This window comes from Dromiciops gliroides, chromosome 3, assembly GCF_019393635.1.
Source record: "Dromiciops gliroides isolate mDroGli1 chromosome 3, mDroGli1.pri, whole genome shotgun sequence".
Lineage (NCBI taxonomy): Eukaryota > Metazoa > Chordata > Mammalia > Microbiotheria > Microbiotheriidae > Dromiciops > Dromiciops gliroides.
The window spans coordinates 545,343,329-545,471,729 of NC_057863.1; the positions used below are offsets into that span (position 1 = coordinate 545,343,329).

Consider the following 128,401-nt stretch of genomic DNA (forward strand, 5'->3'; position numbering starts at 1 on the left):
CTTGGAGTCAGAACCCTAAACTTTATGTGTGTGAGAGAACACATGGAGGACACATAGTCCCTCCACTTCCAGAGACTCAGTGCAAGCTGGGAGAGACAGGACATACACAGAATAGACCAGAATGAATCGTAATCCTGGCCCTGGCCCTAGACTGAACTCCAACTCCAGTCCTAGATTGAACCCTGACCTTGGCCCCAGGAAGAACTTTGAGCCTGCCTCTGAACTGAACCCAGATCTTGGCTCAGGGCTGAGTTTTTAACCAGGACACAGACTGAGCCTTAGACTGAGCTCTAACCCTAAGCAGAGGCCAAGCCCTGATCCCATCTCTAAATACAGCCCTAGACTGATCCCCTAATCTGGATTTTCTAGCTCACAACATATAATTTCATGCAAATGTTTGTACGTGTGATGCCCTGTGACCCACATGCAATAGCATGTATGCGTGATCTTAAACATACTGAATAAGAGTAGAGATGGCTTGGTGAAGTCTGCTATTCAGTACAACAAACTAAGTGCCTCCTCTTAGGCAGGTCCTGTGCTAGGTATTGGGAATTCAAAGACCAAAATGAAGCAGTGCCTGCCCACAGGGATCTAACATTCTAGAGTGATTACAACCTAGTGCACACCCCACTGTGTGGGGCAGCTGGGGGTGGAACACCAGGTCTGGAGCCAAGAACACCTGACTTCAAATCTAGCTATAGGCACATTAGTCTTGTGACAAGTCACTTAACTTCTGTTTGACTCAGTTTCCTCATGTATAAAATTGGAATAATAATAGTCCCAAGATTGCTGTGAGGATCAGATGAGATAACATTTGTAAATCACTCAGCCCTGTGCCTGGCTTATAATCGATGCTGTAGAAATGTTAGCTATTGTTATTATTACCATCATCATTATGGATTCATACAAAGGATGGCACCTTAATAGAAAAGGTCCTAAAATGGAAGAAAAAAACGAGTCCAAATCTGAACCCAAGACTCCACTGTCTCCACTGGCAGCTGTTGCCTCCTGGGAGAGGACTTCCATAGCCAAGAGCAGAAGCCTCACTCATGCCTCCCAAAGTGGGGTTTGAGATCCAAACAAATACTGCATCTGTGATGCCCTTTTGGGGGGTCTCTATTAGGGAATGTATGACCCACCCCCCATCCCCAGGCCCACCTCCACCCCAGGGGCATCGCTAAGTCAGAGATGACTGCTCCCCCATCCACAATCCTCTCCAGGTGAGAATTCTAGAATTTCCAAGCTGAAGGGATCTCAGTCTAGTCTAATGTCCTTCCCGCTGCAGGAAATCTCCACAGCAGCCCCCATAGAAAGTCATCCAGTCTTTGGTTGGACACCTGTAGCAACAGGGAGGTCACTGCCTTGTGAGGCAGCCAGTTTCACAGTTCTGATTGTTAGGAAGTTCCTCCTTTGTAATGTTTCTTACTCCCCATTGGTCCTGATTCTTCCCTCTGGGCCAATCAGGACAAGTTTTCCCCACACCTTCAAAATATTTCAAGAAGGCTGTCACTTCCCTTCTTGGGGCCTCAGTTTCCTTATTTGTATAATGAGACTAAAGGATCTTTAATGTCTCTTCTGGTTCTGGATCCTCTGACCGACAAACACTATGACCATCCCCCCTTTGCCGGCCATCTCCTCCACCCCCACGGCTTCTCTTCCTCGGTTTCTTTGGACAATTCTTGTATGACATTGTTTCTAGGCCATCTGATTGATCTCCCCTGGCCATGTTCCAGCTCATCACATTGCTTTAGAATGGCAGAACCCAAGAAGAACCTGGAAGGTCTTCTGCAGAGGAAGGGAAGGAGAGAAGAAATGATTTGCCCAAGGTCCCAGAGCCAGGCAGTGGCATTAAACTAAGGTTTCTCAACTCTGAGCCCAGGCTTCTTTTTTCTGCATTGACCTCCCAGATGGTGCAGTGGATAGGGCGCTGACTCTGGAGTCAGGAAGACCTAAATTCAAATCTGGCCTCAGACACTTACTAGCTGTGTGATCCTGGGTAAGTCACTTAACTTTTGTTTGTCTCAGTTTCCTCATTGGTGAAATGGGGATAATAATAGCACCTATCTCCCTGAGTTTTTGTGAGGATTAAATAGGAGAATATTAGTAAAGAGCTTATCACAAGGGCTTGGTACATAGTAGGTGCTTAATTAATGCTTGTTTCCTTCTTCCTAAAATGTGGCCCCAGAACTGAACCTAGCACCCTGGGGGATAGAGGGGTGGGGAGGGTGTGGAAGCTGGGCCAGTGGCTTCAGGCCCTCGCCAGCCCTCTTACCCTGCCCCCCACACTCAGCTTTTGCTTTTTGAGTAAAAATAAACAGGTCCAACAAGCTGGCCCTGTTCTCCCCCCTTGCAGCCCGCTGCCCCCCGTCAGCGCCCACAGATCCAGTTGCAGGCCCGGCCTGGCTGGCTGGCTGGCTGATGGTAGTGGCGGAGGAGGGGGTGGAGAGGCTGGGGCGTCTGGGCCCGGGCCATCGGTTCCCAGAGCTGCTGTCAAAGCCAGCTTTGTCCCTGGCCTCAGCTCCCCCCCAAGTCCCCGAGGCCCATGCGATTTTAATTAGCGTCTGGTTACAGACTGGGCAGATGTGGAATCCACAGGGCGGGAGAGCCCCAAGCGAATCAAAGCCCCCCTTCTTCCAGGGGGCAGGGAGCAAGAGCCTCAGAGGCCCCCCATCTCTCAGTTCCTCGCTTTTCTCCTCACCACACACGGCTCCCACATATTCCCAGCTCTTTCATCTTTCTCCCCAAAGTTGCCATCCTGTAATCCCTTAGACCCCCCCCTCCCACATAATCCATCAAACCCATACCTCACAAAGCTTCCCCATCTCTGACCCAAACTCTAGGGAGACCAGTGTCCTTACTAACATCCCTCAACTATGACTTCTTCCCATTCCCCATAGTTCACCCCTTCCTACTCTCCACAGTCCCTGCATTTTCCCGCATCCCCCCCAAACCAATCTCTCCACCACACATTCCCACGATCCCCCCCAACATTTCTCCCAGTTCTCTCCCATTTCTTCGCTATATCTCATGGGTGCTGTATATTCCTTCATCTTATCTCTGTGGGCAGCATCCCCCTGCTGTCCCCAAGGAGTCCCCATTTCCCTTTCTCTATGCCCACTTTAGGTTGTAAAGCTGTCTGGGGAGTGGGGAACAGTGGGGAGGCTGAGGGAGGGCAAGACATTCTTCCCCTACAGGTAAGCTTTAGTTGAATGTTGAGGCAGGCCCCCCCCCCCGCCCCCGCCCTCAAGGAGCCCTTGGTCTGAGCCAGGAGGGAGAACCAGTGGCTTAAGCCCTTGGACAGTCTGGGGAGGTAGGTTTCCTTTCACCCCCCAAAAGAACCCAAGAGTCCAGGGAACAGAAATCTGGCAGGCGCCCAGTGTAGGGCCCGGGGGAGGGGGGAGGGATGGAGTCTGTGGTGAGGGACAAAAATAAAAGCCAATCTCCATAATCGCCTGTTCTTGCCTTGACAGGCGTGTTTCTCTGTCTCCATCACAGCTTCCTGCCTTGCTCTCCTCACCCGTCATTCCTCTTGGGGACTGAGAAAGAGTCCACATCCTTTCCCCCTGCCTCTGATCTTCATCCCCCTCACTGAGCCTTCATTGCCCCACTCAGGATCACAGAATCTCAGAGCCAAGAGGGACCCCAGAGGCCACTGAGTTCTCCCCTCTATCACATACCCCACAAGCCGTCAGTCAGCCTTTTCTTAAACGTCTTGAGAGTCAAAAAGCAGCACATTCTGAGGAATCCCATTCCATTTCTGCGTATTTCTCATGGTATGAAGTTTTACCTCGCCTAAATCTGTCCATTCTTCCTTCTTCAGAATTCTAGGGCCAAGAAGCATGCCTAATCCCTTTGCCATCTTTCAAATACTCAAAATCAGCCATCACATCTTTCCCCAGCAGATCCTCATCTGGAATGTTGTTGTTTGTCCTTCGTCCCCAAAGAGGACCGTGACATCATGGTGATGTCATGAATTGGATGAATTGGATTTAAGTGAGGGAGGGTTGTGCAAGGTCACCAGTCTCACTCTCTCCTCCAGAGCCACCTGGGTCCAATGGCAAGATATACATCAGGATGACTTGGGATGGTCTGGCATAGTTTTGGCAATTGGGGTTAAGTGACTTGCCCAGGGTCACACAGCCAGTAAGTGTCTGAAGTGAGGTTTGAACTAAGGTCCTCCTGACTTCAAGGCCAGTGCTCTATCCACTTTGCCACCTAGCTGCCCCCTCTGGAATGTCTTTGAGGCCTTTTATCATCCCGATTGCCCCTCCTGGACAAACTCTAATTTGTCAATGTCTGTCCTAAAATGTGCCATTTGGACCTGAACATGATACTTGAGGTGATCTGATTAGAGCAGAGTACAGTGGGATTTCCTGGTGCTGTCTGCTCTACCTTAAGACACAGCCAGAGATCACGTTAGCCGTCTTGGCCTCCCATATCACACTGTTGACTCACATTGACCTTGCAGTCCACTAAAACCCCCAGATATTTTTCAGACACATTGCTCTCTAGTCATGTATCCTCCAACTTGTACTTCTGAATTTTGTTTGCAGAACCATAGTATAAACCTTTGCATGGATCCCCATTAAATATTTTTTCTTGTCTTATTTTAAAAAATAAGTTTTTATTGATGCCTTCTGTTTTTTATGTCATCATAGTTATCATCATTATCCTTCCCTTTTCCTACCCTAGAGACCTATTTCATAGAACAAATAGTATTTTTTTAAAACAGTCAGCCCAACTGAAAACAATACCTTGAAAAAGTCTGAAAACATGTGCAATGTGTAACACCTGTGGACCTCCAACTTCCAAGAAGGGGTGGGTTGGGGGGTGTCCTCTCATAGCTCTTCCCTCAAGTCTAGCTTGATCTTTATAATTTTGTTAAATTCACTTTTAATTTTTTGGTGTGGGATTGTTCATTTCATTTACATTGTTATCATTATTGTCCGTATTGCTTTCTTGGCTCTTGTGACTTAATTCTGCATCAATTTATGTAGATCTTTACACAATTCTCTATATTCATCACATACATCACTTCTCACATTGTTCAGTCATTTTCAGTTGTGTCTGAATCTTCACAACCCCATTTGGGGTTTTCTTAGGAAAGATACTGGAATGACTTGGCATTTTTTTTTTCCTAGCTCATTTTACAGATGAGGAAATTGATGCAAACAGGGTTAAATGATTTGTCCTGGGTCACACAGTTCGTAAGTGTCTGAGGATGTATTTGAACTCAGGTTTTCCTGACTCCAGGCCAAGAACTCTATCTACTGTACCACCTAGCTGTCCCATAGCACAGTAATATCTCTGTGACATTCATGTACCTACCACAATTTGTTTAGCCATTCCCCAGTCGATAGGCATCTGCTTTGTTTCCAATTCTTTTCTATCACAAAAAGTGGTACTTTAAAAATTTTAGTGTATATAGGGACTTTCTCCTCATTGATAGCTTCCTTGGGATTTAAGGAAGTATACTGGGGATATACTACAGGAAAGGAGTTTCTGATTCAAAGGAAGTGGACATCTTAGTCACTCTATTTGCATAATTCAAAATTGTGATCCTCATTACATGTTATCTTGACCACTGCTTTTCTCTGCCAAGATCTTTCTGGGTCCTGACTGGATCATCCAATATATTAGCTATCGCTCTTAGTTTTGTGACACCTGCAAACTTTTGCCATCTGTGAATTTGATACACAATTCAACCAATAATTATTATGCATCTGCAAGGTACTGTGTTAGATGCCAGAGAAACAAAGACAAAAGCATAACAGTTTCAGCCATCAAGGAAACTATATTCTATGGGGGGAGGGGGAAGAAGGGGGGTACAATATACCATGTGCATGGATAAATAAATACAAAATGTATTCAAAACAATACAAAGTAACTTTTTAAATAAATAGTTATTAAAGGGCAGGTAGGTGGCATAGTGGATATAGCACCGGCCTTGGATTCAGGAGGATCTGAGTTCAAATCCGGCCTCAGACCCTTGACACTTACTAGCTGTGTGACCCTGGGCAAGTCACTTAACCCCAATTGCCTCACCAAAAAAAAAAAGTTATTGATAGCTTGTTTTTACATCACCTACATTTCTCACTATATCTTTCTCTTCATCCCCTCCCTAAAACCCATCAGCTCTAATAAAAATAATAAAAGTAGAAGAAAAGAAAGTTCAGAAAAACTAACCAACACTCAGCTAATAAGTTGACAAACATTTATTAAGCACTTGCTATGAGCCAAGCAATGTGCTTAGCACTAGGGATACAAAGAAAGGCAAAAACACAGTCCCTGTTCTCTAGGAGCTCAGTCTAAGTGAGAACACACACAGGCATGTATGTAGAAATAGAATCTATGCAGGGTAAATGGAAGATCATCTCAGGTGGAGCAGTCCTTAGCTATGGGCAGGGGAGGGGAAGAGGGCTGGGAAAGGGCTTCTGAAGAAGATGGGATTTGAGCTGAGGCTTGAAGCCAAGAGCCTTGTTTGAGGAATAGCAAGTATGTCAGTGTAGCCATATCATAGTGTTTGTGGAGAAGACTAAAGTGTAAAGAAACTGAAATGGTGGGAAGGGACAAGATTGGGAAGAGTTTTACAAGCCAAATAGAGGAATTTATATTTAATTCTAGAGGTAACAGGGAACCACTGGAATTTATTGAATAGGGGAGTGATTTGGTCAAACGTACTTTAAGAACATATCTTTGGCAACTGAGTAGAAGGTGGATTGGAGTAGAGAGAGACTTGAGGCAGGAAGACCAACCAGAGGGTCCTCCAGGCAAGAGGTTATGAGGGCTTGTACTAGGGTGGTAGCAGGGTGAATGGAGAGGAGATGTACACAGAAGATGTTGTGTAGATAGAAATGACAAGATTTGACAACAGATTGGCTATGTGGAATGGGTGCTATGAGGAGTTGAGGATGATTCCAAGGTTACAAGCCTGGGTGACTGAGAGGATTGTAGTGCCCTTAACACTAGTTAGTAAGTTGGTAAGATGGGAGGGTTTCAAGGAAAGATAATAAGTTCTGTTCTAGACATGTTGAGTTTGAAATACCTATGGAACATCTAATTTGAGATGTCCAAAAGGCAGTTAGATAGTGATGAGAGACTGAAGCTTGGACTTTGGATATATAAATCTGGGTATTATCTACATAGGATGATAATTGAAACCATGTGAAATAATGAGAAAACCAAGCAACAAAGTGGGGCAGCTAGGTGGCACAGTGTATCGATAGAGCACCAGCCCTGGATTCAGGAGGACCCGAGTTCAAATCTGGCTCAGACACTTGATACTTACTAGCTGTGTGACCCTGGGCAAGTCACTTAAGCCTCATTGCCCCGCAAAAAAGAAAAGAAAACCAAGTGACAGAATAGAGACAGAGAAAAAAGAATATGACCTAGGAGAGAACCTTGGGGGATTCCCACCAGTAGAGAGAGACCTGGAGGAAGATGTAGCAAAGCAAACCAAGAAGTACAGATTAGGAGAACCAAGCGACAGCAGTGCCATGAAAACCTAGAGAAGAGAGATTAATCTTATCTATCTATCCAATATATAGTTTATTGTGGAGATATATTGTATCCTATAGACATCTTAAATTCAACATGTCCAAAACTAAACTCATTATCACCACATGGGAATCTTCTGTCTACCTTATTGCCTCAATCCCAGACAACCTAATTTAGTGTTATCAACAACACCATAGTCTCATGATCACTCATCCTCTTGTCAATCCCATGTTTCAAAAGCCACCCCCTTGTCCACCCCCTTCTCCCACCATCCTTGGAGTTCATATTTGCATGGACAGCTGGATTTGCCTGGACAGCAGTTGGGTCTGTCCCAATCTCCCTCTCAAATTTCACCAGTTGGTCTGCCTAGGTCTGCTCAGTGGTGTGGTGGGGGAAGACCATAGTGAAAGGCTGACACCATTCAAGTGTGGCTGTCTGCATGCCCCACCCCCACCCCAATAGGCTCTAATGTTCTTGACACAAACTGCTGGTCATAGGGCTAGATTACAGCAGGGCTATTACCTCCTTATTCCTGGAATTTATTCCTTTCTATCATACTATTGATTCATATTGAGTCTGTAAGCAACTGTAGGGGCCAAATTTAATATGTAGAGAGTTAACTGGGTGGCTCTCCATAATATTGGGGTTCAGAAAATAATGAGGGACCTCTAGGTCCAATACTTCCTCCCCTCTGAACTGCCTTGTAAAAACTAACAGAATATAATACCCTATGCTAACAAACAATATAGAAAAAAAATATATAGAAAAAGGGAGAAAGGGGAAATTTTGTCCAGAGGAGCTGTCCCTCATGAACCTGTGATTTGACACTGTCTATAGAGGGAGGGCCTCTGCAGAGACGTAAAGTCAAAGACAAGGGAATAGGGAAAAAGAAAAATGGATAATCCCCCTAACTCTAACAAAAGCCTATACAATCCCCAAACTCACTTCCAGCTCAGCTAATTCAAAGAGCTGGGCTCGTTTATTAACTCACCACCTGGGGTCCATGGCTTCAATAAGAAACAGCTATGCAGCCAGGACCCACAGGAAAAACCGCCAGGAAAAAACCTCTCTTATTCATCCCCGCAGCTCAATGACCAGAAAGAAAGACAGTAAGCTCCTCTCCTTGAGCGTTTACTCTCCCTCCCTCACCCCCCCAAAAAAAGGGGAGGTCCTTCAAACTTGATTGGAGAGTGTTTTCTCCTGCTGACATCATCAGATATATTACTCAGGATAGGCCAGGTGTGGCCCATTCCAATCAGTCTGCCAAATTCCATTATTTTACCACACTACTAAAAGCCCCAATATCTTTTTCAGAGAAACTGCTCTCTGAATTTGCCTTCCCTCTTGTACTTGTGAAATTGACTTTTTGAACCCAAGTGTAAGACTTTTACATTGATTCTTATTAAATTAGTTGGATTAGACCGGGTATAGACAGAGGAGGCCAATACTGTAGAAAATACAGTTCTGAGGTAATTGAGGCATAAATATTCAAGACATGGGAAAAATCTTGAACTTCATCAGTGCTTATTGGAGTCCGTGGATGGATCACCATGGATAAGTTGCAATCTGGATCATTGGAAGCAATGTTTACATTGATAAAGTCAAAAGTTGGTTTGATTTTTTGAGTAAGGAAAAACTTTCTAATGCTTAGTGCTATCCAACAGGGGAATGAGCTGCCTCTAGATGTAGTAGATTCCCCCTCATTGGAGATTTTCAGGCAAAGGCTTAATGACCTTTTTTTCTGGCATGTTGTAGGAGTTTTCTGTTCTAGGTTGGACCAGGTGGTTGCTGATGTCCCTTGCAACTCTGAAATTCTGTGATTCCTCATGCACTTATGGTGCCCACATCCCTGTAACTGAATCTCTACCCCATACTCTCACTGAACCACTTATCTCTTTAGTGCACCCTCATCCTTTCACTGAGCCTCATCTCCCCTTCACTGATCCTCTCATCCCAGCTCCCAAATGATATAATGTTTGTAAAGAGCTTAGCACAGTGCCTAGAACGTAGTAGATGCTTAATAAGTACTTAATCCCTTCTCTCCCTCTGTGTGATATCACCCCCATTCCCACCTCTTTACCAAGAGAAACAAAGTGCATTCATCATCTGTTTTCTAGAATGAAGATTGGTCATTTAAATTAATCTAAGTTTTGTTGTCTTTCAGTATTGTTTTTGTTTACATTATTGAAAATCTTGTGGATATCATCCTGTGGGTTCTCACTTCACTCTGCATGAGTTCATAAAAGTCTTCTCATGTTTCTCTTCATTGTTTACATTCAGCATTCCTTAAGGTATAATAATATTTCATTCCATTCACAGTTGTTTTGGGGGGTTTTTTTGTGGGACAATGAGGGTTAAGTAACTTGCCCAGGGTCACACAGCTAGTAAGTGTCAAGTGTCTGAGGCCAGATTTGAACTCAGGTCCTCCTGAATCCAGGGCTGGTGCTCTATCAATACACTGCGCCACCTAGCTGCCTCTGAAAAAATGTTTTTTATTGAAGTTGTTGATATCATCCTGTTGGTTCTCACTTCACTCCTTCAGTTCCCACACTTTTCTGCATTGTTCATATTCATAATTTCTAATAGTCCAATGTTCTATTCCACTTATGTTTTTATACGGTTTCGCTTTAGTTTTGCTACCACAAAAACATTGCTATGAATATTTCCGAGTGTGGGACCTTTTTTTTTTCAGTCTTTGACATCCTTGTGGTTTGTGATCAGTAGTGATATTATGAGGACATAGATTTAAAGATGGAAGGGACCTTTGAGAGGTCATCTGGTCCAATCTTACCATTTTACCATTTAGGAAACTGTCCAAGAAGGATAAATGACTTGTACAATGTCATCATGTAAGTAGCAGATGCAGACAACTGCATGATGACATTGTACAAGTCACTTTATCCTGTTTCCTCCTCTCTACAATGAGGGAGTTGGACTTGATCACCTTCCAGCTTTAAATCTGTTGGACCAATTCATTCATCTGTCAGTAGACACAGATTTAGAGCTGGGAGATGATCAAGTCCAACTCCCTCATTGTAGAGAGGAGGAAACAGAGGCCCAGAGAAGTTAACTGATTGCCCAGTGTCATACAGCTGGTTAGTGTCAGGGGCAGGATTTGAACCCATATCTGCCTGACTCCAAAGTTCAATGTATTATCCACTACTCCATGCTGCTTCTTGTGGATCAGTGCACCTCTTGACCTTGTTTGGGAGGGATACAGACCTTGGAACTGACCCTCTTCTATCTTCCCTCTTCCCTTCCTCCTCCCTCAGCTGACCTCAGCTGGCTTTTGTTCCCCTGGGCATCCTCTCTGGGATAGCAGGTGTTGCTTTGATCCCTCAGTGCCAGTCTGACATCACTGCCCTTGGCTGGGAGGGGCAGAATCGATTCGCCCTGGGGCTTGGGTGCAGGGATCACCCTGCTCTGGCCAGATCAGGAGCTAGGAATAATACTGCGGCAGGCCCACCTGCCCTCTTCCTCTACATTCCCCAAGCTCCCAAGCCCTGGGGACCTTTCCTAGGAGGAAGAGGAAAAGAGCTGCCAGAGTGTAAGCCACTGGCCCTATTTCAGGCAAAGAGTAGAGAGAAAAGATCCCTAGACTAAGAGTCAGGAGCCCCAGGTCTAGCTCCTAGCTACTTGATGATGGCTTCACTGAGCCCTGTTTCTTCCTCCATAATGGACACAGTAAGTGACGCGATCTACCTCACAGGCGCATTGTAATAAAAGGGCTTTGTAGACTGAGTCTTGGTACAGGAAATACTATTTATTTAAAAAAAAAAAAAAGAGTGAGCTCCCGGAAATGAGTTTAATTGGATTCTGCCCCCTTAGACTTTCTCAGATCCAAAATTCTTGTTCTGGACAGATGTTCCAAGCTATTAATAAAGAACATGGGGTAGATCTGGGAATGAGGAAGAAACCTGGGTTCTAGCCCTAGTTCTGTGTGGTCTTCGGCCAATGATTTCCTCTCTCTGGGCCTCCATTTCTTCATCTGTATCGTAAAGCATTTGAACTAGAGAATCTCTAAGATTTCTTCAGGCTTTAACGTAGGTTCTAGGACTGGGAAGGATTTTAGAATTCGATGTTCTAGGCTCTAAGGTCCCTTTCAGTTCAGTCTTTTCATGAACTAATGGCCCCTTCCAGTTTTGACATTCTGTGTACCTCTGTAATAAACATGGTGATGCGTGACTGCACTCAAGCCTTCTAAAAAATATTAAAAATGTTACCGATGAGGGGCAGCTAGGATGGCACAGTGGATAGGGCACTGGCCCTGGAGTCAGGAGGACCTGAGTTCAAATCCGGCCTCAGACACTTAACACTTACTAGCTGTGTGACCCTGGGCAAGTCACTTAACCCCAATTGCCTCACTAAAAAAAAAAAAAATGTTACCGATGACTCTTAGGAACAAAGAATGTCAGTATCACATGGGATCAGAGAACGCAGAACAGACTCTTAGAACTGGAAGGAACGTCGGGACACAGAATGTTAGGGTTGGGAAGGACTTTAGAACAGAGTTCATAGAACCTCAGTGCTTCAAAGGGCTCTGGCTCAGGGGCTCTCCAACAGGCTTATCTTGGCTCTCCCCTGTGGCTCCAAGAAGCTGTAGCATGTGCAGCAGACACACCCTGGTCAAACCTAAAATGGGCTGAGAGTGATTCACAGGCCTCAAACCCATAGGTGAGTTGGGGGGGTGTCCGCCTCACGGACCGATGGATGAGAACAATTTGTTCCAGTGGCCTCGAAGGCACGGTGGAGGGCTTAGAGCTTGGTCAGGCATGGAAGAGGCTGAGGTCAGCCACTGCATCCCAGGTCATCACCAGTCACCATGACTTTTGTCCTGCCACTAGACTTTGATGACTTTGGGAGAGAGAGGGAGGCTGACGACTCTACACAGCCCCGCCTCATTTAAATCCAATTCATGTGCAAGTTAAGACATCACCCTTGCTCTTGTTCCTCCTCTTAGAAAATGAAGGACAAACAACAACATCCTCCGTATTATTCCCCCTTAATATATTGTTTTCCTTCATTAGAATGTAAGGATCTTTGCTTGCTGGGATTTGTATTCCTAGCACTTTGCGGTGGCTTTTCCCTAAAGAGTAATTAATCAACTCAAACTCTAACTCTCTCTCTCTCTCTCTCTCTCTCTCTCTCTCTCTCTCTCTCTCTCTCTCTCTCTCTCTCTGTCAGCCTCTCCCCCTTCCCCCCTAAGATTTCAGTCTCTTCATGTGTAAAATGAGACAATTGACCCTAATGGTCTTTAAAATCCCTTCTAACTTTAACATTCTATATTTTGAGATCTGTTGGAGAGCTAACGTGCTAAATTCTAGGGTTCTTTCCAGCTCTGACATTCTAGGTTCTCAGACCCAACACTCTGTCGGGGTAGTGAAGAAATGGGCAGCATTGTTGGATTTGAAGTCAAGAGATTTTGGTTTAAATCCTGACTCAGCACCTTGAATAAATTACTGCTGTAGGCATCCTCAGTTTCCTCATCTGTAAATGAGATTTGGGTGAAATTATACCTAAAATTCTTTTCAGCTTTAAATCCTATGATGTTATGAGTCTATGAAGAGCTGCTTTTGTGTTTGGACTGGGCCCTGGGCATTTCCCTCACCCCAGGCTGGCCACAAACCACAGCCCAGGCCTGGGCTTCTTGGAAATGCTGCTGTTTTTTGTATCCCTTCTACCCCCAGGGATGTGGGGGACCAGGACTGGGAGGCCATTTTAAAGGAGCCTAAGGAGAAAAGGGACACCCCCCAAGCTATGGCCAGAAGCCATTGATTTGGCCTCAGGGCCCTGTTTTAGTAGCTGGAGCCAGGGTAATTCAGGGCCTTCTTAGAGAGGGGTTGTAAAGGTAGCAGTGAGTGATGCGAACAGTAGGGATGATCTGAGTATCAGGCTTGAATTGCTCTGATTGTGGAATCATAGAATTTCAGTTTTGGGAGGGACCTCAAAGGGCATTGAGTCTAACATGAGTTTTGACAACGTGAGCAACAGATCATCAGGTCGTTTTGGCTTAAATACTTCCAGTGGGGAGAGCTTGCTGTGGGACTCCCAAGGTAACCCATTCCCCTTTGGTCAGTTCTCATTGTTAGAAGGCTTTTCCTTACATTGAACCCAAACCTGACCTTCCAAGTAACATCTCTGTAAACAGTGTTCCTAGTTCTGTCCTCTTCAGCCAAGATGGGATAGATATAGAGACCAGGCCTGAGAATTCATTGTTATAGGGAGCTTATGGGTGAGGAAATTCCCTTTGCTGATGTAAATTGGTAACTTATTTTATTTAAATTCTATCTATGCCTAGAGCAGAGAGATTAAGTTACTTGCCCAGGGTCACACAGCCAGCATGTGTGAGAAGTGAGATCTCAACTAGAGGCTCAACTAAAATCCTACCTCCTACAAGAAGTCTATCCCAACCGCTTTTAATTCCATTGCCTTCCCTCTGTTAATTATTTCCTATTTATCCTGCGTAGAACTTGCTTTGTATATATTTGTATGTTTCTTCCTCCATTAGACTGTAAACTCCTTGAGAGTAAGGACTGTCTTTTGCCTCTTTTTGTATCTCCAGCACAGGTGATTAAGAAATGTTTATTGAATTGAGTTGAATCTGCACCTATGTCTTCCTAGCTTCAAGGCCAATTTTCTATCCACTATGCCACACTGCCTCTTAAGTCAAGAGTAATTTTAATCTCGTTTCCCCTTGGCAAACCTTGAGATCTTTGAATATGGTGATCTAATCTCTCCTTAAGTCTTCCCTTCTCCAAGTTAAGCATGGCCAGTTCCCTCAACCAGTTTTCATATGGCATCATCTCAAGGCCCCTTACCATTACAGCCATCTTTCTCTGGATACATCATTGAATTTGGAATCACAGTATCTGAATTCAAATCCCACCTCTACCCTTATTACCTAGGTGCCCTTGGACAAGTTACTTCACATCTCTCGGTCTTAGTTTCTTCAATTGTAAAATGAGGGGGGTTGGACTAGATGACCTTTAATGTCATGTAAAGTAGAATTATTCCCTCTTAAGTATTGGAAACTATATTTCTCAGAGCACTCATCCAGAAACTTAAACATTTAGCAATATTTCATGTCATTTTATAAAGAGACAACATCATGATACAGTGGAGAAGGTAATGAGGAATGAGGAGACCTATCTCTGAAACTTGTCTGAATGCAGCTGAAGGTGAATCACATCAGCTTTGGGGGCTGCTAGGTTACTCTGTTGACCCATGTTGGGTTTTTGATCCACTAAAATTCCCAATTTTCAGACAAACAGTCCTCTAGCTGTGCCTCTCCTATGTTGTACTTTTGAAGTTGACTTTTTAAACTCATATGTAGGACTTGATATTTACCCTTATTAAATTTCACCTTCTTAGAGTTAGTCTTACCATTCTAGCTTGAGGAACTCTTTTTTTTTTTTAATAAGAGACATTTTTATTTATAGTTTTGAGTTCCAATTTTTATCTCTCCTTCTCCCTTTCCTGTCTCCCCTCCCTGAGGCACTAAGCAATCAGATATGAGTTATACATGTACAATTATGTAAACCCTTACCATATTAGTCATTTTGTACAAGAAAACTTGAATAAAAGAAAAAATGAAAAAGTGAAAAAAATCATGCTTCAGTCTGTGTTCCATCAGTATCAGTTCTTTCTTTGGAGGTGGAGAGTATGCTTCATCCATAGTCCTTTGGGGATTGTCCTGGATCATTGCATTGTTGAGAATAGTTAAGTCATTCACAGTTCTTCATCAAACAATATTACTGCCGCTGTGCACAATGTTTTCTTGGTTCTGCTCACTTCACTATACATCAGTTCATACAAGTCTTTCCAGGCCTTTCTTTTTTTTTTTTTCCTTTTTTTTTTTTTTAAGTGAGGCAATTGGGGTTAAGTGACTTGCCCAGAGTCACACAGCTAGCAAGTGTTAAGTGTCTGAGGCCGGATTTGAACTCAGGTCCTCCTGACTCCAGGGCCGGTGCTCTATCCACTGCGCCACCTAGCTGCCCCTTTCCAGGCCTTTCTGAAGTCCTCTTGCTTGTCATTTCTTATAACACAATAATATTCGATCACCATCATATACCACAGTTTGTTTATCCATCCCCCAATTGATGGGCATTCCCTTGATTTCCAATTCTTAGCCGCCACAAAAAGAGCTGCTAGCAATATTGTTTGTACCAATAGGTGTTTTTCTCTTTTGGGGGATGTCTTTGGGATATAAGCCTAGCAGTGGTATTGCTGGATCAAAGGGTATGCACAGTTCTACAGCCCTTTGGGGCATAGGATGAACTCTTTTTGGGTTATTATCCTGCCCTCCCAAAGGTTAGCTATCATCCCCAAATTCAGGCCATCTGCCAATCTGAATGGCGTGCTGTCTATGCCTCTGACCAAGTAATTTATTAAAATGTGGATTAGGACATAGCCAGGGGCAGACCTCTGGTACAATCTCCTTGAGACCTCTTAAATCTGACACCAATCCATTAGCTGTCAATCTTTCAATCTAGCCATTAGCCAGCTCCAAATCCTGTGCTTTTATTATCTAGCCCACAACATTCCATCTCATTCATGTGGATTACATGAGAGACTTTTTCAAATGATTCGCTGAAATTCATCAAATAACTACAACATTCCCTTGATTTATCAGTCTAGTACCCCTGATCAAAAAAGGACGTAAAGTATTCTTCATGAAGCCATCCTGGATCTCAGCAGATAGATGGATAAAATATTTATTAAATGTTTATTATGTGCCAGGCACTGTGCTAAATTCTGGGAATACAAATACAAACAAAAAAAGCGCCCCTACCTTCGAGATGCTTACGTTCTATTCTATTTGGGGGAGGGGCGGGGCAATGAGAGTTAAGTGACTTGCCCAAGGTCACACAGCTAGTAAGTGTCTAGTGTCTGAGGTTGGATTTGAACTCAGGTCCTCCTGAATCCAGGGCCGGTACTTTATCCACGGTGCCACCCAGCTGCCCCTCCATGGTACTTACATTCTAATGGAGGAATACAACACATAAGATGGAGCTGAAAAGAGTGAGGGACAAGGTGGGGAAGTCTGGAAAACCAGTAGTGGAGTAAACATCTTTTCTTTCTAAAGTGCTCACAAACTATCCCTTTACTATTATGTTCTAGAATTTTGCTAGGAATTCAAATCAAACTCCCATTTTTCAAATTCTACTCTTCCCCATCTTTTTTTTTTTTAATTGGGACAATATTTGGCATTTTTCAGTCCTGTGGTAACTCTCCCATTCTTTCTGATCTTTAAAAAAAAAGTCACTGATAATGGCTTACTCAGCAAACCCATGTGCCAATTCTTCCAGGACCCTGAAATGCAGCTCATCTGGGACAGATGACTTGAACTCATTAAGTTTCAGATACAGTATTCTCTTACCATCTCCTCACTTATCTTGGATTTCAACTGATTGTCCAATATTTTTTAAACTTATCCCTCCCAGTCCAAAGATTGTCTTCTTTGATTAAAAAAAAATACAAACCAAAATGAAACAAAAAAGAATTTAGGACTTGGGCTTTCTCTCACTCCCTCCAATTTCACTTTCAGACTGCTCTGGTCATGAGGGGTGGGAACTGTTTTCTTGGTCAGTTTATGTCTTTCTTTGACTCTGGGCAAGAGGAAGTGCAATTAGGATTAGCTCAGGGTTTACATAATACTTTGAGTGAAGGATCATAAGCCTTTTAGACAGTCAGGAAGTTTCCATATTGGCTGAGAGGGGTTTGGAATCAGAAGAGAGGACCAATGAACCCAGGGAACCCAGATGGGCACATCTTAAATTGGGTCTAGGTTGTCTGAAGGAAGGGTGATGTTCTCTTCTGGGTCAAAGGGTATGTATAGCTTTATAGCTCTTTGGGCTTAGAAGAAAGCAGACTCTCTGGACCCAGAGAGAATTTGGATGGTCAAACTAGGCTCCAGGGAACCTTAGTCCATGGCTCTTTCCCCAAACTGCTTTCTGAAGTTACATGGCTAACAGATCTGATTCACTCAATCCAAACAATAGCCTTTCCCCCTCAGTCCTCATCCTCCTGGAGCTCTCTGCAACATTTCTTACTTTTGACCATCTCCACCCAATCCTGGATATTCTCTTCCCTCAGCTTTGGAGACACCATACTATCCTGGTTCTCTCCCAACCTCTCTCTACCCACTCTTTCTTTGTATGATATGCTCTTTAGGATGAGTCCTTTCCCCCCAGGCTAGAAGGAATGGGCTGACTCTTAGCTAAGCTCTCTGAGACCTGGAGTTGTTGCTCAGCTTCCTAGCCAAGGCACCAAGACGGTAGAGCAATTACTCAGCCCAATTACTCAGCCCTTGGTTAACAGTCCTAAATGTCAGCATGCTCTCGGCTCTCCAGCACTACCCTGGTCTCTGCCCCATCCCAGACATATCCATCTCCCCCAAACTTCCCATAGGATTGAGCAATCCCTCCACAGCCTCAACATCTTGGCTAGGAAAAGATGAGTGAAAACTCCAAGTCCCCAAGAGCATAGACAAGAGAACCTTCTCCACAGGGAGAAGAAAAATTTGACCAAGAGATATGACCATTCATCTCCATTGCTGATTCCTCATCCTCTTCCCTGACCTCTTAAGGCACATCCTTCATGGCTATCCTCTCTTTTCTCTTCACCTCACCTTTGGCAATCTCATTCTTTCCTACAGCTTTAACGACCTACCTCCTCTGTACAAAATATACCAATGGTTTCCAGTCCTCATCTCTCTTTTCAGTTTGAGACCCACATTTCTAACTTTCTATAGGACATCTCCACCTGCATGTCTGACCTCAAGATGACCGAAACTCATCTTGTGCTTTTCTTACTCCACACCTGCTCCTCCTCCTGATTTTCCCATATGTCATTGCTGCTACCATTCCTTATTTTAAAAAGTCAGGATTGTTATTGCCTCTTCCTTTGTCTTTTCTGAGCTCTGGCTTCCTCTGTACATGCTTCATGAAAATAATTGTTTGCATTTCTTTTCTTTAAGGTGTGCAGGACACTTACAACATCCCTGTGAGGAAGGTAGTATAAATAACATTGTCTTAATTTGGGGGACAAGGAAGTTAAAATTCAGAGAAGTAAAGCAACTTGCCCAGCATTCCATCAACTGTTGGGCAGTTGAGCCAGAATTCAGATCCACCTCTACTGACTCCAGGTCTAGCATGTATGGATCACACTCCAGCAATCTTGTGCCCGCAATGCTCTCCCTCCTCATCTCCCCCTCCTGGCTTTTCTGGCTTCCTTTAAGTCCCTGCTAAAATCCCACCCTGTACTGGAAGCCTTTCCTAATCCCTCTTAATTCCCTCTCCATTACTTCCTATTTATCTTGAATATAACTTGTTTGTATATAATTGTTTACTTGTCTCCTCCATTAGACTGTGAGCTCCTTGAGATCAAGGGACTGTCATTTGCCTTTCTTTGTATCTCCAGCTCTTAGCTCAGTGCCCCATACTTAAGAGGCATTTAATAAATGTCTCTTTACCATCTGATCAATTAGAATTTAAGCTTCTCGAGAGCAAAAATTGACTGATCATTTTCTTTTATATCCCCTGAAGGAATGGACAGATAGGAGGTGCTCAATAAATATAGGTTGATTAGAAATGTGTGTGGTGTTCAATTCTTCCTCCTTGAAGTTATTTAAGAATAAAATGTTAGGTGAGGTAATTCCTCAAAGTCCAGTTAGGTGTGAGTACACTGTCACCAGAGGTCTCTAAATAGAGGTTGAATGACTCCATGTTGGAGATGTTGAAGATGGGAATCATGCTTTGGATGACTTGAAGTTCCTTTCAGCTCTGAGATTCTATGACATTATTAAAGGGATAGTTTGTGAACATATAGAACAGGAAGCAGTGATCATTAAAAGTCAGCATGGCGAGAAATGATCAAAGGCTATGAAGAGAAATGATCAAAGGATATGAACAGGCAGTTTTCTGATGAAATCAAAGCTATAGATTGCTGTATGGAAAAATGCTCTAAAATCACTATTGATCAGAGAAATGCAAATTAAAACAACTCTGAGGTACCACCTCACACCTATCAGATTGGCTAATATGACAAAAAAAAAGGAAAATAATAAATGTTGGAGAAGCTGTGGAAAAATTGGAACACTAATGCATTGTTGGTGGAGCTGTGAACTGATCCAACCATTCTGGAGAGCAATTTGGAACTGCCCAAAGGGCTATAAAGCTATGCATACCCTTTGACCCAGCAATACCACTATTAGATCTTTTTCACAAAGAGATCATTAAAAAGGGAAAAGGACCCACTTGTACAAAAATATTTATAGCTTCTCTTTTTGTTGTGGCAAGGAATTGGAAATTGAGGGGATGCCCTATCAATTGGGGAATGGCTGAACAAGTTGTGGTATATGAATGTAATGGAATACTATTGTGCTGTAAGAAATGATGAGCAGGTGGATTTCAGAGAAACCTGGAAGCACTTACATGAACTGATACTGAGTGAGATGAGCTGAACCAGGAGAACATTGTACACACTATCAACAGCATTGTGTGTTGATCAACTGTGATAGATTTGACTCTTCTCAGCAATACAATGGTCTCAGATAGTTCCAAAGGACTCATGATGGAAAATGCTCTCCAAATCCAGAAAAAAAGAACTGTGGCGTCTAGATACAGATTTAACCATACTATTTCAATTTTTAAAATTTTTTTTCTTTTTGAGGTTTTCCCCTTTTGCTCTAATTCTCCTTTTACAGCATGACTAATGCAGAAATATGTTCAATGTGATTGTACATATATAACCTATATCAGTTACTTGCTGTCTTGGGGAGGTGGGGAGGGAGGGAAGAGAGGGAGAAAAATTTGAAACTAGAAATCTTATAAAAACAAATGTTGAAAACTATCTCTTCATGTAACTGGAAAATAATAGAATATTTTTATGATTAAAAAAAAGTCAGGGGTGGGGGGCAGCTAGGTGGCACAGTGGATAAAGCACCGGGCCTGGATTCAGGAGGACCTGAGTTCAAATCCCGCCTCAGACACTTAACACTTACTAACTGTGTGACCCTGGGCAAGTCACTTAACCCCAATTGCCTCACCAAAAAAAAAAGAAAAAAAGTCCACATGGCTTCATCAAGAACAAGTCATGGCAGGTAATGCTATGACTAGGAATTTTTGTACCCATGGGTAAAATCGCTGCAAGCTGTGATCAGGGAAAGCAGTATTCGAGGATGAGGATGGGGATGGGGAATGGCTTTATAACTATCTGTTAAATTTCACCTTTTTTAAGATTTTTTGTTGTTGTTCAGTAATTTTTCAGTTTTGTTTCATTCTTTGTGACCCCATTTGGGGGTTTTCTTGGTAAAGATACTGGAGTGTTTTGCCATTTTTTTCTCCATTTATTTTACAGATAAGGAACTGAAGCAGAGTTAAATCACTTGCCCAGGGTCACACGACTAGTAAGTGTGAGACCAGATTTGAACTCAGGAAGATGAGTCTGTCTGACCCTAGGTCTAGCATTCTGTCCACTATGCCCTTGAGTTTTATCCTGCTGAGATCCTTTTGGATTCTCATCCTGCCATCCAACATACTAGCTATTTCTCACAGCTTTTTCATCTGCTAATTTGACAAACAGCCCATCTGTGTCTTCAATCACATTGTGGGGAAGGATATTAATGTGCACAGGCCAGGCACAATCCTTAGGGTACTCCACTAAAGATCTTCCAAGGTCTGTCATGGTTAATGACTATCTTTTGGGTCCAGACATTCAACGAATTTTGAATCTATCTACCAAACTACACTACTTTCTAGTCCATATCCCTACATCTTGTCCACAAAAATAAAACAGCATTTTGGGGGGGGGTGAGGCAACTGGGGTTAAGTGACTTGCCCAGGGTCACAAAACAACATTTTTTCTATTGCTTTGCTAAAGTCTATGTAAAATAGACCTACAGTATTCCCTTAAACTACCAGTCTAGTAATACTATTGTGAGAGCCAAATTGGATATCCGGAGCATTAATCTCCCCCAAAAAAGGAAATGAAGTTAGTCTGGAATAAGAGGAGGGGAGTGACTAAAGACCTGTTCTTGATGAAGGCATGGTGGTCTTTGTGGTCCCTGCTACCTTGTCTATCGTCTTAAAATACATTTTAGAATTCTGCCAGAAATCAAAGAAAATCTCAGTGGCCTAGAGTTTGCTACCTCCTCCATCTTTCCTTCTCTACTGAGTAAGAGATTAGAACAGCTGACCTCTGAACCCCCTTTCCAGTTCTGAGATTCCATAAATTCTGTCACTGCCGCCCAGGCACCCAGGGCCTAACAATCTCTGATTTTAATCTCCGGTCCACAGAATTAGATAGTGAAAAAATTTGGAGGAGCATTAACCCCAATGGGGAATAACTGCTGGAGACAGTGTAGCCCAATGGGTAGAACACTGGACTTGGAATAAGGAGACCTAGGTTCAAGCTCCAGCTCTGATGCTCCTTTTGTTGGGCCTCAGCTTCCTCCTCTGGGAAGAAAGAAGGATGTAAGAGCTATTTCCAAGTATTTGATGAACTGCCCCCTGAAAGAGGGATTAGACTTGTTCTTCTTGGCCCCAGACAGTAGAGGTTGCAGAGTCAGATTTCAGCTCTGATAGAAGGGAAATTTTCCTAACAGTTCAAGCTGTCCAAAAGTGAAATGGGCCACCTTGGGAGGTAATAGGTCTTGAACATCTTCCAGGAGAGTGTAGATGACAACGGGTTGGGGGGAATTCCTTTTTAGGGATTATTTGGCCTCTTTTCATTCCAACTCTGAGGTTGTGGCTTTGTAACTGAATGGTCTTGAAGATCTCTCCCAGCTCTGGCATTCTATGTTCTAAGGTTTCTCCCTTCTGGCTCCACTCTTCCATCCCCTAAAGATCTCCCCAACTCTGACGTTCTGTACTCTTTGTTCTAAGGTCTCTTCTAGCTTTAATATCCCATGTTCCATGTTCTAAGATTCCCCCCATCTCTGATATTCTGTATCCTAAGAATCTCCCTAACTCTGACATCCCACCAACTTTCTTCTCACTCTCAACATGCTATGTTTCATGTGCTCTGACATTGCACAAACATATTCTCTTCTAGTTCTAACAGCTTATACTCCATGTTCTAAGATCCCTCTAATTCTAATGTCCTAAATTTCTTTTCTTTTCTTTTTTAAAATAAATTTATTTTATTCTGAACTTGAGAAATAAAACAAGGATTTCCATATCAAAATGGCATAGAAACACAGGGCATTGCCCTGAGGTTGCCAATATTCTATGTACAACTGCCATTTCTTTCAAATATCCCACCCAGTTATCATGCAACTTTCTTTTTTCCCCTTCCTTCCCCCCAACTTTGAGATGGCTACCATTAGATATAAATCTGTATGTATGTGTGTGTATACACACACAGAGTGTACATATATATATATGTATGCATATGGCATATGGACATATATATGTCAGTTCTTTTTTCTGTATTCAAGTTGTTTCTTCTTTCACACTCTGTGTAAATTTGGGTATTTGTAACAGTTCAAAGAACTTGGTTGCTCAAAGTTCTTCTTATTCTTTTTTCTTGTGGGGCAGTGAAGCTTAAGTGACTTGCCAAAGGTCATACAGCTATTGTCAAGGGTCTGAGGCTGGATTTGAACTCAGGTCCTCCTGAATCCAGGACCAGTGCTTTATCTACTGTGCCACCTGGCTGCCCCCTCAAAGTTCTTAATACTGATATTACTATATAGAGTGTTCTCTGGGTTCTGCTCACTTTGCTCTTCACTATCCCGTGGAAGTCTCTCCATGTTTTTCTAAAATCATTGAGCTCATCATTTCTTATAGCAGAATAATATTTAATCATGAATGTGTATCACAATTTATTCAACCATTCCCCAAATGATGGGCATCCCTGTGATTTCCAGTTCTTTGCCAACACAAAGAGAGTGGCTATAAATATTTTATAACATGTAAGTTCTTTTACTTTTTCCTTAATCATTCTGGGAAATAATCCTAAGAGTGGTATTGTTGGGTCAAAGGGTATAGGCAATTTAATAACTCTTTGGGCATAATTCTGCCTATATTCATTTTCTAACATCCTATTTTCCATGTTCTAAGATCCCTCCTGGTTCTAACATCTTACATTCCATGTTCTAAGGTTCCTTTCAACTCTGACAGTCTGTGTTCTAAGGATCCTCCCAGATCCAACATGCCATACTTCTAGGATCTCTTCCAACTTTCATTATCTACAACTCTTCTCACATTGTGTTAAAACAGGGGCTGCTCCATCCCATTATCTAGGGATGGAGAGGGGATGTTCAGGGGCTACCCTGGACTAGGAAAGATCACATTGAGGCTTTTGAACAAATACCAACTCTTCTCAGGGCCAGACTCCATGATAATGCAACTTCTTTATTAATATATAATAATTATATAGATTTCATATATGCAAATATCTAAGGCTCTATTATAAGGTCTTGGTCTCTTTGTCTGGGCTGGCTGTCACCTTCAGCTCTGCGGCCTGGGCTCGGAAGACATTCCAATGACCTAGAAGGAAGAAATTGAATAAGTTTAATTTAATTGACATTGATTAGCTACTTAGGGTGGACAGAGCCCCATGCTTGATTCTGGGGGGAAGACTCTGCTCATAAAAGGAATGGCCTCTTACTTCAAGAAGCTCACACTCCAGTAGGGAAGAATGGAAAAGAGAGGGAGGTTTGTGGAGGGTTGGTGGGAGGGTGGGATAGAATTTGGGAGTTTGGAGTACCTTAAGACTCCTGGATGCAGATATTGCCCACATAGGCGTAAGTGAGACTGAAGCATTATCTGGATTCCAGGATAGAAGATGAGGGATCAATTCCACCTTCCTGTTATAGGAGGCTAGGTGGCACAGTGGATAAAGTGCTCCATTTGGGGTCAGGAAGACCTGAGTTCAAATCTAGACTCAGACTTATTAGCTGTGTGACCCTGGGCAAGTCACACACAACCGAAGTGGCTGAACAGCAAATATGCGCTGGTGCATTAAAACTGGGACATGAAAATTACAAAGCTTTCCCCCTAGCACCTGGGGCTAGGACCTGTGGTTCCTTGAGGGCAGGGGCTATATCTCCCCTCTCAGACCAAGGGCTTCCTAATGGTTAGAACCTCGACTTGGAAAAGTCATTTCTCCCTAAAGCAGAATGATGTTGTAAAACAAATACTGGATTTGATAGAGCTTCTGATGTCAAAGCCTGGCTCTAACATTGACTAAATGTGTGACTTTGGGCAAGTCCTTTGCCTTCTCTACACCTCTATTTCCTCCTCTGTGTAATAGAGCTCATCATTTTTTTTTGTATCACATGACTCCCTCTGTGAGGATCGGATGAGGAAATGTATGTGGTTCTTCTGATACTTGTACTTGTGACACCCCCAACTCGTCCCTCCTGCCTTGTCCCAACTCAGGTATGCCTCACTTTATTTTTTTTTTTTAGTGAGGCAATTGGGGTTAAGTGACTTGCCCAGGGTCACACAGCTAGTAAATGATAAGTGTCTGAGGCCGGATTTGAACTCAGGTACTCCTGACTCCAGGGCTGGTGCTCCATCCACTGCGCCATCTAGCTGCCCCTATGCCTCTCTTTAAACAATGAATGGGTTCCACTGGTATTAAATGGGTACTTCCTTTCTACCCCATCCAAAGATTTCTGAAGATACGGGTGAGATGGGAGGTAAGAGCAGACCTTGGAGTCAGGAGACTTGGATTTATGTCATAATATTCATTTATTAGCAGTATGCCAATATATTTATAGATATGTAGGTTTATTACATATGTGTATATACATATCTATACATAATATTTATTTGGGGTGGAGGTCTGTCCCTATGGTTTTATTGATATAGGAATCCCCTAGTGTAGAAACTCCCTGCACTGATATAAATTGGCAATTCATCAGTAACTTAATCATCTTAGAGAGATGCCTGGGTCAGTGAGACTGACTTGCCTGAGGTCACACAGCCAGGATAAGTCAGAGGTAGGTAGGACTTCAAGACTGGCCCTCTCTCCTCTCTGACCTGCTGCCTCTCATACTAGCTATATAACCTTTGGCAAATCAGTTTTACTTCTCTGAGTCTCACTTTCCCCATTTGTTAAATGAAAATAATAGTACCTGTGCCCCTGCCCTCACAGGGCTGCTATGGCATAAGCAACTGTAAACCTTTAGGGCAATTTAAATGGGAGTTATTATCATTACTTATGCTTCCACTGGCCATCTCCTTCCCTCACTCCTTGGCATGGCTCCTCAGCTTCATCAATTCCACCTTCCTGTTTGTTCTAGGAGCCTGGGTGGTACAGTGGATAAAGTGCTTGGCTTGGAGTCAGGAAGACCTGAGTTCAAATCTAGTCTCAGACACTTATTATTGAAGGCAGGGAACCTTTTCATATTTGTATGCTTCAGTACCTCGCACATAGTAGATGCTTAACAAATGTGTATGGATTATTGACTAATAATAGTCAATGAGCATTTGTTGACTGACTGGCAGTCTTCTTATAGGATTTGCAGTTGGTAAAGATCTTAGAGGTCATCTCATTTTACAGAAGAGGAAACTGAGACCCAAAGAAAGGAAGTGAGTTGCCTAAGGTCATACAAAGAGTATCTGAGCTTGGTTTAGAACCAGTTCTTTTGATTTAAAATCGATGGCTTTTTCCTCTACCATACAGGACTCGACTGTACCCTTGGCTATCCCTCAGGGTTAAAACTTTCCTGTCACAGAAAAATGTGGACTGCCCACTCTCTCATTGAGAAATCCCTGGCTGGGGCTTTCTACTGGATCTCTGTGCTGGGAACTGACGTCAGGGCCAATGGACAGTCCATCCCCCCAGATTCTTCACTAGCAACCTGGGACTACTCCAAGGGGAAGGCCTGGTCTCGACCTCTGTCCTGCTTATTATCTCAGTCTCACTTCCCACCACCTGGACAGCCCCACTCCCTTCCTGGGCCAAGAGAATTCCAGAGTTCAGCTTCCTCCAGGAAGACTCCTTTGATTTATCCCACCTGCCTGAGATCTTCCCTTTGGTTCTTTAAACGCAGTTTGCATTTATATATGCTGGTGCTGGGACAGCCAGATGGCACAGTGGATAGAGTACTTGGCCTGGAGGCAGAAATACTCATTTTCCTGAGTTCAAATCTGGCCTCAGACACTTAATAGCTATGTGACCCTGGGTACATCATTTAACCCTGTTTGCCTCAGTTTCCTCATATGTCAGATGAGCAGGAGAAAGAAATGGCAAATCTCTCCAATATCTTTGCCAAGAAAACCCCAAATGGGGGAGAGCTGGACATGACTGAAGCAACTGAACAACAAACAGAAATATGCTGGTGCATTAGGATTGGGAAATGAAGATTACAAAGCTTCCCCCTAGCACGTGGGGCTAGGGCCTGTGGTTCCCTAAGAGAACTGGGAGTTCTCTGACATTAGTGACCTTATCTCCCTTCTCAGACCAAGTGCTCCCTAATGGTAGGGGCCACATCTGACCCCCCTCACCCCTCCAGTCTAGGATTCCTAGAGAGTAGGAGTCCTGTCTCTAGGAGCTCCTTGAGTGTAGGAGTTGTGTCTTCTTGGACTGGGAAGGTCTTAAGAGCAGGCACTTACTCACCTTCATTTGTCCGAGTGATGAGCCTGAAGTTTTGTGCCTCTTCTTTGAATTCTTGCTTCCGAACTTTCTTGATCTGGATCAGATGAAAAATTCCTGGGGACAGAGATGCTAACATGAGCAGCTGTTCCCTGCGGAGACTTCCCAAGTCATTGCACCCACCAACAAGGATTAAAGACCCATTGTGTGGGGCAGCTAGGTGGCGCAGGGGCAGCTAGGTGGCGCAGTGGATAGAGCACCGGCCCTGGAGTCAGGAGTACCTGAGTTCAAATCCGACCTCAGACACTTAACACTTGCTAGCTGTGTGACCCTGGGCAAGTCACTTAGCCCCAGTTGCCTCACTAAAAAAAAAAAAAAAAAATACCCATTGTGTGCCAAATATCCTGTTTCCAGTCACCTACCTATCTGTTCAGCAAAGATTATTAAGTACCTACTGTGTGCAGAGCACTGAACAAAGCCTTGAGATAAATATACAGTTTACATAGATGTAGTTTCTGCGTTCATAAAGGGTTGATAAAATGATTAATATATATTAGATGATAGTGCATTAGCATTTCAAGACATGGGGATTTTAAAAACATTATACAATTTCCCAAAGGCAATCTAGCCTCCCTCTTCCTCCTCTTCATCTTCCTCCTCTTCAGTTCTGGGCCCTTATGTAGTTTGTCCAAGATATTTGTGCTCATGGACCAGCTTTGTGAGTTGTCCATCTCTCTGCACAGGATTATAAGCATTTTTCATCCACTTAGTTTGTTTGATGTGGATTAAGCCAAACTCAGACTACCAGCTACTCCATAAAACAAAAATCCATCTTTTTATAAAAAAAAATTAATAGTATTTACATGAAGCTGTATGACTAAAAGTCATGGAATACCACAACCAGAGGAATTGAAATGGCTACTCATCCAAAGGGCAATGAAAAGAAGCACAGTATGTGTGAGTACTTGGCAAAATAAGAAGCACAAATGTAGTATGTTGGTAAATATTCAGCAGCTGTTTCTTTGGGGGAAAATGTATGCATATTTATGTATATTATGCATATGTACATAGACACTTAAGTTTATTATAAATTTTACTGACATAAAGGACTGGTAGCACACAATTCACAAATAATGATAAAATATACAATTGGGGGGGGGTAAATTCCCATCAATCCTCACAAATGCTTTCACTGATTTCTGCTGAACTCTTGTATCTAGTCCATTTGTGATCCTAATCCACTAACTCTTTTCCCAAAAGTTTATTGTCCTTAAATCTGATCTGTAATCCACCATTACATCCTTGTATAAATTATATTCATTTTATTATTTTTTAATTTTATTTTATTTTTGCAGGGCAATGAGGGTTAAGTGACTTGCCCAGGGTCACACAGCTAGTGTCAAGTGTCTAAGGCTGGATTTGAACTTAGGTCCTTCTGAATCCAGGGCTGGTGCTTTATCCACTGTGCCACCTAGCTGCCCTGAAATTATATTCATTAAAGTAGAACCTCTAAGCATCCATACTACTGGTTCCAATAGAGCTGTCTTTTTAGCTCTTTTAAATAGTTTCAGGGATTAGAACATTGTTTGAATCTACAATATCTACAAAATCCCCCAAATCATTCAAATCAATTTCAGTTTTTAAAATTTCACTTAAATGATATATTTTTTTTTCACCAGCTATTCACAGTGAAGTTAATTCTTCATGAGGCCAAGTAGATGGTTCCAATAAATCAAAATAATTAATAATTCCTTCCTCATTATTTCTGTCTGAGAAAATATGTAAGTTCATGTGTTAAATTATATTTTCTAGTAACATATTCTTACGAAGAGCATTAAATTTACTATTTTTATTAAATGGAATATCTTTAAGCTTATTTGACTTGATCAAATCATGAACTTTAGATCCATGCTTTCTAGTGCCCATCTTTAAATTTTCCAAAGCTCTCATAGTATGTTTAATTTTTGTGCCTTCTGAATGTTAGCTGATCTTGACTGCAATGCAGTTGGAATTGATGAAAATTCTTCAAGAATGTCAATCATCAAAGCAAGGTCTTACAAGAAATTAATGTTAGCTAACCTCTGCTGAAGAAGAACAAGAAGAAGGAGGAGGAGGAAGAGAAGGAGAAAGAGTAAGAGGACAAGAAAAAAAGAAGAAGAAGAAGATGGTGATAATGATGATGATGCATATATGATGCAGGTTATGTGACCTTTACAGTAGCATGTAAATTATGGGAGGCCCATCTTAATCCCAGTACTTGACCAATTTTAATAATTTTGCCAGTCCCTTAGCTACAGTTTCTAGCTTATTAAATTGGTGATAAATATTAGCCAGAAATATTTTAAGATGATTAATTTGTTTTATCTCAAATGTTGACTAATCAAATGATGATTTTAAGATGTTTTTCTAACAATTTTGTAACAATTCCAGACTTTCTTCCCAGCATTGTCAGAACAAAACATCATCAGAACAAAATGCAATTAAGTTCACTTTCAAATATCTGTTATTAAAGCCACAATCATTTAAAGTAGATAAAAATGTATTGAAAATACACTTTAGGGGCAGCTAGATGGCGCAGTGGATAGAGCACTGGCCCTGGAGTCAGGAGTGCCTGAGTTCAAATCCGGCCTCAGACACTTAACACTTACTAGCTGTGTGACCCTGGGCAAGTCACTTAACCCCAACTGCCTCGCTTAAAAAAAAAATACACTTTACCTTGGCTGACATCAATTCTTTTTAAAGCAACAAATAACATGACTGGTGCAGGAGTTAATCAAGTTGTGTATTGACTGTGTTTAAGAAATGATTCATAAAATTCCAAAAAACTTTAACAATGAGTTTTGCAAGCTGGCATGAGCTGACTCTAGTATAACACTGAGCATAAAGGATGCCATCAGAGAGAATGTGGGACTGTAAAAGAAGGTGGTCCAGTCATGGATTGAGAGAGAGGGATCACCAGTGGTAGCCCACATGTTCCATTGGTATCCATTCAGTGTCAGTAGAGCTAAAGATGTTCCAAGTTATACTGGAGTAAGCTCATTTTAGGCAGCTAGGTGCCCAGGCCAGGAGTCAGGAGGACCTGAGTTCAAATGTGACCTCAGACACTTACTAGCTGTGTGACCCTGGGCAAGTCACTTCACCCTGTTTTTTTTTCAGTTTCCTCATCTGTAAAATGAGCTAGAGAAGGAAATGACAAACTACTCCAGTATCTCTGCCAAGAAAACCCCAAATGAGGTCATGAAGAGTTGGACACAACTGAAAAATGACTTAACAATGACGAAAAAACATATCAGCTTGCCTGGAGGGTTTTAAATGCCAAACAGAAGAGTTTATATTTGATTCCAGAAGTCACAGAGAACCATTAGAGTTGGCTGAGATAGGGAATGATATGTGCTTTAGGAAAATAACTTCAGAAATTGTGTGGAAGATGGGAGAGACTTGAGTCAGGACACTAATTAGGACAGCCTCTTCAAGTTACAGATCAGGAAACAGACTCAGAGGGGCAGTGACTTGACTAAGGTTACAAAGGTTGTAAGTGGCAAAGACAATATTTGAACCCAGGTTAACTCTTCTCAAGGCTTACCCTCCCTGTTGTCTTCAATGGATCCTTATATATCATGATGGTGAATCCTTCACCATCCTGACTACCCTCCTCTGGCTATATTTCTGTCTGTCAATGTCCAACCCCATAGTATTCAGAAATAGACATGATAGTCCAGCTAAGGTTTTACCAGAGGACTGGGGGACCTACCTTGTTTGAGACAGTTATCCTCCTATTCAAGGCAGCCTCATTCCTGATTTTTTTCATTACTGAACACACAGAAAACCTTTAGTAGTAAATGATTGTTGAATAAATGGCTGAACCTTGTGGTTACCTGCCTTCCTCCTCCCCTATCCCTAGCACTCAGGAAGACAGACTGAAGGTGCCAGTGGCAAGAAGGACCTGGGTCCTACCCTACCCCAGACCCACAACTTTTATATATTTCCTTTGAGGCATCTCACAGAACCTAGAAATAATAATAATAATAATAACAACAACAATAATCCCTTTTCCTACAGCTCTTTAAGGTTTACAAAGCACATTCCTGAAGGGTTGAAAGCAAGGATCATTCCTCCCATTTTACAGATAAGAAAATTAGGGGAAGTGACTTCCAGATGCTCAACACTGGATGAATCCCCCATTAACTGCTTAATATGCACTGGCTCCATCTCTGCTTCACCCACCTTTTACCCGCCATCTTGTCCTTCTTTGTACTCATCACCTCTTCCTTTGGACTCATTCATTACTTCCTTGTACTGGTACAAAGTCCTTTCTATGTCACCTCTTCATTTTCCCTCCCTTCTTACTCAACTTTCCCTCCCTTTTACTCATCTCCCTTTCCTTAATGTAGCCAGCAGCATCATTCTGCTCCCCAAGGCTCAGTTCTTGTAACACTGGTTTTGAAATTCTCTTTGTTGAGGATTATGTGTCCTGTAAGCCAAATATGCAGCCTACAGGCATGTGGTTCTTATCTTAGAATCTGGGGTCAGGGCCAGGCCCCAGCCAGGAGGTAGGTGGGAATTCAGTCAGATTAAGGGATATTCACAACCTTGGGCCCAGATTCATGGAAATTACAGGGGATGGATGTGGGGGAAGAGACAGTTTCGAGAGGCAGCTGTGGTGGAGAAGTGAGCCCTGGACTTTGGGGTGGGGGGTGGTGGTGGAAATCCTGGGTTCTAGTCTTGTCTCTACCACTTTTTAGCTGTGAGACATTGGGCTAGTTACATCAGCTACCTGAGCCTCAGTTTTCCCATCTCTAAAATGGGGATAATAATGTTTATACTACCCACCTCACAAAGTCATGGTTAGGATCAAAGTACAGAATGGACAGAAACAACCTTGTAAATCTCAAAGGCCCTTTAGAAATGTCAGCTGCTGCATTAGTTTATCTGTCTCCTTTTTGGGTGTTTTCCCCCTCTGTAGCGAAAGGCTGCCTGTGGCTTAGACAGTGTTTCTAGTCCCTCACAGAATCAGAGCCCCATAGGCTCTCAAAGGGATAAGTCCCACACAGAGCAGAATTCTAGTCTATGTTCTTCTGGCCAGGGGAGTCATCTAGTCCATGTTTGGATACCTCCAGTGATTCGGAACTCACTCCTTCTTGTGGTAGCTCATTGAATAGTAAGACACCACTGACTGGTTTTTGTTTTTGTTTTGTTTTGTTTTGCGGGGCAATGAGAGTTAAGTGACTTGCCCAGGGTCACACAGCTAGTAAGTGTCAAGTGTCTGAGGCCAAATTTGAACTCAGGTCCTCCTGAATCCAGGGCTGGTGCTTTATCTACTGCGCCACCTAGCTGCCCCAGACACTCCTGACTGTTAAAAAGTTCTTCCTTCTATGCAGCCTGAAGCTACCTCTCTGATATTTCCTCTGCACCCCTGCCCTCCACAACTGATTGTGGTTCTGTTTCCTGGGGCCACACAGGAGGAAAGGGAGGGGATCTAACCATTTCAGTCATACCAATCTAAAAGTGACATGTCCTTCTCTAGGATTCCCTCCTTCCTACTCCCTACCTCCATCCATCCTGTGTACGCACCAGCCACACTCCATCTTCCCAAATTGTCTCCTCCAAGTACCACTCCACACACATGACCCTCCATCTTTGAGGGCTCCTGAATCCTCCTAATTTATGCTAACCCTTCAGATATTTCAAGACAGATATTATGCCCTGCCCCTCCCCACCAAGAGTTCTCTTTTTCCAGATTCCTTAAGCCATCCTTTAAGATAAAGTTTTGAATCTTTCTCTGGTTCAAATTTTCTATAGGATGCAGTATGAGCTCCTTAGCCTGACATTCAAGGCTCTTAAGAATCCATCTCCAGTCTCCCCTTTTAGCTGCATTTTCTACAGCTTGCTCCTGCAAACCTTCTAGCCCATCAGGCCAGCCTCAATGTGTCCTGAACAAACCTGACCCGTTCCTACATTTCCTCACATCTTTCTCCCCCTTAGAGCACCCTCCCCCTTCCTCTCTGCCTCTCCAAAACAACCACGTCATCTCAGAGTTGGGAAGTACCTGAGCAGCCATCTAGTCCAACGTGTACCTCAATAGGAACCCCCCGTTAAACACTATCTTCTCATGGACGCTCTCTCCTCCCTGGACATCCATTGTGCTGCTCACTCTTGGTTCTCATCCTACTTGTCCGACCTCTCTTCAGGCTCCTCTACTAGACCTCCATCCATGCCACACCCCCTAACTATGGTTGTGCCCTGGGGCGCTGACCTGGGCCTTTTCTTTTCTCTACTATTTCCCTTGGCGATCTCATCAGCTCCTAGGGGTTCAATGATCATCTCTATGCAAAAGGTCTCCAGATTCTGTATCTAGTCATTTCTGTTTTGGTTTGGTTTTGGGTTTTGGTTTTTTTTTTTTTGCGGGGTAGTGGCCCAGGGTCACACAGCTAGTGTCAAGTGTCTGAGGCTGGATTTGAACTCAGGTCCTTCTGAATCCAGGGCCAGTGCTCTATACACTGCGCCACCTAGCTGCCCCTCTTATTTTTTCAGGGCAATGAGGGTTAAGTGACTTGCCCAGGATTACACAGCTAGTAAGTATCAAGTGTCTGAGGCTGGACTTGAACTCAGATCTTCCTGAATCCAGAGCTGGTGCTTTATCCACTGTGCCACCTAGCTGCCCCTCTGTATCCAGTCATTTTGAACTCGCTATCCCATTGGCATCCCAGACTTAACATGTCCCAAACTGAACACATGACCATTTCCCTAAAACTCACCCACCTTCTGAACTTCCCTGCTATTGTTGAAGACACCAGCATCCCTCTAGTCACCTAGGTGTGCCGGCCCAGCACCATCCCTGGCTTCTTATTCTCACTCACCCCACATAGAGTCTACCTTTCACAACAGCCCTTTTGTCAGCCCCTTTCTCTGCATCTATCCGACCTCCACCCTGATTTGTCACCTCTCACCTGAACTATCTAATCGGTCTCCCTCCCTGATTCCCACTCTAGCCTGTTCTCCGCATAATTGCCAAGGTGACTTTCCCTAAAGCCCGTCTGAACATATCACCCCCTACTCAATAAACTACAGTGACTTCCTATCAACTCCAGCATTAAAGTCCTTTGGCATTTAAAGTTATTCCCAACCCGGTCCCAGCTTACCTTTCCAGTTCATACATTCTACAATCCAGCCATGTTGTTCTATGTATTGTTCCTCTCCCATGACACTTCATCTCTGGTCTCTGACTTTGTCCTGCCTTCCTGCACACCTAGAATGCTTTCACTCCTTGTCTTCCCCTCTTAGCTCCTTTGACTTCCTTTAACACTCAGCTCAAATACCACCTTTTTGTAGGAGGCCTTTCATGTTCCCCCCATCTGCCAGAGACTTCCCTTCTAGGGTTGCCCTTGATCTGTATGTATCTTATATCATATTTTCATATGTATAGATGTACTTATATCATATTTTCTTCTGCCTTGAGGGCAGGAGTTGGTTTTGCTTTTCATTGTCTCCCCAGTGCTCAGCTCAATGCCTGACACATGTAAGTGCTTAACAAATTGCTTGTTGATTGACTGATTGGTTTTCCAGCCTCTGTTCTACCCTCCCTCACTCTAGACAGACTCAATACTCACTGGGCAGCTTATTCCACCTTTGCACATCCCTAATTGTTGGGAATCTTTGTCTTAGGTTAAGCTGAAATCTATCTCCCTGTAGTTCCTACATCTTCATCCCCTGCCCATTTGCTCCTAGTTCTGTCTTCTGGGGTCAAACTTAGCAAGTAAGTCTACATCAATCCTCCATGTCCTTCAAAGGCCAACTCAAACCTCCTTTCCTCCCTGAATCCTTCCTTCACTACCTCAACTGGCACCAGTTTCTCCCTTCTCTAAGCCCATCGGTACCCATCATTTGTCTCTGGGAATTTATATTTACAGAGATTTTCCCTCTAGTGCCTTGTACTCAGGTGATAGCTGAACAAATGTTTGCTGATTCTCTTAACTTCTTAATGACTTACTAATTGGGTGAATGATTTGTTAAAATCTTTGAGGGCAGGATCTGCATCTTACTTTATGTTCCCGTCTCCTTCAAGATAAGAAGAGAGGTAGTAAGAGAGCATCTAGTGGCCCATAATGAATTTAATTCATTAACCCCAGACTAATTATATCCTAGGAGACTTAATGAAATTGGTAGGTTCAATTTCTGAGTGACTGCTAAGTGATCTTTGAAAGATCTCAGTTGAGAGAGATGCCTGCCCGAGAGATGGTGGATTAAAAATGCAAAATGAGGTGTATGTTTTTGGACTTGGCCAATGTGGGAATTTGTTTTGCTAAACTATATACATTTGTTATTGGAACGTTTTTTTACTATTTAATTGGGGTCAGGATAGAGGCAGTGAGAGGGAAATATAAAATGCAAAAAATTAAATTAAATTAAATTAAAAAAAAAGAATGGGAAAGATGTTATAGGACTAGACACAGTCAAATGTCCTGAATTTTTTTAAAAAAGGAACAATGGGACCTCGAAACTATAGGCTTGTGGGTTCAACTGACTTCACTCAATTTCTTAAGAAATTCTAGAATGCATTTTTAAAGAGATCATTTGTAAACATTTAGAAAGGGAAGCAGTGATAACGAAGGGCCAACATGACATCGTCAAGAGCAGGTCATGGCAGACTAACTTCACTTCTGTTTTTGACAGAGTATCCAGACCAGTCGGTCGAAGGAATATTACAGGATTTCATGAAAGAATGAAACAAAGCCCCTCTGCTCTCCTTGTGGACAAAAATGGAGCAATGTGGACTATGTGGTAGTGCAGCCATGTGAATTCAGAATTAGTTGAATGGATGGACCCAAAAAGTAGTCATTAAAAAAATAGTCATTAGCAGCTCAGTGTCAGAGAAGTGGTTTTTTTGTTTGTTTGTTTTTTTAGTGAGGCAATTGGGGTTGAGTGACTTGCCCAGGGTCACACAGCTAGTAAGTGTTAAGTGTCTGAGGCCAGATTTGAACTCAGGTACTCCTGACTCCAGGGTCGGTGCTCTATCCACTGCACCACCTAGCTGCCCCTATCAGAGAAGTTTATAGAAGAAAACCCCAGGGATCCAATGCTCACCATTTTTATCAGACTCAGGTAAATGTCATAACTGTTATGCCCTTCCTATTTGCTGGTGACACAAAGTAATATGAAAGGTCCAAAGGATGTTGACAGTCCAGAATACTGGGCTGAATCTGTGACAAAATATAATGGGAATACATGTAAAGTGACAAAATCAAAGACTCAAAGAATTGGGAGGGACCTCAGGGGTCTATTCTAAACTGTATTTGAACAACAATCCCCTCTACAACATCCTTGACAAGGGAGATACAGCTTATGTTGGAGGAATGATTATAAAGCAAAATTCACAAGTCAGAGTCACTGACATTATTCAGATAATCATCATCATCACAGATAAATATTCTAAGTACCCTGGCAGTGTGATGCCACTGGGTCAGTGGTAGAGAGGAATCTCTAAGTAGGCCTCTTCAAATTCTTTAAGTATATGGTTCTAAAATTCTATGGTTCTATGATCCCATGAATCTATGATTCTACTGTTCCATTATTTCATGAATGCCGGATTGGACCTACTTCAAGACAACTTGACCAGGAGTTTCTCACCTTTTACCAGCTTCCAGATGTAAATCTCCACATAGTCAGAGGCTTCCTGTTCCAGGGCAATCCGACGCAGGCTTTCAGGGCTTGGAGAGACAAGGGTGTGGACAAGGACCTGACTGGGCCCTGCTGGACATCTGGTGGTACTGACCTCATCACTAGGGTTGGTCCTGTCCTCTGGAAGAGACAAAAAAATTCATTAGTTATCCTGCTCTTTACCGTGCTTTTTCACCTTTAGTGTTGGCCCTAGGCATGATGGGAGTAGGTGACTTCCTTGGAGGAGTGATGACAAGGCTACTCCAAAGCACGGAAATATTCCCTGGGAAAAAAAGAAAATAAAAGGAAAAAAAGAAAAAATATTCCCTGGGGTTGGATGGGCACTCTTCCTTGGTTTAAAATTGCCCCTTCACCCTCCATATTGCAAATCATTCCCAAACTTTGGACAGCTTTGGATGTAAATAATGATACTTGCACTAAGTAATAATAATGATAACTTATCATTTATGATTATCGATGAGAAATAATGATACTTAGTGAGCAATAATATAAAATACATAATGAGAAATAAGATACTTGTGCTAAGACCCTCCCATACTATGATATGGAGGTGACCCTGGGATCTCCCAATGGAGTGTAAGCTCTAGTAGGTTCTACCAAGCTGAAGAGGTCCAGGGACAAAAAGATCCAAAAGGATGTTGACAGACTAGAGCAGTGGTGACCAAGCGATATTGTCTAGAGCAGAGATCTTATAGTGTTGGGGGACTTCAATTAACCAGACATCTGCTGGAGTTGTTGGGGTTTTAGGGGTTTTTTTGCACAGGGCAATGAGGTTTAAGTGATTTGCCCAGGGTCACACAGTTAGTAAGTGTCAAGTGTCTGAGGCTGGATTTCAACTCAGGTCCTCCTGAATCCAGGGCTGGTGCTTTATCCACTGCACCTCCTGGCTGCCCCCTGGAGTCCTTTTTGAGAGCAAAGCAACTAATAACTTTTATCATCTGTCTTGGTGATAATACTAACAAAGTAGAATTTTTATTTTGGATCTGATTCTCACCAACAGGAACTAGTTGCTAAATGAAGATGATGGAAACCTCGAGGGGGAGGACTGACCACCTCCTCTTAGAGTTTGTGATAGAGGAAGAAAATAAAACTGACTGTGGACTGATAAGTACTTTAGATTTGGAGATTGCAGATTTCAAAGGATTCAGATGAAGAATAAGTAAAGTGGGATGCGATGGACTAAAATCCCAAAGGGGAAGTCAGCTGAGGAGGGCAGGAATTCTGATAACATAAAAGGAAATGAAAAATGGTAGTTATCAGAAGAAACCAATATGGATACACAGAGAACACACCATCCAACTTAGCTTTTAAAAGAGTATATGCAGGGGCAGCTAGATGGTGCAGTGGATAGAGCACCGGCCCTGGAGTCAGGAGTACCTGAGTTCAAATCCGGCCTCAGACACTTAACACTTACTAGCTGTGTGACCCTGGACAAGTCACTTAACCCCAATTGCCTCACTTAAAAAAAAAAAAAAGAGTATATGCAGAAGATGGAAGCCATGGGTATGTAACCATAGGATCAGACATTTAGAGTTGGAAAGGACCTTAAATCCAGCTCCCTTATTTTGTGCTGCTCTTGTAGAAAAGTACCTAGCACATTGTAGGCACTTAATAAACCCTTGTTGATTGATTTATTGGGGTATGGGGGAGGGAATGGAAAGGTGTGTGCTAAATGACACTACAGATTGGGTGGATTTGTAATGGAATCGATGGTTGGCCTCAAAAAGTAGCTGTTTCTGAAAAAATGTTTGAAAGACTTCAGTGGAGTGACCAAGGAACTGAGCTGGATTTGGATAAAGGCATACATAGCATGCTCATAGAATATGTAGATGACACAAAGCTGAGATGTTCTAGAATTCTACTCTTCTAAGAGTTCGTGATTATATTGTTCTAAGGCTCCTTGGTACTAGGATTCTGTTATTACATACACACACACATACACACACACACACCCCTATACATATTTATATATGTATATATGTATGCCTGGGAGCCTTTGAAGGCAGGGGACTGTCTCTGCCTCTCTTCGCATCCCCAGGGCTTACCACAAAGCACATAGTAGGTGCTTAGTGAATGCTTATTAACTTGAATTCCAAGGTTCAGAGGTTCTTTGGTCCTAAGACTCTGAGTTTATGGTGCTAGGAATCTATGACATTTTCACAGCATGGTGAGATTTGCAAAACATTTGTTACCTCCTTTGAGAAAGGCAGCTATGTGCAGTGGATAGAGCACTGGCCCTGGACTCAGGAGGATCTGAGTTCAAATCTGCCCTTCAGACTAGCTTTGTGACCAGGCAAGTCACTTAACCTTGATTGCCTCCCCCAAATCATCATCAACAACAACAAACCAGCCCTACATACAGCCCATGGTCACATAGCTAAGTAAGTGCCAAAAGCCTATTTCGGACCTAGCTCTCTCTTGACTCCATGTAGGTCCAGGACACTTTTCTAGTGTCTGTGGTTTTTACTGTCCTAAGACTCCAGGAACCTTGGCCTGGTGTCTAGGTGCCCACATGTCTCCCACCTCCCGCCTCCTCACCCACCCAGTACCTGGACAGATCTTGCAGCATTTCCCTTCTACCTTCTCTGGGTAGAGGCAGCCATACTCCCTGGGGCAGGTCACCCGCTGGCAGTCCTGGCGGCCATCTTGACAGGTGCAAAGGATGCAGGGCAGGGGCCCGAAGGAACGGAAGGCCGGGTGCCACACCTCCCCATGGGAATACGTCTTCCCATTGTACATGCAGGCTGGAGGGGAGAGAGGCCTGAAGTCAGATCTGGGCTCCACAGGGGCAAGGAGAACAAGGAAGAGAGGCCTTGTCCTGTCCCTGGGGAAGCCTTCAGTCTGAATGGAGAGGTACATCTTCTAGTTTAGGGGTTCCTAATTTCATTTTGTCATGACCCCCTTTGGCAGCCTACTCAAACTTATAGACCTCTTCTCAGAATCATGTTTTTAAATGCATAAAATAAAGCACATAAGATTATAAAATTACATGGAAATACAGTTACCAAAATATATGTTTTTAAATATGAATTCAGGGACCCCAAGTTAAGAACCCCCTCTTCCAGGTCTGAGAGTCTTTGGCCCACTCTGTGACTTTTTTGTGGCAGGCTGCTCAGTTTCTAATGCAATGTAGTACAGAGTTGGACTCAGGAAAAGGAAAACCTTCCCTAAATCATAATTGTACCACAGTAGGAAAAGCTGCCTTGGGAGAGAGTGAGCTTCTTATCACTGGCGATATCCAAGCAGAGATTAGATGACATTCTATCAGGGAAGCTCATAGAGGGGACTGGGAGGGAGGTTATGACTTCTGAGGAGTCTCCCAGCTCTGAAGGTCATTGATTCTGTGTCTGATTTCCTTTGGGTCTCCCCTGATTTGTCTTCGATCTTAAGGACAATTTTCCCAGCTGCTCTAGAGAAACATTCTTAGTTTCTAAACCCCTGAGAAGTCCCTCCCTTCTTTTAGATGGCAGAGTCATTTGGAAACCAATAGCCTAAGAAATATTCCTACTTTCCTTACCTATCCTGCCCATATTTCAGCACACTGGTCACCACCAATGATTAGAATTAGAAAATGGCTGGTTGAGAAGCTGCTGGGACCTTAAGGTTACAGCATCATAGAACCTCAGAAACTAAAAATCATAGACTGCAGGGCAATGAAGGTTAAGTGACTTGCCCAGTGTCACACAGCTAGTAAGTGTCAAGTGTCTGAGGTTGGATTTGAATTCAGTTCCTCCCGAATCCAGGGCCCGTGCTTTATCCACTACACCACCTAGCTGCCCCCTAGACTCTTAGATTAATAAAACATCAGAATAACAAACACAATTATAATCACAGAATATCAGAATCTTAGACTTGTAAAATATTAGAATTTTAGAATCTTAGATTCATGAAGCAGGGTGAGGAGTGTGATATTAGCCCTCCCTCCAGGCAAGTGGACGCCCCCCTTCCCTGTGGCCAGTCTCCTGGAGAAATAGAGAATACACTTCTGCAGGGATCAAGGCATGATAGTGCTATGGGAAAAGACCCAGAGAGGTCAGGAGCGCAGGGTTCTTATCAGAGATCCAACGTAAAGTGCCCTATAAAGACAAACTAGCTGTATTAACTCTGGCACATACTCTCTTCCTCTGTGCCTCGCTGTCTACATCTGTCAAGAGGGTTGGTTGAACTGGATGACTCTTAGGGTCCCTCCTAGCTCTGATACTCCAAGTTCTAAGGCCCCTTCCAGCTGTCATTCTATGTCCTAAGGTCCCTTCCAGCTTTGCCATTCTGTGTTCTAAGGTCTCTCCCAGTTCTAACATTTTGCGTTCTAAAGCCTCTTCCAAATCTGACATTCTGGGTTTTAAGGTCCCTTCCATCTCCGACATGCCATGTTCTAGGGCCCTTTCTGGCTCTGACGTTCCAGGTTCTAAGGTGCCTTCTAGTCTAACAATCTATGACTGACTCCTCAGTCTGTGGACTCACTCCCAGAACCACCTCAGGCCTTACCTTTCTTATGTTTCTCTTTGAGGACTATCTTGACAGTGGTGCTGCCGCTCCCCTTCTGTCCAAAGTGTCTGGGGATGAAGCCCAGGGAGGAGCTGAGGCCTGTGGGTGCCGTGGTTCCTGGTACCCGCCTGTTCCCACCCTGGCTAACACACGGGTCCTGGGAGTGCCTCTGCAAACAAAAAATACCCGGCCGATTCAAGGGAGGACAAGAGACTGGGGCCACATGGGGGTCTCAGAAAGGCAGCTAAGGTGAGATCCCAAGAAAGGCTTCCCCAAGCTGGGAAGAGAATGGCTTCTGGACCAAGCTGAAGAGATCCTCTCTCTACCACACACAAATCCCTGGGATGAGGTGACTGTAGAGAGTGGAGGTACCTCCACAGCCCCTGTGAGGATAATGTTGGGGAGTAACTGGGTAAGAGCAGTGCATTTCTATAAGGCTGCAAAGTTCTTGATTTCCCATGACTCCCTTTCACCTATGACCTGCTTAAGATCTGCTGGATTTCTCTCTTCCCCCTGGTCTTATCCTGTCTTCTCTGAGCACAGCCCACAATGTTCCCTCCTACCAGGAATAAATTCATCTCCTACCCCCACCTCTTGTCTGTTGAAAGTTCTGACTCCCTCACGATATGCTATGTTCTAAGGTTCCCCCCAGCTCTGACATTCTGTGTTCCAAGGGCCCTCCCAATTCTGACATTCTGTGTTCCAAGGGCCCTCCCAGGTCTGACATTCTGTGTTCTAAGGATCCTGCCAGGTCTGACATTCTATGTTCTAAGGGCCCTCCCATGTTTGACCTTCTGTGTTCTAAGGTCCTTCCCAGCTCCAACATTCCCTGTTCAAAGGCCCTTTCCATTCTGGCAGTCTATGACTCTGATTCCTCAGTCGGTGTATTTAATCTTCTTTCCTTGATACCCACACCCTACTCCAATCACTCTCTGAGAGATCATTCTCCTCCACTCTCTCTTAGAAGTCTGTGTGGACTTCTTCCTCATGGTACACTTATTTTGTGTACCCTTTTTATACTTCCCTTTTAGCTTCTAAGCTCCTTGAGGACAGGGACTACATCCTTTTTCCATCTTCATGTCTCCAGTGCTGAGCACATATTAGTGTAAGGAATTAATTGTGACTTGGGGTTTTCATAACCCTATCTTTGCTTTATTATGGTCATATTGAAAAAAATATATAAGCTTGAAAAGCCTAAGAGAAGATGGGTGTGTACTTTGGGAGATAATTGAACAAAAAAGAGGAACTCTGACCACAGGGAACATTTATTGAAACTAAATAACTAAGCCTTCCCTAATAGCTCCCACACATCCACATGGGCCTGACATAATGGGGACAGCCCATGGGGTGTGCTGAGCCAATTGGAGACTCAGCATGACTAAGAATTGCCCCTTCCTGTGGGAGAGACAGTTAGAGGCAGTTAGAGGAAGAGGAGAGGATTCTGAGAGAAACAGGGAAGGGAGGTAAACAGTTAGAGGAGCTGCTGGTGTTTGACCTTCGGACCAAAACAGAAGAGACTGCAAGCTAATTCTCCTTAGAGCTACAGATTTTGGGTGGTGGTGAGTTTGTGCTTTTTGAAGCAAAGCTAGCTCTTTGGAGCTGGCTGGGCTGGAGGCAGGTTTGGGGTGCCTGGGGCCTTTTTACCCTAGAGATTTAGATTCCTTATCTCTATTAACCTCACTTGTGTTTTGAACTTGTTCCCATTAATAAACCTGTTTTGTTTTTTTGAAAGAGGCTGTTTCCTTTCTTACCCCAATACTACACTGAGCCACCCACTTAACTCTTCCCATACTAAATTTGGCCCTTACAGTAGGTACTTAATAAATGTTTGTAAAATTTCATCATCTCATTCAAATTTTTTTTTTTTGGTGAGGCAATTGGGGTTAAGTGACTTGCCCAGGGTCACACAGCTAGTAAGTGTTAAGTGTCTGAGGTGGGATTTGAACTCAGGTCCTCCTGAATCCAAGGCTGGTGCTCTATCCACTGCACCACCTAGCTGCCCCTCATTCAATCTTTACAACAACATGATGAGGCAGACAGGACCAGTATTATAACCCCCATTTTACAAAGGAGGAAGCTGAGGTTCAAAGAGGTGACTTGCCCAATATTAACTGGCTAAAAGGTTTCAGAGCTGGGACTCAGACTCAAGTCACCTAGCTCCAAATCTGGTACTCTTTCCAATATACCCTCTCACCCCATGGGAGGCAGCCAAGGGTTACCTCAAAGGTCCCCATTTGATCCAGGACTTGGAGCTGTCAAGGGCCAAGGCTGGGGTGGGGGGAGGAGGTTAATGTCTTGGTTGTTCAGTAGATTCAGTCAGGGCCAATTCTCTGTGACCCCACTTGGGGTTTTCTTGTCACAAGTACTGAACTGGTTTGCCGTCTCCTTCTCCAGCTCATTTTACAGGTAAGTAAACTGAGGCAAAGAGGGTTAAGTTATTTGCCCAAGGTCACACAGCTAATAAGTGTCTGAGGCCAGATTTGAACTCAGGAAGATGAATCTTCTTGGCTCCAGGCCCAGCACTCTGTCCACTGAGCTACCTAGCTGCCTACCAACCTACAGATTTAGGGTTGGTTAAGTATGGGTTTGCCCAAATCCAAGGAGATGTATCAAATGACCTCTGCCCTCCATAGACAAATAATATATGTATCTGGCACATAGTAGATGCTAAATAAATGCTTATTGTTTGACTGAATGACCAAGCAGTGGGAGCTGTTGTCTCCTCAGAACCCTTCACCATGTGATCCTGTACTAGGCTGTCCTAGACTTCTCTATGTCAGGCATAAAGTATGGATGGTAGATCCAGGCTCGAAGAGCTCAAGATCATGTGTTAGAGACAATTTTACTACTGGCTGTCCAGTCAGGAGCAGAGTCCATATCATGAAAGGGAATGTTTTCTGGGAAGAAAAAAAGAGAAGGGGAAGAAGGAACCCTGGGGCCAGACAAGCTCATATTCCTGACTTTTACAATGACTGAGCTTCATAAACACCCTGTGACTGGGAGGGAAAGAAGGCAAAGGAAGATAAATGACTGGGGAAATGGAGCCTGGGCGGGGGGTGGGGGTGGGGGACAACAGAGGCTACACTGGAGACCAAGGCATTCATTCCCCTTATTTTGGCCAGCAGTCTTTGCATCATTCTAGGCTAAAAAGGAATGGAATAAGAACCTTAGACTGTCAGGGCTGGAATGGATCTTGAGACACAGAAGATGCCCCAGGCATAGACAGCATCTTTTTCAGATTCTCAGATGACATGAAGCTGGGAGGGGCAGCTGACACAATGGAGTATGGGGTCAATAACCCAAATGAGTTTGGGAAGCTAGAAAATTGGGCTGATTCCAATAAGCTGAAGTTTAATAAGGTTAAATGTAAAGGCTTAGTCATAGATTCACAAAATTGACTTCATGGGGATAAGATGGGGGAGACGTATTTAGACGGCACCATGTCCAGGGGTGTGGAGCTGGCCAGATCAAACTGGCTCATGAAAGCTGATTGTTAAAGTTTCAGTGTAAATCTATACTCAGAAATTGGAAAAATACCCCAAATCTGAGTTTAATGTATTGTTTTGCCGGTTTTCTAGGCATAAGAAAACGATGGAGGAAATACTGATTATACTTAAAATTATATTGTGGCTTTTGGAAAGCCAGTTGTTAAACATTTCCCAGCACACCTCTGACCATGTCTGAAAAAGATCTCAGGATTTTTAGTGGTTTCATATGTGTCAGCAGTGTGATCATGGGCTGCATGAAGAGAGACATGGCATGTCCCTCTTTATGCTGCCCTGGTTAGTCCACATCTGGAGTATTATGTGCAGTTTGGGGAGTCACCATTAAAGAAAGACATTGGCCATCTAGAGTTCATCTGAGGGAAGGTAACCAGGAGGAGGAAGAGTCTACACCATATTGGGATTCACTGAAAGAAGTGGGCATGTTTCTTCTGGTGAAGAAAAGAGTAAAGGGAGATCCTACAGCCATCTTCATGTCTAAGAAAGGCCTTCAAGGGGAAGGGGAATAGATTAGTTGGACTACATTTTGGTCCCAGAGTTGGCAAAACCAGGAGAAATGGGTAGACTTTGCAGAGGGGCAAATTTGGGTTGGGTGTCAGGAAAGACTTCCTGATGGGGATATCCCAAAGCAGAATGAGCTGCCTCGAGGAAGTGGGCAGCCCACACTGGAGATCCTCAGACAAAGGCTGAGTGACCAATGCTGGACTACGTTGTCATGGGGATGGGTTATACTGGATGGCTGCCAGGTTCCCTTCCAACTCTGAAGTCATGCTGTGATTCTATGAATATAAAATGGAAGAGTTGGAAGGCTAATATGATGTGGTCCAGTTCCTTCATTTACCGAGGAGGAGACCGAGGAGCAGAGAGAGTCAATGGCTTACTCCACATTGTTAAGCAAACAAATGGCAGATACAGGGCCAAGACCCAGGACCCCTGACTTTCAATCTAAACTGGGCTGTGCTGGTAAATGTTTAATAACTAGCTCTCTGAAAATGCAGGACACATGTAACATTTTCTTCATCACTTTTTTAAGCTTAGACAATCAAGAAATTAATAAATCAAGTCCTACCTTGTAGCATTTGCTGATTTCTGGGGCATAAAGCTCAGACTGAAAATACAACAGTCAGTTCTTTCTGGTTCGAGCTAGCTCCAGCACTCCCTTGAATCTACGGTTCTTTCCACATACCTTTTCCTTCTTAACACCTACTGATCCCCATTTTCCTGGATATGATCTAGGCTGGGGATATGAGGTAGGAGCTCATAAAGGGATGAAAAGGTACTTTGAGTACTACATGCAGGAGGAGTTTGGACTCAATCTGCCAAGAGTGTTTATGGCTAAAGGAGAAATGTGATGGAGAGAGCATTAGATCTGAAGCAGTGAATGTGAAGATTTGAACCTCTCTCCTGCCACTGAATCACTGTGTAACCCTGGACAAAACACCTAACCTCTCTGAACCTCTGTTTCCTTCCTGCCAAAGAGGAATAATCAGATTTGCACTCCTTAACCCCACACAATTGTGAACAAATGACTTTATAAACCTTAATATAACTATGCCATAAGCAACTGCCAATACAAGGACCTTAAAGAAACACGGAGAAACTTGTCTACAGTGATACAGAGCAAAGAAGACTCAAGAAATAAAAACTGATTCCGAATCTTGTGTCACTTGCTATCTTTGTAATCTTAAGCAAATTACTTCACCCACCTGGCCTCAGTTCCCTCAGCTGCAAAGTGAGGGGTTTGGAGTAGATGACCTCTGAGGTCCTTTCCAACTCTAGACCCATGATACTTTGTGATAAAGAGAAATAAAACTCCTCTGTTTAGGTTCTTTTTTTTTTTTTTTAGCCTGGGTCAGCTTAGCTCACCTAGGCTGGAAGCGCCCACTTCCAATTCTAATCAAAACAGAAGCTTAAACTGTCTCTGCTTTTCCAATCCAGGCTCCTCCTCGGACCCCTTAGTGGTCCTCTGGGCCCAGGGGCTCCCCATATTGGGACCATATTTAGTGTGGATACCCAAACAGCTTTAGTCCTATTACAACCTGAGCTCAAGCGATCCACCAACCTCAGCCTCCCCACAATGGATTATCAGCATTTGTCACCACACTGGGCTGGCTTTCTGTTCGGCCTTCAAAGCAACATGCAACATGGCCCAACATGCACTTCCAGTCTCAGTGGACATGACTTCCCCCTCTCACACTGCAATCCAGTCAAACCGGCCTTCTCTCTGTTTCTCCAGCATGATGTTCCATCTCCTTGTCTTTGCATTGGCCACATCATAGCCCCCTCTCTCCTTCTCATAAAGTCCTTCTTTTAGACACAGTCCAAGCACCTTCTTCTGTGTGAAGTCTTTCCCAATCCCTCCAACTGTTAGTTTCTTCCTTCCAGGACTTCCTTGTTTTTAATTACTTGGAATATATTTGTATTTATCCATCTTATACTTATGCTCTATCTATTCACACGGCTGTTCGTTGTTATCTATGTTCTCATTCATATGTTTCCCTTTAGAAAACAAGCTCCTTGAGAGCAGGCATCATTTCATTCTTTGTGCTTGCATTTCCAGCACCTAGCACATAGTAGGTGCTTAATCAATACTTAACCGATTGAAGTAGGATCTATGTTTATTATTAACATGGGGGTGACCCGGGCTCCTTGCTGAACTGGGATAGGAAACACTTTAGCAGGAGGAGACAGTTCTTACCTCCCCTCCCTTTTCCCCCTGACACCTTGGATAGCTCCAGTTTAGTAGAAACATAGATGGAGCGCCAAACACCATAGCATTTGATTGCTTTTTGGGTAAGATTCCCTTAATGATTTTTCTTTGGAACAAGGGCTCAATTTATGGGAAGTTACTATGCTATAAAAAGACATCCTTTTTTAAAAAAAGTAGAAAGAACAGCAACAAAAGGGAGCCAGGAGTCAGACTGGTAGACTGGACCAGAGCCCTGAAGTGGGCAGAGCTCAGATTGGTGTGGCAGTGTCCTAGAAGAGGAGACACTATTCTTGTCTTTGGGGGCCTGACAGTGGCTGGGTGGGAAAAGGGTGAAGGTGGTTAGGGATTTGGTTCAATAGATCTGAACCAAAGGACCCAGCAGGCATAAAGGCAAAGGAGGCCACAGGTCTGAGGGCCTCCAGTTAAGGTCAGAGGGCACAAGATTCTTGGGATCAGTTCTGATGATGAGCTGAAATAGTAGGAGAGCGAGTCTATTGGGCCAAGCTGGATAATTTACAGTGGGAGCCATGGGAGGTTTCAGAGTGGTATCAGTTAGTTAATCAATTAACAAGCATTTATTAAGCGGCAGCCATGAGTCAGGCACTGCATTAGGTGCTGAGGATACAAGTACAAAGAATAAAATAATCCCTACTTGTAAGGAATAGCTCCCATTTTTATAGGGAATGGTCAGAATTAGCCTTTGTGAAAATTATTTTGAAAGCTGCATCAAGGATGGAGTGGAGAGGGAAAAGACTAGAATACGGAAGGAGGGCATTGAGACTATTGCAACAATCTAGGCAAGAGATGATGAAGGTCCAGACCGGGGCGGTAGGTGTGTGAGTGGAGAAGAGAGGATGGATGAGAAGACCTGGAGACCTGACTGTGTCATTTCCCTGTTTTGAGAAAGTTCCAGTGTCTTCCCCATTGCCCCTCTGGCTAAAATAGAAACTCTCAGTTTGGATATTCAAGGCCCTGCACTTTGGTCTCTAGCCCACCTGTCTAGTCTTTTCTTCCAATATTTCTCCCTGTGAATTCTATATTCTACTCAAACTAACCTACTAACTGTGTCCTGACCGTGTCCTGCCCTCACCTGTGATCTCACATTCATGTAGCCTATCCCACAGGGAACATACCCCTTCCTCCTCTCTGTCCATGGAAATCATAGCATTATGGATTTAGAGTTAGAGCTAGAAAGGACATTGCAAATCATCTAGTAGCAGTAACAACACAACAACAACAACGGCTAGCATTTATGTAGCACCTCCTTTGTTCCAGGCACTGTGCTAAGTACTTGATCATGACAACAAGCCTGGGAGGTAGGGGTTATTATTATCCCCATGTTATAGATGAGGAAACTAAGGCCAAGAGGGTCAAGTGACTTGCCCAGGGTCATACAGCTAGGAAGTGTCTCAGGATGGATTTGAACTCAGGTCTTCCTAACTCCAGGCCCAATGCTCTATGCTCCTTTATTATCTTTATTGTGTACATACACAATAAAATTTTCCACACCATCTGTTTACGCCCCATTTGACTTAAAGTTCTTTTTACAGCAGAGACCCTATATAGAGCTTTCACCTTAGTCTCCCCAGAGTCAAACCCATGTCTGGACCCTTACGTTTTTGGGTCCAGACTTGTGATTTCATTGGTGTAAGGGGCTCCCAGTGAGGAAACTGCTTCCACCAGTGTAGATCTGCGAATGATAATCAACTGGGAAACTGAAAACTTGCCCAGTAAGTGTCCGGTGCCAGATTTGAACTGGGGTCTTCCTAATAATGAGGCCAGCTCTTTATTCTCTAAGCCATGAGATCTCTGCTTAATCAATGTTTGTTCAGTTGAACTGGCTTGAAGCCAAATGATTGTGGTTGGACATGGAAAAAAAGGGAAAAGGGGAGGAGGCAGAGACAGGATCTTAGTGTCTGGGAGGCAGATGAGAGAGAAGAGGGAATTGAGAAGAGTAGCGGGTTCTAAAAGAGGGTGAGGATTCAGATTGTGCCAGAACTTTGAATCCCTCTTCCTCTTGCCCCTTCAAGAAAAGATCAATCACTCACCACTCCTCGGTATAACTGCAGGGACTCCTCTTCAGCTGATTTCTCATATGACCCATCTGGAAAATCAAAGGGGAAACAGACTCACTGCTGTGGAGCATACACACTGGACCACTCCTGGTCTACTCTGGGCATGAATCTTTTTCTTTTACATTTTTTTTTCCTTTTAAAAAATTATCAATCTTGCCTTCCCAATGGGTGAGGGAGGAGATGGAAGAAGGGAGAGAATTTAAAACTGAGAATAAAGTTAAACAAATAACAAGCATTTGTGGTAAAATATGAAAGTTTTTAACAGTCGGTTAGGATAACTGAAAGACGCCAGTTTTTCAGATAGACCTGAGGTAGACGCTAAAGAGGTAAAAACCCTAACGATAGCAACTGTTAAAGAGCAAAGAGAGTTCAGAGGAAACAGGCAGTTCCCATTTAATAATCCCACTGACCAGTTAAATGCTTTGGGACTCAGTCTTCGTAAAGTATCAGGAGACGGAAATTGCCTTTTTAGGGCTTTAGCAGACCAGCTAGAAGGTCACTGTAGAAATCATCTCAGACACAGACAAGAAGCTGCTTCTTATATGATTAACCATAGACAAGAGTTTGAGTCTTTTAGAGTAAATGACTCCCCTTTTGAAGAATATGTTGATGAATTAAAGAAATTTGGAAAGTGGGGAGGAAATGATACAATTGTAGCATTTGCTAAGCAGCATCAGCTGAATGTTGTGGTTCATCAATTAAATCAGCCTTTATTGAAAATCAGTGGCACAGACTCTCTCTCTCCAAAGGTGGCCTTTTCGGTTTGGTGAGTTTTTATAAGGAATATAGACTAAGCTTAGACTTAAGACGATTTGTATTGTGTTTCTACTTTCCTATCCTTCTAATCAACATCACCTTGTGACTATCATAACTATAAATAAAAAGGTCTATCTAGAAAACCAAAAGCTTCTTCCATTTACTAGTTTGGGAGATAAATTAAGGGAAAGGTTAAGTAGGGGAGATTTATGATCTAATATCCAATTTTAAATCTCACACATTTAAGCATTCATTATCTCTCCTTCCTATACTCCCATTGAAGAAAAAAGAAAGAAAAACAAAACCCTTGTAAGAAATATACATAGTCAAGGGGGCGGCTAGGTGGTGCAGTGGATAGAGCACCGGCCCTGGATTCAGTAGTTCCTGAGTTCAAATCTGGCCTCAGACACCTGACACTTACCAGCTGTGTGACCTTGGGCAAGTCACTTAACCCCCATTGCCCCGCAAAAAAAACCCAAAAAACAAAAACAAAGAAATATACATAGTCAAGCAAAATAAATTCCCACATGGACCACATGAAAATGTATATCTCAATCTGCATCCTGAGTCCATCATTTCTCTGTCAGGATGTGGGTAGCAGGCTTCCTCATTGGTCCTCTAGAACAGAGGTGTCAAACTCATGTCCATCAGCAAAATTCCCCGAGTGCTGCCCCAATTAGATTAAAATGTAATTGGAAAATATCTAACAAAATAAATAAAAATACAACGCAACACAGATAATGTCAATTTGTGGTTTTCTAAGTCAACATGCTGCTGGCCAGGATCTGTTTCTATTTAAGTGTAACACCACTACTCTGGAATCACAGTAGGTTTTTTGCATTGATCAGAATTCTGATGTCTTTCAGAGTTGTTTGCCTTTTCAGTGCTGATATTATACAAATTGTTTTTCTAATTTTGCTCATATATGTCTACTAATGGCACAGTAGTATTAAAATACATACAATTTATTCAGTCATTCCCCAGTTGATGGGCCCTCCTTTAGTTTCCAGTTATTTGCTACGACAGAAACAGTTGCTTAAGTATTTTTCTCTTTCCTTGATTTCTTTTGGGTATAAACCTAGTAGTGATATCACTGGATCAAATTATGTCGCAAAAGTTTAGTGACTTTTCAGCACAATTCCCAATTGCTTCCCAGAATGGCCGGACCCATTCACAGCTCCATCAACAGTACATGAGTGTACCTGTTTTTCTGCATCCTCTCTGATATTTTTGGACACGTATTATCCCTTCATCTGTCACCTCCTCACACCAGTCACACAGATTTCATCTATAACCCTCCCTTCTCCCCTACCTACTCTGCTGGGCTAGAGAAATTAGTCCCATGCAGGCATTCCAGGATTAAAACCATTCAGACTTTGTCCTTTAGCACTTGAGAATCAAGTTTAAACACATTTCTACATCTCCCGTGAGTATATTTGTCTATTCTCTTTGCTTCTCAGAAGAGGCTGTATCTGGGTTGAGGGCAACCTGATGACTTGAAAGAAATGAAAAGTCGCAGTGAGGTGGAGTCTTCCAGAAGAGGAGGAAATGATGAAGGGACCTGATTGCTAAAAGAACTGACAAGATTCCTAGGAAGAGACCACCCTACCTTAGAGTCTATGGTAGATAAGAAAGAGGAAGTAAGGCAGAATCTGACCTGACACACTTAGAGTTGGGGAGAACATATTCCAAAGGGTTCTGAAGGCACAGAGGGAGGATCCCATGGCCCAAAATGCTGGGGATTCCCGAGAGGGATGAGTAGTTCTCAATAATCACATTCTGAGATACAAATGCACATGATTCCAATGGGGAGGAACAGGAGGAGCTGTTTAATGAGACCATGTGGGTGCACAACTTAACAACTTAAGATTTAGAAAGCACGCAGACATTTCTCTTGAACTGGAAAATAGAGGGTTGGTGGAGTCAGTTTTATCATGCATCCAAAGGCAACAAGAATCACCATTTTATGGGCCATCTGGTTGCCTAGGATTGCAGTGCTTATGACAGGCTTGCAAAAAGACCAGTATGAAAATCATTTTAGCTCAGCTCACGTGGGCCAACATCTCTTTTAGAGGAGGAAGAGTTGGAGAAATTCTATGGAGGATTTGACAAGCTTTTCAGATTATATCAATATATAGTATTATACCATATATTAATTTCAATGAAAAAGTGGACATAGGTGAGTATGGCAAAAAATGAGTTGGAAAATATGAGTAAGAAATGTGATGATCTTGCAGACTACAGAGAAGTTTCATGCCTTTGCACCCCAACTACCTTCTCTGAGAAAAAGAGACACTAGACATTAGTACCAAATATCACAAAAAATGAAATTATCTTTTTTTGGGGGGTGGGCAATGAGGGTTAAGTGACTTGCCCAGGGTCACACAGCTAGTAAGTGTCAAGTGTCTGAGGTCGAATTTTAACTCAGGTCCTCCTAAATCCAGGGCCAGTGCTTTATCCACTGCACCACCTAGCTGCCCCCATGAGAATAATGTATACAAAAATCAGGAACATCTTTCATAAAGATTTGAGATGGGAACTGTCAGGCTTTTGTGAACCATATTCTATAATGGACCAAATGTTTACAGTTACAATAGATTCGAAGGTGAAGAGAATGCAAGATTCCACTGAAACCACTTAAAGGATCTCTTCCAACAAGGTAACTCCCATGAATATGTCAAAACATACAAGGTTCCTTAAAATGTGTAATGGCAGAGATAGCTTGACTTAATGACTCTCTGGTTATTACTATTGAGCAAGGCATAAAATTAGGGAGATGGATGCCTTCTGTAGGCACTAGAGGTAGCTGGGTGGTGTAGTGATTTGAACTCTGGGTCTGGAGTCAGGAAATCTTGAGGTTCAATTGTACCTCTGATACTTACTAGCAGTCAGACCCTGGGTGAGTTACTTAGCCTCTTTTTGCCTCAGTTTCCTCAATTGTAAAACAAAGGGAATAATGATAGCACTTACCTCCTAGGAATGTTGTTAGGATCAAATGAGATAATATTTATAAAGTTCTTAGCACAGTGCCTGACACATAGTAGATGCTATATAAATGCTAGTTGTCATTATTTGCCACTATCATGAAGTATGTCCAATGTGGGGTTCAAAAGAAAGAGGGGTTCCCTAAAACCAGTGAAATCTTCGAGAAGGTCTTGCTTGTGGGTGATGTTGTGCTAATTGCATCAAGCCCCAGAATGTAGCAAAATGAGATCCATAACTGTTCAAAAAAGTGTTGTTTAACCATCTACACAGGAAAAACCAAGTGAATGGACACTATCTATTATCCAGATTAAGATAAACAGTTGAAAGGATGACCCACAGAACTGGTCCATCCTTCAGTATATCTTGGGCAGACACTGCACATGACAATGAGCTAAATCCAGAGTTGAAGAGGAAGAGGAAAGTGGGTTGGGATTACTTTTGTAAAATGTAACAGTTTTTAATGACCCCAAGATTTCCCTTGAAACAAAGGTTCATCTTTAAAACAACAGAATTCTTTGGATGATTGTAAGTGATTGTGAGTCAGAGGATACCAGTCTCTGAAAAATTAAAATTAAATGTCACCCAAAAGCCAGTTGAGAGGCACATGATGTGTGTGAGCCTGCTGAGTATATTACAAAGGAATTGGGTAAAAGTTGCCTAAAGGATGTCTTCAGAGAGATCTAAGACACCCCCCCCCCCCCAAATGAACTTGTCATGTACCAAGAGCAAGGGATGATTCATGGATGACCCGTGTGTTCTGTTAGTGTCCAGGCAACACCAAGGTACCTAAAGCAAAGCTACTAGCTTGTTGGGTGGACCTCTTTTGTAGAATTTATGGGAGGACATTAGCACAAATCACACAGGATGGGTAGACATGAATAGGCTGTGATCTGGGGTTTTTTGAGGGAGTACCCACACTGATGAGATCACAGATCCAAAGAAGCAAGTGTTGGGGATGGATGCACATAATAAGGCAGGTAACAGGAAACGAATACAAAGGATTAACAAAACCCTGTAAGGATACCATCAGTGCGTTAAAACTCAAGATGAGCCTAGGCTCATAAGAAATTCTAAGGACAAGGAAAAAGGCTTTGAAGAGGCCAAATAACTTTTAAAGACTTAAGAAATTTGGTGAATGGGCAAGCATGATTCTAGAAGACTGATGATGCAGCTACTGTCCACTTCCTGACACAGAAGTGATGCATTAAAGGGGCAGAAGGGAAAATGCATTTTTGGACACAGACTTTGTGCCCGTGGCCTTATAAAGATAGAATGAAAATGTTCCATGGGAAGTTAAAACCCAAGGTAAGCCTGGTAAATGGTAAGAGAGTATTGAGCTGCCTTCAACCAGTTAAAGTCATCAGGGCCAGAGGAACAAAATCCTATGGCACTGAAAGAGCTAGTAGATAGGGTTGTTGATCTGCTTTTTATGTTCTCTGAAAAATTATGGGGAATGTAAGAGGACTGGATTCCTCACACCTGAGGACAGAGGTGGGCAAAACTTGTCTTTCTTTTCTTTCTTTTTTTTTTTTTTAGTGAGGCAATTGGGGTTAAGTGACTTGCCCAGAGTCACACAGCTAGTAAGTGTTAAGTGTCTGAGGCCGAATTTGAACTCAGGTACTCCTGACTCCAGGGCTGGTGCTCTATCCACTGTGCCATCTAGCTGAACTTGTCTTTATTTTCACAAATAGGAAGAAGGCCAGTAAACTTGACTGGCATTTGGGGCAGAATTTCACAATGTATTATTTAAAAGGAGGGTCAGTGAGCATTTTGAAAAGGGAGTGGTGATCCCCATGATCCAGCATGAATTCATAAAAAGAAAACCCTGGAGACTTATCACATTTTGGTTACTAGATTGGTAGATTGGAGAGGGCTATTCAATTCAATTATAGAAGCATTTAAGTGCCCATGTTAGGTGTTGAGGATACAAAGACTTAAGAAGTAGTCTCTGCCTCTAGGAGTTTACATTCTTTTGGGGATAGGGTAGGGGTGGTGGTGGTGCATAACACATGTGTACAAGTAAATAAATACAGTGTGCGGACAGAGTCATTTCAAGAAGGGGAGAATACTAACAATTTGGGTGATCAGGAAAGGTCTCACATAGAAGCTGGCATCTATGCCAAGCTTGGAAGAAGACAAAAGATTCTGCAAGTGGAAGTGAGGAGAGAGAACATTCAAACATGGGGGGCAATTTATGTCAAGGTGGAAGGGGACTAATCATGGTCTATCTGGATCTCATCAAGGCCTTTGATAAACTTTCTCCTTACTGTGAGCATGATAGAGAAATGTGGGCAAGGTTGGGAGGATTGAAAAGTGACTGAATGAATGACCAGATCCACACACTAGGGGTTTATGGATCAATGTTAATTTGGAGGAAGGTCCCTCATGGTTAGAGCTTCAAGGACCTGTTCCTGGCTCTGTTCTAACCAACATTTTTTATTGGTAACTTGCATGAAGGCCAAATAATATAGTTGTCAAATTTGAGGATGACAGTGGAAGGGGGAGAGAATAAGCATTTATTTAGTCTTATTTGACAGGAAGCTGAGAAGGCTAGCTACCGTGGATGACAGAATTAGGACCTAAAATATCTTGAAAAATGGGCTGAATGAATTGCAAATATATAGGCTTAGCTGGACAACACAGTTCACATGAAGGTCTTAGTGGACCTCAAGCTTGGTGATGTTGACACTGACATATGTTAACCAAAAAGGCTGAACCATAATGTCTACAGGCATTAGTTAACCTGAGTATTCTCTGCTCTGGTCAGAGCACATCTTTAGATCACTGTGTTCCAGGGCCATGTTTTAGGAAAGACTTTGATAAGTTAAAGCACCTCCAGGAGAGGGAGATCAGGATGGGGAGGGGACCAGAGACTCTTATTTGAGGATCAGCTGAAAGAGCTAGAAATGTTTAGACTGGAAGGGAGAAGACTTAATGGGGTTCATGGTAATGGGCTTCAAGCACTGGGAGAAGGTTGAGCTTCTTCTGTGTTGTTCCAGAGGACAGAAGCTGCAGAGCAACAGATTTTGGCTCAACTTCAGAAGAAAACTCTGTAACGATTAGACCTGTCTAAAAGTGAAGTGGGGTGCTATGGGAGATAAAAAGCTACCCATCCCTGGAGGGTTGTACATAGAGGATCCTTGACTACCTGTGGGCATAGTGTAGAAGAGACTGCTGTTTGGGGGTGGTTGGATTAGGTGGCTTCTCATCTGACTCCGAGATTTTGTGATTCTCTGTGATGGAAGGCCTCACTCAGCAGAGGCAATCACAGGAGCTAGGCAAGCATGAGGGGCACAACAAAATGTGCAAAATCTGCATGTGCTATCTCATGCAGGCCATGCCATTAGGATCAGGGCTGGAAGCTGGGGGGACAAGTTTATATTACTGACTCAGAGGCAGTGTGCCTCCCAGCTCTGACATTTTATGTTCTGGGGTTCCTTTTAGCTCTAAAAGTCCATGTTCTAAGGTCCTTGCCAGTCCTAACATTCTATGTTTTAAGGTTCTACACTGTCTGACTCCCCCTCCCACATTCTAAGGTCCTACCCTAACAATCCCAAAGTCTCAAGGGCAAAAATGGTGAAAAAGTCCCTCCTGAGCACGTGTTAGATAACAGCACCACACCATCCTCTAGTGGTAGCCCCATGTACTGCAAACTCCTACTTCAGACCCTCCCTCCCAGGCCACTTCTTGAATCCATAGTTGTGATGGATTTGAGGAAGCTTCTTATCCCAGAGCTGACGTGACCTGAAACCTAAGGCCAGCCTGGTTCAATAAAAGCATCCATCAAGGCCCAGCTCATGAGCCACCTCCTCCAAGAAGTCTTCTCTGGTTACCCCCCCCCCACACCCTCATCTAGTCCAAAAAGTTCAGCTAATTATCCTCTAACTGCTCAGGATGTCATGATGTATATCTGTGAAAGAGTCAGAGAGTTTGTATGAGAAAGAATGTGTGTGTGTGTGTGTGTGTGTGTGTGTGTGTGTGTGTGTGTGTGCGCGCATGAGAGAATGAGAGTGGATTCTAGGGAGAAAGAGTGAATTGCCCTGGTGTGGCCTGGTTAGTCTGGTCTTTGAAGCTAGAGTTGGAAATGGGGACTCTGGGCAAGTACCTTCACATCCATTAGGCCTCCATTTCCTCATCTGTGAAATGGGGATGTATTTGTACTACTTACCCTCCTGGGATATTGTACCCTGATCTTTTTTTTTGGCAGGGCAATGAAGGTTAAGTGACTTGCCCAGGGTCACACAGCTAGTAAGTGTCAAGTATCTGAGGCTGGATTTGAACTCAGTTCCTCTTGAATCCAGGGCCGGTGCTTTATCCACTGTACCACCTAGCTGCCCCCTGTATCCTGATCTTAACTACAGAGAATTAACTCTCTATATAATACAAGTTGATGACCAAAGGCCACCACAGGGGATAGAGTAAAGGTGAGGAAGGATATTGGCTGGGGAAGAGGAGGAGACCTGGGTTCTAATCTTGGCTTTGCCACTAATTCATTGTCTGAATTTTTATCATTAAATGGATAATTCCCATACTTACAGTGCTTTACAGTTGGTAAATTCTGTGAGGTAAATATTAATATGACTATTTTACAGATGAAGAAACTGGGGCTCACAGAGTTGTGGACTCAATCTCTGGTGCATTGGTTCCAAATGCAATGAAACCCGAGCTTCTATAAAATGAGGAGTTTGGACTAGGTGACTCCTGAGGGCCCTTACATCTCTGGTTTGTCCCCATACCCCCCAGGGAGTTGGAAGAATCAAGTCTTCTCACTCCCTGATCCAAATCTACATGTAGATTCTTTGTTCAGTTCTGGAATGACTCTAGAACTCGAGTACATACAAAGGAGGGTGATCAGAATTGGGAGGGGACTAGACACTGGAATTCTAGAATTAATAGGCCTGTGAACTTGACTTCATTTCTTGGCAACATGGATTACTGGGATGATGAGAAGTATAATGAGTCAGCATGGCTTAACCCAGAACAGATCATGCCAGACTAACCTCCTTTTTTTTTTTTTTTCTTGACTGGACAACTCAACTGGTCAATAGATTAGCTTTAGGCAGAAGTTACCTAGATTTTAGTGATGCAGGTGGAAAAGTCTCTCATTGTATTCTTGTAGGAAAGATAGAGAGGCATGGACCAGATGATGGTATAACTAATTGGGCTTGCAACTGGTTGAATGAGCAGATTCAAAGAGAGATCATCAAGGGTCCAATGCCAGCTTGGAAGAATATTGCTAATAGAGTGCCTGCTGTGCATCTATGGTGGGCCCTGTCCTGTTTAACAATTTTATCAATGACTTGAATATAATCTTAGGTGACCTATTTATCAAAACTGCATTTAGCAAAATGAGAGGGAGAGATAACAAACTAGATATCAAAAGTCCAGGTCCAAACACATCTAGACAGGCTAGAACATCAGGCTGCACCTAATAGGGTAAAGATAACATAATAGAATAGAAATAGAATAGAAATAAAGGTAAAGTTGTACATTGGGTTCAAAAAACCCAACTTCTCAAGTATAAGATGGAAGAGGAATGGATAGACATCAGTTTGTCTGAAAAAGACCTAGGGATACAAGAAGTCACTAAAGAATGGCTAGACTCTAATACTAATGATCTGTAATGATGAATCTCCAGCCTACAACACTGACAGTGTGACCCACCTCACTGCTCAGCAGAGGTGGGTAAGTATGGGGACAGAATGCTAGATGGGCTAGATTTATCAGTTGGATTTGTCTAACTTATTTCTTTGTTGGAGGGGGAGAGTGGATTAATGGGAGAATTGTATCAGAAAAGGATTGTGGTACATAAACAAAAGGTACCAATAATAACATTTTTTTAAAATCTTGGGTTCTTAGTAAACGGCAAGCTCTGTATGAGCACTATAAGAGGCAAGAAGGCTAAAGCAGCAGAAGCATTTCTTGCTGTATCAAGAGAGACATAGTGTCCGGGACTAGGCAGGTAAGAGTGCCACTGTGTCCTGTCCTCATCAGACCATAGCCTGGGAACGGCTTCATTTCCGGGGACCATATTTAAACAAGGTTGTTGATAAGCCAGAGAGCATCCAAAGGGTAACCAGGGTGATGTAGGGCCTTAAGATCTTCCCATATGAGGATTGGTTCAAGGAACTAGGGAAGATTTAGGGGAGACATGATAGCTGTCTTCTTGTATTTAAAGAACCACCACATGGAAGAGGGATTGGACCTGTTCGGTTTGAACCCAGAAGGCAGAATTAAGACCAAAGGGCAGAAGTTGAAAAGAGGGAAAATTTAGGTTTGACATGAGAAAAACAAAACAAAAACTTCTTGACAATTAGCTCTGTCCATTAGTAGCACTGGGGGTTAGTGGACTACCCCTCACTGGATATCTTCAAGGAAAGGGCAGGCATCCCTTTGGGGCATGTTATATGTGTTTGTTGAAAGATTGGAATAGATGTTCTCTGAAATGACTTTTAACTCTGTGATTCAGTAACATTTTATATTCTAAGATCCCTTCTAACTCTGACATTCTATGTTCTAAAGTTACTCCTCTGACATCCTATGCTCTAACATCCTTTCTAGCTCTAGCATTCCATGTTCTAAGGTCCCTTCCAGCTCTGACATTCTATGTTCCAAGGTCCCTTTCAACTTGGACATTCTGTGTCCTAAGGTTTCTCCCAGTTCTAACATTCTGTGTTCTAAGGTCCCTCCAGCACTTTCATTCCATATTCTGAGGTCCCTTCTAGCACTGATGATCTGAGGCAACCACATAGGCAGGCTTTGGCTTACCTTTGCAGGTGTAACAGCAGGAGTCGGGCACGGGGACAGGTGTGGGACAGCTGGTTTCAGGACAAGTCATGAGGCCACAGTAGATTTGGCCTTCCTGGGAAAGAGAACAGGGAGCAAGTTCAGTGATTGGGCCTCTTGCCCTTGAAGAGTAGACACAGAGTGTCAAAACTGGAGTGGCCTTGAAACCAGAGAACACAGAAGGTTCTACTATGCTGAAAAGGACCATAGAACAGAGAGAGAGAACAGAATGTCAGCATTGGAAAGGGCTGAAGAGAGCCTCTGGGATGTTGAGGAAGGTGGTGGGAGTCAGAGGGGGTGTGAGTGGCCTGAGCGCTAAATTTAAAGTCAGGTTCCATTTCTGACATTTTTCACTGTGTGGCCTGGCAAGTCACAACCTGAAACTCAGCTTCCTTGTCTGTAAAATGTGAGGATGGACACCTTCTTACCTGACAGGGTGGTTATGAGGTTCAAATTAATAACAACAACAACAACAAGTAGCATTTATGTGGCACTTTAAAGTTTGAAAAGTATATATGTTAACGCATTTGATCTTCATAACAATCCCGGGAGGAAAGTGTCATTATTGTCCCCCATTTTACAGATGAAAAAACTGCTTGTACGTCTATCCTCAGCACTCAGCCTGGTACCTGGCCTAGAGGCAGTGCTTAATTGATGCTTGTTGATTTGACTTAACTCGGTGTGGGAAGAGCGAAGTGAGTTGCTCAGAATCATACATCTAGTAAGTGTCTGAGTCCTGTTTGTCCTTTCTCTAGCTTGTTTATTTGTAGTTGCTTGTTTGTTGTTTCCTAGATTGTAAGCTCCTTGAGGGCAGGGATTGCCTTTTGCTTCTTTTTGTATGCCCAGGGTTTAGCTTAGTGCCTGGCACATAGTAGGTACTTAATTTATCAACTCTTATTAGCTATGATTATTAGTTGATCAACTGATTGACTGAGTCGGGATTCAAACTCAGGGCTTCCTGATTCTATGCCCAACATTCCACATTGCCATCTAGCTGCCTCATACATCCTTATCATCTATCATCATCTATCTAATGAGATCGTGGTTTAAAGGGCTGCACGGGTCAGGTATCAGGAAGACGGCTTTTGAGATTTACAGAAAAATTTCCATCCTGTTTGGATTCAGTGGCTTCCATGTAAGATGTCAGGAATACACTGACTTCCCCTTAGAGAGAGGTGTCTTATTGACTAGGGTGGGAAGGACACCATGATTGGAATCTGGGGACCTGGGATCCTATCCTGTTTCTTGTTTTATGATCTATTACCTGGACAAGCCATTTCTCTTCTAGGGACCTTAGGCTCCTGCTCTGTAAAAGGAGGGGGTTGGACTCATCAACTTCTGTAGTGTCCACAAGCTGGAGTGACCTGATATTTCTGTCAAAGTATCAGAGAATTTTGGCCCTGCCCCTAGGAGTTAAAATAATTCTTTTCTTTCCACAGTGCTTTATGGCTTAGAAATCTCTGGCTTCCTAGTAATCCTGTGGGGTAGGAAGTTTTATTATTAGTAGTAGTATTATTAGTCCCTTTTGTAGATGAGAAAGCTGAGGTTCAGAGAGGTTACATGATTTGCTCATGGTCACAGAGCTAGTAAATGTCAGGGCCAGGATTCAAACCCAGGTCTGCTGACTCCAGGTCCAACGTGCTTTTCACTATACTATGCCACCTCAAGAATAAGCTTCACTTATCTGGAAAATAAGGTCACTTTCATTTATATGGGTCTAGTCGAGTTATGCATTATCACCTTTGACTCTCACAAAAGATAACAGGGTAGGGAAACAGAGGCTCAGAACCACAGCTCAAAGCTAGTCTCCTCTTTGTCTTAGAACAGGGTGCCTTCCAAATGTGCTGATGTCCAGCTCCTCATTCCTATATCATACTGCATACATGAGTTATAGCACACTGTGATGCCATCAGATATTAGGCACTTGCTCCTGATCATTCCACCACCCCTCTGCCTTTACTTCAGGGGAAAATAAGGCTACATGACGTTAACGGCCCCTCCCAGCTCTGACGTTCTATATTCTAAGGGCCCTCCCAGCTCTGACGTTCTGTGTTCTAAGGGCCCTCCAGCTCTGACATTCTGTGTTCTATGTTCTAAGGGCCCTTCTAGCTCTGCTATTTTCTATTCTAAGGTTCCATCAAACTGATACTTTATGTTCTACATCTGAAGGTCCCTTCCAGCTCTGATATTCTATGGTCAAGTAAAAAAATCACCGAGTGCCCCCATCCAAATCTGTGGTTTCTTCTCATCCAAGGGGCAGCTTACAGGTGTGAAATTCTGGTGTGTGCGGGCATGAGCTGTGTGTATACAGAGTGATCTATTTCCCCGGCCTGGGACGTGCTGAGCAGGGCAGAACCAGGGAATATTTAGATTGGTAAAGTTTCCGAGGCCAGGAGAGGCCGGACTCAGCAGTTTTTGCCTCTCTCCTTTCCCAAGGCGCTGGAATAGCCCTCTCAGCATAAGCCACCACAGTCTCCTCAAGCAGCCGCCTTCCTGGCACCCGCAGACCCTGCAGATCTGGGGGGACTCAGCACAACGGCAGGCTGTGTGCGCGCCAGCGGGCTGCCCATTCTGGACGGGCAGAACTGTGGCACGGCACGGCCTCCGGGCTCCGCTGGAGTCAAGGGGTCTGAAAGTAGGTCACTCTTAGAGGCAGCCCCTGCTCCCAGTGCAGTGGGCACTTGGGGACACCTGGAGAAAAGAGGTAGCGGCTACAGTGGACAGATCGCTGGACTGAGTCAGAGGAGCTGGCTTGGAAGCCCAGGGCCCGCCTGCCTCCACTCCCCACTCCAACCAACCCCCAGGAAATAGCTAAGGCAAAGAAAAGGACCTACGTCCTGAAGTAGAAAAAACCTGAGCCCATGGGTTCTGACACCTGGGAAGCTCAGTATCCACCTCATCACTGGCTTCCTCTTAGAGGAATACTTCTTAGGGCAAAGGAAGAGAGGGAGGAAGGGAGAGAAGAGGGAAGGGAGGAAGGAAGGAAGAAAGAAAGAAAGGAAGGATGCATGTGGAGGGCTGCTTACTATTTGTGTGTCTAGGGAAGTCACTTGACCTTTGTGGGCCACAATTCCTCAACTGAAAAATAACTGGGCTGGACGAGATGGACTCAAAGGTACCTTTCAGTTTCAAAACTGTGATCCTTTGAGGGGCTGCACTGGCCCTGGATTCAGGAGGACCTGAGTTCAGATTTGACCTCAGACACTTAACACTTACTAGCTGTGTGATCCTGAGCAAGTCACTTAACCCCAATTGCCTCACCAAAAAAAAAAAAACCAAAAACCAAAACTGTGATCCTTTGAATAAACATGCAGTAGTCACCTACTGTATGTCTGCAAGGCTCCATGCTAGGTGCTAGCATAGTACTGATCTTGAAGTCTGAAGCACTGGGTTTGAGCCCTGCCTCAGACACTCAGCTGAGATACTACCGGCGACAAAGCTCACCTATCTAAGGCTCAGCTGCCTCATTCAGTGCAGTGTGGGAGTCAGCCTCAGATGTGGGCTTGAGCCTCTCATCTGGGCATACTGTGTGTGGGGGGGGGTGTGCAAGCATGCACATGTGTGTGCATGTGGCACATGAGTGCCATGGTCTAACATAGGGGTTCCTAACCTGGAATCTGTTTTTTTTTAATAGTTTTATATCTGCATTTCAATGCGATTGGTTTCCTTCATCATCGCAGGTAGTTTATTTTATACATTTAAAAACATTCCTCTGAGAAGGGATCTATAGGCTTCACCATTATGCCAAAGGGGCCTGGGGCACACAAAAAAAGTTAAGAACCTCTGTGGAGAAAACAATGTGCTTAGAATAGAGAATCCCTGAGTTGACCTTGGATAAGTCACTGAACCTTGTACCTCAGTTTCCTCATCTGTAAATCTGAGCTATTAATAGCTGCACTACCTACCTCTTAGGGTTGTTTTAAAGGTAAAGCTTTGTAAGCCTTGGATTATTATAAAAATGAGTTGGTATTTTCAGAATGGATGAAAAACAGTAGGGGTCCTCTGTCTGAAGAAGAGGAGAAGCTGAAAGATGGCCTTCAGGGACAATGTGAGTCTTTTTGATGGTGGAGATTGGCTGCTGTTCTCAGTCTTCTGAGATGGGCCTTCCATTATAGCCTAAGGTGCCGTGGATAGATGGGAGGCAGAACTTTCTAAGCTGCAGGTCTAGGGATTCCTAATTTTTGGTGTCTGACCCCCTTCAGTAGTCCAGGAAAGCCTATGGGTCCCTTCTCGGAATCACATTTTTAGATAACTGAGGGAAATGCTAAATTTCAGGTCCAGGCAAAGGCAAACTTATGATCCCCCTTAAATACCTCTCCATGAATCCCAGATTAATAACCCCTGCTCTAGCGACTGGAAACTCCCTGAGGACAGGGACTGCTACAACTTTGTCTTTGAATCTCCAGCACAGAGCTTGGGGCCGGGCATATAAAGGGTGCTCAGTAAATGCATGTTGTTGGAGGAGTGATTAGAATGGATGAACAAGGAGGCTTTGTGGCATCATCTTCCCCAGAGGCTTTTGTTAAGAATGGACAAGGGTCTGGGGATGGGTAGGGGTTCCCATTGGTTTAGAACTGGATTCTATAGTTGGAGGCATGTCTAGCCTAGAAATTTCTATTTGGTCTTCAAGAGGAAGGATTATTTGGGTAAGAAAAGACTCCTGCCTTTCTGACAGCCTTCTGGGAGAGGAGGTTTGTCAATCTGTAAGTCAACAGACTTTTATTTATTTATTTATTTATTTATTTGGTGGGGCAATGAGGGTTAATTGACTTGCCCAGGGTCACACAGCTAGTAAATGTCAAGTGTCTGAGGTCAGACTTGAACTCAGGTCCTCCTGAATCCAAAGCCTGTGCTTTATATACTGCACCACCTAGCTGCCCCGCCAACGGACTTTTATTAAACACTTATCATGGGCTTTGGCCCTGGGATAAGCCCTAGGGATACAAAGAAAGGTTAAAACATGGTCTCTTCTCCTAAAGAACTCGTGTTTTAATGGAGGAGACAACATGCAAATAACTATACATACAAGATGCATTCTGAAGAGGTGGAAGGTAATTTTAGAGGGTGGGAGGGGTGGGGGTTGGGGAACTAGAAAAGCCTTCCTAGGATAAGAGGTGAAGCCAGGGAAGGCTGAGGGAGAACTTTGGGTAACTGGAATATTTTATTCCAGGAAGAGTGAGAAGAGCAGGGAAGGTGGATGAAGGAGAGTGCATGAAGGAGAGGAAAGTATCAGGTATAAAGTGGGACTGAAGAGTCAAGTGGGGCAGTGAATAGAGTGCCAGGCCTGTTCAAATCCAGCTCAGACACTTCCTAGCTATGCGACTAGCCAAGTCACTGAACCTTGTTTGCCTCAGTTTCCCCATCTGTAAAATGGGCCAGAGAAGGAAATGGCAAACCCCTCCAGTATCTCTGCCAAATAAACCCCACATGGGGTCATGAAGAGTTAGATGTGACTGAAAAACAACTGAGTGACAAAATGTAAGAAGACTGGAAAGGTAGGAGGGGGCCAGGGCCTGTTCTCTGCTCAGAAAAGGTGTTCCCCAAGGGGAGGGGTCATATCTCCACCTCAGCCTGGGAGATCCCTGAAGGTATGGCCCGGTTTCTGTAACCACCTGTGCTCAGTCCCCAGTGACTGATTGTTTGGCTGACATTTGGGGGCTTCACTTGAGAGAGCCTCCCTTCCACTCAGCTAAGAAAGTTACTAAATGCCTACATGCCCTTGGCAGAATTGGAAGCAGAATGCAGACATTTTGCAGAGGAACACACGGGGCTGGGCCCTGGGTTGAAAGGTTCTCATCCATGCCTTGGCTCTGGGCTCTGCACTGAGGATGCCATGAATAGCTATTTCTGTGTATGCTACAAGGACTGGAAGGAAATGTTGAGCACTGATGCATGGGGGGAAGCCAGGATCCAAAGGGCTTGGCTGGCAAGGGAAGAGGGGGCGGCGGGCAGCGGAGGATGAAGGGCTTGCTGGGGCCAGCTAAACAATGGAGAATAATAATGATGATGATGATCATAGTTGACATTTCTACAGCGCATTAATGTTCACCAAGTGCTTTTCATCCCTTGTTTCTTTTTGATCCTCACAATGGCCCTGTGGAGGTGGGTAGCGTCAGGATTATTGCTCCTATTCTACTGACGAAGAGACTGAGGGTCAGAGGGGTGATGGGACTTGCTTAGGGCCATACATTCAGTCAAGCAGCAGAGTTGGAATTCAATCCTAGAACATAAACATGTCAGAAGTGGGAGCAACCTTTTCATTTTCCAGACGAGGAAACTGAGGCTCATAGCAGTTAAGTGATGAGTCCAAAGTCATTGAGGTGGTAGGAAGCAAAGATGGGATTTAAACTCAAGCTTCAGGGCTCCTACTCTGAGGCCCTAAACTAGACGCAACAATGCTGATGATTGTGTACCCAATAATAGCTAGCACGTACTATGAGCCAGCCACTGCGTGTTTATTTCATTTTATTCTCATAACAACTCTGGGAGGCAGGTGGTATTATTATCCCCATTTTATAGTTGAGGAAACTGAGGCTAAGTGACTCACCATGATCACACAGCTAGTAGCAAGTGACTTGGGCAGGTAGGTGGCACAGTAAATAGAGCACCGGGCCTGAAGCCAGGATGACCTGAATTCAAATTTGGCCTCAGACACTACTAGCTGTGTGACCCTGGGCAAGTCACTCGCCCTGTTTGTCTCAGTTCTCTCATCTGTAAAACGAACAGGAGAAGAAATTGGCAAACCACTCCAGTGTCTTTGCCAAGAAAACCCCAGATAAGGTCGCAAAGAGTCTGACACAACTGAAAGCAATTGAAGCAAGTGACTGAGGCTGGATTTGAATGTAGGTCTTTTTGATTGCAGGCCTAGTGATCTGTCCACTCAGCCATCTAGCCAACTTGGTTTTCATCAAAGCCTGTCTCTGGCCCTCTCTGTGCACGGTGCCTAATACCAGGGCCTGAGGTAGAGAGGGATCTCACTGGACAATTCTCTCTCTTTTGTCTACCCTCCAACCCAGAGCTCACTTGGGTGAGAATGTGGGGGCAGTGGGTAAGAGAGAGAAGAATAAGAGCACTTTGGGGTTTTTTTGTTTGTTTTGTGTGTTTTTTTTTTAGTGAGGCAATTGGGGTTAAGTGACTTGCCCAGGGTCACACAGCTAGTAAGTGTTAAGTGTCTGAGGCCGGATTTGAACTCAGGTACTCCTGACTCCAGGGCTAGTACTCTATCCACTGCACCACCTAGCTGCCCCTTAGAGCACTTTGTAATAAAACATTCTCTTCTTCAGCTCTGTGGCATAGGTGGCATCAATGTCATTATTTCCTTTTTGTAAAAGAGGAAACCAAGGCCCAGATTGGTGCCTAGGGTCACACAGCTTACAAGTATCCAACCCAGGTCTGGTGTTCTTGATATACCATACTGCTTTCCCAGTAAATAATAATACTTTGCATTTATATAGTGCTTTAAGGTCTTCAAAGTGCTGTCCATGGGTTACCTCATTTGATCCTCACAATAACCCTGAGAGAGAGAGATGCTATCATCATTCCCATCTTAAAAATGAGGAAAGGGAGGCTGAGAGACATTAAGTGACTTGCCCAGGGTTTCAGACAGCTAGTAAGTGTCTGAAGCCAGATTTAAAGCCAGGTCTGCCATCACCTAGTGGCCATCTCTCCTCTGGCCTCTTTGTCTTCTTCCTTCTACGTGCCCCCAGGCCAACCCCATCCTCTCCATCCCAGGCTCCACTTACCCATGCTGGAAGATTGCTGTCTTTCCCAATACAACCTACTGGGGTTATAGAGCTTACAACCCAAGCTCCCTGAGGGCAGGAGTATCTTTTGCCTCTTTGTATGGCCAGTGCTAAGCACAGTACCTGACACATGACAGGTGCTTTATACATGTTTATGGATGGAGTGGAAGGGAGCGAGGAAGAACTTACTGAGCAGCTGCAGAAGACACACTGGTTGGTCTGACGGGAAGGAAAGAGCTCGTGGGTGGTGAACGTGTCCCCTTGCTGGTAGGTGGTGCCATTGTACTGGCACGACTTCAGGGGGGCCCGGAGCCCTGATGGCGTGTGAGGTTCTTGGGAGAGATTGCAGAAAAGAAAAATGAAGAGTCCTTCCAATTTGAGGCGTTGGCCAGTCTCCCAGAGAGCCCACGGCCTTTGCATCTCCTTCCTTCCCAGGGTTCCAGGAAGCTCCTGTGGTCCCGCATCTTCCAGGAGGCCTTTGCCTGTCCCACCTTGCTTGGCTTTGGGGCCAATTTGGCTGTGCTGGCTCTGTTCCAGACATGAACCTTCCCCCCCATGACACTGCCATCTCTGTACATATCTTTTCTATCAGTGCTACATGAAAAATTCTGTGAGGATGGGAACGATGCTTTACCTACACCTTCTATCTCCTTTAGGGCCAAGCAAAGTGTTCTACACACAGTAAACCCTTAATAAATGTGTGTTAAATGAAGTAGGTTTGACTAATGGGAGCACTGATCTGGAGGGAAAAACACAGGATTTTCCATGTTGCCAGGTCCTGTCTCTCAGGGGGTGGGAGCTCAACCAGGTCCTTCCTAAGGCTTTCTGGGTGACAGTGATGGGAAAAGAGAGACATTAAACCTGCACTTTCTCATTCCTCAACTTAGGCAGCCTGGAAAAGCCCCACCTTGGGGAGGCTCTAGTCCTGTCTGATGATCTGAAAAAGGAAATCAGTGCTTATTTTACACCTGTGTCTAGGCCTGACAAGGTCACAGATTTGGAGCTGTGGAAGACATTAGAGATTACCAGGTTCAGCCTCTTACAGATGATAGACTAAGACACAGATGGGTCAAGTGACCTTTCCAAGGTCTCACAGGTAGCAGGGTCAGGATTTGAACTCAGTTCCCCTGGCCCCAAACCCAGCTCCCTTTCCACTGCATCAGTGGCTCACATGTCTCTCTTACATAGGAACCCCCTCTAGCAGAGGTTCATCCAGTCTCTGTTTCGGTGTTTTCAATGACAAGGATCTCCCTTCTTGTTAAAGGAGACCATTCCATTGTTGGACACCTGTGATTGTCAGGAAATTTTTCCTTATGGTGGATTGAAAATTCCCTCCCTGAAACTGCTCCTCCCATCCCTGTTGTGATCCTCTGGGGCCACATGGGGAGACACAGAGGGGAGGGGAGGGGAGAAGTGAAGTTAGGAGAGAGGTGGGATTGTAGGAATTTGGGGGAGGAGACACTATGGAGTTGAGGGGAGAGGAAATGAATAGAGAAAGGGAAAGACATGGATTAGGGGAAGAGGCATAGGAGTAGAGAGAGGGAAGGTGAGTGAGAGATTGGGGAGACATAGAGTTAGAGGGAAGGGAGAGAGGGAGGAAGGAGGGTGGATTTGGGGAAAGGAAAGCCCAGAGCCAGAAGGGAAGGGGAAATGTGGAGCTGGGGTGGAGGCTGAAGTTACTTACCCACGCATCGGGGGCAGCATTGCTGAGGTTCTGTCACAGGCTGAGGACAGTGTACTGGTGGGCAGTGGAGGCGATAACAGCTCACGTGGGCACTCTGTGGAGGGGAGAGAGTGGGCTCAGGAGGTTGGTACCTCACAGAGCCTTGGACAGTGAAGGAGAGGTATGCACCTTCCTCACTTTGGGTTAGGAAGATTCACCTGGGACCAGCACAGGACCTTGGAGTTTTGTTAAAAATTATGACAGAAGAAAACCTTAAGGCCAAGAAGACTCAGAGAATCATAGAGCTTAGAACCTCAGAGCTAGGAGGGGCCTTGGAACACAATGTTAAAATTGAGTGACCTGGGGATGGACAATGGTAGAGCTGAAACAAGCCTTTGACCAGGAAATATAGAGTGTGAGGGTGACCTTAGAATCATGTAGAATGCAGTATGGTAGAGCTAGAAGGGACCTCAACTGAGAGGAAGCTTAGAATTTCAAGTGTTAGAACTGTGTGCCTTGGAACAGATAGAACAGATGGTGTCTGAGCTGAAAGGAGACCTTAGAACACAGAACATAGGATGCAAGTGCTGGAAAGGACCTTAGAGTAAGGAATGTCAGAGCTGGGAGGGGCCTTAGAACACAGAATGTCAATACTGGGAGGGCCCTTAGAACACAGAATGTCAGAGGTGGAAGGAATCTCAGAAATACAATGCCAGAGATGGCAGCCACTTCAGCATATAAAACATAATGTCAGGGGCAGCTAGGTGGCGCAGTGGATAGAGCACCGGCCCTGGAGTCAGGAGTACCTGAGTTCAAATCCGGCCTCAGACACTTAACACTTACTAGCTGTGTGACCCTGGGCAAGTCACTTAACCCCAATTGCCTCACTTAAAAAAAAAAAAAACAACAACATAATGTCAAATCTGGAAGATAACTTAGAGGCCAGTACCTTCATCTTAAAGATGTTAAAACTATGGCCCAGAGAGAGAAAACTGTTCATCTAAACTGTTCATATAGACAGTGGCAGGGCAGGAACTAGTGAAACTTGTAAACTCCAGGACCCGGCAGAAGAAAAGCATTCACATATATGGAATCATCCCCCTTTAACCTCTCCCCCCATAAGGATTCCTAAATTTCCACCATTAATTCCACTTGGACAAACATGCCCAGGGCAGCTAGGGGGTGCCTAGGACTGGAGTCAGGAAGACTCATCTTCCTGAGTTCAAATCCAGCCTCAGATACTTACTAGCTGTGTGACCCTGGGCAAGTCCCTTAACCCTGTTTTCCTGAGTTTCCTCACACATAAAATGAACTGGCAAAGTAAATGGCAAACCACTCCAGAATCTTTGCCAAGAAAACCCCAAGTGGGGTCATGGAGACTAGGATCCTACGGAAAAAGACTGAGCAACAAACAACAACAAACATCACTCATTGGAGGATAAGGCACTGTCTCTAGAAGGTCACCATTAAAATGTATATTTGTTGTTGGGAAGGGGGAAGGGGATAAATAATTAATGGCTGCTGCTACCTTATAGCACTGTGGTGAAGATTGACTCTTATGTGGAGGACCTGGCTATGAGGTGAAGGAGGGAAACCCTGGGCTCAGAGGAGGGTGACAGGCCCAGTGAGGATCCCTGAATCACAATAGCTCACATTTCTACAGCATGATGAGGGAGAGAGGACAAAAATGACAAGACCTATTTTACAGGTGGAGAAATTGACATTTGGAGGGGTCAAGACCTGCCCAAGGTTACATAGCTGATTAGTGGCAGAGCCAGGGAATGGGGTCTTCTCATCCTGGGACAAGCTCAGTTCCCATCATGCTCTTCTTCTCAGTCCCTATGACTAGTGCCCCATTCTGCCTCAGCTCACAATGTCCTCCCTTGAAATTGTTCTTTTCTCCCCCGTTAACCCCTCCTACAATCTGCAGGCCAATGTTACTTCACCCCAGACACAAGCTAGCCCTGGGTAGCACTAGAGTGCCTATTCTTTGACTGATGGGATTTAAACTTGGCCAGATTATTCCCTTCCTGGGGTTTAAGATTGTCTTTACCAAAGGAGTAAGTTGGGTTAGAAGATCTTTAAATTTGTTCTTTCTTGAACATTCTACATTCTATGACTAGAAATCCTTTTCAACTGACATTCAGGTACTTATGTTCTAAGGCTTCTGGAATCCCCATTCATTCATTCCCTTGCATAGAAGTATCAATTCGTTTACAATGTCATTCAATTTCAACTAGACTCTCACAGAAGTCCTTTTATTTATTTATATTTTATTCTTCCCTAATTGATTCCCTAATAGGAGGTAGTTAGGTGGCTCACTGGATAGGGCACTAGGCCTGGAGTCAGGAAGACCTGAGTTCAAACCTGACCAAAGACACTAGCTGTGTGTTACAGGGCAAGTTACTTAGTTTCTGTTTGCCTTAATCCACTAGAGAAAGAAATGGCAAGCCACTCAGTATCTTTGTCAAGAAAACTCCATGGACAATACTGATGTGCTATGGTCCACAGGGTCACAGAGAGTTGGACATGACTGAACAACAATGGATTGCCAATCTTACTCCCCACAGAAGCTATTTCCAAACTTCTCTTCTTTCCTCAAGCCTTCCATACCTCTCCCTTTCCTTTCTCTTTCAGCTGAGGACCACTTACTCTACTGAGAAAACTGGGACTATTAGATATGAGCACCTCTTTTCCCATTCTCTTCATCTCAAAAGTCCTGGCTATCATCCCTCACTCTTTCTTTCCTCTCAGACTCTAACAAGAACTTTTTTTCAATGCAAAGGACAGCCCCTCTACCTGTACACTTAATCCTATCTCCTCCCATCTATTCCAGCAGACAGCTCCCTCAACTATCCCCTCTCTCATATCTTCAAACCTCTCCCTATCAACTAGTTCTTTCTCTACTAGCTTCACACATGCCCAAGTCTCCTCCATCCTTAAAAAACCTTCCCTACACCCTAGCATCCCCTCAAGCTATTATCCTATACCTCACCTCCCATTCTCAGTCAAACCCCCAAGAAAAAGTTATCTAAACTTAGAATCTGACTTCCAACTCCACCACCCAACTGAAACTGTTTTCTCCAAAGTTAGTGACGATCTCTTAATTGTAAAAACTGATGTTTTTTCTCAGTCCTTGTCCATTATGACTTATCTATGGAATCTGACCTTTTGGACCACTTCTCTCATCCTGTGTACTCCCTTTTCTCTGGGTTTTCAAGATGCTCCTCTCTCCTGATTGTCCTCCTACTTCTATGAACGGTCTTTCTCATTCTCCTTTGTTGGCTCATCATCCATAACTTGCCCCCTAACTGTGGATATCCTCTCAAAATTCTGTCCTAGACTTCCCTTCCCTTCCTCTCTCCTCTCCTCTCCTCTCCTCTCCTCTCCTCTCCTCTCCTCTCCTCTCCTCTCCTCTCCTCTCCTCTCCTCTCCTCTCCTCTCCTCTCCTCTCCTCTTCTCTCTCTCTCTCTCTCTCTCTCTCTCTCTCTCTCTCTCTCTCTCTCTCTCTCTCTCTCTCTCCCTCCCTCCCTCTCTCCCACCCTCCCTCTCCCTTTTTCTCCTTCTCCCTCCACATCAGCTCCTATGGGTTTAAGTGTCACCTCTATGCAGATGACTCCCAGATTTATATATTCAGCCCCAGAGAGACAGCTCAAACTCAACATGCCCCAAACTGAATTCATTAGCTTACCCGCCCCCCAAAATCCCTTCCCCTCTTCCAAACTTCCTTATTTCTCTTGAAGGCATCACTTTATTTCCAGTTTCCCAGCTGTGAGACCCTGGGCAAGTAACTTAGCTTCTGTTTGCCTCAGTTTCTTCAACTGTAAAATGGGGAAAATAATAGCACTTACCTCCCATGATTTCTGTGAAGATCAAATGATATATTTGTAAAGCACTTAGTACAATGACTGGCATAGAGTAGGTGCTTTATCAATCCTAACTATTATTATTATTATTATTAATTGTCTAATAACCCACAGTGATCTGACAGAGAACAGGAGGAACTGAAGCATGTCAACACTGACATTCCCTCTTCAAAGGAAAACAGAAGACATAAGAAAGTTGCAACTAAATGGAGGGGTGGCTCCAGGCTGACCCTGGAGCACCCAATGAAGTATCTGGTGGGATTGGTTTCATCATACACCCAAGGACAAAAAGAAATATCATTTCATGGAAATGGCATACTTAGGCATCTTGCTTTGAAGAGCTTGAAATGAATATGAACAAAAAGATCACCATTAAGATAAGTAAGAATTCAGGGGGCAGCTAGGTGGCGCAGTGGATAGAGCACCGGCCCTGGAATCAGGAGTACCTGAGTTCAAATCCGGCCTCAGACACTTAACACTTACTAGCTGTGTGACCCTGGGCAAGTCACTTAACCCCAATTGCCTCACTAAAAAAAAAAAAAAAAGAGGGGAGGGATCCATGGGGAAGATAAGTAAGAATTCAGTAAGATCACGAATGCCAAGGCAACATTCACACTCATACTCTGTGACATCAACAGAAAGATGGGCATAAGCAAGGAAAGTGAGAAAGATGTTGGAAGAGGAGGTTTGGGATTAAGAAATCAAAGAGATGAAAGGCTTGTAGAGCTCTCAGTAGGTCCATATACATAGATTCTGAATATTTTCCTTTAGAAGTGTTTGCTCAGGGGCAGCTAGGTGGCGCAGTGGATAGAGCACCGGCCCTGTAGTCAAGAGTACCTGAGTTCAAATCCAGCCTCAGACACTTAACACTTACTAGCTGTGTGACCCTGGGCAAGTCACTTATCCCCCATTGCCCGCCCCCCCAAAAGAAGTTTTTGCTCTTCAGGTTTTTGTGACAACTGCTGTCTCCTGGTTCTCCCCCAATCTGAATGGGCACTCCTTCTTAGTCTCTTTTGTTGGTTCTTCATCCAGGTCATGCCTTCTAACTATGGGTATCCCCTGTGGATCTAGCCTTGGATAGATCCCTCTTCTCTTCTCCCTCTATATTGTCTCATTTGGTGATCTCACCAAGTTCAATGAATAAGCTAGGTGACAGTAATAGTTAAAGTGAATTCTGAATTGATTTAATGACTGGTTCTAAAGACATTGCTGCATCAATGTGTCCCATGGGTTCAATTATCATCTCTATGTAGATGATTCCCAGATCTATATATCCAGCTTCAGTCACTCTCTTGAGCTCTCAGGATTTATTGAACATGACATGTGCCAAACAACATGAAAAATGAAACTGCCTATATATTAGTAGAGAGAAAATTATTGGTTACTTATGTGGAATTCATTTCTGATTTATCTGTGTATAGTTGGATCATCAGCTAGGTTAGAGAAAAGGCTAAGATCAAAACCAAACCAGAAGAAAGCACAAAAATGACATGTTGTGGGTAATTGTGATAGTTCTAATCTGATCTGTTGGGAAAAGGTATTGACCCTGTAGGAAAAGGATAAAGGGAAAGATATTGAGTTCAATTATCATTACAGCCTACAAAAGTGTAAAGTATCCATCACCACAAAGAAGCCAAAAGATTCAAGAATCCATTTCATCTAGAAATTTAACTGTTCTCCCAATCCATCAGAGAGATATAGTAGCCAAGGGTTAAAAATGTTAAGAATGAGAAGGATCATGAGGATTGCCTCACAAAACAAAAAACAACAGTTGATGGGAAAACAAGTTACAAAAAAGTTGGCATGACACCCAAATAAGCCAGATTATTATTATTATTATTATTATTATTATTATCATCATCATCATCATCATCATCATCATCATCATCATTATTATTATTATTAAATTTAGAGATGAAACTGGAAAGTCAACAAATAAGGGAAAATGCAAATAATCTACCAATAGTTCTAAAGCAATCAATTTTCCTCATTGATTTCCGTGTACTCTTAATACTTCACTGGTAAGGAAATAGCACTGAGGAAACCAATTAGGACTAACAGCTAGACCTAGGTTTCTTGAAAACATATCCCTTAATGCTTTCAAAATTGTGTTGCCTCCAGCATAGATTTCTTTTGGTCTGGTTCTAGCTCAGCTACATAGTTGAGGGAACAGGGGGAGAGATTACTGTTCATGCATGATGAAGATGTCTATAATCATCAATTGTTCCATTATTAATATGGTCTCTTAAGCTGGTAATCATATATTTGAGGGGTAGCTAGGTGGCACAATGGATAGAGCACCTAGACCTGGAGTTTGGAAGACCTGAGTTCAAATCTGGCCTCAAACACTTACTAGCTGTGTGACCCTGGACAAGTCACTTACCCCTGTTTGTCTCAGTTCCTCATCTATAAAAATGAGCTGAAGAAGGAAATGGCAAACCATTCCAGTATCTTTGCCAAGAAAACCCTAAAGGGGGTCACAGAGTCAGACATGATTAAACAACAAAAAAGGTAAGATCAGCACCCTGAATGTATTTGTGAGTGACTACTGATTTAGGAAAATAGAATGGGGTTATATAAGAAAGAATGAATATGGGGCAGTTATTAAATGAGGCTTATTGTTTGTCCTTTATTCTAGAAGAGGACCATGACAAAAGGAGGTGATGTCATGACTTGCGATGAATTGGATTTAAGTGAGTCCGAAGTATTTTTAATCCCCACTAGCCTCCATATGAGAAAAGAGAGTGCCAGGGAGAAACCAATAGACCAGAGCTCAGGTCTACTAATTACTCAGGTCTAATTACTAAGAGTAATTAGTGTCAAGCAGTGAAGTGCTTTATGGGTACATAGGAGCAGATCAGTGTCACTGTGAGCTCTGGTGGTCATGGAGTAGGTGGGAATGGCAGTCAGCCAGATGTAGTATGACCTTCAAGGAAATAAAAAAAATTGTCATCTTCCTCCTCCTGGACAATATGCTGCCGGAGCCCCTCGGCCTCTCCTATAGGTTCACCCAAAACAATGGGGAAATGTTCCAAAGGTGTTGTCAAGCATGGACACAGCCACCCTTGATTTTGTAACACAGCGTCATCATTCCTTAGTCCTGTTAATGATGGCTCTATGTCCAAGACCTCGGCCCAGAATAAAGAATCGTTCCAGAAACATGGATCCTGGGCCAGAACAAACCCAGGTAAGCAGACTCCCCAGAGCTGTGCTGCTCCGCCCCAGCCAACTCTCTTGTTCTCCTCTTTCAAATGCACTCAGTTTTGGAGTCATGGCCAGTGTAGAGACCACCAGCATGGAGACCTGGGGTATTCCTGACATCATTTGTGGCCTGCAATAAGCCTCAAGAGGCTGACTTTTCCTTTAGATCTACTGGCAACAGCTTCTGCTTTCCTGGTCCCACAACACCACTGCATTGTAGTCAAGCTAGTCAGCTAGGTGGTACAGTGAATAGAGTGCCAGGCCTGGAGAAGACCTGAGTTCAAAACTGGCTTTGGATATTTATTAACTGTGTGACCCTTGGCAAGTTATCTAATCTCTGTTTCCCTCAGTTTCCTCAACTGTAAAATGAAGATAATGCCACACTTACTTAGCAAGGTTGTAAGAATCAAATGAGATAACATTTGTAAAGTTCCTGGCACATAGTAGGTGCTATATATAAAATGTTAATTCCCTTCCCTATTCTTTGTCTACCATATACTTCTATTAATGTATCCTAAGACTGCATTAGCTCCCTTAGCAGTAGGGGCAAACTTCTTCACACACTTTGTCTTAACTAGGCAAATCGAGACACCACTTTTATTTTTTGCAATCCTCCTGCTCTGAGGCCTGGGACAACTTGCTGTTTTCCCTTCCCACTAATTAGGCCTGTCTCCATCCCTTGGCACCATGGATCAGCATGTTGATGTCCCAATTTTTAATAAGGGGGAAAAGAAAGATTCTTCAAACTATAGACTAGTGCATTTGACTTTCCTGGCAAAATTCAAGAACATTATTTTTAAAGGGGTGACTTATACATTTTAAGAAAAGGAAGCGGTGATTACTAAGAATAAGTATGGTTTCATCAAGAAGAGATTATATAAAACTAAGCTCATACCCTTTTCTGATAGTTATTAAACTGGTAGATAGACTAAAAGGGGGCAGCTAGGTGGCACAGTGGATAGAGCACCAGCCTTCAAAAAGTCAGGAAGACTCATCTCCCTGAGTTCAAATCCAATCTCAGACACTTACTAACTGTCACAACTCTGTTTGCCCCAGTTTCCTCATCTGTAAAATGAGCTGGAGAAGGAAATGGTAAACCACTACAGTATCTTTATCAGGAAAACCCCAAAAGGGGTCACAAAGAGTCAGACACCACTGAAATGATTCAATAACAGCAATAGACTAATGCCAGATCATACTAGAAAGTAGAATGCTGCAGACATAGTATTCTTGAATTTTATTAAGAATTTGGACAAAGTCTCATGATCTGCTGGTAGATAAGGTGTCAAAACAGTTCTAGATGATAGTTCAATTAAGGTGAATTCTTAATTGCTTTAATGTCTGTATCCAAAGACATTGATTCATTCATTTATCCATATCAACTTGGAGGGACCTCTCTAGTGGAATGCCACAAGGCTCTGATCTTAGCATTATGCTGTTGCTCAATATTTTTATCAACACCTCTGATGAAGGCATAGATGCTGTGGCTGTACCCCATTTGGGCCTTCAGCTTCATCTTAAAATCCTCCTTCCTCCAGGAAGCATTCCTCAGTTAATTCTCTGATCTACCTGCCCTGTTTGGTGGGGAGGTGGAGGGGGTAAACTGAGGCCTGGGACTATACCCAAAGAACTAGAAAAAACCTAGGACAAGTGAGACACTTGAGATTTTACCACTTCCAATTTCTCCAAAGTCACCAAAGATCTCTCAGTGGCCAAATCTTATGGCTTTTTTCTCAATCCTCATTCTTCTTGACTCTTCTCCAGCCTTTAACACTGTCAATCACTCTCTACTCCTGGATAACCTCTTCTCTATAGGTTTTGTGACACTATTCTCTCCTGCTTGTCCTCCAGTCTCACTGAGCACTCCTTAGTCTCTTTGGTTGTTTCCTCATCCAGCTAGTGTTCACTAACTGTGAATGAGCCCAGTGGGTCTGTCTTGGGTCTTCTTTTCTTCTTCCTCTATACTATCTCACTTTGTAATCTCACCATCTCATCTGTTTTTCCTGTTGCTTGTTGTTTAGTCATTTCGGTTGTACCTTGCTCTTCATGACCCTTTTTGGGGTCTTCTTGGCAAACATACTGGAGTGATTTGCCATTTCCTTCTCCAGCTCATTTTACAGATGAGGAAACAAGAAGCAAACAGGGTGAAGTGACTTGCCATGGTCACGCAGTAGTAAGTGTCTGAGACCAGATTTGAATTCAAGAAGATGAGTCTTCCCGGCTTCAAGCCTGGTGCTCTATCCACTGTGCCACCTGGTGCCCAGTGTACCACCCACCTCTACATGGATGATTTCCAGATCTATATATCTAGCTCTCACCTCTCTTCTGCATTTCGGTCATGCATCTCCAACTATTTCTTGGGCAGCTCAAATTGTATGTCCCCCATTTGGCAAATAAAAACCCTTCTCAACCTGCCCCCACTTTACCCTTCCATCCTCTTTATACTTTAACTCCCCCATTCTCTAAGATTCAGAGTGGCACTGCTCTTCTGTTGTTACTCACACAACAGGACATTCAAGTGCTGACTTGGTGCCTCTTCACTGGCCACTGTCCCCCGTGCTTGGAATGCTCTCGTTCCTCACTGCTGCCTTCTAGCTGCTCCGAACCTCCTTAAGACACCTCAAATCCTAACATTCCACTCTGGAGTCCTTTGCTAGTCCCCCCCCAGCTAGTGCCTTTTCTCTGAGATTGCCTTCCATCTATCTTGTTAGGATCTCATATGTACACAGTTGACTGCACTTTGCCTCTCTCATTAGAATGAGCCCCTTGAGGACAGGAACCCTGGTTTTGCTTTTCTTTGTATTCTCAACACCCGCTGTGCCCTAAGCATTTAATAAATGCTTGTTGACCAATTGAATGGATCAAGATGAATGGGGGGGGGGATTGAACCCGAGCAGGATAAGGGCAGGGAGACACCAAGACCATACCATTTCCCTGATTAATAAGGAAAAGGGTGCATTCCTGGAACATTTTACTTCTGGCTTGACATAAAATAGAGTGGGAGATAAGGGGGAATCTCTGGGATTGTGTCTATTATGCAAATTAAAGAGAAAGTTGCATCGAGAGGAAAAGGGGGTTGTGCCTCAGGGGACCAGCTCCAGCTGGGACGCAGACCCAGATGTCCGAAAGCTAAGGAACACCTGCTGTTTGTCTCAAGAGCTGACGTCAGCACCCCCACCCCCTACCCCTCCACTCACCCACCCATCCATCCACCCACTTCCTCCTCCATGAGAACAGAGACAGCAGGGCCTATTACACCATCAGGAATTATGTCACAAATGGGTTTGGCTTATGGCCAAGAGACATTTCAAGCGTTGGTGCAGCAGCCCTCCTGCAGGGGGCCAAAGAGCTCTGGCTGCAGGGGTGGGGGTGTCTCATTAGGTCATCACATCCACCCCACCCCACCTCCCACCTCTCAGCAGTCCTCACTGTGGCAAGGTCTGAGCATTTCATAGATTTAGAGGTGAAAGGGATCTCTGAGACCATCATCAGGTTGGAAGAGAACCAGAAGGGAGCAGGGTCACAAAATTCAGTAGAGAGAGTATTTAGGAGAAGAGGGTGATTGAAAGTGTCAAAGCTGAGGAGATGCTGAGAGAAAGAGGAGGATTGAGAAAAAAGGCCACCAGAATCTGGCAACTGAAAGAAGGGAACTCTGGTCCAATCCCCTCATTTGGTAGACAAGAACTGAAGGACAAAGATGAGGAGAAAGGATTTGCCTACAACTCTACAGGCAGTAAGCATCAATGTCAGGATTTGAACCCATGCCTTCAGACTCCAAATCCAATGTTTGTTGCACTATAGGTTGCTGTTCTATCAAATGAGGGATATCACACAAAACAAATTCCCCCAATGGCTATACACAAATGCTGTCCTTCAGTTGTACTTGACTCTTCATGACCCCATTTGGGGATTTCTTGCAAAGATACCGGAATGGTTTGCCATTTCCTTCTCCAGATCATTTACAGATGACGAAACTGAGGCAAACAGGGTTAAGTGACCTGTCTAGGGTCATATAGCTTGTAAGTATCTGAAATGGAATTTTAAACAGTCTTCCTGACTCCAGGCCTAGAGCTCTAGCCATTGGACCTCCTAGATACCCTTAGTATACGCGCGCTCGCGCACGCGTGTGTGTGTGTGTGTGTGTGTGTGTGTGTGTGTGTGAGAGAGAGAGAGAGAGAGAGAGAGAGAGAGAGAGAGAGAGAGAGAGAGACTCTAAGTCCATTACCTCTTTGTAATGGATGATAGTATATTCCATCATTGGTCCTCTAAGGTTGGGGATGGGAAGGAGAGAAAATAGATTCTGTTTTTTGTTGTTTTTTTTTTAAATAGAGAACAGGAGTTGCTACAGATGTGAAATATTACGTGAACTTTCAGACAAGGTCATTGTATTTTTAATTTTATTAATTGTTGTTACTTAGTTCAAGCACTGTCTCATAAAGCAGGAGGCAGTCTGTAAATGTTTATAATGCAAAAACAAGCCCATCAATAAACTGAAAATGGAAAAGTGAAAAAAATATAAAATGAGGGGTGAACACACTAACCACTAAGGGTATCCTGGTCGGATTCCTATGATTTCATGTTGCCAAAGTACCTTAGAGGCAGGGACCCTTGTCTTCTTCTCTTGGTCTCTCCCCTGAGTCCTGCCTTGGACCATCAAGGCAGAGGAGAGAGAGAGCCTGTAGCAGGCCTCAGACCTTGTTCTGACACTTGGAAGCTGGGTGACTATGAATTAAGTTCACTTAGTTTTCTCCGAACTAAAGGATCTTCATCTTTAAAATGGGGATAACATCTGAATAACGTCCTCACGCGGCTTGTTGGAGGATGAAATGAGGAAATGTACTTGGCCAACCTCTATGCATTATATAAATGTCAGCTGTTATTTGCCTTGAACACTTGAAGTGCTTAATTAATGCTTGTTGATACTCTATGGCAGACTGTATCATTACTGTCACACACTCCTGATGGGAAGGCACTAGAATGCAAGGCCCACTGTGCTTATTGTTCATGGACTATTAAAAAAAAAGTCAAACATTTGATCAAGAGAGCAAGATATAGCCTTAAAACTCCCCTCCATCTGTGAAGAATGGAGGTGTTTATGAGATCATAAAAAAATCCTTGAGAAAGAGGCAGCCTCACAAGATGGGTAGAGAGTCAATCTTGGGGGCAGCTAGGTGGCGCAGTGGATAGAGCACCAGCCCTGGAGTCAGGAAGACCTGAGGTTCAAAATCTGGCCTCAGACCACTTTACACTTATTAGTTGTGGTGACCTTGGGCAAGTCACTTAACCCTCACTGCCCTGCAAAAAAAAAAAAGAAAAAAGAAAAAGAAAAAAAAAGAGAGCCAATCTTTCAATTAGGGAAGGCCTGGAGTTAAATCCCAGCTTTGACACATACTGGCTGAGTGACCTTGGGAAAGTCCCTTAACTTCTCATTGCCCCAGCCAGCTTTCTAAGATTTTACATTGTAAAGGAGTTGTTGGCTCTGCATTGGTAGAGGGCATTTCCCTCACTGGGATCTTCCTACACCTTTGAAATCTGAGTCCACTCCTGCCACCATTTATCCCCCCCCAAAAAAAATTCTTTGAAAGATTAAAAAAAGAGATGACTGTGTTTGAATGATTATTAATATCAAGGAAGAAATATCATAGACATATGGGAATCAAAAGTGATTTGTGGGAATGGCATGAAAGACCAAAAAGAAAAAAGGAAGATGGCTTTCAGATGTTCTTGTTTGAAACTGTTCTGATATTCCAAAATTTGACAGAATCTTCTAATTGAGGTATTTAACCACTCACCAGAATTCTCTCCAGTGCCTAGCATGAAGCAGGATCTTAATAAATGCTTAGCAGATTGGAGTGAAATTGGATGAAAATGCCTATTGTCCAGACCTCTCTGAACCTCAGTTTCTTCATCTATAAAATGGGTATAATAATTATACCTACTTCACAGGGTTGCTGTGAAGATCAAATAGCATAATGCATGTGAAATGTTTTATAAACCCTAAAATGCTATAGATAGATATAGATATATAAATATGTGAAATATAATTAGAAAGGAAGAAAGAAAAAAGAAATAAAGATGTATTCAGAAAAAGAAATGAATGGACCATTTCATGAGGGGAAATAAATAACCATCAGATAATCCATGTACATGATTACCCACAAAGAATATTGATTCTGGAGTCAGAGTTCAAAATTAATCTGGCCTCTGATGCTTATGTGCGAACATGGGCAAATCTCTTAACTTCTGTGGACCTCAGTTTCCCTCATCTATAAAATAAGGGGATTGGCTTCAATGGCTTCTCCAAGGTCCCTCCCACTTCTAAAACCTATGAACCTATGAACTAAAGGAAGAGCCCTTCTTTTCCCCTCCCCACCCTCAGCACACTGGATGGACATCATGGTGGGGTTTTATGGAAAGATATAGACAAAAGTGGGCAGCTAAGTGTCACAGTGGATAGAGAGCCTGGGCCTGGAATCAGGAAGACCTGAGTTCAAATTTGACCTCAAGACATTTGCTAGCATGTGACCCTGGGGAAGTCACTTAAAACCCTGTCTGCCTCAGTTTCCTCATCTGTAATATGAGCTGGAGAGGGAAATGGCAAACCACTCCAGTGTCTTTGCCAAGAAACTCTAAATGGGGTCACAGAGAGTCAGACATGACTGAAATGACTGAACAACAACAAATGGACAAAAGTGGAGCCAGATGAGTAGGTGTGGAAGGGTTGGGATTGTTACAGTTGGAGGAAGTGTCCACGCTGATGAACTTAAAAGATCCACTGAAAGGTTAAAGTATGATGTGATGTGATTTGATTTGACTTTCTGCACAATTCTTTAACAAGAAAACGCCCACACGAGAAGCCAGGGGCTCTGTCACTAATGAGCTGTGTGAACTCCTGAAGGTCAGGAGCCGTGTCTGTGTCTTTCTGTGTATCCTGCAGTGTTGATAGCTATGCTGGAACGTAGTCGCTCTTAATAAAATGGTCATTGATTGACCATGTGACCTCAGGCAACTCACTTAATCCCTCCGAATCTCACTTAACTCATAGGATCCTGAAATTAGAGCTGGAAGGAACCTCAGAGCCTATCTGGTTTAACTCATCTTAGAGGAGACTAAGAGCCAGGGGGCTTCATGATTTGTACAAGATCACTCAGGTACAGTAGTAGTGAGCTCAGATTAATGATTTGCCCAGGATCACAGAGTCCAGGAGTAAGCAGGGGATTTTAACTCAGGGCCTCTGATTCCCTAGTCAGTGACCTTTCCACTGTACCATGTTGCCTCCCAATGGGAATCCAAACCCAAGAACCTCAGATTATAAAACTCATCTATAGAATGATCTTGATAAACCTCTGACCTGCCTCCTTCACAGGAGTACTGTGGAACTCAATAAATACTCTTAAAGAGTACTACGTTACCACACAAGGGGAGCAGAGAATAAATAGTATTCATTATCACTACCCCCATCATCATAACAGCTAGCCTTTATATAATGTTTAATGTTTACAAAGCACTTCACAAATGTTAGCTCATTTTAGCCTTACAACAAACCCTGAGAAGTAGATGCTATAGTCCTATTTTTAAAGTGGGGCAAACTTAAGAGAGGGTAAGTGACTAGACCTGGTCACTCAGCTAGTAAATGTCTGAGGCTGGATTTGAACTCAGGTCTTCTTAATTCCAAGTCCAAGGCTTTCTCCACTATGCCACCCTGGCTTTCTAAACAGCACCATCACCATGAGATGTGACTTTCTGGTAGAATAGAGAGTGCTGAACATGGCAGCAGGAGACATAGGTCATGTCTTAGCTCTGAGACTTGCCAGCTAAATATTTTTGATCAAGTCACTTATAGCTCTCTGAGCTTTCCTCATTTTCCTTGCTTCCTGTTGCTACTTCCCTTTCGGGACCATTCCTATACTTTAAGCTTTCAATAACTTTCTTCTTTGAAATCCATACAACCTGTTTGAAATATGCTCTCTCCCATCCTTGTTGTTGTCATGATCTGGTATCCAGGTTATTTCCCCAGATTTCTCATGATTTCCATACCTGGCTCATGATCATACTTTCCACTATAACCAGGGACTTCAATATTCATATCAACAACTGACCCAGCCATCTGATCTCTTAATTCCCCAACCTTCTCAAGTCCAGCAACCTCCTTCTCCACCCATTCCCATTATAGCCACACACCAACATTTGTCACACCAGACACCTTGCCATCTCTTAAAATTATACCCATTGAAATGTTCATCTCTATCCACAACTTCCTACCCTTTCACTCTTCCCCTCTCTTATTAACTCACAAAACAAAAGCAGAAAACAAAAAATTATTTGGGGCTCTTATCACAGCCTTCCTCCCCCTGGACCCAGCGTTCTTATTCTCCCAATCCATCTTGCCCACATTGGCTTCACCTGCTTCTATACCCAGCCTTGATCCCCACAATTGGTTGCTTTAGCGTTTCCTGAGCTACAAGCCTCAAATTTCCTGCTCCTCTGATAGAAAGTCAGTTTCCAATGGCAAATTCTCATCCTTGGATAACTCATCATTTGATTTACCTGGCTCCCACTCTAGGATCCATTGAGTGTCACTGGAGAAAATAATGAAATCAAGCTGATATTGCCCATCATAAATTTATACCAAACAACTTCAACTGGTTTTCAATGATACAAAAACCTTTCCTACCCCATCCTTGATGACTGACTCATCTCATTCCCCATGGTGACTATTCCAATTTTTTTTCTCCTCTCTTCACCAACTATATTTCCATCCCTAGCCCTTCTTCCCTCACCCATTCATAGCAAATACTTATTAGCTGTGACCACTAGTAAGTCATTTAACATGTCCGACACTCAGTTTCTTCATCTACAAAATGAGGATAATACTATACTGCCACCTCAAAGGGTTAGGGGTAAAGCTCAAAGAGATGATGGATATAAACTACTTTACAAACTTTGAAGTGCTATGTACATGTAGGTTTTATTGTTAATGTTAGACGGCTGTGTTACCACCATCTAACTCAAACTACCTTAGCTCCCCATCTCCATTCCTCAGATATTCTCAGCATCAGACTCCCACTACTTCCACTCTCCCCTTTCACTTCAGGCACAGAAGAAAAATCTCCACTCCTCATGAATTCCTTTACCTAAGCCCTTGATTATATTTCCTAGCTCTCATTCGAGCCTCATTGGACATTACTATTCTCCCCACACTCTATGGTCCAGTCAAACTGGCCTTCTTTTTGTTCCGTATGCATGGCCCTCAATCTCCCACTTCAGTGTCTTTCATTTTTTCCTGGACTGCATTCTCGTTCTTTTCTCTGCCTATAGAGTTGCTTTTCCTTATGATCATGCATTCAGGCACTATCTTCCACATGAAGTCTTTCCTAATTTCCCCCAGCTTCTTTGCCCTTCTTCCAAAACTACTTCATATTTAATCTCTTTGTATATATTTGTTTTTATTAATTTTATATTAAGGTCACAATTTCTGTATGTACTCTTTATTTCTCTCCATTAGAATGCAAGTTCCTTGTGAGTAGGGGATTGTTTTATTCTTTGTGCTCCCCAGTGCCTAGCACAGTGCTTGGCACATAGTAAGGCTTTTAATAAATACTTGTTGATTGACTGATTCCCTTCTGTTTCTCCTGGGATGATGCTTCTGCTCTCTTGCAGCGTGAATCTCCACCTTTCTACTTGTTACTTGCCCATTTGCCTACAAGTTGTGTCTCCCTAACCCTAAAAAGAATGGTCCTTTGAGCTTTCATAGAACCTAGATCTGGAAGAGACCACTTATTACATCTGCCCTTTCACTTTACAAATGAAGAAAAACTGAGGCAGCAGATTAAGTTGCTTGCCCAAAGTCACACTGCATTAAGTGACAGGCAGGATTTGAACCCAAGTCGTCTGATTTTAAAGTCAGACCTCTTGCCACTGTTCAATGCTGCTTCCATTCTATCCCAACCCAGCTCCTATCCAATCTCTTTACTCGTCTTTACTGTCCAACTTCTTGGGAAAAGTCTCTACCCCATGTTCTACTTATTCATTACTTACTATCTCTTCAAGTCCTTGCCCAATATGTAATTAATTTTCTTTCAAAAGTCAACAACAAATAACATTTGTATTGATGTAGTGGGAAAGAACACTTGACATGAAATTTAAAATCTCAGATTCTAGAGTTACTCCAACTCTTCTAAGTTATTTATTGTTTCAGTCTGACTCTGTGAGCCTGTTTGGGGTTTTCTCAGAAAGATCTTAGAGTAGTTTGCTTCTTCAGCTCATTTTCCAGATGAGGAAACTGAGGCAAAACAGGGTTAAGTGACTTGCCCAAGGTCATACCCCTACTAAGTGTCTGAAGTTATATTTGAATCTCAGGTATTCCTGACTCTGGGCCTCATACTCTATCCGCTGTGTCACCTAGCTGTCCTGATTTAGAACTGCAGCCCCCTTATTATCCAGATGAGGAAATAGTCCTAGAGAGGGGGAAGTGACTTGCAAGGTCACCCAAATATTAAAGTGGCAGAGAAAGACAGGGCTCTTTTCACTATAACACATCGCTATAGTCACCTACTGAAGTCATGTAATGTCATATAAAGTCATATTATGAAGTTATATAAATAAAGCACTTTGGAAATGATATTAATTTTAGCTAGCAACTTCCTATGGTCCATCGGAAGAGGATCACTTTGGCAAACTTCCAAGTGTAACGATTGGAATGATGCCACCTGCTGGAGACTTACTGTAGAAAAGCCCCGCCATGACGTGAAGGTCTCTGAGGGCAAGACCATGAGTCTTTCTTTGGCGTCAGGAAGTGACGTTTGCTAGTGGAGGAAGCAGGGGGAGCCTGGCACTCTGCCTCGCTCTCTCTTTCCTGTGGACTCTGGCGGAGAGTGGAGCTAGGAATGGCGTTCTCCCTTTAATAGATAGAGGAATCTAGGCCTTTCTTTTTCTCTTTCACCAAATTCTTATTCTCCTTAGTAAATGCGTAAGAAGCCTAACTCTTGCTAAAGCTTATAATTTATTGGTGACCACTCATTAGATTTTAGACAGACTAGCTAGAATTTTAGCCTTTACACAAGGGCAAGAGGAACAGCAGCCTCTCCTGTGAGCTGGGAACCACGCAGGGTTTCGGCGATCTCTAGAGGTCCCTGCTTGGTGGGGATTTTTAGGGAGGTCTCCATGGCTATGTTTCTAGGCCCATTAGAGGAGGATGGACGGGACCTACCTCAGAACAGGTGCAGCGCAGACAGTACATCAGCCCTGCGGCTCCAAGTAGGGATGCCAGCTCTCTCCCAGGGCATAAACGCTTCCCATGGAAAAGGCAGAACATGTCAGGGCCTGGAAAGGACAACCAGCCACACATTAGCAGTCCTCAGAGATGGTTTCTTCACCCTGCCTCTTGGAATTCTTCATTTACTTCACAGCTCAGATAAAACCCAGTCTTCTATATGAAGCCTTCACTGATCCCACCCACCCCCTCAAAAAAAAAAAAGTGCTTTGTATCTATATATCATATATGTTTTGCATATATGTCTCCCTAATAGAATGTAAACTCCTTGAGGGCAGGGATTGGTTTATTTCTTTGTATACCCAGAATACAGTGGGTACTTAATAAATGCTTATTGATTGAGTTCCCCATCCCTGAGGTCTCCAGCTTGAGACCCCCCCCTCTTCTGGGGAGCCTTCCCGATTGGTTCAGTCTGCAATGATCTTTATCTCAAAACTAAGGACCTTCTGGAAGGGCCTTTGGGATGGGGACCCTTGATTTCATTGGTATAAGGAGCTCCCAGCTAGGGAACACCCTTTATCAATGCAAGTGAGCACCTTTTCTGAAACCTGTAATCTTAGAGAACTGTTTAGAGTACTGAATGGTTAAGTGACTTGCCCAGAGTCACACAGTCAATAGGCATCAGGACTCAAATCCAAGTCTTTCTGATTCCAAAATCAGCTCTTTATCCACTACACCACCTTGCATCTTATTGAGGGGCCCTTAGAAATAATAAAATCCGGGCAGGCTAGGTTGGCGACAGTGGATAAAGCACTGGCTCTGGATTAGGAGGACCTGAGTATCCAATCCAGCCTCCGATATTTTGACACTCGCTGTGTGATCCTGTGGCAATTCACTTAACCCTCATTGCTCCAACAAATAATAAGAATAATAGGCAACAATAATATAAGGAGATCCCAGAGTTAGGAAGGAACCTCAGAGATCAGCTAATTGCTGATACGTGAATAAAATACTTGAGGGGGGGCTAGGGTGGCGGGCAGTCAGGGATAAAGCACCGGCCCTGGATTCAGGAGTAGCCTTGAGTTGCAATATCGCGGCCTCAGACAATTGACACTTACTAAGCTGTGTGACCCTGGGCAAGTCACTTAACCCCCATTGCCCAGCAAAAAAACAATCAAACAAACAAAAACCAAAATATCTTGAAAATACTATTCTCTCTTAATGGCATATAATTAATCAATAATCAAGTGCCTATTGGCAATTATTAATTGCTTCAGTTTCTACAATTATAAAATGGGGATAATACTGGTAGCTACCTCATGGGGTTGTTGTGAGAATCAAATGAGATTATATTTGTAAAGTGCATAGGAACAGTGCTGGCACATAGTAGGTGCCTAATATATGCTTGCTTCTTTCTCCTTCTCTTCCCTTCCCTTATTATGTGTTTGGGCTCTTCCAGGGCTAACAAAGATGAAAATGAAACTGTATTTCCCCCCTATTAGGAGAGACAACATGTACCCATAAAAGAATATTAAAAAGGTAGATTACAAAGTCTTTCAAAGGGAAAGACCTCTGGATTAGAGTGAGACGACACAGACAAGTCGTTTTGTGAGACTGCTTTAGTCATTGGCAATGGGAGAGGGTTGGACAGATCCTCTTCAAAAGTCTCTTCCAGGTCTGTTGTTCTATGTTTCTCCTTTGGAGACCTTTCTTACTCTAATTCAGACTGTTATCCTTGACAATTACTTCTCTGGTATCCAACGTAAGACCTCCCAGGGACAGATGACTATCTCTCGGGTCAGTCTATTCCATCTAGGACCGCTAGAAAATTTTTCCTTTAAAAGAAGCCTAGGGGCAGCTAGGTGGCAAAATGGATAGAGCACCGGCCCTGGAGTCAGGGAGGACCTGAGTTCAAATCCAGCCTCAGACACTTAGCACTTACTGGCTGTGTGACTCCTGGGTAAGTCACTTAACCCAATTGCCTCACCAAAAGAAAAAAAAAAAGAAGCCTAAACTGCGTCTCTGAAGCTTTGGTTCCAAACTTCTGCTCCCTGGGGACCAAGAAGAAGAAAGAGCTGCTTCTACTTAATGTGAAATCATCTGACCCAACTCTCCCAATTGATTGCTGAGATGGATTCAGGTTAGAGGGGAAAGGACTTGCCCCTGCTCCTGCAGCTGAAGTCACTTGGCTGAGTCCTATCTCAGATCCAAGTCTCCAGGCTCCTTCCTCCACCAGGACTCTCTTACTTGGAAGTCGTACAGCCCCTTTCTGTCCGTTCCTGGCACTTGCTCGATCCTTCAATATAGAGCATGCACTTCCACATGTAAAGAGATGATCTGTTTCCTTGTTCTTACTGGGAATCCTATCTGCTTTTAATGCAGATTGAAGGTATTTAAGTATTTGGGGAATTTGGGGAAATTCATGGGATAATAGATATACAGCTAGAAGGGACCTTTGAATCAATTTAGTCAATTCCCTTCATTTTACAAATAAGGAAACTGAGGCCCAGAGGGCTTAATGAGTTATTCCCAAGGTCCCGTAGTATAGTGGCAGAGCTGGGACTCAAACTCAGGTCCTCTGACTCCAAAATCATCAGGCTTTTGTGACCATCATCACTGAGGGCCCGTCATGGCTGCTCATGTTGGATGATTACTTGTAAGGCATGTTATAGATGGAATTCTCGTTCAGGTCGGTAGATTCTTTGTAACAGCCTTCTAACTTATCTCCCTGCTTCCATTAATTTAAAAAAATACATGTCTCCATCTAAATGCCAGGGCACTGTGGTAGGCGCGGTCGAAAAGAGGTAAAAAGAACTGGGATAGTATTTCATTGGAATAGGGAATCTTCAGGGTAAGGAAAATAGCTTCACCAATGCAGTTGACATCTCTACAATTTAAGAGTCTTAGAGTATTGTTTAGAACACTTTGAGAGTAAATAACTTCTCTTGGTCACGACAGGCAGTCCCTTACAGGGTTCTAAGCATACAAGTCAAAATGCCAAGGAACTCATGGCCTCCTGTGGGGAGGGGAGATGAAAATGAATGTAAACAGACACAAATTTTAAAAAAAATTAAAGATGTGCATTTTTTTTAATGTTCCTTTGACAACTCAGGTAACTTGAGGAGAGGGAGAGACAGACAGAGGCAGAGGCAAGGACAGAGAGAACTGATGAGGAGACCAGGAAAGAGCTTCAAGAAGATGTGGGGCCCTGATTTGACTTCCCGATGGAAGCCATAGATTCTAAGAAGCGAAAATGAGGAGCACTTGGGGTATCTCCTTTTAAGGTCATTGTTCTCTCCTTTTTCATAGTTACTTTGTGTACTTGTTCTTTCTACCAGAAGAAGGTAAATTCTTTGAAAGCCGGGCAACTATCATATCTTTGTATCCCCTGTAATCAACCCGGTGCCTTGCACATAGTACGTGCCTATAAATGTTTGCTGATTGATTGCTAAGGTCCCTTCCAGCTCTGATAATTGATGCCTTATGGGCCGGGGTGGGGCAAGAAGAGGGTTGTGTCATTCGTTGATTCAAGTTCTTCTCAGATGCTATGGTTCTAAGTTATAAGAACTCGTAGAGGCTATGGCATTCTTGGGTCCTTGCCGCCTCAGTGGCTTTATAGAAGACCCTCTGTGTCAGTTTTGCTTGGGCCAGTATAAGGAATAGTGAGGCCTAGGGAGGTATACTAGACATTAGTTCATATGAAAAGGAGCTGAGGGTCAGAAAGGTCAATGAATCATTGAGGTTTGTGGCTACCCAAAATGCTAACTTGATCTTGAGGGTTATGTAGTCAGTGAATCAATAAGCCTACTATGTGCCAGGCACATCAAAAAGGAGGGTTTGAAGACTAGGGAAGGGAATGGGTCTATTGTTCTCTGCCCTAGTCCAGGACCCATCTGGAGTACTGTGTACAATGCTGGGGTAACATTTTAGAAGGCGTCGCTGTTAGAATAGATGCTAAACAGGAGCAGCTGGGGTGGCACAGTGGATAAGGGCACTAGGCCGAGAGTCAAGAAGACCTGATGCAAATCTAGGTTCAGGACATTTACTAGTTGTGTAGCCTGGGCAAAGTCATTTAACCTCTCTTTGCCTCAGTTGTCCTCATCTGCAAAAAGGGGGATAATAACAGCACCTACCTCTTAGGGTTGTTATGAAATCAAAGGAGATAATAATTGTAAACAGCTTAGCATAATGCCTGGCACATAATAAGAACTATATAGATGTTAGCTCTTATTATTACTATTATTCTCACTAGGATAGAGAACAATGCCTTAGGATAAAAAGCTCTGGGAAGGGGCAGCTAGGTGGCACAGTGGGATAGAGCACTGGCCCTGGATTCAGGAGGGACCTGAGTTCAAAATCCGGGCCTCAGACACTTAACACTTACTAGCTGTGTGACCCTGGGCAAGTCACTTAACCCCAATTGCCTCACTAATAAAAAAAAAAAGCTCTGGGAAGATCTGGCTTAAAGTGTCAGGCTCAGAAAGGACATGACCATGGTCAAGTATTTCAAAGGGCTGGTCTTGTGGAAAAAGGAGTTAACTGATGCTACCTGGCCCCACCTGCAGAAGGAGGGAGAACCAAACAGAAGGTCTGAGAGGCAGATTTCAGCTAGAAATAAGGAAGAATGTCTCAACAATTTAAGTGACTCCAAAGTGGGCCATACTGCCTTGGGAACAGGGAACTCTGGCAGCTTGTTGGGGAATTGAGAGAGAAGATTTCCTGTTCAAATACGAGTTGGAATAGAGGGAGATTCTCTGAGTTTTTCGCAAGTCTTCATCTACATCGAATCATCCTTCACAAGATGGGATGAATAGGGGTGTGCTGGTGCCAGCGTCCATCAGCTCTCAAGAGCCGGGTAAATTTTCAGTGTGAGTGTTTACTACCTCACTCTGAATCTGGGCTTGATTTATTGTCTAGTTTTAGGAAAGTGATGGAGAAAATGTGAGTATTGCAGATTAAAATTATAAGTGTCTAAAAATAAAAGTGTCGTGTGTATTGGGGGGGGGGTTAGGTGCTAGTTGTTAAACATTTACACAAGGTTACTTAACTCCTAATCCTAAAAACCTTCCAAAGCACCTCCAACCTAGGTATAAACAAGTACCAATTGACTAGGAGAAAGAACTCTCAGCTCTCCCTTCTGATATAGACATCCTTCATAGGTTTCTGGAGGACAGGGTCAAGTTGCCTTCACTTGAACATCCCAAGTAATGGGGATATCACTCCCTTTTTATGCAGGTTATTTTTCTGTGTATTCATTCTGTCTTTCTGACTCTGTCTCTGTGTCTCTGTGTCTCTGTGGCTTTGTGTCTCTGTGTCTCTGTGTCTCTGTGTCTGTCTGTTTCTGTCTCTTTGTCTCTCTGTCTCTCTCTGTCTCTGTCTCTGTCTCTCTCTGTCTCTCATAGGTAGGAAGTCCTTCCTTATATTTGGACACTTTAAGGGATCTGTGCTCCCCTTCTGTTAGATCAAGTTCCTTTATGGATGCTGATTACTGCCCATTCATGTGTTCTCATCCTAGATGAATCTAATCTGGATCCTCCCATAAATCCTCTAATGGCCTTGGAGTGAGGGATGGGGGCATTGCTCCAGAACTCTTGATACTGCACAAGTGCCAGTGAAGAACTTCCTTATACTGAGCTCAGACTGGCCTCTTTCCTGGGTCCCAGTTCTGCCCTGGGATGGAGGAGGGGACATGCAAACAGAATCACAGAATGTCAGTAAGGGAAGAGATTGGAGAGGTCATCTAGTCCATTCCCCCTTATTTTACAGATGGGGAAAATGAGGCCTTAGAGGCACTTTACAAATATTATATATAAACTAGGAAAGTAATCTTTTTTTTCTTACTTAAATTTTTCTAAACCGTTTTGCCTCTAATATTCCTTACCTTGTATTCTACTTATCCCTGTATACATCATTTGTCCCCTCTTCAGTAGAGTCTAAAGGGACTGGGTAATCTTTAATCTTTGCATTCCTTGCAATTTGTACTTATGGGGCCCTTAATAAATGGTTGTTAAATTGAATAGGAAAATGACATGACTTGCCCATGGTCACACACACTTGGAAGCTGTTGAGCTGGGACTCGAACCCCTGCTAATTCCAAGTCCAGTGCTCTTTTTACTAACTAGCCCCTGTTTGCCACAGGATGGCCCTTTGGAGATCTGGAGAAGGTGTAATTTGCCCATCCTTGAGTCTGCTTTCTTTTGGGCAACTGAGGGAACTTGCAGGTTCACCCCTTTGGCCCATGGGAGGAGGCCCAGACTGAGGCAGTGGATCCTGTTTCCAGTGAGGCTGTATCAAATTTGCTGTGTTTATCTCTGCCCGGCTGCTGGCAGGGAAGGGGCCGCCTGCTGGGCCTGAGGTTCACATGTTTAAAGCCAGACCAACTCTCTAAGGAGTGAATAATGTCTTTATTTCTCTGTGCCTTCCCCCCTTTGGGGGGGGCGGTGTGTGGAGGAGGGAGCTGTTGCAACACAGCAGAGGACTCAGCCTGGGCCTGAAGGAACACAGTCCCACCTTCGTCTGGGACAGCCCCTACTCGGCCCAAGGCCTCTGCCCCTGGTGCCAACTGGCATGGCCCTCTTGACCGGACCCCCCCCAACTCCTCCTTCATAAAAGTGAAGACAGAGGGAGTGCCTCAGTCAATGCCCAAGCCAGGCCACCCCCACTCCCAGGGTGGGGAGGAGGGAAGGAACTAGTAGAAACAGAGGAAGGGGGTGGGGCTGGGGGACTAGGCTCACCCCTGGGAGGCCTCTCCACTGCCACAATCTTTGTCTCCTTCCCCTCCCCAAACTATCTAAGCGGAAAAGCATCTGGGGGGGATTTACCGAGGGCTACCTCTCTTTCCAAAGAGGCCAGTGACCCAAGTTGGTGCCAGGGCTGGGAAGGGGAGAGGAAGAGAGGAAGGTTAACTGAGTGGGCATGATGTCTTCAACGTTCTCCTGGCATTGGGATTAACACATGTGATTCTCTTATGGGTTTATCATAGAACATGTATCTATAAAACACAATAACACACGAGAGAAGTATGAAGAAGTGAGTTCCTGTGTCTGGAAGAGACAGCATTTGAATAAGGCTTTAAAGGCAGAATAATAATTAAACAATCAAAGGGGGAGAATGAGGCAAGTTCAGGCACAGGGAACAGAACCAGCAAAGAAATGGAAGTGGGAACTTGGCAGGACTGAGAACAGTCCAGTTTGCTTAGAATTTATAGAACAGAATGGAGGGAGGGGCTCAGTTATGAGTGTATCCCTATTAGATGGTTGACTTCCTGAATACAAGGATTGGGTCAGATTCATCTATAAAAAATACTATAGTAGAGAAAGAAAAGCTAATGCAGGGGATAGAGAGGGCCATGCCTGATGAGGGAGAACCATCGCTCTGATTCAAATCTGGCCTCGGACACTTACTAGCTGTGTGACTCTTGGCAAATCACTTGACTTTGTTTGCCTCAGTTCCCTCATTTGTAAAATGAACTGGAGAAGAAATGGCCAACCAGTCCAGTATCTTTGCCAAGAAAACCCCAAATAGGGTCATGAAGAGTTGGACATGACTGAAAAATGACTGAACAACAACAGCAAAAGAGACAGCTGACTTGGGTTCTGGTCCTGGCTCTTGCTGCATGTCCTTGGACATGTCACTCCTTTCTCTGGGGCTTGTTCATGAGAGGGTTGCACTTCATAGTCTCTAAAAATCTGTCTCTTGGAAATCCTCTCTCCCTCCAAGGCTGAGCTCAAATGCCGCCTCCTTTAGGACACCTTTCTTGATCCTCCCAGGGGGTGGTGCTCCCTTCTCCACATATCCCCAAATTATTATGTAGTTTTTATAATCCTGTATTTGTGCAATGTGGATTCTCTCAGTGGAACATAATCTCCTTGGAGGCAAGAACTATTTGGATTTTGTCTTAGCTTCACCAGAGCCCCAGACAAAGTAGAAAGGAAGGAAGGAAGGGGGGGGGGGGAAACAAGCACTTATTAAGCATCTACTGTATGCCAGACAAAGTGCTAGGCACTTTACAAATATTATCTCATTTGATCCTCACAACAACCCTGGGAGGTAGGTGCTGTTATTACCCTCATTTTACATCTGAGGAAACTGAAGCAAACAGATGTGATGTGACTTGCCCAGAGCCACACAGCTAAGAAGTATTTGAGGCCAGATCTGAACTGAAGTCTTGTGGAGTCTAGTCTCAGTATGATACTACCTACTTCCTGAGGAGGGGGTTTCAATAAATGCTTGTTAAATTGATTGAATAAACATAAAGTTACCCTGCCTGTGTCACAGGGTGGTTGTGAAGAAAATCCTTTGTCAAATGTAAAGTACTGGGGGCAGCTAGGTGACACAGTGGATAAAGCACTGGCCCTGGATTCAGGAGGACCTGAGTTCAAATCCGGCCTCAGACACTTGATACTCAATAGCTGGGTGATCCTGGGTAAGTCATTTAACCCCCATTGCTCTGCAAAAAAAAAAAAAGAAAGAAAGAAAAGAAAAGAAATGTAAAGTACTCTAGGAATGTGAGTTATCATGGACACCAGTGACAGACAGCATGAGCCTTCAGAAGCATTATTGCAAGTTGATGAGCAGCAAGGTATTGCAGTGGATAGAGTAGTGGTCCTGGAGTCAGAAAGACTCATCTTCCTGAGTTCAAATCTGTGTGACTCTGGGCAAGTCACTTAACCCTCTTTGCCTCAGTTTCCTCATCTGTAAAATGAGCTAGAGAAGGAAATGGCAAACCACTCGAGTATCTTTGCTAAGAAAACCTCACATAGGGTCAAAAAGAGTCAGATATGACTGAACAACAAAACATTACAAGATGCTCAGAACTTTTCCCCCATCTCCAAACCTAACCTGGAAATTATTTCCCTCCTCTTTCCAGAGAACACAAGACTCATTTCCCCCTATGCCCTCCTCTTTCTTTTCTGCCTCTCCCCTCCTCCTCCATCTCTTCTTATTCTGTTTCCTCCATTTTCTTCTCTTCCTTCTCTATTTTTCTTTCCTCTTTTCTTCATCTCTTTCCATCTCCCTCTCCACTTCCTTTATCCTTCCCTTACCTCCTCCCTCCCCCACTTTTTCCTCTCCTAAACCACAAAGGATTTGGGGGTAAATCAGTTTAACAGTGATAAACATGTTCCATTCTATAGCATTAGAGGTGGTATAAGTACTTTCCTCAAATAAAGTTCTGTGAGGTGGGTAGTGAAAAATAGTACCCCCATTTTACATCACATAAGCTACTTATTTATCAAGACTCAACTCAGAAGAATCAGTCCCCCATCCCCTGCTGACCAAAGTTGTAATGCTGCACATAGTCCTATTGTCTCCATTGAGAGTCCAATCAGTGTGATTTGGTGACTCTGTCTCCCAAGTCCTTTCCCAAATGAATCATGGGATTTAAAGCTAGAAGGGGCATTAGAGACCAGCTTTAGATGGTATGATGGATCACATTAATTTTTTTTTCAGGGCAATGGTGGTTAAGTGACTTGCCAAAGGTCACACAGCTAGTAAGTGTCAAGTGTCTGAGCCTGGATTTGAACTCAGGTCCACCTGAATCTAGAGCCAGTGCTTTATCCACTGCACCACCAAGCTACCCCGGATCACATTAATTTTACAGGTGAGGACACAGTCCTAGAAAGGTGAAGTGGCTTGCCTTGTCAAACAGGGTTAATTAGAAGCCTGGTCTTCTGGCTCAAAATCTACCATTCTCCCCAGCACTCCCATGTCCTCATACCCATTCCTTCAAGCTTCAGCCTTAGCTCACCTACTCTGGGAGCTCACCCTGAAAATCTACCCACAGCCTTTCCCTTCTCTGATGCTATTGATTTGTGTAACTAGCACATTCTCAACAACTAGACGCGCCTGCCTCCCCAGCTAGACTGGAAGCTCCCTGAGGGCAAGGCACAGTCTCTTCCTTTTCCTGGTTGCCCCAGAGTCTACAGCAAGGAAGTCATGCTAAGGACAGAAGCAGGGGTAAAGAGATTCAGTTTATGATGGAACTCATCCCCAATCAGACGGGTTCCAAAGCAGAGCCAGATTGCATTGGGAAAGAGTGTGGTACTTTCTGTCTCCTGGGGTCCCCCCCCCAAATCGCCATAATCCCATTCTCTTCCACTTTATTTCTCTCTATGCCACTTCCTTTTTGCCTTCCATTGTCACCCAGTATCCTCTCTTGCCCTCCCCTTTTCCTCATATCCTCCTGCGTCTCGCCCTGTCCCTTTCTCTGTATCTCTGCTCCATTTTCTGCTCCTCCTCATCTTTTCTCCCCATTCCTACTCCTCTTTCTTACGCTTCCTCTCCTCACTGCTCTCTCCCTCTTTAACTGTCTCCCTCCTCCTTTTTTCCTCTCCCCATCCTCCTCCCTTCTCTCCCTACTCCTTATTTCTTCCCTCTTCCCTTCCTCCTCTCCTGTCTCCTACTCCTCTCCTTTGTCTACCCTCCCCCTCCTCTTTCCCCACTTTTTTCTCCTTCTCTGTCCTCATTCCTTCTCTCACTTCTCATCTTTACTCTTCCACTCCTCTTTCCCCTTCCCAAACCTTGTTCCATTCCCTCTCTTATTCCTTTCTATTCTTTCCTTACTTCTCCATTTTCCCTCTCCTCTTTTCCTCTATTCCTTTTCCCTTCTCCCCACTCCTTTTCCCCTCTCCCCCTCCCTCCATAGAACCTCATAGCTAGAGGTCATCCTAGTTCTACTCACACCTGAACAAGAAGTCCCTATAGTAGTCCAGCCCCCAGGGAGGATACTTCCCCTCTCCTCTTACTCCTCCTTCTCTCTCCCTTTCTTTTCTCCACCTTCCCTAACAAAAGCAGCCCAACGGTAAATACTTCCAGGCACTCATCAGTAGAGTTTTCCACTCAAGGACCTGAGACAATCGAATGTCAGGGCATGGAAAGAGGACTTTAGTAGTAAGAACACAGAATTTCAGAGCTGAAAAAGTACCGTAGAGACCATGTGGCCAACTCTTTAGACCCAGAGAAAGAAAGAAACTTGCCCAAGGTCTTAGAGCTACCAAATGCATAAATTCCCCACAAACACAGGGGCGGAGCCCTAATGCTGGTTTTTAGTCTCTGGGTCTCTGCCAGGAAGGATGGGTGATGGGTCATGAAATTACCTTAAAAATTCAGGTGAATCGGAGGGAAACATTCCCTTACTAGCACATAGACAAGAAGGAAAGGCCACAGAAACATCTTTTGCGGGGGGGGGGGGGGGGCGTTTTGGATACAGGGCAGTTTTCCGGTTGTGGAGACTGATTTGGGTCGGGTCCCTCCTGGTGAGAAAGGGATGACTGAGATGATCTCCAGTCTCATGTCTCCGGCCCTCTGGGTGGCAGCCCCCTCCCCCACTGCTTTTCCTGAGCTGCCCCCCGCCCCTGGAAGCGGCAGTCCTTCTCCAGCTAGCCCAGGCGGGCGCCAGTGCGGCTGGCTGGGGGAACTTGAGAGCCCAGGCAGCTGGGAACAGGTGCAACAGCTGGAACAGCTGGCGCCTGCTCTGCACATTTTGGAGAGTGAGTAATGGAGACCTCTACCGGCCAGAGAAAAGAGAGGCCGATGCTGGGCCTGGGAAGGCCATCTGGGGAAGTCAGGCTTAGAGTGGAAAGGTTTCTAAGATCCAGTCAGCACTACATCCTGCACCCTGCTCCCAACTGCTTCACAAACACATCTGGGGACTGAGGTGAGTCAGCCAGTAGCGCTATCCCCTGGGGGGAGGCCTGGTGGAGAGGGCTAACAGGGCAGGAATTGGGTTCTCTGCCTCCTCCTCTACACTAAGGCTTCTTCTGCTCTCCTGCTACCATCCTCAGCTTCAGGCTGTCCAATTTGTACTGTCTATTCTATTCCTCTATGAGATTCCTCTCACCAGCTAGCAGTCTGATTTCCCTGCTCCCGCCCCGCGCCCATCCCCCGACCAATCCAATATTCCTGTGGACCTATGATGTCATCAATGTGGGCATTCCCCACCCCCAACAATACAAAGCACAATCATTCATCCTGTTCGACTCTTATAAGTTTACCATAAGGTATACTCAAAATACTGGGGTCTTCCTCACAGTCGTCTCATGCTGGGGGAGGAATATCACTGGGGCATATGGGCTATCCATCCATTGTCCTTCACTACTACCTATCATTTATTTCCAGTCATACATTCCTCTGACGTTCCTTGTACAATTTCTGCTTAATTCCCTGCTCACCATCTTGGGCCTCTCCACTGACCTTTGGCAGTATGAGTATGTTCTATGACTTGAAGCCTAACAACATCATGAGAAAAATGCTGATGTTAAAAAAAAAAAGATGGGATCGCTTGATTTACAAAAGGAGGAAACTGAGGGCCAGAGAAAGGAAGTCACATCTTAGGTCTCACATCTGGTTAGTGGCAAAGGTACAGCTGGAATTGAAGTGTCTAGACTCTGACATTTGGGTCTTGCCACTATAGCTGCCTATGATGTGATTTGGTGTCCCACACCAATGCAGTCCACAAATGCATTTCCCTAAGCAGCTATTGGTTAAAACATCTGTAGAAGAAGACAAAAGCTGTTATTTCACAGTAAGAACTAGGATTTAAATACCCGAGCACCCTGGAGAGGGAAACTAGTGACTGGCATTCACACCACAGTGTCTAGAAGAGACATGGGATCTCTGGGCAAGAAACGCTGGGTTCCTTGTGGAGGTGGGGTGGGGAGAAAAGACACCAGGGAGGGGAGCAAGGGTACAACACACAACATTCTTGCTAAGGTGGGGGAACAAATGGAGGAGAAAGGAACAGGGGACACATAATTGGGGGGGGGGACCTTAGGCTAGACACTAGGAAAGTTTAATATCACTTGAGATTATCCTCCTGTCCCAGAGCTTTTGAGAGGTCATGATGTTCCCCCTCTGCCTGACAGATAGACTCTCAGAGTTGGAAGGGGCCTCTGCAGCCATCTGGTCCAATCCATACCTAACCAGGAAGGCATCTACAACATGTCTAACAAGAGGTTTTCCAGTGACTATTTAAAACTGTCCTGATCCAATCTCCTAAATGTTTCATTCTCCAGCCTAAACATTCCCTCTTACTTCAAGGAAAAACCACCAAGGTAGTGACCCCAGAATCAGGGAGCTTTCCCCCAGGTGCCTTACACATTTCACAAGGAGGGACCCATATTACATGGGGCAACAGAGGCCTCTTCTCTAGCCACGTCTCTTTCCACGGGATAAACTTCCTTCCCTACACTCAAGGGAAGGAGAATTCTAATAAAAAATTATATGGAAACATGACTCCCCAAAACCTCATCAGTATTACTCGTGCTCCTAGCGTCTCTCCTGCAGCAGTGACGGATTTCATGGATCCATTCGATCAACACACATGAACTATTGATTGTATGCCGGGTACCATGGCAAGTGCTGCAGATACAAAGAAAGGCAAATAGAAGGTCCCTGCCCTCAAGAAGCCCATAGTTGAAAAGAAAGAGACAACATTCATAGTCCGCCTTCTGCCTGGTTCCCTAATGTGCCCAAGTGTACAAGTTGGTTGGACCCTTGGGTGTGAGTAGGGGATTGGACTTGGTTTTTGGAGGGAAGGGGAGGCAGGGGTGGAGTGGAGGGAGGGAGGAGGCAGATCCAGGATCAGAGGAACCCTTACCCCAGTCCCAGACCAAGAATGGTGTAAGGGTTCATCTATGACAGAGATGACAGAGACAGGTACTAACCCTCATCACCATTCTAAGTCAGGGTGGAAATATCACACCCCACAGCACAATGTTCTTGACCATTGCTCATTGTTTCATTGCTACAACATTTGAGAGTTGAAATGTCACCAGGCAGTTTTCCATGAGAGCCAGAGGACCCTTAGACAACATCATGCTCACAATCCTCATTTTTACAGCTAAGTGGAACAGAGAGAAAAGGACCGAACGCGTGCAAGTGGTGCAAGGGTGGTTGAGAGCCAGGGCTGGTTCCGGGTCAGGGTCTCTTTCCACTGCCACTCAGGAAGAACCAGTGGTTAAGGGTGCTAAGGTCTTTAGTCAAGATCAACAAAGAAAAACAATTCTTTGACTTCTAAAGAGGTTCTCCTCTGTCTCATCAGACTGTCTTTTCCCTCCATGAGAAGAGGGACCTGGTCTTACCTATACTTTGCACCTCCTCTGGGCTCTGAACATAATGGGTACTTCATAGATTTAGGTGAAATTGAATTGAATTGAATTGAATTCAATTGCAGTTGAATTCAATCTGTGATCTATCTTGCAACCTCACTCCATTCCTGTACCCACTTCACAAATGGAAATACGATTCACTCAGGGGTGATCCAATCCTTCTCACTTAAGAGAACCCCAGGTGGGGGGGGGGGGGGGGGGGCGGTTAGGCGGCTAGGTGGCGCAGTGGATAAAGCACTGGCCCTGGAGTCAGGAGGACCTGAGTTCAAATCCAGACTCAGACACTTGACACTTACTAGTTGTGTGACCCTGGGCAAGTCACTTAATCCCCATTGCCCTGCAAAAAAAAAAAAAAAAAAAAAGAGAGAGAGAACCCCAGGGAGAATGACCTGAGACTGTGAAGTAAGGGATCCTGGTTCTAATCGCAGTGCTTTGATGTGTTACTCAGAGGCCAAAGCCTCTCTGAGCCTTAGTTTCTCTGTGGAGGGAAATAGATGTTGTTGGCATCTTGTACCATTAGCATCTTGGGACAATGCACTCTGTTCAGACAAAGATCAATATGCTAATGTAAAGCTGCTGGCAGCCTAAGTCATGGGGTCTTAAAGGGAAAAGGAAAAGCCTTCCTTCCCAAAAGTATTTTCACAACCAGCCAATCAAACAATGTCTGAAATGTCACCATTAAAGTTTCACTTATTTGAGTTTTATTAGGCTTCACAGGTCTTGGAATGACCTTAGAAGACAGAATGAATGTCAGAGCTAGAGGGAATTTTAGAACATAGAATTTTAGAACTGTAAGGAAACTTCGAATAGAATGTTAAAACAACAAGAGGACGTGGAGTGTTAGGATAGTAAATAGAAAAACCAGACAGGACCTCTCATTGAATTGTTGGGGGATTCAAAGTAGAGAGAGGGAAGTAACTTGCCCATGGTCATACTGGGAGTCTGCAGTTGAGCCAGGATTAGAACTCAGGTCTCCTGATTCCTAGTCCAAGGCTCCCTCCACCGTACCCCATTGCCAGATATAGATACTGAAATGATAGTAAATGCTACAATTCTCTGAATAGAGGTGATTAGAAAGAAGAGGTGGCCCTAAATTATAGCATAGGAAGACAGTCAGGGAAGGCTTCATAGAAGAGGTGAGATGGGCTGAGCCTTGGAAGGAGGGAAGCTTGGTGCATCATGACTTAAGAAATGTTCTGGTTCAGATCCTGCCAGTAATTTGATTAATCAACTCGGGCAAGTCACTCTCCCAATCTGGGTTTCAGTTTCCCCATATACAAAATGAGAGTATTGATCCCAAAGGTTACTTTCAGTTCTGACATTCTAAGCATCAGCTCTTGGGTAGACATAGGGGAGGAGGGTATCTCATGATAGGCACATTCTCAGGGACATATATGCAGCCTGTAAGGCCAAGCCAGGGCACATCTCAGTGCTAGTACCCAGCTTGCCACAAGGCTTCTGGAAAAAGTGCCTTGAAAATGCCTTTATAAAAGACAAGCCACTGTGACCAGTCCATGACAAGGTTCGTTCCCTCTCTCTCTCTCTCTCTCTCTCTCTCTCTCTCTCTCTCTCTCTCCCTCTTTCTCCATCTGTCTCTCTCTTTGTCTCTCCCTCTCTCTCTGTCTCTGTCTTTGCCTCTCTCTGTCTCTGTATTTTCCTCTCTCTCTGTCTCTTTCCAATGTTTTTTAAGGAACAACGAATACATGGCAAGAGGAAGCCCAGAGGGTCTGAAGAAGTTACCTGGACCAGTCCCCTGCCTCTAGGCCAATCATCACAAATGTCACAGAATCACAGATTTAGAGCTAAAAGAGACCTCAGAGGTCCAACCCCACATTTTAAAGATGAGGAAATTGAGCCTTTAAGAGATTAACTGCCTTGCCCAAAGTTATACAGATATTTAAGTATTAAATGATGGATATGAACCCAAGTCCTCTACAAATCCTCTCTTCCACTGTTACATTCCTTATTTTTCCAATAAAAGCATTTCTCAGTCTCCAGTTCTTTCATTTTTTTTCAGGTAAGAGGCCTATAGAGGTGATATGACTTAATAACTGACAATTATGTAGCTAAAAATCTTGATATTTTAATCTATCTCATTTATTTTTCACCATAACTCCATTAGGTAAAGGTTCTAGATATTATCCCCATTTTACAGATGAAAAAAGTAAGGCTTAAAGATGCAAAATGGCTTGCCCAATGTCATACAACTAAGTAAGTATCCAAGGCAAGAGTCAAACCCAAGCCCTCCAGACTTGAAGTCCTAGGCGCTGTTCACAAAGTCGCACCACCTCTGTAGCATGTCTGAGGTCACACAAGTAGTGTTCCTCAGGTAGGCATTGGGAGGGCCCTCAAGTAATAAAATTCTGGATGCTTAAGGTGTGAAGGGACCTAGGATAAACCCTCTCCTTTTACAGACTGGGGTCTAGGGAGGTTGCTGAAATGAGTCAGCTACAGAGTTAATCTTAAGTGATGGGTGGTGTGGAAATACGAAGATGAAGAAGTTCTTAGCTCCCTTCCTCAGGAAGCTGACAATCTAGTGGAAGAGCCTGAACTTTGTTCCTAAAAATATCAATAAACTCCCAGTGGGGTGGGGGGGTGCTGCCAAAGACTTTCATTTTTGTCTTTGCATCCCCAGCGCCTAGTGCTATTCCTGGCACATAGTAGGAGCTTAATCAGTGCTGGTTACCTGATACATGCTAAGCACTGTTGGATTCTTACTGACTTAGGAGGGCTAAAACAAGTTTAGAAAAGGGAGAGAGCCCATCTAAGATAGGTAGCTTGGGGTTTCTGAAGTCCCACCCAGAGAACCTCTAGCCTTCCTCAACTTTTCCCAGGACCGACCTCTTTCCCTTGCCTCACAAAGTCAGGAAGTCTTTCTTTAGGTCCAGCCTAGGTCCTTTCCTCTCATATTCACACCTCATTGAGTTTTGAACCTTTATTATTTCCTTCTTGAGCCAGGAAGTTAAATGCTTACCTTGGATGGGTTCCGGGGAAACTGAGATCCAGAATGAACAGCACCTCTGCCCAATTCAGACTTATTTCCCTAGGATCCTAAGATTTAGATTGTTGGAGAGGACCTTAGAGATCATGTTTTCTAAGCTTCCCTCATTTAATTTTACAGATGAGGAAACTGAGGCATGGGAGGTTAAATGGCTTGCTCAGTATCATAGAAATGGTAAGTAGCAGAGCCAATCCTTAAACACAGATCCTTTGACTAGAGATTCCATGATCTTTCCATGACTAGAGAGTGGTCTCTTTTTATCATCCCCAGGTCAAACTCTCCTCTCCAATGAGGGCCCCCAGTGCCCCCAAACTCATTTCTCAGTCTTCCTTCTGTATGTGCAAATGCCTCTTTTTGTGCTCTCTGTACCTGCCATGGTTCTTGCCCTCATGAAATGGGGGCAGGGGTTGTGAAGAGGAAAGAAGTCTGCATCTGGAGACCGAGGACATGGATTCAAGTGTTAACCTCTGCAACTACCTACCTGTGTGATACTGGGCAAGTGGCTGAGCCTTATTTTACTCATTTGTAAAATGGGGCTAAAATGGTTATATGATCTATCTCACATGCTATTTTGAGAAAAGTATTTTGGAAACATTGACATGCTAAATAAATGGGAACTATTACTATTAATGTGTCTAACTTGTGCCTATCTGGGCTTTGATAAAGCACAGAGTCCTATCCCACTTCTTCCAGGAAGCCTTCCTTGATCAACTAAGCCCAGAGCAGGCTTTCCTTGTTATATCAAATTCCTATGGTGTTTCCTTTATTCTTGTCAGGCCTTTCAGGCCAGCCCCCTGTTTCCTGAGACTTGGTGTGGGTACTCCCAGTGAATGGGTCTCTTCTCCACCCCATATGTATGCTCTCTCACTCTATCTCTGTCTCTCTGTCTGTCTCCTTTCTTACACACACACACACACACACACACACACACACACACACTTCTGTCTACAGTTAGATCCCCCTTGTCCTCCCAATCCCAGATAACAAAACAGGTCAGAGAGTGAGTCTTGGTGTCTTTCCTTGAAATCATCTGGGGCTGAAGGGGCTGTCCCCGCAGCCCAGGCTACTCTCCCAGCCCCCAAGCCTCTTCTCTTCATGCCATGCCCCTCTCTACTCACGGGTCCGGGGATGAGTGTCCGAGGGGAACCAGAGAAGGACAAATCCCAACAAGGAAGAGAGGACTCTGACTTCAGGAATCATTCTTCCACCTCCAGACCCTATGCAGCGCTGAAAAAAGGAGGAAAGAGCAAGAGCTGGCCAGGAACACGAGGAGGTGAGGAGAGAGAGAGAGAGAGAGAGAGACTTAGAGGATCTCCCCGAGGACTCTTCTAGTTCTCTAGTTCTGTGATTCAGAAAGGAGAGGAACAGAGAAACAGAACAAGACGGGGGAGATTCAAGAAGCGTGGGAGAGGAGTAAAGGAGATAGATAAAAAGAAAAAGAAAGAGATAAGCTGGGAAGGGGAGATGGTGAAAAGAGGAGGGAGAGAGTGAAAAAAAGGGGGACGAGAGAGGGTGAGAATGAAAGGAGAGGGACTTTAAGTCGATCTCTCAGGTCCGTTCTGGCTCTGAAGAATGAGACTTAGATGGTCTCTGAGGTTTCTTTTAGCTTCAAGCCAGAGGCAGAGAGTGACAGAGGAGACCGGGGGGCGGGGGGAGCTCTCAGGGGAAGAGATGGAAGGATAAGGGGAGAGATGGAGGGAAGGAGAGATGGTGAGAGGAGGGAAGAGAGAAGAAGGCGGAGGAGAGAGCGAGCAAAAGAAAGGGAGAGGGGGCACAGAGACAGAGGAGAGAGACAGAGAGAAGGAGGAGACTGTCCTAGCACTGGAGCTCTCCGCGAGCGCGAGAGGGGCAGAGCTGCTGCTGCTGCTGCTGCGGCGGCGGCGGCGGCTTCAGCAGCGGCGACTGCAGCGGGAGCTCGGAGCGCGCACGGAGTCCGCCTGCCAAGGGCGGCCGGCGCGGGGCTCGGCCTCATTTGTACCTTGCCGCGGGGAGCTCCCTCCCGGCCGCCTGGCGCGATCTCAGCTCAGGCGCCTCCTTCAGGGAAAGCGAAGAAACTCTGGGGACTGGTCGCCCGCAAATCCGGCCTCCTGGGCGTGTGTGTGTGTGTGTGTGTGTGTGTGTGTGTGTGTGTGTGTGTGTGTGTACATGTATGCGCGCGCGAGTGTGTGTCTATGAGTGTGTAGTGACAGCGGGGCTCCCCAGCCCCATCGAGGCTAACCCTTTCCTACCCACACTCGGGAGAGAGGGGAGGAAGAAGGAACCCCCAAGTCAGACATCGAGTAGAACTTCCCTGTGGGGAAGATTGGGAGGGATGCCCTCCGGGTACGGTGGATGGGTTGGTTAGTTTTGCTGAACTAGAAGGTCTTTCTTCCTTTTCTCTCTTTATCTCTCTCCCCTTCTCTTTTCCCCTTCCTTTCTTACTCGTTTTTTCTTTCTTTTCTTATTTTTCTTTCCTTCTCTCTTTGCTTTCCCCCTTCCTTGTATTTTTTCTTTCTTTCATTTGCTTTCCTTCCTTTTTTCCCTTTTTCTTTCTCCTTTTCCCTCTTTCCTCCCTTTCAAATTCTTCCTTTCTTTCACACCTTTTTTCCTTCTCTCTCTTTCTCTTGTTTCTTCCTTACCTTTCTTTCTTCCTTTCTCTTTTCTTTTTCTTCATTACTTCTCTCACTCTTACATTTCTTTCTCATTCTCTTCCCTTTCCTTCTTTTGGCCTTTTCACTTTTTTCTCTCCCTTTTTCTTTCTCTCCCTTTTGTTTTTCTTTCTCTCTTGTTTTCCTTTCACTAGTTTTTCTTTCTTTTCTCTGTGCCCTCTTTTCTCTTTCTCTCTCCTCCCTTCTTTCTCTCTTTTTCTTTCCTTTCTCTTTACTCTCCTCCCTTCTTTTCCTCGCCTCTCTCTCTCTCTCTCTCATCTCTCGCTCTCTCTCTCTCTCTCTCTCTCTCCCCCTCCCATATATCTATATATAAGAGTTCGACAGATTAGACAATACCAGAAAATATACGTGTAGATGAGCTCTCCAATTCAGGTTCCCTTTTTGTTAATCATTGTTACAAAGAGATCCCTGACTGTGTAGGAAAGGAGGAGAGGCATCTATTTGAGATGGGGGATTCATTTGAGGCAAGAAGAGGGGTGAGTTTTTGGCTAGAGGACAATGCTGGCTGTTTCTACCTGGGAGGAAAGGGATGGTCTTCTTAGTGACTCATCCTTTTTTTTTTTTTTTTTTTTTTTTTAGCCTTGGATATCTAGGAAGCAAAGGAAAGAGAAAATGAGGACACACTCTGGGTCTGTTTCCTTCTCTGTGAAAATAGTATCATAGATTGAGAGCTAGAAGGGATCTTTGGAGCAATCTAATTCAACTCCCTTATTTGACAGATTTGAAAACTAAGGCCCGAAGGTGAAGTATCTAGCGGAAAGTCACACGCTAAGTACACAGTCCTTGTAGTCTACATCCAATGCTCTAATATAACTCACAATTCTATGGTGTTTTAAGATTTACTTTCCTCATAAGAAGCTTATGAGGCAGGTTGAGTATTGTTATTCCTAGTTCATAGTTGAGGAAACTGAACTAAATGGTGACTAAATGGACTCTCTAGGATAACAGGAAATTAATAAGTCTCGGAACCAGGGATAGAATCCAAGTGTCCCAGCTCTAAGACCAAAGCTCTTTTAAAAGGAACATAAAGGGGCAGCTAGGTGGTGCAGTGGATAGAGCACTGGCCCTGAATTCAGGAGAACCTGAGTTCAAATCTGGCCTCAGACACTTAACACTTACTAGCTGTGTAACCCTGGGCAAGTCACTTAACCCCAATTGCCTCACACACTCAAAAAAAGGAACATAAAACGAAACAAAACATAATGCCTCGGTAGAATAAAGGAGTGGACTGTGTGGTCTCTAAGGTCTCTCTTAATATTGACAATTTCTGTTCTTTATTCTAGTATCCCTTCTAGTTCTGACACTCTAAGTTCTGTTTCTTTGGTCTTATTGAGCCTGGGAAATCAGTGGCCATCCAGCAAACACATATGCTGAAGGAATCTCGTCAGAAGGGCCCACCTTACTCAAAATAAGCACTAGCTCCGAGAAAAGGTTGCTGCCCCCACCAACTACCTTTTCTCTACCCCCAACTTACTGTCTCAAGGCATACATTTAGATAAATTATTTCCTTTACGGCAGTAAAAATGCAAATTATTCCATTTCATTCGATTTAATTCAACAAATATTTAGTAAAAGCCTACCAAAGAGAGTCACCTGGTGAAAGAAGAACAGATTTGGAGTCTGGAGAAATGGGTTTAAATCCAGCTAGGGATATTTTCTATCTATAAGTGAAGTGTGAGTTGAGAGGCAGCATAGTATAATGGCTAGCTTCTTAAACTTTGGGTCACGACCCCATATGGGGTCTCATAACTGAATGTGGGTTGTGAAAAATTTGGCAACAGTAAGAGGTGATGTATACCTATTTTATATACCTATATAACCCGGGGTCATGTAAAAATTTCTGGGGTAAAAGGGGTCACAGGTGGAAAAAGTTTAAGAAGGCCTGGTAGTGGATAGGGTGCTGGGCTTGGATTCAGGAAAACCTGCTTTTTATCTTGCCTCTGGCACTATCTATGTGACCATGGGCTAGTCATTTAATTTGGACCCTCAGTTTTCCCACCTACAAAATGGGTAAAATAATTTCTGTAGCATGTCAATATGGCATAACCACAGAGTCAGAAAGTCCTGGATTTAAACTCTACATATGACACATCCTGGGTATATGACCCTGGAAAAGTCACTTAACCTCTTAGAGTCCCAGGCAACTTTGTAAGATTATAAAATTGCAGAACATAGAAGGAGTTTCAAGGCTCAACCGAGCTAAGGTATGGGAAGCCTTTTGCAATCTTAAAATCATTCTATAAGTGTAGGTTATAAATGTGGGATGTTTGTTCATATCCTTACATATATTCTACACAGAGAATCTACTCAATGGGCTTCCTCTCAGCCCTTTCATAGTTTCATGATACTGGTGAAAACATCTATTACTTTTGCCTAGGTCGCCTCACTGACCAGCCTCCCTCTTTTGCCAATCTTCTATAGATGATAAATTTAGAGCTCGATGAGACCTTAGAGGTCATCAGCCCAACCTCTTCATTTTAATCATACAGAAACTGAGGATCAAAGAGGTTAAGTGACTTGCCTAGGGTCACACAGCTCATATGTGCCTGAGCTAGAATTTGAACTGAAGTCTTCCTGATCCAGGTTCAGCATTCGATCCAATGTTTTCACATTGGGCTTCTTATTAGATATGTGATGTAGATGAACAAAGTTGGTCCTAGGTTAAGGTGAAGTTGGTAAAAATTGTCTTTGATGTACTTCATTCTGTTCTCTGTGCTTCTTCCTCTTTTTCATCATCCACATCCAGACATCTAATGTCTTCAATCAGTCAATGGTCAGCAAATATTCAATGTCCTTGAGATGTCCAGTGACCCACCTACAAAATACATTCACGAGTACACACTATATAGAATCAACCCACTATCCCAAGGTCTACTCCACTGTTTGGTTCTTTCTTTCTCTCCTTCTCCATTACAACTTGTCCAATACCTCATTCCCTCAGAACCTAAATAGATGAGTAAGAAAAACTAACATTAATGCCTCCTACCTTTATGATATCCATACAATATCAAAAGACCCAGAAGATTGTAGTAATTAGGTAGAGTCTTTATGGAGGACTTCCAGAAAGATATGGACGAGAAAGCACGAGTCATGCTCTTAATTGTGTTTTTCATGCTATTTTTATTGGTGAAAATCATCATTGGCAATCTTATACCCACTTAGAAGAGCCTTTCCATTGACCTCTAGGTCACCTGAAAATATGCTTCTTCAAGGATCATGATATTCCCATTGCCCAAAATCATATAGCATCATTGGAAGATAGAAAGATGGCCTTTTGTAGTCAGGAACATCATGGAACCATTGAAAGAGTTATGCCATTCCTTAAATCCAATACAACCCATTTTCTTTCTCCTGTTCAACTCTGAGCTAAATTCATTCTGTAATACTGACCCAAGATGTGTGTATATGTGTGTGTGTGCTTGTGTGTTTGTGTGTGTGTGTGTACCAATAGACTGACTCAGTGGGCTGACTATCTAAAAACATTCAATTTTCAAATATTCAAATGGATCTGTTATCATTGAGTTGGATATCTTCTCTAATCATTTTAACTGTGACCTATCTATATCTGTCCATTATAGGTGACTTTTGTTTTTGATCGGGTCTGTCCAAAGAGCTGCCAGCCCTTCTTAGTTTCCTTGAAATTGTGAAGATACCAGTGACTTGTACTGTATATCTGTCATGTCTTGCCCTTACCACATGACCAGCTCCTTTGCCACCTTTTTTTCTATCATACATTTTCTGATAACATCTTTTGCTCCTGTTCTTCTTTGGAGTTCCTCACTGGTATGTGTTGCAATTTGGCTAATATTTTATGTGTGCCTCTTTAATGCCCTTGATTCATCAGAGACTATTGTATTCTATGTCTGCTTCCACACATGTAAACCCACCCATACCTTCTCATTCCTGTGTCCCATAAATCCACCATAGAGTAGCTCTTCAAGGTGTGGGAGGCCCAGATCTTTTCATATTTCACAGATACTAGAGTAGCACTTCATCTCTGTATCTGTGATCCCTCACTTTCATGATAAGTACACCATCTTTTTTGGTTGTATATATCCTTTAATATTGCTTTTAATATTGTGATTTGCATTATAATTATCTGTGTCCTTATCTTATCCCCTTTATTATTGGATTAGTTGTGTTGAGAGCACAGTATGCATTGTTCCATCTTTTTATCACCCAAATATATTATTTATATATGTTAATTAATAATATATATTAATAATATGGGGGGGGCCATATTATTAACTGTTTCCCCAACATGCCTCATACCTTCCAGCCTCAGGACCTTTATTCATTCTGTTTCCTTTACCTGGAGTGTCTTCTTGCTTTTCATCTCCATATGTCAACATTCCAACAGTTTTCAAGGTCTGGGTCTAATGTCCCCTTCTCCTAGAGGCCTTATTTTATGCCCATAGGTCAATATCTTTCCTTCCTTAAAGACATAATTAATAGATTCATGCCCAGCTCCCCCAGCACCTAATAGAGTGCCTTAAAATAGTATATGCTTAATATTCAATCAATTCTTTAAAATCCAACTTAAAATTCATCTCCTCCAGAAAGTCTTTTCCAATTTCCCCAGTCAAAAACCTCCCATTGTGTATCTCTCTGATTGACTAACAATGTATTATTTCATATTATGGCTATTTCTGTGGTTGTCAGCCCCTACAAGACTATCAGTTGAATGAGGGCAGGAAGCATGTTTTATCTAAATTTTCTATTTCCCTCAGGACCAAGAATTGATACCCCCTCACAGAGTAGGTGCTTATGATCATGGAATTAGAGCTGGAAGGTGCTCTAGCCCGACTTCTTAATCTTACAAGTGAGGAAACCAAGACCCAAAAGGGTTACATGACTTGACCAAGGAGGGTCTTGAAGTAGCAAGTGGCAGAACCAGTATTCAAATTCAGATCCTCAAGTTCCAAATATGCTGTTTAGAAAATGTTCCTTGAATGGAGTTGTTTTGAATTAAGTAATACACAATTTTCTGCTTGGCACTGAAATGTGTTTTAGCATTTCTGTTCCAAGTTGAGCACGTCTGATGTCTGAGGATTTACGATACTTATAACCAAATAATAAAGGCACATTGCCCAGGGCTAGAGTTGAAAGGCAATCCAATGGCTCCCTTCTGTTCCAAACATTTCCCCTTTCCTAGTTCATGTTGAGAGATAGATCCTACCTTGGGATTGATGTAAACTAGCAATCTATGACCCGTTGGACTAGTGAAAGATCCCCTGATTAAATGTTTGAGAGGTTATTGTAAGATAGGCACATTAATACATCATTAACAGAGCTATGAATTGATACAAACTTTCTGCAAAACAATTTGGAATAACACTAGAAAAATCACTAAATTATATATGCCCCTATGAACTGGAGATGCTAGTACTAAGCACTGAGAGAAAAGTCCCATATATATACAAACACAATTACAGTAACACTTTTGTGCTAGTAAAGAACTGGAAGCTGTGGGTGCCCTGGGACTTTGGTGTTACTGAACAAACAAAATAGTATGGAATCATCACTGTAGGAAAGGATGGAAATGAAGAGTTAAGAGAAGCTTGGAAAGATTTGCTTGAACTGATATGGAATAGAGTAAGTAGAACTAGCAAAAAAAACCATTTACACAATGACCACAATAATATAAAGGAAAATAATATTGAAAGATTTCAGAATCTATCATGACTTCAGAGGGCTGACAGCCATGGCAGAGAAGGGATGGACTAAAGGTAGCGAATGAGGCATCCATTTTCAGACAAAATCAGTGTGTTCATTTGTTTTGCTTGACTTTGTTTCCTTGTTATAAAGGAGGGTTCTTTTGAGGGTTGGGGGAATAGTCATGGTGAAGTGATAGTGATGTTTTTTAAAGTAGGAAAAAAAGAAAGATTATTGGATGGAGAGTAAGGAGATCTGGAATCCTCGACTCTGTACTGAGTACCTACTATATATGCTTGCTTATTCTGGGGGTAAACACTATAGGGAAGGCAAAAAAAAAAAAAAAAGAATAATTCTTTTTTTCGATGTAATGCTCTGCAGTGTACAAAACGCTTTTTTCATCGCATCCTTATGTAACCCCAGTCCCAAACCCTTTGGTATAGGACTGTTTCCTCATTAGTGGAGATGAATGCCCTGCCCTGTGTGAGGAAAAGGACAGAATTAAGAAGAGCTCCAGACTTCTCAGTCCCCTTTGAGCTTCATATCTTCTTCAGGATTCTTCAAGCTTTGAGTCACTTTGGGCGATTCTCTCTTCCATCTTCAAGTGGAAGAAGTCAACCCCACTTCAGGTTGCTGAAGGAAAGACACCAGAAAGACATGATGGGAGCGGGTAGGTCCTCCTTCATTTTCCTATCTCCGGCTTGCTACCAGAGGGACTTTGGGGGAATATTCCCTAGCATGAGATCAAGGACTCTCTTGGTTGAGGCTAAGTTATGTATATCCAAATGGGAGAGTGCCTTCATTCTGTATTATCTGGTATTATTCTCCTATGTATACTTTCTTCGATTTCTGTTTGCTCCAGAGTTGGATAAATGGGGTTCTCTTGGCTAAGTGCTATGTGTGTTTCATTGTGGAACTGGTATTTGGTAGGAAAGGCAAGCTTTGGATAGTACAGCGAGGGGGCCTGCTTCTTCCCAATAATGACACAGTGATTATACCTGATCATATCCCTAGACTAACAATATTTAAGGGGTATATATATAATCCTAGATTGGTACCCCCTCTTTCTTTTTCTTGTTTTAGTAGCAGCTAGCTCTTTTTATGTATTTATTTATTTGTTTTGGTGTGGCAATTGGGGTTAAGTGACTTGCCCAGGGTCACATAGCTAGTAAGTGTGTAAAGTGTCCTGAGTCCGGATTTGAACTCAGGTCCTCCTGAATCCAGGGCTGGGGCGCTATCCACTGTGCCACCTAGCTGCCCCGCTTGTTTTATGTTTAAAAATAATATATACCATTTTTATTTAAAGTTTTGAGTTCCAAATTCTATCTCCTCTTTCCTCCCTTCCCCCCTCCCTGAGGCAGTAAGCAATCAGATATAGGTTATACATGTACGATTATGTAAAATATTACCATATTAGTCATCTTGCATAAGAAAACTTGAATAAAAGAAAAATGAAAGTGAAAAATAGCATCCTTCAGTCTGGTATTCACTCAATATCAGTTCTTTCTCTGGAGGTGGAGAGTATGCTTCATCATTAGTTCTTTGGGATTGTCTTGAATCACTGTATTGCTGAGAATAGTTAAGTCTTTCACTGTTCTTCATCAAACAATATTGCTCTAGGGGCAGCTAGGTGCTGCAGTGGATAGAGCACTGGCCCTGGAGTCAGGAGGACCTGAGTTCAAATCCAGCCTCAGATACTTGACACGTACTAGCTCTGTGACCCTGGGCAAGTCACGTAAGTCCCATTGCCTCACAAAAAATAAATAAATATAGGTAGTTATTTTTTTAAAAAAAATATTGCTCTCTCTGTGCACATGTTCTCTTGGTTCTGTTCACTTCACTATACATCAGTTCATATGAGTTTTTCCAGGCCTTTCTGAAATCATTCCTGCTTATCATTTCTATTTTTTTTTTTTAAGCGAGGCAATTGGGGGTAAGTGATTTGCCCAGGGTCACACAGCTATAAGTGTTAAGTGTCTGAGGCCGGATTTGAACGCAGGGTACTCCTGACTCCTGGGCTGGTGCTTTATCCACTGCGCCACCTAGCTGCCCCTTATCATTTCTTATAGCACAATAACATTGCCTCACCATCATATACCATAGCATAATTTAGCCATGCCCCAATTGGATGGGCATTCCTTTGTTTTCCAATTCTTAGCCACCACACCAAAGAGTCTGCTATAATAGTTTTGTACAAATAGGTCTTTTTCTCTGTTTTGGGGGATGTCTTTGATACACACCGAGCATGGTACCTCCTCTTTCTGAGAAGAGCAAAGTGTCCTCCACCAACCTCCTGTTTCCCTTTCTATCAGGATTTAAAATCCCTTTGGGAGAAGAAGCTAGAGATGCCAATTCTGCCTCCCTTTGAGCCACACAATGACATCCCCATGCTACTTATGTAGGGGGACAGATCAAGTCACAATGTGAGGCCTCACTACACATGGGGCTTCACTATACTTGTAACCTAACCCTGTTGAGGGAGGCTGGGATAACATATGATTCCTGCCTTCAAAGATTTACCCATAACCTATTCTCCAAATACCCAGAGAAGAATGGGGTATCCAAGGAAGAAGTGGGCTTCCTGTCCCTAGAAGCATTAAAATCTAATCTAGGAGACTACCGGAAGAAGGCAGTCTTGAGCTAGGTAGACTAGTCCAGTAGTAGCAACCTCAATAGAAAACAGATGCCTGCGTGAGGCTTGTTGATTTAGAAAACCACAAATTAAGATTATCTAGGTTTTATTGTATTTTTATTTAGTTTGTTAAACATTTCCCAATTACATGTTTAATCTGGTTTAAGCCATACTCTGGAGTACTGGGGGGGATGAAAGGAATGCAGCTCACTGGCTGGGAGTTGGATACCTTCTAGACTATGAACTCCAATCTAGACTAGAGTCAAAGATTCTTATAGGACACCCAGTGTCCTAAAAGTCTCAGTGCAGTTTCTGTTATCGAAAGCTTTTTGGATACCCGTCATTTGATGTTTAAAATCGCTCATTCTATACAGTGTTTCTCATCAAACAGCACTTCCCTGGTGACTCATTTACACCATGGGAAGATGTACAGTCTCTGGGAGAGGTAACCTAGAGCATGTATTATTTACACAGGCTTGTTAAGTTTAATTTCTATCACAACGATTTTCACCAAACATGATGTCTTAGGACCAGACAGAGATATGCTGCCCATTTCCTGACTGAGTTGTGGGAGATCTGGAAGCTCCATGGTCTGACAGGGAGCCATATAACCTTCTTAGTCCAGGAACCTGAGTTTGAATTTTGACTCGGCCACTTTTTCCCTTGTGTAACTTTGGACAAGTCACAGACTCGAGAGGCTTTGGTTTCTCATCTTTACCATGAAGGAGTTGGACTGGATGATCTCTGAGGGTTTTTTTCCCAGTTCTAAATCTCAGTATCAGATATCCAACCCACTGTGGGACCTAGAACCAGGGATCCAGGATAGAGTTATAAAGAGGTCACCAACCATTCCTCCTCTTATTCCAGCCCACTCAGGCCCCTGGCTTGCCTTTTGGCCGGTGTCCCAGGTTTTAGAATCATAAAATGTTAGAAGTTGGAAGGGCTGTTGGATTGTAGACTGTCCGAGAACATAGCAAGTCAGAGTGGCCAGGGAGTTCAGAGAACAGAATGTGAGACCCAACCTATAGAATTTAGATCTGGAAGGGGCTTAGAGATCACCTGATCTTCACCCTCGTTAAGAGGAATCTGACTCTCAGAGACGTTGAGATGGACTTGCCCATGCCTATATAGCTAGTTAGCATCAGTCAGAAAGAGAACCTAAGGCTGGTGGTTTCCAGAACCTTCTTTTCCTTATCTTGATCCTATTGAAAAGGGGTGCCCCCTTCAGGTAGTAACTTGATCGCACCTGGAGGCAGGCTTAGGCCAGGTAGGAAAGGTTTGAGGATGGTTGAAAGCATTTGACTGGCTGTCGAGGGTGCGTGGTGGGGCAGAGGGGAAAGGAGATGAGATAGATGCTAGGGCTGGGAAGGGGAAGAAAACCACTGCTGGAACAAGAGAGATTCGGTTCAACAGAGACACCTGCTGGTTCCAGAAGATACAATTGGTGCTCATTTCAGGTTCTTCAGGACACAGCTATCTGTTTTCCCCCATATTATGTTTGAGACATATAAGCTTACCTTTTAAGGGGAGAGTTTTAAAAATTGTCCCAGAATACAAGCAGGTGAAAACACACCCTGGAAGGAATTCCCCCTGCTCCCATGATATACCACCTATCCAAAAGTTATCATGCCTTTAAATCCCAACTCTTGTCCTACCTTCCCATGAAGCCTCCGATGACCATCCCAGTCCACAATGACCTCTTTTTTTTTTCTGGAATCCCTGCATCATTTATTATCTGGCCCTGAATCAATTTTTGAAAGTACCATGTGCCTGTTTCATACTACCCATAGGGTTTGGCTACATTGGGCGGGAAACAAAGCCATTGTGTAATGGAAAAAGAAATAAGTTTGGAGTCAGGATTTGGGGTCAAAGTCTGGTGCTAAAAAAGAGAAAAAGGCCTATTTGTACAAAAATATTTCTAGCAGCTCTTTTTGCTGTGGCTAAGAATTGTAAATCAAAGGAACGCCCATCAATTGGGGAATGACTAAATAAACTGTGGTATGTGATTGTGATGGAATACTATTGCACCATAAGAAATGACAAGCAGATGATTTCAGAAAGGTCTGGAAAGACTTGTATGAACTGATGTATAGTGAAGTGAGCAGAACCAAGAGAACATTGTGGCACAGAGATAGCAATATTGGTTTTGATGAAGAACTGTGAACGGCTTAAATACTATCAGCTATACAATGATCTAAGACAATCCCAAAGGACTAATGATGGAGCATACTATCTACCTCCAAAGAAAGAACTGATATAGATGGAACATGCTATTTTTCACTTTATTTCTTTCATCTTTTTTTCTTTTATTCAAGTTTTCTTATACAAAATGACTAATATGGTATTATTTTACATAGCTGCACATGGATAACCTATATCTGATTGCTTAATGCCTGGGGGTGGGGGTGGGGGAGAAGGACAGAATGATAGACTTTGGAACCCAAAACTTTAAATAAAAATATTTATTATCAAAAAACAAAAACAAAGTCTGGAGCTGCTCCTTTTTAGCTGTGTATCTTTGAGCAAGTCAACTCGTCTCTCTGGGGCTTCTCTTTCCTCTTCTATAAAATGAGGTGGTTGAACTAGGTATCCTCTGAGGTTCTCTTCTAACTCTGTAATAATAAATGGGACCACCAGTGTCAGGTCTGTGATATGACAGTTAAAAGGCAGCCCTGGTGTAGTAACTACTGTGCTGCCTTTAAAGTCAGAAAGATTCAGGTTCAAATCTCACTCCATATATTGCTAAATGTGTGATCCTTGAAGGCTACCTGATTTCTTTGTGTCTCTGGCAACTCCTTAAGACAAGGATTCTTAACCCGAGATTTATAAAGTTAAAAAAAAAAAAGAATAATTGTATTTTTTTTTTGCAGGGCAATGAGGGTTGGTTAAGTGACTTGCCCAGGTCACACAGCTAGTAAGTGTAAAGTGTCTGAGCCCGGATTTGAACTCAGGTCCTCCTGAATCCAGGGCCGGTGAGTTATCCTCTGTGCCACCTAAGTGCCCCTGAATAATTGTATTTTAATATAGTTGGTTTCCTTTGTAATCCTATGTATTTTCTTGTATGCATTTAAAAACATGATTCTGGGAAGGGGTCCATAGGCTTCCCCAGATTTCCAAAGGGGCCCATGACACATACACACAAAAGGTTAAGAACCCTTGATCTAGGGCTTATCTACTAAATGATACCTGGTTGCCGTGGTTGTATTGATGGAGGGAGTTCCCATACCAGGAGATCCTGTCAAGTCACATCTCTTCCTTATTTGAGTAAAATGGGAAACAAAAAGTTCATCTTCTCCAAGACAGGGGAAGCAGACCAGATGGGTCATTTAAATAGACCTAGTTTTTGTAAAAGCATGTTAAGGGTCTGGCAGAAGAAGCCATATCATAGCTACATTGTCTGACAGTACTTGAGTCTTTGCTGTTGCTCTGCGGCTGTGATTGTTGGGAGTGTGGGCTGGCCTGCTGAGCTAAGGCAGGAGAACCATGACCGGATCAGGATGGGGAGAGCCTTATCAGTTTCCATCTGCCCCCTGGTGGCAGTCCAGCCACATCACAGTCTCAGGAGAAGGGCCAGGATGAGCCTGGGGGTTGGGGGCTTCAGATTGTTTGTTGTTGGTCCTTCCTTCTTGAAGATGACCCATGACATCAGGAGAAGGATGTTTTGACTTGCAAGTAAAGTGGATTTAAGTGAGGTGGAGCTGTGCAAAGTCATCAGCCTCACTTTCTCCTCCAGAGTCATCAGAGTCCAGTGGCAAGATATAGATCAAGATGACTGGTGATGGCCCACATGCAACAGGGAACCTTGGCCTTTTTAAGTTCAGGTCTTTCCCAGGCCTCAGTTTGTCAAAGGCAGAAGGGATGGAGGAGGTGGGGGGGAGGGGAGAGGGCTTCACCAGACAAAGAACCACGCAAGTCCAAACAGTTAGAAACCAACAAGGTCCTGGTACATAGGCCTGGATGAGTCAGTATATTTGTGACAAAGGAGGGTTTCTATTGCCAGAGGGACCTGTAAGTTAGTTTGCTTTTTTGTTCTTTACATATTAGAATGTTTGTGTTTGTTGATGATTACTAGGTTCACAATTTTAAAAAGAGGCAGGAAGGGGGTAATGGAGAGCTATCTTTCAATCCCGAATTGGGAAATATGGGGTTAAAGCCCATTTAAGCACCTAGCAACGCTATTACCAGAATCATTGCTTTAGAACTGGAACCTTAGATATCATGTCATCTAACTCCTTCATCTCGAACAGGAGGAAACTATGGCCCAGAGACCAGTCATGAGTTGCCTGAGTCACTCAGCTAGTTGGTGGCTGAGCGAGGCTTTGAACCTGGCTCCCTTGACTCCAGATCAAATATTCTTTGTAATATACTGCATTATTTTTTTCCTTTTCCTCTCTGAGACTCAGTTTCCTCATACGTAGAATGAGGATAATCACACATGCTAGTGACCTCACAGGGCTGTTGGATAAAAGCATTTTGTAAACATCAAACTGTTATATAGATGGAATGTATTAGTAGCATTATTATCCCAGGGAGAGAGAGGGAGCATGGGCAGAGCTGGTATAGGCTCAGCATCATTAAGACCTGTTACTGGCTGTGTGACCTTGGGCAAGATTTATACTTAAGTTAGTTTAACTGTATAAAGTATCGTCATTTTTTCTGGTGTCTCCCTCTAACTCAGGGGTTCTTAACCTTTCTGGTGTCATGATCCCTTTGGCAGCCTGGGGAAAGCCACAAACCATTTCTTTCTTTCTTTCTTTTTTTTTTTTCTTTCAGGGCAATGAGGGTTAAGTGACTTGCCCAGGGTCACACAGCTAGAAGTGTCAAGTGTCTGAGGCCAGATTTGAACTCATGTCCTCCTAAATCCAGGGCCGGTGCTTAATCCACTGCACCACCTAGCTACCCCCAAACCCTTTCTAATAATAGTTTGCGAGTGTATTGTCTTCCTCTCCATTTTGGCCAGGGGCCCAGAGCGGCCTTTCTTTCTTCATTCACTGGACTTCACCAATACACCTTTCCTTCCCTGCTCTCTGCCTACCCTTTTTACTCTCTCTGGAAATGTGAATCACTTTACCCATTAGAAAGGGCAGAGACCCTTTCTGCTGAGTATTTATATCCTAGTGCTTAGAACAGTGGCCTGGTATACAGTGAGGGCTTAAAGAATGTTTGTTGACCTGACTGAACACGCCTTCTTCTTGTGTCTGTTCAGTCTCATTCACCTTTTCTCTTATGCTGTAGTAATTAATTTGAGCACTATTCTTCTGGTTCGGTTGGTTTGTTTTTACATTGCACTATTGATGAAGAACTTCTAGATCTCTGTATTTCTCACACTTAGTGCAGTATTCTATTACATCCATGGGCAGCTAGGTGGATTACAGCAAAGCATTACAATTTATTTAAGCATTCACCTGTTCCCTGGATGGACTTTAATATTATTTGCAATTTTTTGCAGAGCTCTGTAACTTTCACACTGCCCGTACTGAACTGCTTTCTTCATATGCGTCTTCTCTCTCCCAATAAGACTATGTAAGTCTGTTACGGGAAAGTTCTCCTTTGTCTTACACTCAGTTGAATCCTGAGTTTGGCTTATGGTGGATTCTCTTTCTCTTCTCTTTCTCTGTCTCTGTTTCTGTCTCTCTCTGCCCTCTCTTTGTCTCTATGTCTTCTCTGTCTCTCTTCCCTCCCTCCCTCTCTTGCTTTTACTCCCCTCTCTATCTCTTCCCACCCCCACTCTTTTATCTTCTTCCCTTTCCCCACCCTGTCCTCAGAGAAGAGGGGCTCTTTTTGCCTTTCTTTGTATACCCCAGTACTTAGCATAGGACTTGGCTCACAGTAGGTACTTATTGCATAAATCCCAGTTGATTGAGGAGAGCCTGATGATGTTTTAAGATATATTGGTTAAGATCTGTCATTTTTTTTCACAGAATTTCAGAGTCAGAAGGGACTTAAACAGCCTACGTACTCTAATCCACAGCTGATCTATTCTATAGTAAACTTGAGAAAGGGTCATTCAGTCTTTGCCGTAAGACCTCTCATTGACTACTCCCTGAAGAGGCAGCTGATTCACAAGCTTTCCCTCTCTGGGTCTGGTGTATACTGTATAAAGTATACTATGTTACGATGGAAAATGAGGGGGGTCGAAATAGACAATTCTGAAACTCCCTTCTAGTTCTCATAGAGTGTCTAAGCATTCTTATGCAGCGCCCCTCTCAGTTTGCCTGCTTCTCCTCCCTACCCCCTAACCTCCCTTGCTTAGTGGACTTTGGCTACCTGATGGGGGTAGTGAGAGAGCAACAAGAAGTGGGGATGAGGGGCAGCAGGGGTATTTTGGGAAATGTTTAACCACTGACTCTCCAAAAAGGCAGGACACATTTTTTTTTAAACAGGGCAACTGGGGTTAAGTGACTTGTCCAGGGTCACACAGCTAGTAAGTGTCTGAGGTTGGATTTGAACTCAGGTCTTCCTGAATCCAGGGCTGGCGCTTTATCCACTTCGCCACCTAGCTGCCCCCAGGATACACTTTTAAGTTTAATCCCCACAATTAACACTTTTCTCCATCACTTTCATTAGTCTAAACAACCAACAAAAAGATAAATTAAGCCCTGATTTGCAGTATATACTGGTATCTGAAGGGTAATACTGATACTGAAAATAGAACAAATGACTCCAATGAGTCAGGACTGTTCTGGCTCCAGCACTCCCCCGTGTACAGCAAGAGACAATGTTTTGGGACAAGAGATATACTTTTAGCCACCAGAGATGGGATGGAAGGTCTCCAAGTCAGAGGAATTCTTGCCAGGGGACTAATGCTGAGTTGCCTCCTTGTGCCCCAGAGTTTGTTGGCCAAGTTCAGAAGCATGGACAGGATGCCCAAGAGAAATAACCTGCTCTGAGAACTACAGAACCCAAACCTGTGCCAGGCACTGTTATAGGAAGACAAGATGCTTGTCTTCACTTAACAACCAGCCCTGTTGGGTGGTGGAAGTTGGACAGGAGCTGTGAGAGAGGTTGTATATGCTACACAAAGGACATAGTATAGGGGACATCTAGGTTGGTACAGTGGATTACAGTGCCAGGTCTGAACTCAGGAAGACTTTAATTCAAATCCAGCCTCTGACACTTACTACCTGCATGACCCTGGGCATGTTACTTAACTTCCTTCTGCCTGCCTCAGTTCTCTCACCTATTAAATAGGGATAATAATATCACCTGCCACCCAGAGTTATTGTGGGGATCAAATGAGAGAATAACTGTAAAGTACTTAGCACAGTGCATGGCACATAGTAGGTGCTATAGAAATGTTAGCTCTTATTATGATGATTATACATTTACTTGTTCACAGAAGTAATCCTGTGAGGGACTTGGCGAATGAAACGATGTCTCTTCAATGTTGTTTCTTTGCTTATTTCATCCTCTGGTACCTCTCACTTTGTTACTACTGATCCCCTTGTGCTCCTGGATACTCTCTCATCTCCAGGCTTTGTGATGCTGTTCACTCCTTAGTCTTCTCTTATCCATCTGGCTAATCCTCCTCAATGTCTTTTCTAGCTCTTTCTCTGGGTCATGCCCACTAAGCATAGGTGTCTGTCCTGTCTTTTTTCCCCCTCTATACTATCTCATCTGGTGATTTTGTAAGCTCCCCAGGAATTCAATTATCATCTCCATGCTGATGATTCTCAAATCTACTACTTATGCAACCTCAGTCTCTCTGCTGACCGCCACTATCACATCACTAACTCCCTTTTGGACATCTTGAATTCAACATGTCAGAAACAAAACTCATTATCTTTCCTATCGAACCTTCCTCTCTTATGAAATTTCCTATTACTCTCAGGGGAACTGGCTTCTGGGTCACAACCAGATCACAGATCAGACATTTTCTCTGATCCCCATGACATCTCAAAGCTCTCTAAAACATAAATTATGCACCAAAGATAAAGCAATTACAGCTGTTTTCCATGGTCTAGAACACTCATATTCCAAAATAAGACTTTTAAATAAAAACACTCAAAACTCAGGAACTGATCCAGGGCTCACTCAGTACCCCTTTCTCACCTCCCACATTATTGGTATCAAGGCTGAACTAGCAGACCCAAGGACATGATACAAACTAATATCAAGACCAACTCCTACGCCACTTCCCCCCCCACCCCCACCCTCTCTTTCCAGTGCCATAGAAACACTGGCTCCCAGCTGTGGAAGTTTGCTCAACACATATGTTGGGACACAGTCCCTCAGGGGCAAAAGCCTACTGAGAGCTACAACCCAGAAGCACCACTGCTGATACCTCTGAGCTGGAGACATAGTGGTCTTCCTGGCTTCAAAACCAGTATTCTCTATCCATTGCACTAAGCTTCCTCTCTCCCAAAACAGAAGAGCTAATCTTTTTTTTTTCTTAATTTGCCCTAATAATGATAATTTTGTCCTTAAAACTGTAGGGGGACAGCTAGGTGGTGTAGTGGATAAAGCACTGGCCCTGGATTCAGGAGGACCTGAGTTCAAATCCGGCCTCAGACACTTGACACTCACTAGCTGTGTGACCCTGGGTAAGTCACTTAACCCTCATTGCCCCACAAAAAAACCAAAAACCAAAACATGTAGTAGCCTTCAAAAGGGAAAGTCTATTTTGGATCTGATTCTCACCTAGGAGAAGGAACTTGTGCTTGGGTTGGAAATAGTGGAAATCTTGGGGAGAAGTAACAACTCCATTTTATAATTTTTGATTCAGAAGAAGACAGACAAGTCTGACAAGCATTCTAGGTTTTCAGAGAGCATATGTCAAAGGATTTAGAAGCATGACAGGTGAGAATCTACAGCCTAACATTCTAAAGAAGAAAGCCACTGAGAAATGGCAAGTATTCAAGCAAGCAAGCAAGCAAGCAAGCCACAAATGTTTATTAAGCACCTCTATGTACCAGGCACCATCTGAAGCAGTAGGAACACAGCTACATCTCAATTAGTGTGAATAATGAATCCCAGAAGTGTCCCAAGTCTTCAAATTTGCACTATTCAAAGTTATATTTCTGCAAAATATGATCATTGGTTCCAGCCCAGTGGAAAAATGTATTTGAATTCAGAGGAATTTGTTTTTTCTACACTTATTAGAACCTAGCTGTACAAAGAATGGTTAAAAAAAAGTTCCTATCTTCAAGGAGCTTGCATTCTAATAGGGTAAAGAATTCATTAATAAATGGGTACACACAAGATAGAGAGTGCATGAAAGATAAGGGAGGAAGGCTCTAGCAGCTGGGGGTGTGGGGAGGGAGATGGGAAAATAATCCAAATAAACTAAAAGACAGAAGTAAGGAAGGAATATACTCCAGGCATTGGAGACAGCCACTGTAAAGACAGAATGGAGTATTGTGTGTGAGGAATAACAAGAAGGCTCATGTTACTGTATATGGAATACATGCAGGTAAGTAAAGAAAAAGATTGGAAAAGTATTACGGGGCCAGGTTGCAGATACCTTTAAATATACCAAAAAGGACTACATATTTGATCATCCAGGTAATAGGGAGTCACTGTAGTTTATTGAGGGTGGGAAAGAGGGAAGATATGGTCAGACCTGTGCTTTAGGTTATTTGGCATGCAGCTTTGTAGAGGAATAAGTTCAATGGGGGAAAAACTTGAGGTAGAGAGACCAGTTAGAAGGCTATTGTAATAGTCCAGGCAAGAGGGTCTCAAGTAAGGTGGTAGCTATGTAAATGGAGAGAAGCAGATGGATATAATAAATGACAAGACTTGGAAACAGATTGGATAGATGGAGTGCATGCAAGAGAGGAGTCTAGTATGACACAAAGGTTGTAAACCTGGATGACTGGGAGGTTGGTGGTACTCTTTTCAATAATAAGGAAATTCAGAATCGGTCAACAAACATTTCATAAATAGTAATATCATTTGTTTGAAGAAAATAATAATTAAACATTTATTATATACCTACTATGTGCCAGGTACTCTGCTAAGTGCTTGGGATACAGAAGAGGCAAAAGACAGTTCTGGCCCTTGAGGGCCAGTCTGTGTATGGAGAACTTACAATCCAATAAGGAAGACAATATGTTCTTTTTTTTTGGGGGGGGGGGAGGCAATGAGGGTTAAATGACTTGCCCTGGGTCACACAGCTAGTAAGTATCAAGTGTCTGAGGTCACATCTGAACTGAGGTCCTCCTGAATCCAGGGCCAGTGCTTTATCTATTGCGCCACCTAGCTGCCCCCAACAACATGTTAAATATGAAATAATTAATAGAGGGAAGGTATTGGAATTAAGAGGGGATAGGGAAGGCTTTCTGTAGAAGGTGGGTTTTTAGTTGGGACTTAAGGAAACCAGGAAGGTCAGTAATAGGAGCAGAAGAGGGAGAATGTTCCAAACTAGGGAAAATGCCTGGAGACTGAGATGGAATGTCTTGTTCATGAAACAGTCGCCAGTGTCACTGCATTGAAGAGCAATTGTCAGGGAGTAAGGTATAAAAAGACTGGAAAGGTAGGAAGGGAGAGCTAGGTTATGGAGGGTTTTGAATGTCAGATAGCATTTCGTATTTGCTCCTGGAGGCAACAGGAAGCCAGAAGAAAGAGTGGTTTGTGGGGAAAGATAATGAGTCCTGTTTGGGGTATGTTGAATTGAAGATGTCTGCAAGGTATCTAGTATGAGATGTTCAGAAGGTTTTTGGTGATCTGAGACTGGAGCTCAGAAGAGAAACTAGAGGTTGGTGTATAGTTTTGGGAATTATCTCTTTAACTAAAGATGAATATTGAACCCATGTAAGTTGATGAGAACACCAAGTGAAATAGTTTTATAGAGAAAAGAGAGCCTGAGACAGAGTCCTGGGGTACACCCATTGCTAGAAGGTGTGATACAGATGAAGATCTTGTAAAGGATCCTAAGAAAGAGGGATCAGAAAGTATGAGGAGACCCAAGAGAGAAAATGTACATGAAAACCTAGAAAAGAGAATATCAAAGGATATCCAAGGAGAGAATATCCAACAGTGTCAAATGTTGCCGAGAAATTCAGAAGGATGGGAATTGGGGGAAAACTGTTAGATTTGACATTTTAGAGGTCGATGGTAACATTGGAGAGAGAAATTTCAGTTGAATGATGTCAGAAGCCAGATTGCAGAGGGTTTTAAAGTGAGAAGAGAGTAAATAGCTGTAACAAAGATAGATTTTTCAAGGAGTTTTAGCCATAAAAGGGAGGAGAAATATAGGATAAATAGCCAGATATGATGGTGGGATCAAGTGAGGGGATCTTTAAAGGGTGAGGGTGACATGGCATGTTTGTAGAAAGTAGAGAAAGAGCCAGTCAGGGAGAAATTAAAGAGTGGGAAAGAGAGTAGGGATAATAGAATCCCTTCTATTATCTTGAGGGGAAAGGGCATGTTTAGAGGAACTGACCTTGGCAAAGATATCTGAGACTGGACTGAAGTTGGACATAGGTGATAATGATAGAGTCATGTGAGATAAGAGAGAGCTCTTGGTGAATAGCCTCAGGGTGTGTGTGTGTGTGTGTGTGTGTGTGTGTGTGTGGTATATGTGTGTGTGTGTGTGTGTGGGGGGGTCTTTAGCTGAGAGAGAGAGAGCATAGAGAAGGTGCCATGGGGAATTAGAGGTGAGATAAGGTTTGGAGTAGCTATGTACAATTGAAATTCTGAAGGCAAGCTAAAGAATTCCAATGGGGATGAAATGGGTGAGTTATCTAAAGAGACCAATAAGGATGTGCAGGGATTTTTGTACAGGAAAAGATTAGACTAGATGGCCACTGAGGTACTTTACAACTCTGAGATGATATACAGCTTGATCTCATTCAAGAAGTATTCTTGCCTGTTTTTTTTTTCTCTTTCCAAAAGAGTAGCTAGCACTCTTCTCTTCACTAAACATAATTATTCCTATTCCACAAATCAGGAAAGAAAGGCCTTAGAGAGCTTCAATGACTTGTTCAGGGTCACATAGGAAATGATTTGAACCCAGGTCTCTTCAGAGTCTAAGTATGCCTCTGTCATTCAAAGAAATGAAAGGGTGGGGAATTCGGCAACTATGAAGGAAACTGATTCCACTCTTGGACAGTTTTCTTTGTTAGGAAGTCATTCCTTATATGAAACTTTGAATCTCCCTTCCTGTATTCTATTCACTGCTCCAAGTTCTGTTCTTAAAGACCAAGGAGAACAAGTCTAATCTCTTTTACATCAGATTTTTGAAGCTAGTCATCATCTTCATTATCATAATAACTTTTAAAGTACTTTATATAAATGATCTCATTTGATCCTTCCAACAACCCTACAAAGTAGGTATTTCAGGTATTCTTTTCATTTTCCACGTGAGGAAACTGAGGATCTGTGATATCTTCACAGTCATACAGTTAGCAAGGGTCAGGGCCCTTTTTGAATCTGGGCCTCTCCAGCACTTTCTCCCCTCTACTTCCTTGCTTTTCTCATGCCATGAGCCCTATAGCTGAGAAAATACTAAAGGGATTACTTCCAATACCTGGACATCAGCTGATGCTCCCTATTCAATCCCAAAGAACTAATGATGACCAAAGCTGTGTGTCTCTGGGCAAGTCACTTAACTTCTCTTTGCCTTAGTTTCTTTGACAGTAAAATAGAGGTCATAATAGCACCAATCTTCCAGGGCCGTTGTGAGGATAAAACGATATATTTATGTGTAAAGC

General features: G+C 43.5%; 1 protein-coding gene across 1 annotated transcript; it reads right to left on the minus strand.

The window, feature by feature from the left end:
- Positions 1 to 23,866: 23,866 nt before the first annotated feature.
- Positions 23,867 to 106,924, minus strand: CHRDL2 (chordin like 2). The gene is given in 14 exon segments (XM_043997608.1): positions 23,867 to 23,987; positions 27,070 to 27,162; positions 36,670 to 36,840; positions 39,270 to 39,464; positions 41,206 to 41,374; positions 49,467 to 49,522; positions 60,003 to 60,096; positions 67,952 to 68,094; positions 69,447 to 69,540; positions 87,702 to 87,733; positions 87,736 to 87,778; positions 87,780 to 87,814; positions 105,932 to 106,040; positions 106,792 to 106,924. Coding segments are annotated over 13 exon segments (1,287 nt in total). The 5' UTR covers positions 106,014 to 106,040; positions 106,792 to 106,924; the 3' UTR covers positions 23,867 to 23,907.
- Positions 106,925 to 128,401: the final 21,477 nt, after the last annotated feature.